Source organism: Mytilus galloprovincialis, chromosome 14, assembly GCF_965363235.1.
Source record: "Mytilus galloprovincialis chromosome 14, xbMytGall1.hap1.1, whole genome shotgun sequence".
Lineage (NCBI taxonomy): Eukaryota > Metazoa > Mollusca > Bivalvia > Mytilida > Mytilidae > Mytilus > Mytilus galloprovincialis.
This window is the reverse complement of record NC_134851.1, coordinates 23,892,937-24,037,115: the sequence shown is the minus strand read 5'-3', so window position 1 is coordinate 24,037,115 and position 144,179 is coordinate 23,892,937. Positions and strand designations below refer to the sequence as shown.

The 144,179-nt window shown below is 30.6% G+C and overlaps 4 protein-coding genes and 2 long non-coding RNA genes across 13 annotated transcripts; 4 read left to right on the top strand and 2 right to left on the bottom strand.

Moving 5' to 3' along the window:
* The first annotated feature begins 65,097 nt into the window (after window positions 1-65,097).
* On the top strand, window positions 65,098-83,271 carry LOC143059128 (cardioacceleratory peptide receptor-like). 2 transcript variants are annotated; one of them, XM_076232615.1, is made up of 7 exons: window positions 65,098-65,398; window positions 67,370-67,467; window positions 79,979-80,108; window positions 80,390-80,715; window positions 81,326-81,461; window positions 81,859-81,945; window positions 82,839-83,271. In XM_076232615.1, exons 2-7 carry the CDS (start codon window positions 67,387-67,389, stop codon window positions 83,027-83,029), a joined length of 951 nt encoding a protein of 316 aa, XP_076088730.1. In that variant the 5' UTR covers window positions 65,098-65,398; window positions 67,370-67,386; the 3' UTR covers window positions 83,030-83,271. The 2 variants fall into 2 exon arrangements, with proteins under 2 accessions (XP_076088730.1, XP_076088729.1); XM_076232614.1 differs by lacking the exon at window positions 65,098-65,398 and having other exon boundaries at window positions 67,340-67,467.
* Window positions 72,274-75,742, top strand: LOC143058277 (uncharacterized). Of its 2 annotated transcripts, none has more exons than XR_012972980.1 (4): window positions 72,274-72,380; window positions 72,741-72,881; window positions 73,665-73,738; window positions 75,676-75,742. It is a non-coding gene; the product is annotated as an uncharacterized LOC143058277 (long non-coding RNA). The 2 variants fall into 2 exon arrangements; XR_012972979.1 differs by lacking the exon at window positions 75,676-75,742 and adding an exon at window positions 75,196-75,399.
* LOC143059129 (uncharacterized) lies at window positions 76,348-78,469 on the top strand. The gene is made up of 3 exons (XM_076232616.1): window positions 76,348-76,561; window positions 77,062-77,216; window positions 78,002-78,469. Exons 2-3 carry the CDS (start codon window positions 77,085-77,087, stop codon window positions 78,377-78,379), a joined length of 510 nt encoding a protein of 169 aa, XP_076088731.1. The 5' UTR covers window positions 76,348-76,561; window positions 77,062-77,084; the 3' UTR covers window positions 78,380-78,469.
* A 2,826-nt stretch (window positions 83,272-86,097) lies between the features above and the next one.
* LOC143058249 (cardioacceleratory peptide receptor-like) lies at window positions 86,098-92,183 on the bottom strand. Its single transcript, XM_076231718.1, has 6 exons — window positions 91,932-92,183; window positions 90,037-90,166; window positions 89,157-89,482; window positions 87,954-88,083; window positions 87,259-87,345; window positions 86,098-86,494 (listed from the first exon to the last, which is right to left on the bottom strand). Exons 1-6 carry the CDS (start codon window positions 92,007-92,009, stop codon window positions 86,262-86,264), a joined length of 984 nt encoding a protein of 327 aa, XP_076087833.1. The 5' UTR covers window positions 92,010-92,183; the 3' UTR covers window positions 86,098-86,261.
* Window positions 92,184-102,428: 10,245 nt separating this feature from the next.
* Window positions 102,429-118,795, top strand: LOC143058696 (mesotocin receptor-like). 6 transcript variants are annotated; one of them, XM_076232154.1, is made up of 11 exons: window positions 102,430-102,675; window positions 104,821-104,885; window positions 106,086-106,340; window positions 107,590-107,747; window positions 110,226-110,320; window positions 111,639-111,755; window positions 113,652-113,781; window positions 114,660-114,988; window positions 116,228-116,363; window positions 117,155-117,241; window positions 117,697-118,795. In XM_076232154.1, exons 6-11 carry the CDS (start codon window positions 111,669-111,671, stop codon window positions 117,912-117,914), a joined length of 987 nt encoding a protein of 328 aa, XP_076088269.1. In that variant the 5' UTR covers window positions 102,430-102,675; window positions 104,821-104,885; window positions 106,086-106,340; window positions 107,590-107,747; window positions 110,226-110,320; window positions 111,639-111,668; the 3' UTR covers window positions 117,915-118,795. The 6 variants fall into 6 exon arrangements, with proteins under 6 accessions (XP_076088275.1, XP_076088269.1, XP_076088271.1 ...); XM_076232160.1 differs by lacking the exon at window positions 110,226-110,320 and having other exon boundaries at window positions 102,429-102,675; XM_076232156.1 differs by lacking the exon at window positions 106,086-106,340.
* Window positions 118,796-138,326: 19,531 nt separating this feature from the next.
* On the bottom strand, window positions 138,327-141,605 carry LOC143059208 (uncharacterized). Its single transcript, XR_012973429.1, has 3 exons — window positions 141,469-141,605; window positions 139,937-140,023; window positions 138,327-139,098 (listed from the first exon to the last, which is right to left on the bottom strand). It is a non-coding gene; the product is annotated as an uncharacterized LOC143059208 (long non-coding RNA).
* Between the last annotated feature and the right edge of the window lie 2,574 nt (window positions 141,606-144,179).

Genomic DNA, 144,179 nt, shown 5'->3' with positions numbered 1-144,179 from the left:
TGTCACCTGCATTAATAGTTCATTTAAAAAAAAAAACAAAGTAAATCAAAACACATGTGACATCAAAATTAAATTTTGATTGTATAGCGACTAATCAATAACCCTTTGATATAAAAAAGAAAGAATTAACTGGAAAGAAAGATCTGGAAAGTGTCGCCCAAACATTGACCTGTATATATTATAATATGTATTTCGATCTCTTACATGAGATAATAAGTCGAAAATTATAATATTTTGCGAGATAGTACTACAATTTACTGTTCTATCTATTGACCATTTAACATCTTAGTAATATCAGCAAGTATTTTCTAATATTGACCATGCTAATCATTTTGTAAATTAAGATACATATATCAAATGCTTCTTGCATTTACAAAGAAAGTTTTCACGTTCAATAGAATTTCAACTGTATTGAAGTTGATGCTGAAAATTATGCTTCTTAAATTATTTTGTTTTATTTGTTATGTTTGATTGTGTACCAATATAATACATTAGATTGCAAATGGTTTTAACTGAATATTAAAAATAATTAAATGAAAAGGTTATTACACAAATTCAATAAACACAGTATTAATACCAGCATGTAGTGTCAAGTAGTGTTTAAAGATTGAAATACAGATTTTTAAAAATTTTAACCTTTTTCGATTATTATCCGCAATGTAGAAATGAGGTCCAGACTTGATGATTAATACCTTTTCCCGACTTTCACTAATGTCTTAGCCAACTTTGGCAAAGACATCAATATTACACAAGACAGGTAAAAACAATAAAGTTACACTTTACAAACGTTATGTTTCCAAAAACGATATTCTGGATTAAACTTCATCAGAAAAGTTCGTTAAAGATTACTAATCGATATTTGATTTGAGCTTTAACAAGAAAGTTATAATGATATCTCCCTTTAAATATTTAAGATACGAAAAATCATGATTTTGACCAATCGTAACGTTTCATTTAGTTGTCATGGTGTCTGCTGATCCTATATCCGTTTATACTTGCTTGTAAAAATGTCTTACGTAGGAGTTTAAGATATACGTCATAATTTTAGTTTAATTTTTTTTCATTGAATGTTTTGTGTTCATAAACGTGATTTGGTCTAAGCCTGGTGTAAAGTTTAAGTGTAAAATTCAGATACCAGTACATCTTATCTATTTTGCAATATCAAATGTTGGTTTTTTCCTACATAATTATGGTTTTAGATTATGACTTGATGCTTTGACACATACCGTGATATTGGCTTTTAGATTAGTTATGTAAAAAAAATTGTTTTGAAATTTTAGAAATCCCAGACTTTAAAAACATAGACATTACAACATACATCAAAGACATCAAACATTCATCTGCAACATGTGTAATGAGTAAAAGAACACATTATGCTGGAAAAGTGCTTCTAAAAAAACACTTTTATTTATTTAGACAGCATGTTGTAAGGTTTAATTGAAATTATGTATTCCAGCTTTTTTTGCGAGGGGTCATTCACTTTTCAAAACGTATTGCTTTAGAGGGAACATTGAAATAATCAATAGGCAATGTGAAGTTAAGTTGTGAAAAAATTAACGTCAGTAAGACGCAAGAAAAAATATATTTTGAAATAAAAAATCTGTCATTATGAGGTTCTACGTTAAGAACAAAACAGATAATGCGTTGATTTGTTAGCTTTTTTGTGACATAGATTAATACTCCACATCCTTCGTTTTTCTATCATTTACCTATTTTATTAATGAACAAAATATATTAAAGAAGTAAATTATGATTATTATTGATGATGAAAATGAATCTAAAAATAACTAAAATAAGATGAGAGTGTTTGTTTGCTCCATACTAACGGCCTCATTGTGACTTTAAGACGAAGAACAGCCAGCAATGCAAGCACAATCCTTTACTTTTTTTTCTTTTTTTATTGTGTCTGTACTTATTTTGTGGCACGGATGGAAACGCATATATTTTGTTTTCCTTTTTTATACATGTTTTAAGTAATGAACCTAAATAGTCAAGTTGTAATTTAGGATAATGACTGATGAGCTGCAAGAATGAAAAAAAAAAAGCGCAAGTAACTGCTACGAACAGATTATATCAAAGTAAATTTTCCATTACGACGTCGTAAAGTTTTTCATCTTAAATGGATTTCACCAGTATTGGACGGATTATATATACTAGAACAAAGTGACCATATCGATGGAAATAGATTTATCGCCACATTTACGATTTCACCGTTTTCAAGATTAGATACAGATGTTTATTTGAGGTACTGAACACCGTAAATAAGTTTACGTAAGACAACAATTCTTTATATATAGATATAAATATCAGTTTTAGTTTGTTACCCCGATTTTATTTTTTGTCCATGGATTGATGAGTTTTTAACAGCGGTATACTACTTTTGCCTTTATTTAAACGAAATATAATATAAAACATAATTGCAAATCAAAAGCGCGGTTTATAAAAGATGTTAAGACTTGTAATTCATTTACTTTGATAAGAAATATGTATTCAAGTATAAATACAGTTTTTGAATTCAAAGTTTGGGATTTGAAACGTTCTCGACGCGGAAAAATTGATGCAAATCCGTGAAAGCGCCTTGGCATGTTTCTAATCAATAAGTGTTTCTGTCATTGTGAACTTTAAAATTGAGAATGGAAATGGGGAATGTGTCAAAGAGACAACAACCCGACCAAATAAAAAACAACAGCAGAGGGTCACCAACAGGTCTTCAATGTAGCGAGAAATTCCCGCACCCGGAGGCGTCCTTCAGCTGGCCCCTGAACAAATATATACTAGTCCAGTGATAATGAACGCCATACTAATTTCCAAATTGTACACAAGAAACTAAAATTAAAATAACACAAGACTAACAAAGGCCAGAGGCTCCTGACTTGGGACAGGCGCAAAAATGCGGCGGGGTTAAACATGTTTGTGAGATCTCAACCCTCCCTCTATACCTTTAACCAATGTAGAAAAGTAAACGTATAACAATACGCACATTAAAATTCTGTTCAAGAGAAGTCCGAGTCTGATGTCAGAAGATGTAACCAAAGAAAATAAACATTTTTGTACATAAGATAATGCCGGTTACAAAACAAGAATATGACAGTTTGTTTTTTGATTTGTTTGATGTGTTTGAGTTTTTCATTTTACCATTAGATAATAGACTTTCCGTTTTCAATTTTCCTTCGAGTTAAGTATTTTCGTGATTTTACCTTTTATTACACTCACATGTGTTTGTCATTATAAGTCAATTCAAAATATTTCTACTGTCTAAGAAGGATTACCACATAATGTGATTGCTTACCTACTTATGTTATACAATTGTTAAAAGCTATACTACTTGTATCAATAATTTCATATCAAAAAGTAAAATTACAAAAATACTCAACTTTGTGGAAAATCAATTCGGAAAGTCCATATTCACATGGCAAGATCAAATAATAAAACGCATAAAAAATGAATGGACAAGAACTGTCATATTCTTGACTTGGTACAGGCATTTTCAAATGTATAAAAGGGTGGATTAAACCTGGTTTTATAGCGCTAACCATCTCACTTTGATGACAGTCTCATCAGATTCCGTTATATTTACGTTGATGCTTTAACTAAACAGACACAATAAAAATAATTGTCAAAATATGGGTACATCAGTCTTCATCGTATAACAATTTTAAAAGGAACAATTTAACAGATCACAAACACATCTATCTGCAAACACATTCATTCATTTGTGTGTCTGACGTCAGAAAATTGTATACGTCACATAGCTTTGTCGTTCAATGTGCATACAAACAATTTTAAAACTTACATAGGCAATGATAGCATACAGGGTTAAACAATAGGCAATGTTAGCAAACTGGGTTAAAAAATCAAAAGTATGTAGGAATGAACTTCAGAAATAGACCGACATTTAAAATAATGCCCAAAAGTTATGTATAGAATTTATAAGAATCCAGAAATAGTTAATTCCACTACGAGATTGAATGATTTTGACGTTTGTGGTTCAACGTATATTGTAATTCATAATAGAAACATATTTTGACATAAAATAGAACAATATCATACTAACGGGATCTTTTAAACTACAGAGTCACGTTATAAGAACCAAAAAATACATAAAGTAAGATTTTTCTTAATTCATAAAACTATGATGATCGTGATAACAATTGAAACAGTTTAATTATTCTTTAAGTAGATTTCCAGTTAATTTCCCGAACTATCAATTAAAACTGGATTTTTTTTTTCATTTGAAATTTAAATAATGCGTCAACACACACTTGGGCACAATATTATGATACACACATAGCCTTGTTTTTTCATTGACATACGTTTACAGCATCAATATAATTATACATTCATAACTTTAATTTTGTGTAGCACTCACACTTAGAAAATGTTTTTTAAAGATTTCAAATGGTTCATTACACATTTTGTTTGATTTTCTAACGAATTTTTGTGCTTTTAAATGAAATTAATCTGTAAAAAAAAAGTATAGCTGCAATAAACAGCACTACTTAAGCCTCTCTTCGAAAAGAAGATGTCTGCTTATATAGATCTTTCTTTTGAATTTAAGCAGGTGCATTTGAATGAAAACTGTCTGAAATTGTTAAAATTATAAAGTTATAAACGAATTAACTCAAATACAGTATGTTGTTCGATGTAAGAAAACATATTGTCATCCATTAGTGACTGAATGATCAATAACAAAAACGCATTGTTCAATTTTCAGATAAATTTCTGTATGATAAATGCATAATTAGATAAACTTTTTAATAGTTTGATACCCGATGAAGACAACAATTGTCATGTTTGGAATTCATAAATTTGCTTTAACAAAATATTGATTTGACACTCATTATTCATCCTATCTTATAAACCGTCTGTGAATGTAAAATATTCATTTACTCCACGATCCGATGTCAACAAGAATTTTAATATGTCTTAACAACATGAACACTTTGTATCCTTTAAAGGCAGAAAACATTGAGACGCTTTCAGCGATTCACTGAGGTTCGGATCTCATACATTTTGAAGTACTGACTTTAAAACATACAAGTATAAGTTTAATTTGAAACATCAGACTTTTCGTTTGAGGTCTAAAAAATTCTTATTCCTGAAATGCGACTTTTTGATTTTATCAGTATGTCGACAATTGTCTTACATTTGAGATATTCAAATGTATTGGCCATTATGATCACTGAACAAACAATATTTATCGAAATGAACATTTAATGCATTGGAATTTCGACCAATTGAGATTACAATTCAAGATGGCACCTGGATTTAAAAATTAAGGTTTGCCATAAATTGAATCCTCATCATTGTTAAACTATTTTAATTGTAGTCAATGCTAAGCAGAATTCTATACATAATCGATTTGAGGAAACAAAGAAAAAATACATGTACACTATTTCTGCCATTTAGTAAATTGATATACTCATACAGCTCACTGTATACATGCAATATAATGGTCAAATTGGTAGATAACAAAGCTTGTTTTCTTGAAATAGTTTGGTAATATTTTTTATCGAATCTGCAATTGACATGAGTGCTTTTTAAAAATTACTATTCGAATGTCCCCCTCCATTTAGCTACATATAGTTTCTTATGGATTTAAAGGCACAGACGAGAGTGATATTTTGAAAATAGACTTCGTAGCTTTTTGCTCTTGAAGTAAAGTCTTATTTGTTTTTTGTGATAGAAATAAGGAAAAGAAAAAAATAACTATGTCAAAGTTATATGTTAGTGCAAGAGGGGAACATGAAATTCGAATCGGTATTTGACTTGAAATTATAATTTAAGAACAAATATAATTTTACCGATAACTTATAGCATTAGGTTACGTAACGGAAGGAAACTATTGTCAAAATATAGATTACATATGTCATATAAAAATATCTTTATTAATCCAAAAACCTCCGCAAATATTACATAACATTGACATGATTGGCGCGAAGTCTCTTAAGGGAGATACTAAACCAAAAGCTTCAGTGTTCTGTATTCATAAAAAAGTTGATGTCAAACATAGGTAGAAGTAATATCAGAAAATTACAAAAGATAAAGATAGAATGACAGTTTTTTTGTTTTTGATACTGACTTTATCAGTAAAAGAATCAAGTGAGCTAGCTAAAGAGAGCTGATATTCTGGCGACTGAAGTCAGTACACACACATGACATCATTCTTTTTCTTTGTCATAACAGTAGTTATTTATTGGATTGGAAATATAAAGTAGAATGGAATAGTTTATACAACTACATTTACGTATACGAAACGTTAGAAAAGCTTTTCATTTGTATAAATCACGGTGTGTGCATCTAATCGATTTGCACGGATGGACTACAGCAGGCGACGTCGCAGTACTTAATCATGACGTCATTGCCTTATATTTGCGAGTATCAAGTCCGTTTATGATTAAAAAAAAAATATTTGGCAGTAAGATCAAAGTGAAAATGTACGAATTGCTAATAAACATGTAAATATAATAAAACATATATTATGAATGAATTCAAGAGATATGTGAAAAAATAAATGCACTAAACGATTAATTTGTTTTGCAGTTTCTGTTCTAAGTTAATCCAGAACTGCTTTTTGAAAAACTAACAAACTATAATCATTTAGATGTATACATTTGTTAACTTTTAAGCGTTTCACTCTATCAGAGACAATATATGTTATCAATAAATTATACAGGTACACGGAGTAACGAACGAACTATCACAAATTTGCTCAGCGTTGTAGGTGGTATGCTAACGTATAGTTTAAATATTATAAGTCATTTTGTCTCTCATTGAGAAGCATATCACTTTTTCATATTTGTATATCAAAGGTAAATTACATGTACGAACGGTTTCAGCAAAAATTACTTCATATCAAATACCCGTTTTTTTACTGCATAATTGAACCATACACATTAAAGTATACATTTATTATCATGACTTATGTAGGTAGAGATAATTTGTAGCCTTCTGAGTACTAAATGAACTCATCATAGATACCAGGACTAAATTTTGTATATACGCCAGACGTGCGTTTCGTCTACAAAAGACTCATCAGTGACCCTCGATTCCAAAAAAGTTTCAAAGGGCCAAATAAAGTACAAGGTTGAAGAGTATTGAGGACCAAAATATGTATTTCAGAACACATAATTTCTACATTACAACTTTTATAGATAGCCTTGTATGCATATGCTACAAATAGTACTTAATGAAGTTTCAAGATTTTATATACTGAAGTTATTGTTAGATAGTGAAGTCATCAAGTTCGTTTCGTACAGCCACTTTTAATTGATATAGTACAGAATAGTGGTAAATAAAGTTTTCAAATTGTATATACATTATTTATGCTGAAGTCCTAAAGTTCGTTTTTTACAAACGACTTTAACAATCTTATTACACAAATGTATTGAGAGAGCATTTAATTAAACAGTGAGATATAAGGACTGATAAACGTATAACGACTAAGTAAACAAACCGATGCTAATAATTAAGATTGGTAATAGTAATCATTGTATACACATTACAACTTATTGATTTTTTTTCCATTTAAAATCGATGCTGCTAAATCATTCACAACGCATAAGTTGAAGGCACATTCACAAGACTATGGCAGAAAACACTAAAAGACGAAAAAAAGAAAAGTCCACACTTCACTGAGTACTACAGGCCCAGCAACACAAACTCTAAAACATACTAAAAGTGATATTAGGTGCTCCGAAAGAGTACGTTGAACGTGCTATATTCAGCGAAATAGCAGTAAGGAAGTTGTAATAAAAAAAAATGACCGATAGATACAGAGGGACATTTATATGTTGAAAATAAACAGACAACGCCTTGGTTTAAAAAAGATCAACGCACATTCAATAGAACTCAAATTAATTATTTCAAATATTACGAAAAAAACGAATGACTTTATGTTTTCTTTACATAGACATATCATGCTAAACTTTTGAGACATATGCACTGTACGTGAATGCAAATCATGCTTAGGAAAAATGAAGCTACAGGTTAAAATCTGAAGCATATCTCCTATATATTATTTATGTAGTTAAAACACTAATTGGCACCTACGTTGATTGTTGATCATAGACTAGTTTTGACTTAAAATATCAATGCATTCACGGCACCTTGAGTCTTTTATCGTATTTTTTTTTTTAATCTTCATAGTTTTTCGTAACAAAATAAAAATTAAAAATATTGCATGCCGACAACGATACAAACCACTTGATCTATAAAAGGAAATCCGTTCAAGATAAAAAATTAATCTATTTGAGTTGTTTGTCTTAGTTTTGTTTATTAATAAAAAAAAAACGTGTATTGAATGATACTAAAAATAAACATAAGGAGAAAAAGAAAATACCCTTCAAAATCGAGATGTTCTGTAAAATAAATGTAAGAAGAAAGACATATTTTATAAACCTTGTTTTTATTAAAGAGTCAAACAAAATTAAATTTCATTCTTAATTGAAATCCAAAAGTACCAACATTTTTTTGTTAAAAATGTTTTTAAAGTTTAGATATCAAAGGAGTCAAAAAAGGCAAATTCAAAATATCAATGAAACATACAATGAAACATACATTGATGATTTCTCCTATTCCTATAAGTGCTTACATATCATTGAACCAAGTAGTTTTTGAAATGAAGAAAATCCTTGATTAAGGTCTGATTTGTATTTTGAATTGTACAAAGGTATTGCCATAACTTCAAAATCGAATGTATAACAAACATAGCGATTAGAATTATTCGAATCTCATCTACCAATTTCATAGACAGAACCATACCATCTGCGCCATCGTATGGCGTTCTCATCTCCACTAAAACATAAGCACGTAAATAGTCATAATATACGGACTTAATTGATAGGGGTGTGATATATACACAATTACTGATGATCAAGAGATATGAAGAGAAACTATTAAAATCGAAAGTTGCATAACAAATTGGTTGACCGACATTTCATACAAAAATGTTTGATTAAATAAGTGATAATTTTGTTGAAAATTCAAATTATGTCATTTAAAACATACTTCTTATTTTATACAAGTACAATTTCTTTTCTTTAATTAGGATATTTGAATTGTTTCTATTAACTCTCTGACATGTGTGGACATGTCAATTTTTATATTTTTATAAAAAAAAAAATCCTTTTTTGTTTCAGAAATTTAATGAGAATGATAATAAAAGGAATTGGTTAATCAGAATGTCAGCTGTATACTGAGAGTAGTTAAAGGTAATATTAGTATACCGCTGTTTAATAGTCATACACCGACTTAACTGAATCAAATGTAGGTCCCAAACCAAAACTAAGGGATACACATCAACTATAAGAAAAAAAGGTTAACATTTTAGTGTTTATATAAAATTAAATATTTGTAAAATTAAAAATTTAGGAAGGCGTTAATAATAGAAGAATGTGTAGATCAGTGAGTACAATTGATAAATTCCAATTCTAGCGGCAATTTTGAATAGCGTTTACAGAAATTAACATAATATCAGAGAGACACCTCATATGGCCATAAATCACCGATGAATTTGCAAGAATAATAAAAAAGTACTTAACTACGATTTATTTACTATTCAATTTTACATGTCAGATTTTTTATACTACAATATCCATTATTGAATATCTTTCTGATAGCCCTGATTTATAAGAGCTGATTGATTATAAATCCAGTAACTCATGTTAGATAAAGACGACATTATGTGATTACATGTTAAAGAATCGTACATACTGTATGAGCATGTAGAATGTCAAAAGCAATTCATATGATAACTGATTACATTTTGTATGGTACATATGCATAGTATTTATATCTGCTAAAATTACTCCAAGCAACTATAATGTGCATATGACAAACCTATGTTAGCGTGAATGAAGCAGTTGTAAAATCGTACAGATTTCTTAAGTATCTCTTAGGAATCGAATAAACTAATTTTTACTTTTTTATTCCAATTAGTTTTATTTCATTAAGCGGTAAAGTTACAAAGTTTAATCTTATTAAAGGCTTAAATATGTCTTGTGCTTGTATTTTTAGTTTAAAAAATTAAATAACAAAAATAAAACCAACTTCGAGGAACATTCCAAATGACAAATTTAGATGCTCAAATACGGGAAACAAATGGACAAAAAAACCTAGACTACTTTTCAATGTATTTTCAAAATGTTCAATAAAATAAAATATTGTATAAATACTATAAAATCTTTGCTTCACTCTTTCCTTTCATTAAAAAATGTAAACGTTTGTTCCTTCACAAAATAAAATCTTTGCTTTATCGTTTCTTGTCACTTTAAGATGCATGTGTTTCTTTTAATAAAATTGATTTATTCTCAAGACATCTAAAATGTATGTGTTGAGTTGTCATCTTAATGTTAAATTTCACATGGCTATAAAAGGGGAGCTTTGGCATGCCACAAAACCAGGTTCAACCCGCCATTTTTTTCTTTAAAAATGTCCTGTACCAAGTCAGGAATATGGCCATTGTTATATTATAGTTCGTTTCTGTATCTGTTACATTTTAACGTTGCGTCGTTTGTTTTCTCTTATTTTTTTAGTGTATATTCACATTGCGATAAGACGTGTCACGGTACTTGTCTATCCCAAATTCATGTATTTGGTTTTGATGTTATATTTGTTATTCTCGTGGGATTTTGTCTGTTGCTTGGTCTGTTTCTGTGTGTGTTACATTGTAGTGTTGTGTCGTTGTTCTCTCTTATATTTAATGTGTTTCCGTCAGTTTTAGTTTGTTACCCCGATTTTGTTTTTTGTACATGGATTTATGAGTTTGAACAACGGTATACTACTGTTGCCTTTATTGATTTTGTTTTTAAGAAAATAATTTTGATAACGACTATACATCCTGTAATTATGGTAATACGTAAACATATTTGATCGTTAACCATGATTTAGATTCGTCTAGTTAGCACCTCCAACTGGTTAAGCGTCATTTATTGTAGATAATAAGTTATTTATTCCCTTACTCTTATACCACGATTTTTATTTTAACAGTGATTTTTTGAGATCAGAACATATCATGATTACTGTAATGTGTACAATAAACTTGACGATTTAATTTGTTCATTTGCATTTGTAATTAGGATTGAAAGCCAAGCAAGGACAAAGAGCTAAGGATTCACATAGATATTGCAAGTAAACATTAAAATAATGATTTATAGAAACTTGGAATTCGGTTCGTTAATGAACCAAAAAAAATTCTTTGTGTTTCTTCAGACATTGTATGTTGATAATTATTCATCTTAGACACGAACACTGTTGATGTAATTGATTACCTGGTAGTTTAAATGATGTAAAAACAACATGCGCTGGTTTGTTGGCTACAAACCCTGTCAGTGTGTGTTTAAATCACGTATTTGTCATGATCGAATCGTTTAAAACCAATTACTTATCATGTTAAAATTACACCGTTTACACAGGTTTTAAGGAAACGAAGGAAATAGATATAAAAAAATACATTAAACTGCTTTTTATTTCCTCGAATATCCATATCAATTCACTTTTGGAAATTGCCGATTGTGAGTGAAGTGTATTGACATGAATCTTTTGAAAAATACATTGCCCTTGCAAAGATAACAATAACTTATTATTGGTTTAAAGGGCACGTCTTGGTAATGACAATCTATAATCTCGGTATTGCGACAAGTCTGACAATTCTAGTAAAATGCGTTGACATCATTATCATTGTTGAAATTGAGTTCAGGGTTGGTTGGTCAATAGCAATTTGTTATAATACTTTGGAAGACCTCTACTTAAAACTTGCCCCGATTTGTTAGCAGAAAAACACGAGTTTTGCTTGGAAAGATGTATCAAGTAACCGAATTATTGAATCTAAGTACTGTTTTGTTTTGATATGAACTATTTGTAACTACTTCTGTAAATAAAGACATTGATTTTACGCTTATTATTTTGAATCATGGTATCTCAACATTCAATTTTGATTTCACGACGTGGTTAAATGAGATGAACAGAAAATCAAACGTGATAAATAAAAGAGGGTGTAAGCAAAACTATCAGCAATATTAGACGTCAGAGCAACGCCCTATTATCGCAAAACGATTTTTGATCTGCATTGTATGTTTTGATAACATATAAGATGAAGAAATGTTTTTATCATTTCCAATAAATCAACGCTACATTTTCCCGAGTGAAAACAAGTTCAACAGTTTAGCAAGAAACCGAAAGAAATTTCAGGAACAAAAAAAATTAAAAAAAACTCAAGCATGTGCCGTCCTTACGATATATCATTAATCGAATCATTTATACCATAGTGTTCATTATCAAGCTGTGTGTTCCCTTAAAGTTTAAATATCTTAAAAGTTGATTCATATTAAAACACATCTTGATTGATGACGTCATAAAACTAGATTAAAAGAAGCCAAACGTTATAAATAAAAACAGATGTTAGGTTATCATTAAGTATAGGTAGGAAGTCATCGTCCAATATAACGTTATATTCATTTTCAATCTAATTTGCAGACTTGTAATGTAAAACATTGGTTTCATTATCCGTACATTATCGTTTCGACTGTGTAATTGCTTGGTTTAAACCATATTTAAAGGCACATACGATAGGAACCTGCACACAATGCTAGTACTGTAACAATACTGCAGTACCTTATATGGATAGAGTAATGGGTAGTGATATACATTACGGAAACAAATATTTTTGTATGTAGCATGTTTATCTTTTGTCAAAAAAAAAAAAATCATAATATCTAATAAAATTAGTAGATTTAGCTAACAAGGTCTTCACATTTGCATAAAGTAACATTATTTTTTAGTGGAACATTGTTAAAATGTTAATTAGGCTTAAATTAAAAATTGTTTGTTAACTTCTCTCTGTGATTAAAGTGAGATAACTCTGGTCAATTGTTCTAACATTCAATCATTATGGGAAGATGATATATTTCTGTTTTCATTTAAAGTCTTTTTAGGAAAAGTTCTAATTGTTTTGTGTAGGTTCCAATACAATTTTTCACTATAGCATTTGGCATAAGTTAGAAGCTTCTGAAATAAAGTGGTGGCTATGGTGTACTGTTTTGTGTTTGTGCAAATGTGTGTTTGTGTTAGAGCTTATTACACTTCTTTCATGTATTAATCTTTAGGGATCAAGTAAAGCAGATAAGTTACATCAGCGTTTCTGCTTCATTTGAGTTCTGATATAATTGTATACACCATATCATAGAATCATAGTGAAATTAATTTTGAAATACTTAATAAAGAAAAGAATTTGCATGACTTCAATATTAAATAAAATAAAATAAAAAGTCTCACCTCCTTAGTTTTCTCTTTTTATCCGTTATTATTATATCCACTCCATTTGATAAAACATTGCAATTCACATTCGATTCGACAAAAAATTATTAAACACTGATTCTAGTTTTACATGTCAATTTTAAACTAAATAAATCCTAAATGATTGATAACCGTACGGGAAATGAGTATATTTTATTACTATCTGAATTGATAGTTATATATAAATTTTATCAACAATATAACTAAAGTAATTGTATAGTCAAGGACACGGTCATGTAAAACATTCAAATTATCAAAATAAAACTTCTAGACGATAGAATAACCAGGATTAGTGTACACATGAAACATAAAGACTGCGGTTAAATTTGATTCTAGCCGGCAGTAGTTATCCTACGATAATCAATTGATACATCAAGGAACACAATAACACCCTATAAGCAACAAAATTATAGAGATCAATATAGGCTTTCTGGTACTTAGAAAAATGTATCTAAACCAAATATGGAAGACAAACGTAATTGTATAGTCAAGGACATTGTCCTATAAAACATTCAAACCATTCAGATATAATATGAACACGATATAATAATCGAAATATATGTACATATGTAACATAAAGACTCCGGTTGAATTAACTTCTAGTCCGCAGTGTTTATCCTATGACAATGAAAAGATACATCAAAGAATATAATAAGCAACATCAGTATAGAGATCAATATAGGCTTTCTGGTACTTAAAAAATGTATCTAAACCAAATATGTGTATTGAACTTATACATATCTGCCACAATGGAAAGTGAATTGATCAAATCTCGCCTAGGAACGTCAGTTAACCATTATTGTCGTCATGCAACTTAAATACTTAGTTGTTATGTATTCCTATAGAATGTTATTACTTCTAATTATGCGTCTGACTTCAAGGTTAGATATTGCATGTAAGTGTTATCAACTGACATTTCTCATTGATACGAAAGGCTTAAACGTTGTTATATAGCAGCAGCAGGTATTTGCAAATAGCACGGTATTATATATTTTGAGACAAATTAATATTATTCCCTGCATGCGGCAATTCTCACAGCTGTTCCAAATGAAATATTTCAAATGAATTTTAACTTAAGATTGAAAAATATATATTCGACATAAGAATATGATGTTTGTCATCTAGAGACCAAACAATATTCCCATATTAATTTCTGAATAACAGTTAAATTTGTTCGCGATGTGCGTTTTAACTACTTACATATCTTTAAATACCAAAAATATTTCTAGGTCTAAAAAACTTAGTCTTAAATTCCCTTATGTCAATATTATAATGAAAATAATAAATGGTCGGAAATCTACAATGTATTTGTACTAATAATAGAAGATCAACGTGCCCTGTTTCCAAAGCTCATACAGATGAATTATAAAGTGACAATGTTCATATTTTGTGTTTGAATGAAATGACATGTAGGAGCAACATGCCATTATTTTACAATTGATAATCATGCGATTAAAAAAAAAAAAAAAAAAAAAAAAACAAGTATGGCCGGTAGAGGTATTTAAAAACATCTATCATAATCTAATTTTCACATCATTTATATATCGCTTCATCTGAAATTATGTTTTATGTGACAAACAAAAAATAGTTTTATAGTAGGGATAAAATAATACTGAGATTTTCACATAACTTCAAGATAAAAAAAGACAAAAAGAAATAATAAGGTATCACCTATTTAGTCGGTCTCTTATAATCCATGAATATTACATCCACAACAATAAACTACACATCGCAATTGGCATCAGCATGATTTATAAAAAAAAACTATTAAGTTGTACATGTCATTTTGTAATGATTCTCTAAATCCCTAATAATTAATACCCGTACGAAATGTTATTGTATCTTATTATTGAATTGCTAAATAGTTTAGATTGATAACTAGTCAGCAATATGAACATTTCACTGTTAAATAAACATAATGAAACATAAAACAAGTATCCAAATAACACACAAACACGGTAATAAGATACAGATATAGGTGTTGATGTTACTTATAAATTCGGTTAAGATCGGATCTGTTCAGTCCATTATTGTTTATAAATTTTAACGTCAATGACAAATAAATAGGACACAAGTTAACATGATAAATTAAACATACAGATCAACACAAGATATGAAACAAAGTAGTTAAATAACGACTCAGGCCATAACAGACGAATAGTATGTGCGTGTAGCAATTTTTCTTTTAATCTTCTATTTCAAAATATTCCCTTACGCTCTAGATAAAAATTACAACTAAAGACGCAAATCTTTGAACGATTATGTGTGTTTTTAATATTATTGTGAAAAGATATTAAATATAATTGTAAGTCTGACGGCAAGAATATACATTGCATGATAATTCTATCAACTGACAAAATTGTTTATCATGAAAGATATCAACAGTGGCATATACTAGCAGGGGTAAATTGGTGATTACACACAATCGGATATAAGACAAATATTCTCTGGATTCCGGATTATTATGTCATATACACAAATGAAAAGACATATTTAATAGTATATTTATTACTTTCAATACATTGTCAATAGAAATTGATGGTAATATATACGACAGAACAGTAAAGAAACACTGTATATTTTGATTGTTATTATAACTTCATTTGGACCAAGTATATATATATATCGTGATATAATAGGGTATACACACAGTAAAACAGACATTTTCATGAGCTAGACTTAAGTAAACAAAAGAGATATAATTTTTCCCTTAAAGTTTTTTTTTTATCTGAAATATAGTCAACATAGTCAATGATGTGTATACGAGATGCTACCGGAAGAAAAAAAAGCAAAAACTAGGTTTCTTATCTCTCTAGATTGTGATTATATTGATAAACATGTCGAATATTCAATGGATAATCAAATTTGTTGCTGTATTATTCTGTCAGAAATTATTTCCTTAATCTTTTTTTAAATAAGCAATCTCCTATATTTTTTTTAGATATACACTGCAATACTATTTCTATGAAGGGCATTCGATGCATCATCCTTTGAAAGCTGTTACCATTAATTAGATTAACATAGAAAACAACCGGATTATTTCCAAAGCCAATTTATCTTTTTATAATAAACAACAGTTAACATATGCTGTTGATTAGAGTTGTAACAGTGCTAAAGAAAAAAAATATCAAAACAAACATACATTCATGCAGAGAAAACACTTATTTAAATGGAGACACACGATCAAAAGTGCTTTCAGCGTTAACATATTATATTCGCACTCTTATTTTTTTTTCTTTTCATTTCATCAAATATATATGTTAACGAATTGTATATGATAAAAACATTGCCAACATAAACTGAATGGCACGTGACTTTGATCCCACGCATGTGTACACACTCTTGAGTTGCTTTTCTAACGAAAGTATATTAATATCACCAGATGCCTTTACTGTGTATAGATGTAAACATGTTTATTGTTATTGACTACTTTCAATACATTGTCAATAGAAATTAATGGTTATATATACGCCAGAACAATAAAGAAACACGGTACATTTTGATTGTTATTATAACCTCAAATATCACTCATTTGGACAAAGTAGATTTATCGTGATATAAGAGGGTATACACACAGTAATACAGACATTTCCATAGCTAGACTTAAGTAAACAAATATATATAACGTTATAAAGTTGTTGATACTATTATCAATACTTTTGCAGCCTTCACCTGAAAAGTAATAGGAGTATTTTAACATTAAACTTATACATTTGGTTTCTGTATTATTCTTTTATATGTCTATCCTGTATGACATCCCCCTAACTTAAAAATACATTATACATCTGTTATGATATTGTACTTATTGTATTTATTTATGTTGGCCTGATTTGTGTTGTGTGGCCTGATAGTTGTTTACAGAATAATCTTAGAACTGTGCAATTTAGAAATGATTGGAATTTTCCAGAATGATCCTAATAAAAGATGCGTTATATAAACTTCTACATTTTACTAGAAACTTCTGTTGTAACTTTCTAGGATGTTCCATTATAGATTGTTCTAGAATCTTCCATGACAACTATATATATATACAGACACTAAAGTTAAAGGGTCACTCCTGGACTCGGACTTAGACATCGATAGACATTAATATTCATAGCATTTGGATTGACACTTTTATTCTACAAACAACATCATACTGGATTGTGACCGTAATATTCAGATTGGATTCCGAAAGATGAGTGGATACAGATAAAGATAAAAGATTGGACTCATATTTTGACAGTTAAGTTGACAGTAATATTTGTGTAATACTTCTTGTAAACTTTTGTATAATAAATATTGTTAAATTTTATTATTGATTTGTGTCTTTTGTTGGCTACAATTTAAAGGCGATTTCTGGCCGTTACACAGCAAACAAACTATGTCTGGCATTAAAAACATTAAAAGATCAAAAACCAGAAAAATAAGACGTTAAGAGGAACCCCAAATTTCAAACCATTAAAGAATCCTGCTTAATTCACATTTAACAAATGCGAGTTCTAGTTATTGCGATTATAACCTTGTTAATTTTTCGCAATTATTATAATAAAAAAAAACATCGTTATAGGTTCTTAACGTACAACATTTCGTTTACTGGATTCTGTAGCAGTGTTTACCATGCAAGTTATTATCTTGTTTGAAGTCACATAGATGAAACAAAGTAATTTGCTGCTGGCTGATTTTTGTTAAACTTTATACATGGATCAGCTTCGCATGAATGTGCAAGTGACCTAGTCATTCTGTGAATTATGTAATGTGATAATAATATGATATTACTTGTGAAAACTGTCATTAGAAACTGTAAGCATTAAGATCAAATAGGCATTATTGAAAGCTCCTACAGATGCAAAATAAAGGAATTCAGATACACTTATTTTTTAACTTATAATTCATATTGGATGACTTTACGCAAATGCATAGAATATATACAAATAACTGAAAAACCCCAGAAATAATACTTTGTACACTTCAAATATTTCGTCAACAGTATAGTGCATTTTCACCGTTTTGAATATCAATATATATTCATTTGTCTGTTGATTTACCCTCAAAATTTTTTTTCTAAAATATCTAAAAACTGTTTTGTTCTGTGAACACCTATATTTCAAATATTTTTTTTTTATTTTGTTTAAAGACCCGTAAAGGTTATAGACACAGTGTTGTTCATATCTCTCCTCAATTATTTGTTACTACACTCGTGGTGTTCAAACTTGAACGTATGACTGTCTCTTTCAATTGCAGTTCAAAAATGAAATTGAGAACGGAAATGGGAAATGTGTCACAAAAACAACAACCCGACCAACGAGCATAACGTCCGAAGGCCAACGATAGGCCTTCAAAACTGCTCTTTGCGAACGACAGTGGTTTGATAAAAGTTTTTTTTTTTATTTATTTCTATCACTAGATTGACATTGCTTGCAGTGGTATATTTATCAGCGAGAATATTTTCATAGAAATCAAAGCATTTGACACCGAAATTAGTTAAATCAAAACTCGTTAAAAAGAGGTTCCGTTGATAAATCTATAAACTGTTGAGACAGTAATGTTACAGATCCATAACGCAAAATTTAGCATGGACGGTCTTAATAAATCTGTTACGGTTGTTGATAATGAAGTTAATTTAGTCATAAACTTCTTGAAGTTTTTTTTTGCTAATATACGGATTATTGTCTTTTTAATTAACTTCCGTTGTTGCCTTTTCTGACATTGGACAAAACTTAAATTTTATTGTGCGATTTGCTGTGTGTTTCTTTATTTTTCATTGGTTATAGGTATATAAGGAGGGTTGAGATCTCACAAAACATGTTAACCCCACAACATGTTTTCACCTATCAGATCAGGATCCGGCGGTCTTTGTTCGTCTCGTATGTTTTTGAATTTAAGTTCATTTATAAGTTTTACAGTTATGACGTCAATATTCACTGAACTAGTACACATTTTTATGTAGGAACTAGCTGAGACCCGTCTCCGGTTTCCGAATTTTCTCGTTGCCAGCTGCCTTGAAGACCCATGTATAGCCTTTACATGTGAATGTTTTCCTCACTTTGTTTGAGTTTTTATCTCTTTGAAACATATCTCATTTTCATTCTCAATTCCGTCGTTCAGTTTTTGGGATATCCAACTAAGACAAATCACTGGAATCGCTTCTGAAGATGCACTAAACAAGCTGAATACAGAAAGTATCCCATGTTTATTTATTCCTAGGACCGTTTGTAATCAACCTGTTTAATTATATTCTAAAGCGATACTTCAACTCTTAAATGAAGTAAATTGTAGTCGTTTAAAACAGTGCATGTGATCGTTTTTAAAATTAATGTGGTCACTGGTTGTATAAAGCAGGAGGTTGCTTAATACAGTTAAAAAACATACAATGATATAGGGCAATCTAATGAGGGTAGGTAAAAGTGGTCGTTAACGGCAGGTGGTCATTCAATTCAGGTTCTTGTAAATGCAGGTTTTACTGTATATGTAATTCTATATTTTCGATTTGTTTGTGAGGTACATGCTTATGAAGCCGAAAATTAATCAACATGTGCATAATGATCCAAGCTTTTAAGGGGTTCAGAATATATCCAAGTTTACATTAGTGACAAAGGATTTGAGGAAAAGCTAAAATGATCGACTAATTGAACTTTATTTGTTATCTGGAACCACACATGACAACTTTCACTATTATTGTTATTGTCTTCAAATAATTAATCAATTTTAGAGATTACCATAGAGTATGCAATTCAGATTGTTTGTATGCAATAAGTACTACAATCTACTGCAAATTTCAACTCGTTTGTTAGCAGAAAAAATCATTTATATAATGACTTCAGTTTATACCAATAAACATATAACGCCATGACGTATAGTTCGTTTTAAAAGTCATCTATTTAAGGAAAATTTCCACTCCTTGTAAGCGGTCTCCCAAATATGTAGAAATTGTAAAGATCTGAAGTTATATATGGTAACTGTTATTTTTAAAAATACACACATGACATTAAACATGTAGGGAGTTTTCTTACTTTTAATGTTTGCTTTAAAAGGTGATTGGTATATGCTAACATTTCTCACATTGGTCTCCCCCCTATGCGCTAATGGAATACTTAAAGGTGATAAGTTGATTTATTGAGGTTTTTACCATTAACTGACATCTTCGTTGAATACAACGTATTCAGTTAAGGTATAACATGATTGGTTGTTTCCTAATTGTCAATAATGTACGTAGGTATGACCCATTGACACACTTTTAGCCTGTATCCATATTATATTTAAACAAGTGAAACATCTACTTGAATCTATACATTTTATTTGAAGAAGGCTGATACATTGTATTTAATCAGAAAAATGGAAAATTCACTGATGGTTGCTCTTTCTACCGGTAAACTAAAACTTGCAAAAATGTTAATTGAAGGAGGCCAGGCTATTGATTTTTGTAATTCATCAGGTGTTACACCTTTGATGCTAGCTTGTAATGTATCAGTGATGGAGGGAAATATACAGAAGAAGTTACTGATAATAAAATGCATTATTGAAAACAAGGCAAACATGACAGCGGAGGATAACATTGGACGGACTGCTTTAATGTATGCTCTTCATTCCGGATGTAAACAGACAATACAGTTGCTAAAAACTCATGGACTTGTAGATTCCACAAGTATTCGTCCCAAAGCAAGAACTAAATCTAGGGACAACTCACTTTTCACAAGTATTTAAAATGCTTTATACAATTATGAATTTGACTCTTTGAAGTGCGTTAACATATAGTTATTATGTTTTATGATAGTGTTTGTACATTACAGAACTAACTGCATAGTGTGTGAACATTTTAAATTATAAGGATGAGTTAAAAACGTAATTCACTGATTGTTTGATTGTTTTCTTAACATGAACAAATAATAAAATAAATATTGTGTATCTGTTCTTTACTTTGTATATTGTATCGCCTGCCTATTCTTGTAAAACAATTGTTGTATGTTACATATACAATCATTTACTTCAGGTATAGTTTAACATTTATGCTTATACATGCATTTACTATGTTGTTCTTGATGAATATTTGGAATACAAACACTAAAACATATAGAATGACACATGTTTATGTTCTTGTAAGTGTTGAAATACCGTAAGTGTTAGAATTTATAGCTTGAAAAAAAAAAAATACATGGAATCTAATATGAAGTTGTTAGCCATCTACTTCAGGTAATAATTTTGGACACACATTACACTTAATATTGTGGGTAAAATCTTGCATTAAGATTTCATGAAATTAAACATGTTAAAGTATGTCGTGAATTAGTTAGTTTTTATAAATTTGTCAAAGTGGAGCCGAAAATCATAAAATGCGCGGATACACCGGACTGCATCGTACGATAACAATGTCATATTGTAAATAATCAACCCGGTCTTTGCTACGCAACAACAAATATGGCAGTTTAAAATTGGATCCTTAATTGTTCTCTGTAAAATTCTGCATCCAGTAGATCGATATTTGTGTCAACATTATTAAAACAAATTAATATACATTTCCCCTAAAATACAAGTATTGTGTTGTAGAAATGAAGAAAAACTCGATGATGACTGCTGTACCCATATTATGACTATTTTATTTATTATGTCTGTTTAGTTCACGCATCATTGTAAATATAACGCAATTTAATGAGACTGTCTTCAAAGTGAGATGATTAGTGCTGTAAAACAAGGTCTAATCCACCATTTTCTACATTTGAAAATGCCGGTACAAAGACAGGAATATGATAGTTCTTGTCCATTCGTTTTTGATGTGTTTTGTTATTTGATTTTGCCATGTGAGTATGGACTTTTCGATTTGATTTTCCTCTAACCTCAGTATTTTTGTGATTTTACTTTATTCAATACTGTAACTTTAATAGTGAAAATGTTTTTTTTTTTTAATTTCTGAACGTTTGTGTACACAAACAATGACCCGCTGCGGACAAATCTGCCAATTTGAAGACTGAACTTGTTTCTGTTTGTCCATGTGAAACAATATACGTGACATGCGTTCACTATTATAGGATAAATACACACATTGATATATTTAGTCTTTGCGGGCATCGCCCACCTGTAAAAACGTGCAGTTTCTTACACATATGAAGCGAAAACGTTTACTTTTTTGCAAGGAAACTAATTCTAGGGTGTCCTTAGGTAATCTTTTCTTGTAAAAGATTCTGCCCCCGACACTAAATACCCCTTTTCCCTGCACCTGTTGTAATTTAGACCTTTGTTCATCATGAATTAGAACGGGTAGACAAGGCCTTTCCGCCAAAGAAGACTTATCTTAAATAAAACGTAAGCATTGTTATTATCTTACCCCCCTCCTCGAAATAAAACAAACTCGAACCCTTCGACATTACAGAATTACAGATCACTTTCAACATAAGTGTTATTTGAAATACTTAGTTGCAGCTAGATGATAATCAAAATAGACACTTTGCTCCCTCACACACGGTACGTTGAAATGTTTATCTTCTGACATACAAGTAGTTGATGTTATTAGTTACATGACTGTTCAAATCATGAAATCACAACATTATCAGAAATCTTATAAGTGTTTTATCATTAATTTGTCAAAACATTCTCATATCGTTTAAAATCTAATAAATCACGAGCATAAATTAATTCATCATGGATTCTATTATTGATATTTTAAAGCTGTCAATCATACTTGGAATTTAAATGCTTAAAATATAAAATGACATATGTTTATTTGTTTCTGTTTAGTGTTGATCTGAATTCCGAACACTACATTGCTAGTTTTTATCAATGTCTAAACTTGCATCAAGTGAAATGCATACCATAAAAAGTTTGATATATTATTTCTGTTAGGCCAAATGAAAAAGTATATGCGGTTCCAGTGAGGGTAGGTAGGTAGGGATTTTTGTTTATTTTATGTTTTCTTTTTTACATTGAGTCTATGGGAGCAACATTCTGACTTTAACAGTGCTTAATGAAAAATGACAATAAAATCTTTAGGGTAGGCTATTTTTAAGCCGAAAAAGTAGGGACGGTAGGGTTACTGAAACCACACATATATTTTTATTTGGCCTTACTACTCAAAATTCTCATATTAAAAATACATATTCCGTTTTTAAAAACTTTAAGTGTAAAATAATAATAAAAAAAAAAATTAAGTCAATATGATATGTTTGCTCTTTATAATGCTCTTATGAGTGTGTTTTGTATTTTCATTACAATCATTGTTTAATATGAAACTAAATATCACATTCTCTGCATACACCGTAGACAGCATCTTGAAAAAAAAATGTCCTTCATACTCAAATATCATGTTTTGAAAACTCAAGATCAAAATAATTGAACAAAGAAACAAGCGGTCTTTGGACATTTACGATTATCAAATATACAACAATCATAAAGAACAAAATTAGGTGGTATTTTTTTTTAGAATTGTATTTATCTTGAATTGTTGTCTTATTGATTATTAAATCTAACTATTTCTTTTTCTGTTTTGAATCGCGCGCCCGGTGACTTGTTGACCTCCTTAGCGAACGCAGACGGATATAAATGTATGTGGGCGGTTATTTTTATACGTAAGCAGTCTCGTGTGCTGACATGAATTATTGATATGTTCTGTAAGATTCACTGAATTTGAAAAATATTGAAGTTATGAAAGTATTAAACTTCAAACGCATTTGTTCTGATTTTTTAACTTTCAATTCTTCTCAAATCCATGCACATAGTAAATTCGCCTTTTACATGTTTTGATTCGCGGTAACTGATGATTTCTTGTTGTATGAAAAAAAACCACATTAAAACATACGTCCATCTGTCGTATTTAGTTATAAGCCTAGTATCTTTGAAAACTTTCCTTTACTGCATGTATGTGGAGTAAAATAAAGTTGGTTTTCATAAGAATTCACACATAACCAAGATTAATTTGAATTCAATTTCGTATCATTTAGCTTGTTTTCGAAAATTTTAGTTCTTGAGACAAAAGTATTTTCCTCGAACCCTATTATTGAAAGGAGCCAACATATATATATATATATATATATATATATAGTCCAACCATTACATTTTGAATATTGACATTTTGAAATTATTGGCCGAGAGTGAAAAAAGTCACAGTAGCTCAAGTAACATGAACGGATTTGAAATTATTATTTTGATTTCCATAGTGTAACTTATATATGTAAATACCTTCATCCAAATCGAATACATTTGTAGAGTCTACCTGACTATGTTATTGAAGGAATTCACTCGAGCTTCAACTTATAAAACGTAATCAACTACAACCGACACGTATGCGTGCCTGTTATAGTTCATGAATATTTCCATTTATTTTAACTTCAAATAATATCGTTTTATCTGTATTTTTTTTGGTAAATTGTTAGTGACTCTTCACAAGATAAGAATGCACCTCTTTCATTAAAACTGTAAACATGATAATAATAAAATTAACATATTTGATTGAATTGAGAAGCACCAACCTGTTTTTTTTTTGTTAGCAGATGTGTGTTTGTTGGTATTTATACAAAGTGTTAGTGAACTATTTAAAACCTTATTCCAAGAACCAGGTCAAATATATCAGCCTATTGAAACACATATGATGTAAGGTAATAATTAACAACAATTAAAAGTGTTTAATTTCAAAATGTCTATGCATTTTAAAAATTAAAAATGATGTAACCAGCTGCTTTGAACAATTAATTTGTCAACTTTAAAATCCAAAGATCAAGGTTGGTTGTGTTTTGAATGATAATATTCATATTATAATTACATATCTCAATTAAACGGTAGTTATATTTTTAGCACAAACCAACAAGATAGGAGTCCACCCCTTTCAACTCTGCAAGTAAAGTGTACCATTGGACTTGATTCGTGCTATTTTAATTGAAAACACTGAAGTACTAATGCAACAAGTTTTGTAATTACTGTTAAAAAAACGTCGATTTTTATAACATTCAGTGTAGATGTCCGTCTTTGGGGAAAGGAAATATATTGTAGCGTTGTACTTTTGTGCTTATAAGTACACAAAATGGCGATTTATTTCAATGAATGTATGTACGAATAACTACCCCAAAATAAATTGGGAACTAAAAACAACTACTTCCCTAAAATTGAATTTAGTTTTACTTAATTATCAAATATTTGGACGGGAACGTCATTTATATTTGTTATTTGGTTTACATTTCTTTGTGGATGTTTACTTTAATGCAAACTTAACCCATTGAAGACTGGTACCATTAACAGAATAACGTTAATCAACATAGCAATCAACCAACCTATTATCTTACAAAGTCAATACTGGTACCATTAACATAATAACGTTAATCAACATAGCAATCAACCAACCTATTACTTTACAAAGTCAACTCTGGTACCATTAACATAATAACGTTAATCAACATAGCAATCAACCAACCTATTACTTTACAAAGTCAACTCTGGTACCATTAACATAATAACGTTAATCAACATAGCAATCAACCAACCTATTACTTTACAAAGTCAACTCTGGTACCATTAACACAATAACGTTAATCAACATAGCAATCAACCAACCTATTACCTTACAAAGTCAATACTGGTACCATTAACATATAAACGTTAATCAACATAGCAATCGACCAACCTATTACCTTACAAAGTCAATTCTGGTACCATTAACATAATAACGTTAATCAACATAGCAATCGACCAACCTATTACCTTACAAAGTCAATTTATTATTTTATACTAAATCAAAGTTAACAGATGGTGCTAATACAATTTGTTATGAAATGACACAAAGAAAATAATATATTATAACCATATGTTCCTGCAAAAAAAAGAATGCATGTTGGTATTTACTGAATGAACTTAGATAACGATCAAATGTACCATCAGAGTGTAAAAAAACATTTAATACTTTTTTTCTTTTCTTCTGAATTCATTAAACACATTTTTTCATAAAGTTTATTGGCTACATTTACTTCAAACACAATTAACAAGTAATGAATGTCAGGTTAGTTTTATCTTCAGCAAGTGCATGGATATACCTATAATGGTTTACTTTTTTAAAATTGTTATTTGTATGGAGAGTTGTCTGATTGGCACTCACAACACATCTTCCTATATCTATATAGTATTTTTTTTTATATATGTATTACATGTAATAGAGCATAATTTACCACGATGCTTAAATAGTGTCTGCATGTGGTTATCTTTCAAAAATCAATGCAATACACTTTGTCTAAAATACTAACTAATGAAAGTTAACAGTAAGAAAATGCCAGGGAAAATGTCAATTAGACTGATTAATTAAACAATTGTAAAGTATGTTTGCAGGTTATGTCCCATTTTAGAAAAAAAAAAACAAAAAAAAAACACACCACTTATTTATCAGAGCGTCATTAAGAAATACATACAATAAAGATGATACAATTGAATATGGCAAATATTAATATCTTTTCTCGAGAGGGAAATAATCTCAAAATTCAGGTATTAGAACAATATTTTTTAGATAATATTACTTCTATATTTCCGTTTTAGATTACTATACACGACTTCACAGACTGCTCGAACTGACCGATGATAAAGTTTCTTGAATTATAGTATACAAGTTAACGTGGATAAACTTGTACATGCATATTGAATGAACAGTTATGATATAAGTCGCCATTAAAATGAGGAGAGATAACTATTTGCAGCTGATCGTCGAGGAATAGCTTTCAACAAGGAGTAGAACACACATTGCAAAAAACTAATAGCGGTCCCAACATGAAAAAAACAATACGGAATGACAACAAGGAAAGTGTGTCAAACAGACACCAATCCGACTAAAAAATAAAAGGAAGAACAAAACCACAGATCAAAAGAAACGAACACCCAGAGGCAGGTTCATCTTTTAACTGTAACGGACATTTGAAATAAGTACAGTGAAATTCTTATTTGGATGTATATAACTGATTCGATCGTAATGTTTTTTATCCATTTATTTTGATAAATTTGCTAATTTAACAAAATTAAATAAAAAAGAAAAAGAAAAGTCTTAAATCTATTCGATCACAATTATGAATCATTGAAAACTTAAGCATTCAACAGATTTTCATGACCTTATACGATATGTATATATAATGTCATGACACATATAATAACTCATTTAAACATATAACACGTAATGCTAATTTACCGTAGATGATCGCCGTGTGATTACTTGTGAGCAATAATGTACGTTTTGAAAGTATGCCGCTTAGTTGACCCTGAACTTGTAGCGAGAGACTTTCTGTAATGGCAAAAATAAAAAAAAAAATGAGCTCGCCAAAAAAACACACCAGTAATATTGAAAAAAATATACTGTTCAAATTCAGTACATAATTAACAGTCACAATAGTGTTTGCTTGTTTATATCGATAAGTATCTATTTTGTTGAAATCTTTAATAAGTTGAAAAAGTGTTTCAAACAATTCTGAGATTCACAAATAATTTCAGGCCTTAAGGTATGGTAATTGAAGTAAATGAACATTACGTTTGACACCAAAGCTGTCAATTGATGCTAAATGGCTCATGTTGACAGTTAACACATCTAGTTGAACTTCTAGTCCATGCAGACATACGATGTTTTTTTCTTTTTCAAAGGGAAGTCACTTATAATATAAGTCTTAAGGCTTAGGAATCCTACTGAAAACGGGTGATTTTCCGAATGTCTGTAGTTAATATAAAACCATGATGGGTGGAATTAAAAGTAGAAACTTACAAGTTACTGTATATTTTTTATCCTTATAAAATATATTCTATGTTATTTAATAACTTAAATTTCTACTTCAAAATAGTTATATCCAATTACAAACTTCGTCACAGTGCATTGTACTATATATTTTAACACATTCAAATATATATATTTAACCTTGAGAACAAAATAGCATTTGACACTTTATCCTACACCTATTTTGTTTCAAAGTGTCATCATCCTAATGTCAGATGTCCTAATCAGCATGTAGATCAAAGAACTCCCTCTTACAAGGATAACTGTCAATATGTTTGCAGGATGTTGTTGACCTTACTATTTCATTACGGACATCATGCTGAGTTGATTGACTAGTGTTACATATATGTTTAACATATGACCAAGGAAGTGTTCCCATTGTCGTAACCTAACCTTCGTCCTCTTTTTTGCGAGTTTAGTGTGTCCCCGAATTAACCCCGAGTTTTTGTACATGAAGCTGTGGTTAGGAATTGTTCAGTCCTTTACATATCATACAGTGTTTTGTATTCAAATATTTCGTAGTTGTTGAAGTACACAGATAATACATTGTATCTTTTGAAACCTTGACTATTTTTTATTTTAATCTTTACTAATTTTTCATTTTATCGAAGTAGCATAGAAATTTAATAGCAGGAGACGTAATATAATTGTCACTGCGACAAATATCCACACATGTTCAAATGAGGTAGATTTAAGTGTCCAAAGCCCACTAAATTAAAAATTAGGACTAGGGAATACATCAAAGAGACAATAACACAGCCACAGAGCAGAACACAGTTGAAAACCTCCAATGGATCTGAATAGCAGAGAGCACATCAAGTACCCGCATGCGAGGTTCAGCTGGTCCCTATACATAAATATGTACTAGTTCAGTTTGCACGTCAAACTGAACAACTGTATATATCATAAATTTAGTTTCTAAAAATGCAGACATGATAGGTTTGTGTGTCAAAGTTAATAATTAATTTCAAATGTCTTTGCTATACTGTAAAGTTCCAACATATAATACATGTTATACGTGGAGCTCCAACTATGATTGCGAATTGTAAAGTCTAGATATATATATTTTAAACTGTGCTTCTATAATGACAAATCACAAATAACAGTTACGGTGTTTTTCTTTCTTCTTATGTTTCGTTTTAAAGGCTATTGACATACGTCAAATTTCACACTTCCTAAATTGTGATAATGTTAAACTTAAAGTGATAATATATTAATTGGATTTTTACTCCCAACTCACGCATATGTGTACAACGTCTTCGTTTCAAATGTTACGCGATTGGTGGTGTCCTAATGGTCACTTATTTACGTAGGTATGACCTATTGATACACTTTTAGATTGTATATAAATGTAGAAAAATTGAAACTTCTAATTCAATTCCAAGATTTCATTTGGAGACAACTGACTTTTTTTATCTTCAGAAACATGGAAAATTCACTGATGTCTGCTCTTTCTACCGGGAAACTTAAACTTGCAAAAATGTTAATTGAAGGGGGACAAGACATTGATTTTTGTAATTCATCAGGTGTTACACCTCTGATGTTGGCTAGTAATATACAGGTAGTGGACGAAAATATACAGAAAAAGTTATCTATAATAAAATGTATAATTAATAACAAAGCCAATATAAAAGCTGAGGACAATATTGGACGGACCGCTTTAATGTATGCTCTTCATTCAGGGTGCAAACAAACAATACAGTTACTAAAAACTCATGGACTTGTAGATTCTACAAATATTCATTCAAAATCAAGAAGAACAGTTTCAAGGGACAACACACTTTTTAACAGTGTTTAGAGTGTTTTTCAGCTACCATCACTCATTTGTGTAATTTGACATTTTAACTTGTGAAACAACGTAGTTATTATGATTTGTCTATAGCATGTGTATATTTCAGAACTTACAGATAATATGTGAAATCATAAATCGTTGATGATGAAAATGTAATAAATATATTGTTGACTTATTAATTAAAATTTAAACAAAATGATTTTTGTCTGTTTGTTCTATATTTTTTTAATATATTATCCTTATTGTTGCAAAATAATCATTTACCGCAGGTGTAGTTTCGATCACATATGCAGAGCCTATACGAATAATATTGTTATATTTTAGTGCACAACTTGGTATTTACTGGTAAGATAAATTTATTTCATAATCACTAGCAAGTATCTCCACATATACCTGCTGGTTGTAATTCGTGCAGATTTCCAGCCACAAACACTTAAAATAAACCCGTAGTAGCCTAGATGAGTAATGTATACTAACCTTAAAATGGCACTTAAACATCTTCTATAGTACCATTATACAAAACAGGAATAACAGGTTGTCGTTTTTTATATGGTTTATAAATGCTTTTCGTTTCTCTTTATTTTTTTAAATCAAATATATATTGGGTTGTCCTGTTAAAATGGTTTTACAGTAGTCAGTTTTGGGGCCCTTTATATCTTGTGGTTCGTTAAGAGCCAAGGTTCCGTGTTGAACATCGTACTGTGAACTATAATGGTTTACTTTTACAAATTGTGACTGGGATGGAAAGTTGTCTCATTAGCACTCACATAACATCTTCTTAAATCTAATAATTGAGATGTTGAATTAAAGGCATTATTGTTTTCTTTCTATAATGAAGCTAAAGGATGTACATGAGTATCGCGGCATAGCGTTGATGAACTATGGTGAAACCAATTTCAAGAACCATGTCAAATATATTTACCTTTTGAAACACATCTGATGTAAGGTAATCATTATTTTGATTATTATGTTTTTAACACTTATATCATATTTCATGAATTTTGACATTTAAATGATCAAGGTCACTTTTGTTAGAATGGTAGTTTTGCTTTCAGATAACCTTTTGATACACATATGGTGTATGGTATAGATTATCATTTACTGACTGGTAATATTTATTACACTTGTCTAAATTCGAAATGTCTATGCAATATCACAAAGACGGTGACCAGGCTCTTGCATTAATAGCTACATCAATAACATAGAAATGGAGAAAAGAAATTGCCAAATTGATAAACAGTCATATTCTCGTTTAAGACAGTGTTTCCCCCTTTTGACAATGGTATGTATTGTAAAAAATCGTAAACATAAAAGTAATATCATTGCGATAATTGCCAAATAGAACTTTTCATATTTGTTGAAAACCTCGCAATTTTTTTCTTAATTTTCAGTATTGAATGTATTGATATGGCAACTATTTAGTGACTATATCATGTCTTGTAAAACTATATCACATAGTTATTGATAGGTAATTGATAACATTTGAGCTGTGGTATGCACGTTCATGATCCTCGTCGTTGTATTTTAATATAAGACTTCAATGCCAATTTTGAAATAATTATAATTGATGAACAAAATTGGTCACTTGTACATTGTTCTTTTCTTTTACAAATTATAAATGTATAATTTGGAGTTTGGTATGACGTCCATTTTCACTAAACTAGTATATATATTTGTTTAAGGGCCAACTGAAGGACGGACCCCGGTGCGGGAATTTCTCGCTGCATTAAAGACCTATTGGCGACCTTCTGATGTTGTCCATTCTATGGTCGGGTTGTTGTCTCTTTGATACATTCCCCATTTCCATTCTCAATTTTATAACATGGCAATTTTAAGATCAGACCTCTTATCAATCCTATGTCATAGTATCAGCCTAAGAGCCGATAGGGGTCTGATACATGTATTACCATCGGCATGTTATGTTTTTTTTTTTAAATTCGTCGGCAAAAGACATATAGACAAGAATTATATTTTTTTAACTTTTAAAAAAAATATATCTATTTTATGATTTGTTTTACATTTTTTTTTAATGTGATCAGTTGCTGTTTCCTAAACTTGTTGAAGATACTACATTGCTAGGTTTTGACTCAGATCAAGTATTTGTTTGTGAATGGCTGTTAGTAGTTATCAAAGGTATCAGAATTACAATTTAGTACGCAAGACGCGCGTTTCGTATACATAAGACTCATCAGTAATTACATTATCTTTAATGTATATGTCACCAATACATACAGATCATTTCTTTTTAATTTCAGACCATCAATGCCCATTGTAAAATATGTTTGTTTCATTAACTATTACGTTTTGCATTGTTTCATCGATTTTATTTTACAAAGTCAAATTTTATATCTATACACCTTTCGTGACAATGTCTTTTCATTTCCTTCAGTATGAGTGACTTTAAGGAAATTATCAGTTAACAGTTTTTATTGCGTCTGATGTATGTCGAATTGTCATTATTTCAAGGATGATCCGCATCCTCACCTACTTTGATCAATAATCATTTATAGACCAAACAACGTTAGCCTTCAAGGATAACGGTAACTTTTTAGCAGGATGATGTTGAACTTACTATTTCATATACGAACACCATTAAAGTTGGTTGACCGTTATGCTATATAGTACCTACCTCGCGTCTTCTTTTCCTCGAGTATCACACCATTGAATGAGGCTGATCAATTTATTAGCACTTACGATAAGTAATATGACGGGTGATTTTTTCCTAATGCAACCTATCATATTGGAACTATCTACTTTTACCTGGAAATCATCAACTATAATCCTACAATTATTATCATTATAATCTTTGAATTTCGAAATTAATTTTTGAATATTTTAAGGTTAAAGCTGATAATTCGAAAAGTAGTATTAATAATTTTAAGTTTAAAATTGATAATTCAAAGATTAAAATTGATAATTCAAAGATTAAAATTGATAATTCAAGGATAAAATCGACAATTCGAAAAGAAATTGTTTCCATACTCTTTATGTTAATACTTGTATATTAATTCTTCTTTACACACAAAGTGAATTTATTTTTTTCACATATTTTAATAGCAAGTTTGATGGTAGAATGTTGTCGTGTTTATTTATACTTCTGATTTTTTACGGTCACAAATTAAAGAAAAAAAGGACTACATAAAATGCAATATAATTAGGACACTTCCATCTTTGGTTAGGCGATCTCATGTATTATGCACACATTTATTGTTGATATTTACAGAACGACTTATATAAAGTTCGTCACATATATGTTGGTTGTGTTTTGCATGACAATATTCATATTATGATTACATATCTCAATTGAACGGTAGTTATATTTTTAGCACAAACCAACAAGATAGGAGTCCACCCCTTTCAACTCTTCAAGTAAAGTGTACCATTGGTTTTGATTCGTGCTGTGATACTGCTGTTCTAATGCAACAAGTTTTGTAATTACTGTTAAAAAAACGTCGAGTTTTATAACATTCAATGTAGATGCGCGTCTTTGGGGAAGGGAAATATATTGTAGCGTTGTACTTTTGTGCTTATAAGAACACAAAATGGCGATGTATTTTAATTAATGTATGTAAGAATAACTACCCCAAAATAAATTGGGAACTAAAAACTACTACATCCATAAAATTGTATTTAGTTTTATTTAATTATCAAATATTTGAAAGGGAACGTCATTTATATTTGTTATTCGGTTTACATCTCTTTGTGGATGTTTACTTTAATGCAACCTTAACCCATTGAAGAATGGTACCATTAACACAATAACGTTAATCAACATAGCAATCAACCAACCTATTATCTTACAAAGTCAATACTGGTACCATTAACATAATAACGATAATCAACATATAAATCAACCAACCTATTACCTTACAAAGTCAGGACTGGTACCATTAACATTATAACTTAATCAACATAGAAATCAACCAACCTATTACCTTAAAAAGTCAATTCTGATATCATTAACATAATAACGGTAATCAACATAGCAATCAACCAACCTATTACTTTACAAAGTCAATACTGGTACCATTAACATAATAACGTTAATCAACATAGCAATCAACCAACCTATTACCTTACAAAGTCAATACTGGTACAATTAACATAATAACGTTAATCAACATAGCAATCAACCAACCTATTACTTTACAAAGTCAATACTGGTACCATTAACATAATAACGTTAATCAACATAGAAATCAACCAAACTATTACCTTACAAAGTCAATACTGATACCATTAACATAATAACGTTACTCAACATAGCAATCAACCAACCTATTACCTTACGAAGTCAATTCTGGTACCATTAACACAATAACGTTAATCAACATAGAAATCAACCAACCTATTACCTTACAAAGTCAATACTGATACCATTAACATAATAACGTTAATCAACATAGCAATCAACCAACTTATTACCTTACAAAGTCAATACTGGTACCATTAACATAATAACGTTAATCAACATAGAAATCAACCAACCTATTACCTGACAAAGTCAACACTGATACCACATTAACATAATAACGTTAATCAACATAGCAATCAAACAACCTATTACCTTACAAAGTCAATTCTGGTACCATTAACACAAAAACGTTTATCAACATAGAAATCAACCAACCTATTACCTTACAAAGTCAATACTGATACCATTAACATAATAACGTTAATTAACATAGCAATCAACCAACCTATTACCTTACAAAGCCAATGCTGGTACCATTAACATAATAACGTTAATCAACAGAGCAATCAACCAACCTATTGCCTTACAAAGTCAATTCTGGTACCATAAACATAATAACGTTATTCAACATAGAAATCAATCAACCTATTACCTTATAAAGCCAAGTCTGGTACCATTAACATAATAACGTTAATCAACATAGAAATCAACCAACCTATTACCTTATAAAGCCAATTCTGGTACCGTTAACATAATAACGTTAATCAACATAGCAATCAACCAACCTATTACCTTATAAAGCCAATTCTGGTACCGTTAACATAATAACGTTAATCAACATAGCAATCAACCAACCTATTACCTTATAAAACCAATTCTTGTACCGTTAACATAATAACGTTAATCAACATAGCAATCATTCAACCTATTACCTAACAAAGTCAATACTGGTACCATTGACTAATAACGTTAATCAACATAGCAATCAATCAACCTATTACCTTACCAAGTCAATTTATTATTTCATATTCAATCAAAGTTAACAGATGGTGGTAATACAATTTGTTATTAAATGGCACAACGAAAATAATATATTATAACCATATGTTCCTGCAGAAAAAAAATGCATGTTGGTATTTACTGAATGAACTAAGACATACGATCAAATGTACCATCAGCGTGTAACAAAACATTTAATACATTTTTCTTTTATTCTGAATTCATTAACCACATTTTTTCATAAAGTTTATTGGCTACATTTACTTCAAACACAATTAACAAGTAATGAATGTCAGATTAGTTTTATCTCCAGCAAGTGCATGGATATACCTATAATGGTTTACTTTTTAAAAATTGTTATTTGTATGTAGAGTTGTTTGATTGGCACTCACAACACATCTTCCTATATATATATATATTACATGTAATAGAGCATAATTTACCACGATGCTTAAATAGTGTCTGAATGTGGTTATCTTTGCAATATACTTTCTCTAAAATACTAACTAATGAAAGTTCACAGTAAGAAAATGCCAGGGAAAATGTCAATTAGACTGATTAATTACACAATTGTAAAGTATGTTTGCAGGTTATGTCCCATTTTAGAAAGAAAAACACAGCATTTATTTATCAGAGCGTCATTAAGAAATACATACAATAAAGATGATACAATTGAATATGGCAAATATTAATATCTTTTCTCGAGAGGGAAATAATATAAAAATTCAGGTATTAGAACAATATTTTTTAGAAATGTTACTTCTATATTTCCGTTTTAGATTACTATACACGACTTCACAGACTGCTCGAACTGACCGATGATAAAGTTTCTTGAATTATTGTATACAAGTTCACGTGGATAAACTTGTACATGCATATTGAATGAACAGTTATGATATAAGTCGCCACTAAAATGTGGAGAGATAACTATTTGCAGCTGATCGTCGAGGAATAGCTTTCAACAAGGAGTAGAACACACATTGCAAAAAACTAATAGCGGTCCCAACATGAAAAAAACAATACGGAATGACAACAAGGAAAGTGTGTCAAACAGACACCAATCCGACTAAAAAATAAAAGGAAGAACAAAACCACAGATCAAAAGAAACGAACACCCAGAGGCAGGTTCATCTTTTAACTGTAACGGACATTTGAAATAAGTACAGTGAAATTCTTATTTGGATGTATATAACTGATTCGATCGTAATGTTTTTTATCCATTTATTTTGATAAATTTGCGAATTTAACAAAATTAAATAATAAAGAAAAAGAAAAGTCTTAAATCTATTCGATCACAATTATGAATCATTGAAAGCTTAAGCATTCAACAGATTTTCATTACCTTATACGATATGTATATATAATGTCATGACACATATAATAACTCATTTAAACATATAACACTTAATGTTAATTTACCGTAGATGATCGCCGTGTGATTACTTGTGAGCAATAATGTACCTTTTGAAGAGCTCGCCAAAAAACACACCAGTAATATTGAAAAACATATACTGTTCAAATTCAGTACATAATTAACAGTCACAATAGTGTTTGCTTGTTTATATCGATAGGTATCTATTTTGTTGAAATCTTTAAAATAAGTTGAAAAAGTGTTTCAAACAATGTTGAAATTCACGAATAATTTCAGGCCTTAAGGTATGGTAATTGAAGTAAATGAACATTATGTTTGACACCAAAGCTGTCAATTGAGGCTAAATGGCTCATGTTGACAGTTAACACATCTAGTTGAACTTCCAGTCCATGCAGACATACAATGTTTTCTCTTTTTCAAAGGGAAGTCACTGATAATATAAGTCTGAAGGCTCAGGAATCCTACTGAAAGCGGGTCATTTTCCGAATGTCTGTAGTTAATATAAAACCATGATGGGTGGAATTAAAAGTAGAAACTTACAAGTTACTGTATATTTTTATCCCTATAAAATATATTCTATGTTATTTAATAACTTAAATTTCTACTTCAAAATAGTTATATTCAATTACAAACTTCGTCACATTGCATTGTACTATATATTTTAACACATTCAAATATATATATTTAACCTTGAGAACAAAATAGCATTTGACACTTTATCCTACACCTATTTTGTTACAAAGTGTCATCATCCTAATGTCAGATGTCCTAATTAGCATGTAGATCAAAGAACTCCCGCTTACAAGGATAACTGTCAATATGTTTGCAGGATGTTGTTGACCTTACTATTTCATTACGGACATCATGCTGAGTTGATTGACTAGTGTGACATATATGTTTAACATATGACCAAGTAAGTGTTCCCATTGTCGTAACCTAACCTTCGTCCTCTTTTTTGCGAGTTTAGTGTGTTCCCGAATTAACCCCGAGTTTTTGTACATGAAGCTGTGGTTAGGAATTGTTCAGTCCTTTACATATCATACTGTGTTTTGTATTCAAATATTTCGTAGTTGTTGAAGTACACAGATAATACATTTTATCTTTTGAAACCTTGATTATATTTATTCTAATCTTTACTATTTTTTTTATTTTATCGAAGTAGCATAGAAATTTAATAGCAGGAGACGTAATACAATTGTTACCGCGACAAATATCCACACATGTTCCAATGAGGTAATTTTAAGTGTCCAAAGCCCACTAAATTAAAAATTAGGACTAGGGAATACATCAAAGAGACAATAACACGGCCACAAAGCAGAACACAGTTGAAAACCTCCAATGGATCTGAATAGCAGAGAGCACACCAAGTACCTGCATGCAAGGTTCAGCTGGTCCCTATGCATAAATATGTACTAGTTCAGTTTGCACGTCAAACTGAACAACTGTATATATAATAGTTTTAGTTTCTAAAAATGCAAACATGAAAGGTGTGTGTCTCAAAGTTAATAATTAATTTCAAATGTCTTTGCTATACTGTAAAGTTCCAACATATGATACATGTTATACGTGGAGCTCAAACTATGATTGCGAATTGTAAAGTCTGGATGTATATATTTTAATCTGTGCTTCTATAATGACAAATCACAAATAACAGAAACGGTGTTTTTCTTTCTTCTCGTGTTTCGTTTTAAAGGCTATTGACATACGTCAAATTTCACACTTCCTAAATTGTGATAATGTTAAACTTAAAGTGATAATATATTAATTGGATTTTTACTCCCAACTCACGCATATGTGTACAACGTCTTCGTTTCAAATTTTACGCGCTTGGTGGTGTCCTAATGGTCACTTATTTACGTAGGTATGACCTATTGATACACTTTTAGATTGTATATAAATGTAGAAAAATTGAAACTTCTAATTCAATTCCAAGATTTCATTTGGAGACAATTGACTTTTTTATCTTCAGAAACATGGAAAATTCACTGATGTCTGCTCTTTCTACCGGGAAACTTAAACTTGCAAAAATGTTAATTGAAGGGGGACAAGACATTGATTTTTGTAATTCATCAGGTGTTACACCTCTGATGTTGGCTAGTAATATAAAGGTAGTGGAAGAAAATATACAGAAAAAGTTATCTATAATAAAATGCATAATTAATAACAAAGCCAATATAAAAGCTGAGGACAATATTGGACGGACCGCTTTAATGTATGCTCTTCATTCAGGGTGCAAACAAACAATACAGTTACTAAAAACTCATGGACTTGTAGATTCTACAAATATTCATTCAAAATCAAGAAGAACGGTTTCAAGGGACAACACACTTTTTAACAGTGTTTAGAGTGTTTTTCAGCTACCATCACTCATTTGTGTAATTTGACATTTTAACTTGTGAAACAACGTAGTTATTATGATTTGTCTATAGCATGTGTATATTTCAGAACTTACAGATAATAGATGATGAAAATGTAATAAATATATTGTTGACTTATTAATTAAAATTTAAACAAACTGATTTTTGTCTATTTGTTCTATATTTTTTTAATATATTATCCTTATTGTTGCAACATAGTCATTTACATCAGTTGTAGTTTCGATCACATATGCAGAGTCTATACGAATAATATTGTTATATTTTAGTGCACCACTTGGTATTTACTGGTAACATAAATTTATTTCATAATCACTAGCAAGTATCTCCACATATACTTGCTGGTTGTAATTCGTCCAGATTTCCAGCCACAAACACTTAAAATAAACCCGTAGTAGCCTAGATAACTAATGTATTCTAACTTTAAAATGGCACTTAAACATCTTCTATAGTACCATTATACAAAACAGGAATAACAGGTTGTCGTTTTTTATATGGTTTATAAGTGTTTTTCGTTTCTCTTTTTTTAAAATCAAATATATATTGGGTTGTCTTGTTAAAATGGTTTTACAGTAGTCAGTTTTGGGGCCCTTTATATCTTGTGGTTCGTTAAGAGCCAAGGTTCCGTGTTGAACATCGTACTGTGACCTATAATGGTTTACTTTTACAAATTGTGACTGGGATGGAAAGTTGTCTCATTAGCACAAACATAACATCTTCTTAAATCTAATAATTGAGATGTTGCATTAAAGGCATTGTTGTTTTCTTTCTATAATGAAGCTAAAGGATGTACATAAGTATCGCGGCATAGTGTTGATGAACTATGGTGAAACCAATTTCAAGAACCATGTCAAATATATTTACCTTTTGAAACACATCTGATGTAAGGTAATCATTATTTTGATTATTATGTTTTTAACACTTATATCATATTTCATGAATTTTGACATTTAAATGATCAAGGTCACTTTTGTTAGAATGGTAGTTTTGCTTTCGGATAACCGTTTGGTACACATATGGTGTATGGTATAGATTATCATTTACTGACTGACACTATTTATTACACTTGTCTAAATTCGAAATGTCTATGCAATATCACAAAGACGGTGACCAGGCTCTTGCATTAATAGCTACATCAATAACATAGAAATGGAGAAAAGAAATTGCCAAATTGATAAACAGTCATATTCTCGTTTAAGACAGTGTTTCTGTTTCTGTGTGTGTTGCGTTTCGGTGTTGTGTCGTTGTTCTCCTCTTATATTTAATGCGTTTCGCTCGGTTTTGGTTTGTTACCCCGATTTTGTTTTTTGTCCATGGATTTATGAGTTTTGAACAGCGGTATACTACTGTTGCCTTTATTTCCCCCTTTTGACAATGGTATGTATTGTAAAAAATCGTAAACATAAAAGTAATATCATTGCGATAATTGCCAAATAGAACTTTTCATAGTTGTTGAAAACCTCGCAATTTTTTGTTAATTTACAGTATTGAATGTATTGATATGGCAACTATTTAGTGACTATATCATGTCTTGTAAAACTATATCACATAGTTATTGAAAGGTAATTGATAACATTTGAGCTGTGGTATGCACGTTCATGATCCTCGTCGTTGTATTTTAATACAAGACTTCAATGCCAATTTTGAAATAATTATAATTGATGAACAAAATTGGTCACTTGTACATTGTTCTTTTCTTTTACAAATTATAAATGTATAATTTGGAGTTTGGTATGACGTCCATTTTCACTAAACTAGTATATATATTTGTTTAAGGGCCAGCTGAAGGACGGACCCCGGTGCGGGAATTTCTCGCTGCATTAAAGACCTATTGGCGGCCTTCTGTTGTTGTCCATTCTATGGTCGGGTTGTTGTCTCTTTGATACATTCCCCATTTCCATTCTCAATTTTATAACATGGCAATTTTAAGATCAGACCTCTTATCAATCCTATGTCATGGTATCAGCCTACGAGCCGATAGGGGTCTGATACATGTATTACTATCGGCATGTTATGGTTTTTTTTTTAAATTCGTCGGCAAAAGATATATAGACAAGAATTATATTTTTTTTAACTTTTGAAAAAATATATATCTATTTTATTATTTGTTTTACAATTTTTTTTAAATGTGATCAGTTGCTGTTTCCTAAACTTGTTGAAGATACTACATTGTTAGGTTTTGACTCAGATCAAGTATTTGTTTGTGAATGGCTGTTAGTAGTTATCAAAGGTATCAGAATTACAATTTAGTACACAAGACGCGCGTTTCGTCTACATAAGACTCATCAGTAATTACATTATCTTTAATGTATATGTCACCAATACATACACATCATTTCTTTTTAATTTCAAACCATCAATGCCCATTGTAAAATATGTTTGGTTCATTAACTATTACGTCTTGCATTGTTTCATCGATTTTATTTTACAAATTCAAATTTCATATCTATACACCTTTCGTGACAATGTCTTTTCATTTCCTTCAGTATGAGTGACTTTAAGGAAATTATCAGTTAACAGTTTTTATTGCGTCTGATGTATGTCGAATTGTCATTATTTCAAGGACGATCCGCATCCTCACCTACTTTGATCAATGATCATTTATAGACCAAACAACGTTCGCTTTCAAGGATAACGGTAACGTTTTAGCAGGATGATATTGACCTTACTATTTCATATACGAACATCATAAAAGTTGGTTGACCGTTATGCTATATAGTACCTACCTCGCGTCTATTTTTCCTCGAGTATCACACCATTAAATGAGGCTGATCAATTTATTAGCACTTACGATAAGTGATATGACGGGTGATTTTTTCCTAATGCAACCTGTAATATTGGAACTATCTACTTTTACCTGGAAATCATCAACTATAATCCTACAATTATTATCATTAATCTTTGAATTTCGAAATTAATTTTTGAATATTTTAAGATTAAAGCTGATAATTCGAAAAGTAGTATTAATAATTTTAAGTTTAAAATTGATAATTCAGAGATTAAAATTGATAATTCAAAAAGATTAAAATTGATAATTCAAGGATAAAATCGACAATTCGAAAACGAAATGTTTCCATACTCTTAATGTTAATACTTGTATATTAATTCTTCTTTACACAGAAAGTGAATTTATTTTTTTCACATATTTTAATAACAAGTTTGATGGTAGAATGTTGTCGTGTTTATTTATACTTCTGATTTTTTACGGTCACAAATAGAAGAAAAAAAGGACTACATCAAATGCAATATAATTAAGACACTTCCATCTTTGGTTAGGCGATCTCATGTATTATGCACACATTTATTGTTGATATTTACAGAACGACTTATATAAAGTTAGTCACATATATGTTGGTTGTGTTTTGAATGATAATATTCATATTATGATTACATATCTCAATTGAACGGTAGTTATATTTTTAGCACAAACCAACAAGATAGGAGTCCACCCCTTTCAACTCTGCAAGTAAAGTGTACCATTGGACTCGATTCGTGCTATTTTAATAGAAAACACTGCTGTACTAATGCAACAAGTTTTGTAATTACTGTTAAAAAAACGTCGAGTTTTATAACATTCAGTGTAGATGCGCGTCTTTGGGGAAGGGAAATATATTGTAGCGTTGTACTTTTGTGCTTATAAGAACACAAAATGGCGATTTATTTCAATTAATGTATGTAAGAATAACTACCCCAAAATAAATTGGGAACTAAAAACTACTACTTCCATAAAATTGTATTTAGTTTTATTTAATTATCAAATATTTGAAAGGAAACGTCATTTATACTTGTTATTCGGTTTACATTTCTTTGTGGATGTTTACTTTAATGCAACCTTAATCCATTGAAGACTGGTACCATTAACACAATAACATTAATCAACATAGCAATCAACCAACCTACTATCTTACAAAGTCAATACTGGTACCATTAACATAATAACGTTAATCAACATATAAATCAACCAACCTATTACCTTACAAAGTCAGGACTGGTACCATTGACATAATAACTTAATCAACATAGAAATCAACCAACCTATTACCTTACAAAGTCAATACTGGTACCATTAACACAATAACGTTAATCAACATAGCAATCAACCAACCTATTACTTTACAAATTCAATACTGGTACCATTAACATAATAACGTTAATCAACATAGAAATCAACCAACCTATTACCTTACAAAGTCAATACTGATACCATTAACATAATAACGTTAGTCAACATAGCAATCAACCAACCTATTACCTTACAAAGTCAATTCTGGTACCATTAACACAATAACGTTAATCAACAAAGAAATCGAACAACCTATTACCTTACAAAGTCAATACTGATACCATTAACATAATAACGTTAATCAACATAGCAATCAACCAACTTATTACCTTACAAAGTCAATACTGGTACCATTAACATAATAACGTTAATCAACATAGAAATCAACCAACCTATTACCTTACAAAGTCAACACTGATACCACATTAACATAATAACGTTAATCAACATAGCAATCAAACAACCTATTACCTTACAAAGTCAATTCTGGTACCATTAACACAAAAACGTTGATCAACATAGAAATCAACCAACCTATTACCATACAAAGTCAATACTGATACCATTAACATAATAACGTTAATTAACATAGCAATCAACCAACCTATTACCTTACAAAGCCAATGCTGGTACCATTAACATAATAACGTTAATCAACAGAGCAATCAACCAACCTATTACCTTACAAAGTCAATTCTGGTACCATAAACATAATAACGTTATTCAACATAGAAATCAATCAACCTATTACCTTATAAAGCCAATTCTGGTACCATTAACATAATAACGTTAATCAACATAGAAATCAACCAACCTATTACCTTATAAAGCCAATTCTGGTACCGTTAACATAATAGTGTTAATCAACATAGCAATCAACCAACCTATTACCTTATAAAGCCAATTCTGGTACCGTTAACATAATAACGTTAATCAACATAGCAATCATTCAACCTATTACCTAACAAAGTCAATACTGTTACCATTGACTAATAACGTTAATTAACATAGCAATCAATCAACCTATTATCTTACCAAGTCAATTTATTATTTCATACTCAATCAAAGTTAACAGATGGTGGTAATACAATTTGTTATGAAATGGCACAACGAAAATAATATATTATAACCATATGTTCCTGCAAACAAAAAAAATGCATGTTGGTATTTACTGAATGAACTAAGACATACGATCAAATGTTCCACCAGCGTGTAACAAAACATTTAATACATTTTTTTTTTATTCTGAATTCATTAAACACATTTTTTCATAAAGTTTATTGGCTACATTTACTTCAAACACAATTAACAAGTAATGAATGTCAGATTAGTTTTATCTCAAGCAAGTGCATGGATATACCTATAATGGTTTACTTTTTTTAAAATTGTTATTTGTATGGAGAGTTGTCTGATTGGCACTCACAACACATCTTCCTATATATATGTATTACATGTAATAGAGCATAATTTACCACGATGCTTAAATAGTGTCTGAATGTGGTTATCTTTGCAATATACTTTGTCTAAAATACTAACTAATGAAAGTTCACAGTAAGAAAATGCCAGGGAAAATGTTAATTAGACTGATTAATTACACAATTGTAAAGTATGTTTGCAGGTTATGTCCCATTTTAGAAAGAAAAACACACCATTTATTTATCAGAGCGTCATTAAGAAATACATACAATAAAGATGATACAATTGAATATGGCAAATATTAATATCTTTTCTCGAGAGGGAAATAATCTAAAAATTCAGGTATTAGAACAATATTTTTTAGAAATATTACTTCTATATGTCCGTTTTAGATTACTATACACGACTTCACAGACTGCTCGAACTGACCGATGATAAAGTTTCTTGAATTATTGTATACAAGTTCACGTGGATAAACTTGTACATGCATATTGAATGAACAGTTATGATATAAGTCGCCACTAAAATGTGGAGAGATAACTATTTGCAGCTGATCGTCGAGGAATAACTTTCAACAAGGAGTAGAACACACATTGCAAAAAACTAATAGCGGTCTCAACATGAAAAAAATTAATACGGAATGACAACAGAGAAAGTGTGTCAAACAGACACCAATCCGACTAAAAAATAAAAGGAAGAACAAAACCACAGATCAAAACAAACGAACACCCAGAGGCAGGTTTTTCTTTTAACTGTAACGGACATTTGAAATAAGTACAGTGAAATTCTTATTTGGATGTATATAACTGATTCGATCGTAATGTTTTTATCCATTTATTTTGATAAATTTGCGAATTTAACAAAATTAAATAATAAAGAAAAAGAAAAGTCTTAAATCTATTCGATCACAATTATGAATCATTGAAAGCTTAAGCATTCAACAGATTTTCATGACCGTATACGATATGTATATATAATGTCATGACACATATAATAACTCATTTAAACATATAACACTTAATGTTAATTTACCGTAGATGATCGCCGTGTGATTACTTGTGAGCAATAATGTACGTTCTGAAAGTATGCCGCTTAGTTGACCCTAAACTTGTAGCGAGAAGATAAAGACTTTCTGTAATGGCAAAAATAAAAAAAGAGCTCGCCAAAAAACACACCTGTCCAGTAATATTGAAAAACATATACTGTTCAAATTCAGTACATAATTAACAGTCACAATAGTGTTTACTTGTTTATATCGATAGGTATCTATTTTGTTGAAATCGTTAAAATAAGTTGAAAAAGTGTTTCAAACAATGTTGAAATTCACAAATGATTTCAGGCCTTAAGGTATGGTAATTGAAGTAAATGAACATTATGTTTGACACCAAAGCTGTCAATTGATGCTAAATGGCTCATGTTGACAGTTAACACATCTAGTTGAACTTCCAGTCCATGCAGACATACGATGTTTTCTCTTTTTCAAAGGGAAGTCACTTATAATATAAGTCTTAAGGCTCAGGAATCCTACTGAAAACAGGTCATTTTCCGAATGTTTGTAGCTAATATAAAACCATAATGGGTGGAATTAAAAGTAGAAACTTACAAGTTACTGTATATATTTTATCCCTATAAAATATATTCTATGTTATTTAATAACTTAAATTTCTACTTCAAAATAGTTATATTCAATTACAAACTTCGTCACATTGCATTGTACTATATATTTTAACACATTCAACTATATATATTTAACCCTGAGAACAAAATAGCATTTGACACTTTATCCTACACCTATTTTGTTTCAAAGTGTCATCATCCTAATGTCAGATGTCCTAATCAGCATGTAGATCAAAGAACTCCCGCTTACAAGGATAACTGTCAATATATTTGCAGGATGTTGTTGACCTTACTATTTCATTACGGACATCATGCTGAGTTGATTGACTAGTGTGACATATATGTTTAACATATGATCAAGTAAGTGTTCCCATTGTCGTAACCTAACCTTCGTCCTCTTTTTTGCGAGTTTAGTGTGTCCCCGAATTAACCCCGAGTTTTTGTACATGAAGCTGTGGTTAGGAATTGTTCAGTCCTTTACATATCATACAGTGTTTTGTATTCAAATATTTCGTAGTTGTTGAAGTACACAGATAATACATTTTATCTTTTGAAACCTTGATTATTTTTTATTCTAATCTTTACTATTTTTTTATTTTATCGAAGTAGCATAGAAATTTAATAGCAGGAGACGTAACACAATTGTCACTGCGACAAATATCCACACATGTTCAAATGAGGTAGATTTAAGTGTCCAAAGCCCACTAAATTAAAAATTAGGACTAGGGAATACATCAAAGAGACAATAACACGGCCACAAAGCAGAACACAGTTGAAAACCTCCAATGGATCTGAATAGCAGAGAGCACATCAAGTACCCGCATTCAAGGTTCAGCTGGTCCCTATACATAAATATTTACTAGTTCAGTTTGCACGTCAAACTGAACAACTGTATATATAATAATTTTAGTTTCTAAAAATGTAAACATGAAAGGTGTGTGTCTCAAAGTTAATAATTAATTTCAAATGTCTTTGCTATACTGTAAAGTTCCAACATATGATACATGTTATACGTGGAGCTCAAACTATGATTGCGAATTGTAAAGTCTGGATGTATATATTTTAATCTGTGCTTCTATAATGACAAATCACAAATAACAGTAACGGTGTCTTTCTTTCTTCTCATGTTTCGTTTTAAAGGCTATTGACATACGTCAAATTTCACACTTCCTAAATTGTGATAATGTTAAAAAGTAAAATCACAAAAATACTGAACTCAGAGGAAAATCAATTTGGAAAGTCCATAATCACATGGCAAAATCAAATAACAAAACGCATCAAAAACGAATGGACAAGAACTGTCATATTCCGGACTTGGTACAGGCATTTTCAAATGTAGAAAATGGTGGATTGAACCTGGTTTTATAGCTAGCTAAACCTCTCACTTGTATGACAGTCGCATCAAATTCCATTATATAGTCACCGATGCGTGACTTAAAGTGATAATATATTAATTGGATTTTTACTCCCAACTCACGCATATGTGTACAACGTCTTCGTTTCAAATGTTACGCGATTGGTGGTGTCCTAATGATCACTTATTTACGTAGGTATGACCGATTGATACACTTTTAGATTGTATATAAATGTAGAAAAATTGAAACTTCTAATTCAATTCTAAGATTTCATTTGGAGACAACTGACGTTTTTTATCTTCAGAAACATGGAAAATTCACTGATGTCTGCTCTTTCTACCGGGAAACTTAAACTTGCAAAAATGTTAATTGAAAGGGGACAAGACATTAATTTTTGTAATTCATCAGGTGTTACACCTCTGATGTTGGCTAGTAATATACAGGTAGTGGAAGAAAATATACAGAAAAAGTTATCTATAATAAAATGCATAATTAATAACAAAGCCAATATAAAAGCTGAGGACAATATTGGACGGACTGCTTTAATGTATGCTCTTCCTTCAGGGTGCAAACAAACAATACAGTTACTAAAAACTCATGGACTTGTAGATTCTACAAATATTCGTTCAAAATCAAGAAGAACAGTTTCAAGGGACAGCACACTTTTCAACAGTGTTTAGAGTGTTTTTCAGCTACCATCACTCATTTGTGTAATTTGACATTTTAACTTGTGAAACAACGTAGTTATTATGATTTGTCTATAGCATGTGTATATTTCAGAACTTACAGATAATATGTGAAATCATAAATCGTTGATGATGAAAATGTAATAAATATATTGTTGACTTATTAATTAAAATTTAAACAAAAATGATTTTTGTCTATTTGTTCTATATTTTTTTAATACATTATCCTTATTGTTGCAACATCGTCATTTACCGCAGGTGTAGTTTCGATCACTCATGCAGAGCCTATACGAATAATATTGTTATATTTTAGTGCACCACTTGGTATTTACTGGTAAGATAAATTTATTTTATAATCACTAGCAAATATCTCCACATATACTTGCTGTTTGTAATTCGTGCAGATTTCCAGCCACGAACACATAAAATAAACCCGTAGTAGCCTAGATAAGTAATGTATACTAACCTTAAAATGGCACTTAAAAATCTTCTATAGTAACATGATAAAAAACATCAATAACTGGTTGTCGTTTTTTATATGGTTTATAAGTGTTTTTCGTTTCTATTTTTTTTAAATAAAATATAGATTGGGTTGTCCTGTTAAAATGGTTTTACACTAGTCAGTTTGGGGGCCCTTTATATCTTGTGGTTCGTTAAGAGCCAAGGTTCCATGTTGAACATCGTACTTTGACCTGTAATGGTTTACTTTTACAAATTGTGACTGGGATGGAAAGTTGTCTCATTAACACCACATAACATCTTCTTAAATCTAATAATTGAGATGTTGCATTAAAGGCATTATTGTTTCCTTTCTATAATGAAGCTAAATGATGTACATGAGTATTGCAGCATAGTGTTGATGAACTATGGTGAATCCATTTTTAAGAACCATGTCAAATATATTTACCTTTTGAAACACATCTGATGTAAAGTAAGCATTATTTTTATTATTATGTTTTTAACACTTATATCACATTTCATGGATTTTGACATTTAAATGATCAAGGACACTTTTGTTAGAATTGTAGTTTTGCTTTCAGATAACCTTTTGATACACATATGATGTATCGTATAGATTTTCATTTACTGACTGATAATATTTATTACACTTGTCTAAATTCGAAATGTCTATGCAATATCACAAAGACGGTGACCAGGCTCTTGAAATTGATAGCTACATCAATAACATAGAAATGGAGAAAAGAAATTGCCAAATTGATAACCAGTCATATTCTCGTTTAAGACAGTGTTCCCCCTTTTGACAATGGTATGTATTGTAAAAAATTGTAAACATAAAAGTAGTATCATTGCGATAATTGCCAAATAAAACTATTCATATTTGTTGAAAACCTCGCAATTTTTTTTCAATTTACAGTATTGAATGTATTGGTATGGCAACTATTTAGTGACTTTATCATGTCTTGTAAAATTATATCACATAGTTATTGAAAGGTAATTGATAACATTTGAGCCGTGGTATGCACGTCCGCGATCCTCGTCGTTTTATTTTAATATAAGACTTCAATGCCAATTTTGAAATAATTATAATTGATGAACAAAATTGGTCACTTGTACATTGTTCTTTTCTTTTACAAATTATAAATGTATAATTTGGAGTTTGGTATGACGTCCATTTTCACTAAACTGGTATACATATTTGTTTAAGGGCCAGCTGAAGGACGGCTCCCTGTGCAGGAATTTCTCGCTGCATTAAAGACCTATTGGCGACCTTCTGCTGTTGTCCATTCTTTGATACATTCCCCATTTCCATTCTCAACTTTATAACATGGCAATTTTAATATCAGGCCTCTTATCAATCCTATGTCATGGTATCAGCCCGAAAGCCGATAGGGGTCTGATACATGTATTACCATGTCGGCAAAAGACATATAGACAAGAAGTATATTTGTTTAACTTTTTAAAAAAAATATATCTATTTTATTATTTGTTTTACATGTTTTTTTTAATGTGATCAGTTGCTGTTTCCTAAACTTGTTGAAGATACTACATTGCTAGGTTTTGACTCAGATCAAGTATTTGTTTGTGAATGGCTGTTAGTAGTTATCAAAGGTATCAGAATTACAATTTAGTACACAAGACGCGCGTTTCGCCTACATAAGACTCATCAGTAATTACATTATCTTTAATGTATATGTCACCAATACATACACATCATTTCTTTTTAATTTCAGACCATCAATGTCCATTGTAAAATATGTTTGGTTCATTAACTATTACGTTTTGCATTGTTTCATCGATTTTATTTTACAAATTCAAATTTTATATCTATACACCTTTCGTGACAATGTCTTTTCATTTCCTTCAGTATGAGTGACCTTAAGGAAATTATCAGTTAACAGTTTTTATTGCGTTTGATTTATGTCGAATTGTCATTATTTCAAGGATGATCCGCATCCTCACCTACTTTGATCAATGATCATTTATAGACCAAACAACGTTCGCTTTCAAGGATAACGGTAACTTTTTAGCAGGATGATGTTGAACTTACTATTTCATATACGAACACCATTAAAGTTGGTTGACCGTTATGCTATATAGTACCTACCTCGCGTCTTCTTCTCCGCGAGTATCACACCATTGAATGAGGCTGATCAATTTATTAGCACTTACGATAAGTAATATGACGGGTGATTTTTTTCCTAATGCAACCTATAATATATGAACTATCTACTTTTACCTGGAAATCATCAACCATAATCCTACAATTATTATCATTAATCTTTGAATTTCGAAATTATTTTTTGAATATTTTAAGATTAAAGCTGATAATTCGAAAAGTAGTATTAATAATTTTAAGTTTAAAATTGATAATTCAAAGATTAAAATTGATAATTCAAAGATTAAAATTGATAATTCAAGGATAAAATCGACAATTCGAAAACAAAATGTTTCCATGCTCTTAATGTTAATACTTGTATATTAATTCTTCTTTACACACAAAGTGAATTTATTTTTTTCACATATTTTAATAACAAGTTTGATGGTAGAATGTTGTCGTGTTTATTTATACTTCTGATTTTTTATGGTCACAAATAGAAGAAAAAAAGGACTACATAAAATGCAATATAATTAAGACACTTCCATCTTTGGTTAGGCGATCTCATGTATTATGCACACATTTATTGTTGATATTTACAGAACGACTGATGTAAAGTTCGTCACATATATGTACATGTATGTTCGATACACATTTCAGTGCTAGCACTATGAACAATACGATATGTAACTAGTTCATGGTAAGGGTAAATTATGTTCATATATTTAAAGATGTCTGAGCCAAAAAAGACATACACAACGGAAATATAGGTAATGTGTAATGTATTGATATGTTTAAGTAAAAGACAATCAAAAATTAAAATGAAGCATGACATAACGCAGACAGAAAGTTAAGTCAATGCCATAGTATACTGAGGATGTCGAGCTTGACGTATTCATTGTATGGACAGCTGTCAGATACAAACAACTGTATGATTGTTGCAATGTTAGCATTCCAGTTTATCAGTATACACCAAATATATGATAAGCCTTCCAGGTCGCCAACACACACATATGCATACATGTATTGTATATCTGATGGACCTATTGACTGAAGTTCATGTCAGTACCTCAATTAATCGAATGTCTTTTATGTGCTCTTAATTTTTAAGTCTCAGGGAAAAATTGACGTTTTTACAATTAAAACAATACGAAATCAAATTCAGAAAACATTTTTGAATTTTAGGTATCAAAAACTGTGCGTTATAATAAAAAATGTTATGTGTTCATCTTTAAAAGTAACGGTTATCATAGGTAAATCGAGACTTTACAAATAATCATAGTAGGAGTAACACCTACAATAGGTTGGAACTTCACATATAGCAATGACTTTTTAAATAAAGCACATACTGTGACACAATCACATTCAAATATCATAGCTACATTTTTTAAAACTGAAAATGCTGTATATACAGTTGTTGAGTAAGCCTTCCGTTTCCATAAAACTATTACACATTCATGTAAACAAGTTACCTGAACCCAACCTGTGTTTCAAATCAATTGATGGTCTTGAATGATTTTAGGGTCACGGAATAGATAAACACAATCGATGAAAGGAAGACGTAAGTTGGGGAACATCCTTAGTTATCTGTTAATATATATCATAACGGTCAGCCAACTTTTGTTGATTGCCGTGTTGAAATAATGAGTTCAATACCATCCCTAAAAAGGCGATAGCTGTTAAAAGGGAATAACATTGCTTTATTCCTTCATCAAAAGACTTATTGTGTAGCAGTACAAGAAATACACAGCTGACATGTTATTTCTTATCATTAAATAGTATTTGGAAACTTTTTTCAAGAAAAGGTCAAGATACAAAAAAAAAATGTGGTATAATTTCAGTAATTTTGAATTCCGAAACTATTGCAAGATTTTCAATAATGAGAATAAAGCAACTTGGGTATTATCTCAATTATGCAAAATTGCAAACAATTATACAAGTATCTGTTTTCTTTGTTTTTTACAACAAATAAAAACAGATCGATAAAAGCCAAAACCCTGTCCAAACCAAAGATTGGATTGCTAATTAATTTTGTCAATTTCGTTTCTTGATTTGGACTGTGTATCTTTTTTTTTCTATATTTCTGGTGTGTTAACTGTTGAACCCATATGCATTTCTAGCAGTTAGCTACACAGCGATCAATTGCGGTAACTTGAGCTTAAGTTTCCGAAATTTAAATGAGTTAATATATGTGTCATGACATTTAGTGTGCACGTCAAGTGTAATGTCATGGAAATTTGTTTATTACTTAATTATTCAAATATAATTAACTGTATATCCATGTCAATTATATAAAATATTTGACACACAAAACAGGGGAAAAAATTCTTCTGTGCACTGCACGCAACCAAAAAGTGTAAAAAAACAGCACCTTACTTTTAAATTTATACGTTCGTTTAGCATATTTATCACACTATTAGGATATTTCAACTTATCAGGTTTTAATGTGGATGTTGTTAACTCAAAAATAGGGCAGAGTAAATTCTGCCTGTCTCCGTAGTCATAGTAACACAAGTCATGATTGGGTATCCGAATGTATGATTAGCGCTTTTGTTTGAGTTTTTAGTCAGGTAATACATAATTATCAGGGAAATACAACAAGAACTATAAAATAAGAAGACAATGCGAGTTGAGTCAATCAGTGTGAAAGGCTTTACATATTTAATCCAGTTAAAGGGCACCTAAAATTGTTCAATTAAATAAGCCACCTATAGAAACATTTCAGTTTACAATACCTTCTTAGCATGCTATTTTGTAGAAGGGTATCGACGTCGATTGTATCTCATGGTAGAAAGATGTAGAGACTGTATGCTTGAATCAACATTGATTATACTTCAGATCATTTGAAAAAAATCGATATTTAACAACAGTATTTTTAGTAGGCAGATCGCCGAAAATTCATAATCGGTGAAATTTTACAATTAAATTTCTAAGAAGATAAAATAAACCTTTGATGTGTTTTTGTTGTTGTTTTTTTTTTTTTTTATGTTGCGCTATATTTTAATAAATATAATATCGTCTGATTGGAACAGTTTATCTGAATATCAATAATATTGTTTTTAACAAAAGTGACCTGGATCATTTCGATGTGACTATCATTGAAATACAATTCGTCCTTTTAGCTTTTTTCAAGTTAACAAGTCTCGATAAAAATGAATATTAGGCTGTATCTCAATAAATGGATATCAGAAGACTTAGTATAAGTGACAGTTAGACAAATATCTTTCCAATAACAATTGGTGAACGTAAATCATTATAGGTCAAAATAAGATCTTCAAAACAGAGCATTGGCTCACACCGAACAACAACCTATACATGTATAAATGTCTGTTGTTGGTAAACTGTCTTTTGATTAGAATAAAACGTTAACATAAACCTACCTCAATCGTAATGGATACCTAACGTCACATTAAAAAAGGCAATTTATGAACACATTTCTTTTGCTTAAACCAGATAGATATATTGAGCACATGTTCATATATATCAGACTGGATGTGTCAACAACATTCTTACTCTAAGTTGACCTGGTCGAGCTTTAGCTATTTTAGATGAGTGATCGTTTTAGTTGTGGACAATAGCAAACGAAAACAAGACATTGTGAATTGCATGCATTTGTAGCGCTAGCTATTCCGGACTTGCATGGTTTTTTTTCTCAGGAATACTTCTTACAGCAATATATTTGAAAGCCAATGCTTTATATAAACCGAAATAGTTGAAGAGCTATATGTATTGAACACAAGTTATACATAAAACCCCGATAAGAACGGTCGAATTTTAGGAAATCCGTGTGAATCAATTTACTATAAAAAAAAAATACTATGAAACTACTCATATGGTAGGATAATAGGAAAATGCAGTTATCTTTCTTTCGATGTAGATGCATTGTTGTAGCTAAAAACGATTTAAATATTGGAATATTTAAAGATTAGCCTGCGTTAATAACATATGCTACATATAGCTAGTGACTGTAATAAGTAAACTGATCGTGTATGGTATCTAAGCGAGTCTCTAGGTAGCGTTTTCTGCTCAAGCGTATAATTGATATTCTGACGGTAGCATATAGAATCTGCTCACCTTTCATGGCACCTGAGATCACCCCCGGTTTTTGTTGTGGGATTCGTGTTGCTAAGTCATTTTTATTTTGATGTATTTATGTTTTTCGATTTAAAAGTATGAATGTCACTCTGGCAACTTTCGCCCTTCTTTAGCAAATTCCTGTGTTTCGCCATTACAATAAGATAAATTTGTCGAAAAAGATTAAGTTTGAAAATGTATATAAACTTGTAATTGAAAAGAAAAATCAAAATGATGCAATTAATTAACATAAATAATGCAATTTTAAAAGAAAAGGTATAGTTTAATAACTGCAATTTGTATAGGAAACCAATATCTAACAAAAAAAAATTGCGAAGTGATTACAGTTCATAAGAGAGAGACGAAGATACCAGAGGGATAGTAAAATTTATAGATAAAAAAACTGACAACGCCATGACTCAAAATAAGTAGGGTCTATTGCCGTTAAATCTAAAGATAATAAGAAGATCGATTATTGTGTGATTTTTTTTTTAAGTATGCTTAGGACTTTAATCTTAAGCATTAACGTGTCATTAATTTACTTGAAAAAGAATGAGTAAGAATGTATGAAAAATCGTGAAACGAAAAAGATTGGATAAACAAGAAAACGCTTTGCTAAATGATATAAAACAGATACACAATGCTTATAACTACAATATACAGATCAAGTTTGAATTTGATTATGCACTCTTTATAACTCATGAGTTATATCTTGTTGAATTTTTATCTTTAATTGTATATGTTATTTGTCAAATGTTTGTTATGCTCTAACTTTAGTTTGCCGATTATTTGAAACACTAACATTATGGTTAAGTTCAAATTTTGGTAATGCATCTCTTGCCGTTCAACAATGTTCAAGAGTTGTGTCCGTTTAAAACTTATGTGTAACTGTGAGTATCTGATTTGACTCTCTTGTGAAAACACCGACTAAAATGAAGTATGAAATATAAAATGTATATAGAAAATAATACTCGGACGTCATTTATGATTACATTAGAGCGCTTTTCTAGTCGTCGATAGCATGTAAAATGCTGCACGATTTGTTTATTATTGTTCATGCACCGTGTTATGATAATATGTTACAATTTAGTAATTATGTACACTGGATCGTAATTCATATCGCATTGTAATAAAACTCATTTTTTTTTTCTATTTTTCGTCTTTCATCTTTTAAAATTATTACGTGTGATATTTAATATGAACAGCTGTTACTATTTAGATTTCATAAATTAATTGCCTCAAAAGAATCTTGAACAAGTATACAGAGAAGTTATTATATATTTGCCATCTGAATAACATAATATTACTTATCTTAGATATTTCGATCAATAAATCAACTTCACGTGTTTTTGTGCCTGAATAAAGTAAAGCAATATTGACAATGTAAATTGATAAGGAAAAACAATTTAAATATGAAATTAGATAAACTGTAAATATCTTAAAATATATTAACAATACTATACTACCCACCAGAAGTGAGTTTAGGGTGTGCATATGTTACAGAAGGACGGTCACAATTTAATATATTTCAGACTATGGATAGTGCGACGATATCTCCAAAACATAATTTAAAAAGTATTCGTTTATAACTATATTGTTTCTGTTAAAATAGATGGACATGTTTGAAGATAAGTATGTCAGCAATGCAAATGTACATTTCCATTTGTATTTTCTATAAAACGTCTATCAGACAAAGTTTATCTATGAACGATATCCCTGCACGCTAGGGTTCTATTTCATTCTAATCGCTTTCATAAAATCGTCTTTTATTTCTGCTGATCAGTTTTCTCCATTAATAGTAAGATTTTTTTTTCTGTAATGGATATATCAGCATGCTTCGGTTCTATTTTTGTTTTGTTTTATTTCATATTAAGTTAACCAACATTTATTTTCTTCCACCACGCCGAGTTTTATCGATAGAAGTGCATATAAACATAGTTTGATCTTTAAAAGATAGCCTTACACGCTTGGATTATATTTGTTGTATCAGTAAATCTTAATGTTTATCTTAAGATAATATTTCTTTTCAATAATGAGTGATTTTCTACAATAATATAAAAAAATGACACTGACTTTATCTAGGTGCACATCTGATAATTTGTTTTCAAAAGATGTAATTGAATAACCCGAAGACTTGTGGGTTTTATCTTTAATATATTGCGCATTTTTTTTTTCTGTTTTTATTTATAAATATTTCATATTAGTGCTTTTGTAAAACCGAGTAATCATCAGTTTGTTTTAATCATAAACGTAAGGTTTTATCTTTAAAATATTGGCCTTCGCGCATTTTTTCTTATTATTATAAATATTTCATTTTAGTACTTATGTTAACATCAGCAGTCACCATACAGTTTGTTTTAATCATAAAAGTAAATGCCAAAAAAAAAAAAACGTGGATGAGATTAAAATTTTAAAATTATCATCTTGTGAATAACGTTTGTTTCAAAAACAAAAAAAGAAAAGTAAAATAACATCATTAGAAACAGACGGTGATTTTTAGTTTTGTTTATTGTGAATTATCTGTATGATTTTATTATGTTTTTATTTTATCTGAATCTTAACACTGTTATTTTTCTCGATCTACAGTGAGTCTTAATCACTGACAAGACATATGTATTTATTTGTTGGCTGAAAATATCGTCACTTATTGATTGATTTCCCGAATCCAAAATTATACTGTTTATTTAACATCATTTAAGTGTGTTTTTTTTTCTGTATAACCTGATAACTAGATATGACACTTCCGCCTTCTGTATTTTGTAGTAAGGTTCTTGTTATTTGTGGACTTAATTACCGAAACTTACATATAAAGACCGTTATTTAACCTGTATTGGTTTACATTTATGAATTATGACTTAGATATGATGTGGTTTCTTTGGCACATATACTACTTCCGATGTTATCGATAGACATTTGTATTTGATGCAGGTTTTGTTGCATGTGTTGTAATTGGCTTTGAATTAGCTGTCAGTAGCTGTGTGTACTCTTTGATCTGAAGATAGTGTCCTTTTGTTCTGGGGATGTACAAGTACACAGTCACGTCCACTATGGTTTTGTTAGGTGAATTTGTTTGTATCCATCTGATATGTTAGGAATTTCCAAACTGATTCTCATGGTTTGTTATTGTTTGTTCTGTGCCACCATTGACCAGGATTACATGTAGGGTTTGAAAACCGTTTACATGTCCACCCTCGACATATTCTATATGCGCCTGTCGGAAGTCAGGAGCCTGTAATTGTATGGATGGTCATTGGCGGTTGTTGTTGATGCGTTATTTTGTACTGTTATTGTTTTGTTTTTATTGCACCACTGTCTCGAAATTAAGAAAGGAATTGGCGCGGAATACATATTAAGACCCTCCTCTTTTTCCGTCAGTGAGTTCAGTGCTTGTTGTCTGTTTGCTTGTAAGATATTTGTTTTTTGCTCGATATTATCTTCATAACTTAAGACGTTTGAATTGTTTTAATTTGTAGTTTCGGAGACTTTCAAAGCTATGTATATGGTATACAATTCTTATTTATTATAGGTCTTACGGTTATATACAGATGTGTTATGTCTGTGTCATTTTGTATCTTATGAGGAGTTTGCTCATTTTCATTCATTACGTATCTTATTTTTCTAAAAAAGTATACATCTATATATATGATCGAATCACACTTCTATTACTGTAGGGTATATCAGCATGTTTACTGTAAACGTTACAAAAGAAGGCTTTTAAGTGCATATCTGTTCACATGTTCAATGACGTGAAATGCATGAAACAACGATTGCAATTCTTTAAAATATTGTTTTCTACCTGTTTGTTCAGTTAACAGTATTTAGTCAATAAAAGTAGATTCCAAAAACATCATATGCTTACTTTTCTTAAGGTGCTTTTTATATTTCCTCCATATTAGTGAAAAGATTAACGTGCATTACTTCGATCAAAGACAAACATCTTGCAGGCTCCGTTTCTTTTTTCCTATTTTGCGTTTTATTTAAGATGTCTTTTCAGTCTCATTTGACTGTCAGTTTTTTTTTGTTCTGATTGGAAATCTAAATAACAAATTGAGTAATCCTTCAGCGAGTACAAGTGTGTGTTGGAAATGATTTAATTACATAACACCGTTCACAATAGATTTTGCTGTGAGTTTTTTTTCGTTTTATTTCATTTTTCTTAATCTTGTCAACTTTGAATTCTGCATTACACAGTGAGTTTCTATCATTAATACCGGATATCGATACCATTTTTATTTGTCGACTATTTGGGACTTTTTAATAAAGAATGAATGAAGACTATTAATGTTTGAACACATGCTCATAATGATGTGATCAACTATATACCAAACGGTATCATAAAGCAATGAAAGAAGAAGTCAGGCATTTTTTTTATTTATTTGATAAATTTGTTACCTAACGCCATTTGTAAAAACTGTATTTCTAACTTTAGCTGTATTGTTGATCACTTAAGTAATTGTAAAATTTATCCGAACTATATATATATATATATATATATGTATATAAGTACACCTGGTGTATGTTACGTTTGACTAAAGGCAACATCTAACATCTTTTAGCAAAACAATTGAATATACATCTATCTGTAAGCCAGAGTTGATCTTTTAACATCAAGTCATTGATTGTTTTTGCAAATGTAACAAAAACTACACATTAGGGTTAAGGATTAATAACATTTTAACACGGTAGAATGAAAGCCAGTATTGCGGTACTGTAGACAGGAATCTGATGTATATATATATACAAATAAAATACATCAACATAACACATCACAAAGGTAAGTGTAAGAATATATTAGTACATATTAATTAATGTAATAAGTTGAAATTACTTTTCGAAAAATACTTGCAAGATCTAGTTGAAACATGATTACAATTAATTATAGTTATTTCAAGATTTGTAAACGGTGACTGTTTATGTTAATACGTGGTATGTATATGCAATACATTACCATTATCATATAGATGACAATTACTCATTAACTTTTAATAAGGAAACCCATATCAACTTTTGTGTATGTTAAGATAGGACCTGAAATCTCTGATATAAATTATTGTCATGTATATACACCTGTCTGTAGGAATAATGCTACAACCCAATTATTAACCAACATTTAATTGAAAAAGTCTCAAAAGTCATAGGGTTCATACTCTTCATTTGTTTTTCGTATTGCTATACATATAAATAAGTTAATTTCGATAGGCAAGATCGACGAAAAAGGTGTATTAGCAATAATTGGAAAAAAGTAGTCGTCACCTGTGGTATAAATATTTTCCACATTTTAAAGACTGAAGAATTGAGATTTGCTTTTTTTTTTTTGCTATATTCCCTATCAAACTCATGTGATCGTCTTGCTACAACCTCATCAAAGGGGCACTCAATTCAAAAGTCGAAAATAAACTGACATCTCCATGACACAAATGATGGAAAAACTGAAATATGCAAAAGAAAAAAAAAAACAGTTGTCGATAAATTATAACACCGAAAAAAAAAAGACATCAAAAACAAGATCTAAAGAGGGTGCTATATCTAAAAACTGTATTGTTCTTTTTATAAAACATAGTTTTAAACAACTCTCTGATGTGCTACTAACAACTTCTCATCATTACCCTACGTTTGTATGAAAACGAACGATGAAATGCATTATCAGTGTGAAACACTGCATTGCTCTTGCTTATCTAGTTTCAATCTACCATTTTCTCCAGCAAATGTCTGTGCAATATCAAGAATCAGACATTTGTTTATACTCGTTCTATTCTTTAAAAACGTTATATTTTTTTCCACTTTTTATGTACTTATTATTTTTTAATTAACCTCAGAGTGTTTTTTTTACTTTAAACTTTTTAGTTACATTCCGTTAACTAACGAATCTTGAAAATCGATGCCAATGAATGTATTATTAATGTAAATGAATCTTTTGCTTACAAAATCATGTTATAAGACATTTGATTCTACTTCCGTTCCAGCAAATCGAATTACCGGTAATAGTCGCAAACTTCAAAATATGTGATTAGGGTATTGCTGCGGTTGTTAAACCGAATTATTTTCATACCAAGCTAATTTACTCGTTTCCATTCTTCATTTTTCTGTATTGGGACAATATCAATTACAATTTTTTTTAAAAGTGCACATATGTTAAATCATAATATAATTCTTACTAGAACACACCCGAGAAATTACGGACAATTAGAGAGTGGTTGAAATTATGAAAATTTTTGTAGGACATATTTGTTATATATATCAGTGACCACTGTGGGTAGTAATCTTTGAATTCATAGTATATTTTATAGTTGATGTATGATCAAAGTATACAGAAAAATGCAGAAATAATTTCCCTGTCTCAAAGTACTTTTAAAAGATATGTGTAATTTTAAAACAGTCCTGAACAGAAGTCTTGTCTTTGACTTAAAAGTCCATCCGATGATGGAAACAATATCTGGACGCCTTTATTTTCGTTTTTTCTCCAAATATAACATAAAAAAAAAATAATCATAAGTGAGAATGACAAATGCGACTGTGCATGGTATCTATCGGACACAAAGACATGATGATTAATGTATTGTGGAAATAAGAGAAAAAAGAGGGACGAAAGATACCAGAGGGACAGACAAACTCATAAATCGAAAATATACTGACAAGGCCATGGATAAAACGACAAATAGAAACAATAGTACACATGACACTACATAGAAAACTTAAAAATAAGCAACACGAACCAGGGGTGATCGCAGGTGCTCCATAGGGTAAACAAATCCTGCTCCATATGTGGCACATGTCGTGTTGGAAGGAATATATCCGATATCATTTGTGGAACGGTTATTTCATAACGGTCAACCAACTTGTGATGTATTCCGTAATATTTTTGATGTGATGATTTCAACCTCACTATTTGGAATTCTTGATTTAATAGCTTTCTTATGACCAACAACCCTCTATCAAGAAAAGCATGATAGGAAATACAAGGACGTGAATATCGTATCAATTGGGAGATATATACACCGTATTCAGGTGCTGCTGAAATGTTGCTACTTAGAAATGGAAAGTTCACAATTTGAAAGCTGAAATCATCTCTTTTGTCGTAAAGTTTTGTTTTCAATCGACTCTCATTATCAATTTCTATATGTAAGTCAAGATATCAGGCCGACTTAACTGTATCTGTTGTATCATTTATATACAGTTAAATGGGATAGATGCGTTCAACATAGTCACCAAATTTTGAATTATTTAGTGATAGAACATCATATATATAGCGGAAAGTAGAGTGAAAGGATAATGCTAACTTCTTATCGTTCTTTCTTAGAAGTTCCTGTATGAAGTCAGCCTCATAATGATAAAAAAAACAGTCGGCATGAAGAGGTGCACAATTTGTTCCCATTGAAATGCCGACAGTCTGTTGAAAAACACGTCCTCCAAACATAACACATATGTTGTCAATCAATAAACCAAGCGTCTTGATAATGTCACTTTCAGAGAATTTTTTGTTAGAATCAGAGTGATCCTTCACAAAGTATGATTTATCCTTCCCTAAGACAAGATACTTGTATTTACGTTGGCCATTCTTTTTTATGAAACAAAGCAATACCAACTCTTTCAATATGTCTTTTAGTTTGGAATGTGGAATATTTGTGTTATTCTATTACAAGATGAACGAGAGTTAGATTGTATGTACTCTAAAAGATCTTTGGAATCTTCAAGTGCCCACATTTGATTCACGCCACACAAAATGAGATCTTCTTGTTTGATAGTATAGATGTTCTACGCTAGAATTATTGTTTTACGGTTATGCATTTGTAAACGTGACTGATCTGTAATAGTGACGTGTCACTTGACAACATACATCGCTGTCAACAATTGTCACTGTTGGACTCTTTATTCAAATGCCGTTAACTTCAGATATACACAGATGATAGTATAATTGTGATGAGAACATTTTTTACCGGAGTTAAACTACCATCGATTTATACGCTTCAATACCATAGCAAACTTCTTTTAATAAGACGTGTCACAACACATGCAATTGTCATTGGCAACATGTTCCTTCAAATATACTCGTTGTGTATTTGTGTCAGTTAAAATAAACTCTAAATGTTTATGATAATAGCTTGTTGATGATTTATATTCAATAGAAATGTATTGTATCCTTCTCTTAATTTGTGTTGAAGATTTATGTCTCATTTTGATATTACATAACATCAACAACTGTTCCTTCCAAAATTTGCAGATTTATCTTTTCAAAACATCAAAGCATTCTAAAAAAACTTGTAATGTGTGTTTTCTGTTGTTTAACTGCATTTTATAGTTTACAAACGAACAGATGTTTATGAATCACTATTAATCAATTACAACATCCAGAAAGAGTTTAACTAGTTTTCATCAAAAGAGTCAATATTGTTACCATTAAGTATAATAGAAAAAAAAACTATATTCCGTTATTTATTCCTCATTTACTTATTAAATTGAATTTTAAATCAACAATCTTCGGATATTATGTTTAGCGAACAAACGAATAATCAATAAATTAAAATTAAAATTTAATCTTGATGAAATTTAACGGTATATAATTTGCGATTTCCTAGAAAAAAATAAAATCACAAAAAAACTGAACTCGGAGGAAAATTTATTCGGAAAGTCCTTTATCACATGGCAAAATCAAATGACAAAATACATAACAAACGAATGGACATCAACTGTCATATTCCTGACTTGGTACAGGCAAAAGATAGAAAATGTTGGATTGAACCTGTTTTTATATCGATAAACCTTTCACTTGTACGACTTTTTCAACAAATTCCGTTATATTGAAAAGGCTACAGAAGTCTTTCAATTTAATCAAAATCTTTCTAGACCAATGCTCATTTGGAATAACTTAAATTGCATTTCACAAATAGTATTCGGTTTACAAAGCGTGTTTAACATTGTGTAATTCTGATGGCGTTTTCTTAAGTAATGCATTACGGTATTGCATGTCGTTTTGCACGTTCATATTTTCATTGATAATTACATTCAACACTTGAATAAGGAGGAAAAAAAACTACTATGTCTGGAAGTTCGACATATGTGTCTTTATACGATACATCTATAAACGTTGAAAATTTTTTTCAGTAAAAATAAATCATTGTTACTTGTGCCAATTGACATAGTAAACGTTGTTATAGGGAAAAACAAAACTAAGTATTTATGATTTATATTTGGTATGTTTAAATAATTAAAATTCTGAAAAAAGGCCAGCATGTAGTTTTGGACAATTAACTGACATCAATATATATTTCCTTCTATATGACTATTGCATTTAGTTCCAATGAAGTTAGGAATGATTGAGCTTTGATTTTACAATGGATGACAGTACGTTTCGTTTTGAATTTTCCTTAGAATTCGGTAGCCACTAACTATTATGTCTATCACCTAATGCTTATTGTTTAAAGCACGTTATGATTTGTTTAGTAATAACTAGCACTTTGTGAACATTATATCTACTGTATACTGTAACAAATGCATGATTTGTAACAGCATCACTGTCAAGTAATAGAATAATTATAATGCACACTTGAAACCATCAAATTTATTGACAATAACGTAAAGTGCTATTTATTTTGTTCATTACTAACAGATTTACATATTCTGAATATATTTACACAAAGTCAACTTAATGAAAAAATAGTTTAGCTTATACGTAATTTTCAATGCATTTATAAGTATTTGAGTCTGTATGTGTATATCAAAACGTATGACGAATGCAGCATGTAGGGGCCATAAAATACTTTTGTTAAATATGTTAGTTGTTTAATAGTTTAAATAAACTTTTAACTAGAATAGGTATTTGAAGTCCCCCTCAAAAAAAAAAAAAAAAAACACATATTAAAGCAATTTGGATCTAAGACACAGAGTTGTCGCCTTATCAGTTATTTGACTGATATAACTTATTATCGATGGTTACATGTTCAATGGGAAATCACTCAAATATCAGATGAAGCAAAAACAATATGAAACGCTCGGCTGCTGTTTGAAATGATCATTTGATTTCTTAGTCTTGTATGCTATATTTATGTGCACTCTTAATCTATTTATGAGATAAACACATTGATGAACTGCTGTTTCCATCACTTATGTTTATGTAATTTAGCGTGTTAATACTCTAAGTTGCTATATTTGTGTTTTGATCTTTTGTTTGTTTCGTTAATTTTTCGAGATAACAGTTCCTGATAGCACAAACACATGACATCATCATTTTCAACACAATATAAATCAGAAATAGCGAAGCAGTATTTCAATTTATATGCATCATTTTATGTATAATCATCTTGAAAAAAATCTGAAAGCAAGGAACATACGAAAATTTGAGAAAAATTATCACGGAAAAAATATTCTTATGATGAATTATAGTGTGTTTAGTTATGCTTTCGCATAGCATGTAAATGTATATACTTATTTATGATAAATCCAATATGAACATTGTGATTGAAGCATTATTAACCTATTATGAAATAAGTGTAATTCAAGATAATTATTTTACATTAACCATCTGATTCACTGCTTTACTCACCCAATTTATTTCAAATTGGACATGTAAAGCTGACGGATTTTTAATATGGAGTGTAACTACGTTAAACATAACGTTAATATTAACATTACGTTGTAGGACCTCTGTTGTTATGTTTAATCCAATATGAACATTGTGTTAATACTTATTATGATATAAGTGAAATTCAAGATAAATAACTCTCTGATTCACTAGACAACTCACCCAATTTATTTCAATTTAGATATTTTTATCTGACATATTTTATTTATGCCGTGGAACTAAGTTAAACATAGCGTTACAGTTTACAATAAACTAAAACTAAGTTGAAGGGCCTTTGTTGCTGGTTCTACATTCTATACTTATAACGGAATTTAATAGTGATTCCTACTAATAAAAGTAAGTATGTTGTATGGATTCTTCTTGTCTAAAAACTTTTATCAAATCCAATACACTAACACGTTTAATATTTTTTTAATATCAATAATTGATATCTTATTGCAAATTATGCAGAGTGCTTCTAAAATGTGTAAATAATTACATTTTATTAAATACAATCTCTAAAACTGATATTTAACGATACAATAAATTATGAAACACCTAGGAAGATCCAGTTCCATTCTATAATCAAAGTAATCATTTTAAAAGGTCTTTAGGGTCTTTGTTAAATGTAGCAATTATCGCATTTGATCTAAAAAAAAATCTAGAAACAGTCGTTCCTCGAAATAAATCGAAACTGTATGAAACTATAGGTCATGTCTGTTTGTTATTCAACGAAAATAAGTTACTGAAAAATAACTTGTTGGTAGGAGTAGCCGATAATATATGTCTGATATCATCAAATGTATGTATTCTGAGAATTGTAAAGTATACATTAGCAGGTTGATCACGTTCACAATCACACTGATGGTTGCACCTTGTAGATGCATATGTTTCACAAAAGTCGTCTATTTTGGGAAGGTACTTAATATCTATATACATTTTGTTTTGTTTAACTTTGGTTCATAGATATGATCTTCATGTTTTGAGACACAACGTTTGAATTAAACCAGTGAAAATGCCTTTACCCGGCGGTTAGATTTAATTATAAAAGATGAATCAAAGTAAATAAGTAGAGATGTAGTACACATTTTAGTATAAGTTTAAACTAAAAAAAGGAGATATATGAATATTAAAAGTCTGCCCTACAGACTTATCCTTTATCCTTTGAAAAAGTTAGATCATGTGGACTTTTCTTTTCTTTTGATGAGAGGATTTTTTAAACAAAATGTGATACAAAAAGATGAGACAATTTTACCAATACAATAAGTTACCTCTGATTTTGGATTATATCTTCGGATTATCGGATTATTAATTGGATTATTTCTTGACATATCTTACAACCTGGATCGATGTTGTTTATCTTTTAATAGAAACATCCAAGTCTTACCTTCTGCAATAAAAGAATGTATATAAAGTAATGATACAAATTCATCAAACGTTAATGTTGGCAGATCTTTCATTTCCAATTCATATACTTATACATATAGTTTACCAGAATTTATAATGTATCATTCCAGTAACTAGTATTCAATCCATATGATACACTGAAAGGTACATGTGTGTTATTACATTGTCATATTTGTGTGGCATCCTATCCTAAAAATTTCTTATCAAAGGTACCATGATTATGAGGTAATACGCCGAACGTGCGTTTCGTCTACATAAGACTCACCAGTGACGCTAAGATCAAAATAGTTGTAAAATCAAACAAGTACAACATGTACAAAGTTGTAGAGAATTGAGGACCCAAAATTAAATAAAATTATCCAAATACAGGCAGGGTATCTATGCCGTGGATACAAAAACCCTTAGTATAAACAAAAACATAGTTTTGAAAAAGAGAACTATATAAAAATGACCATATAATAACATTGATGTCAACACCGGAGAGCAGACTACTCGGTTGATGACACACTCGGTGACGAAACGTCCAACCGCAGTGGCATCGACCAAAACATGTAAATAATAATAATCATGCACATATAACTAGTTAAACCCCAAATAATATACATGTATAAAAGAAACCGGGTTTCACGTATATACTGGTTCAATCTGCGTGAGGAAAGGTCAAGACGAAAATTCATAATTATTTTGCTTTTCTTAGGCGTAAAATTTGAGATATTAGATGCAGGATTAAATGTGTATTAGATGATTAAACCGACATAACATAATTTCTCAAATTGTTGTTGTTATCTGTTATAAATCAATCGTAATGCATTCACCTGTTTCTGTTTTATCAATTACGATTTAGAATCATTTCATTGTATACTCCATATCCAATCTCTCATGAATGTGTTTTAGAACATCAATATTATCATTTCGTTTAAGCAAGTAGAGCTTTCAGCATGGATAAAATTCATAATATGACAAGTGGTAATGTTTCCTTTAATCAGACCACAGAGGACGTACCAACAAACAGTGATCTGGTAAGATATGTTAATACTTTACCTTACATTTTAGTCAATGTGTTGTATTACCAAAAAAATAACTAATATCTGCTAATTTATTTAATTTTTCTTTTCTTTTTTTTACGTGGTTGTCTATACAAATTAATTGCTTCAAAACACACCCCACGTGATCTTAACTGGTTCCATACGATTTAACGTCTCTTCATGGCTGTACACAAACATCTGAATCAATATTTTTGTAATAAAATGTCAGAATAAAAATTAATTATCAAATACAAAAGAAAATACAAATTGGTAACGGAGTGGCTATTTGTCCGGCTAGCCGGACAAATGGGCTGAGACTATTTGTCCCGCAAATGCAATGCGCATGTCACAAATTCATCATTACTTGTACGTATGACGAAAAGTTATCTGCAGCAGCAGCAGGAATCAGCGTGAAACCCGATCACTGAAATGCTGGGATAATGACTGAATACGGCGGTATTAATTTCGGGATAAATTTTCTAGTTTTTAATCTCTTAACACGCGAATTCGACAATATGAAGTACAAAAAAATATCGAATTCTATAAAAGGGATTCAAGAACAATTGAATCCGCAAGGAAAAGTGGAATTAAAAGGGAATTGAGCAAGGACCTCCAGTTTTATCAAACCGATATAGCTGTATAAATGGCGGAAAAGACCACAACAGCAAAACTTATGGAGAAAGACATAAACAAAGGTATGTTTATACAATTAAAAACATGAAAAAGTGACAATTCATTTTCAAACACCAATAATATTTTATTTCTGATAAGAAAAAAAAGGGGGGTACATCCACTTCCCTCAGCGACCGACCAGAATCTTTAAAAGCTGGTTTACCTTTTACTAGTATATACAGGTTTGCGATATTGTAACGCACTGAAACTAAGTAAATTATCACTTGTTGAACATGACATCCCTGGTGTTCTTTATAAATGAAACTGATGCGGAGATTGTAAGGAATCATAACCACTGTCATGACTGTTGGTCGGTTACTGTTCCTATCAAACAAGTTACCATGCCGGAACACAACTTGGCACACGCATAAACATATTTATAACATTAAACATGTTAAACTCGTAAGAGGAATAACTATAATGTGGAAGATGAAAACTAAAATAGACATCCGTCATCGTCTGTTCAATCATCGATATCGGCCGCCCGAAAATGACTGCCGCTTACATAAAACAGGCACATGTTTTCCATATAGCCAAGGGATAGAAAACAAGTGCCTGTGATACATATCAGTAAGTTACATACCAACTTTTTAACACGCCCATGGCATTGGGTTTAGTTGCAAGATGGCTCTTGCAGTTATAAAAAAACCTTTAAGGGGGCTTTAAATGCTTTCTATATTGTTTTTTTATTTAATTTTTGCTTCTCCATACTTTTTAAAGATATTTGTCTGTCATCACTGGGTATCATACGGGTCCCGTAAAATTTTGATGTCATACAACAAAATATATGACGCCACGGTAGAAAAGTGATTGTTGCATGACGTCAAAAGTTCAAGAGGCCAGGTCAGCTGAGATTAACCATGAGGAGTTTTATATTTTCGTATATTTTATTTCCCAATTTTCTTTTTTTTCCTGTCGTTTCTAATTTTTTTTTCTGAGGCTAAAACACCCACTCTCATCGTGCTCATATGATGTGATATGAGTTCGACAGTTAAGGGGAAACAAATTAATTTCATTCAACCACCTTCTGTTGACCTTAATTTTGTGTGACTACATTGTTACGTACTATTAAAATTATAAATTAGGTATACATTTATTTTTTTTCAGCACATTGAGGAAAGGTTGTCCAGCATATATTTCAGTGGATGTGTCCGAAGATGGAAAGTTTTTGATTTTGAAAAGCATTGAATACCATCATAATCATGTGATATCAAAGGTAACTAACGGTAGATATGATACATGTTGTTAAAACAATGCTTGACCTTCTCGATTGAAATGCTGTGAAGATACTTCTATGTGTGGTGTACATTTTCGTGAATTATCAAAATTTCCTTAGTTTGTGGGATTTTGAATATACGGATATTATAGTACTTATTAATAACATTAGAGCATTTTAGTTTTAATTGAAAATTTTACCTTTCTAAGGAAATTTAAATTTGTGGTTGAAGTCAATCACAAATACCACAAAAAATAGTATCCCATGAATAAAAGTACTTACACAGTACATGTACCTTAACAAAATAAACCTAAAAATGTTCATCATAATGTACAGCAGTAGTAGTGGGTCTCATTAGGACCTAAGCATGACTCGTGAAAGTCAAATTATAGTGCCATGAAAACAGGAAATGAAGTCTTAACAGAAATTACACAAAAAAATGAAAATTGCTTCCTTCATATAGTGTAAGCCTGATACAGGAATCTGACGTGTTCCAAGATACTGACCCAGTTTAAATATACAAAGTGTAACAATATGTATTTATCAACTAATGTAGAAATCTTGCTTTTTAGGGTTTGTTTGAAATGCTCCCTCGTGAGAGGAGACTACCAGAAGAGAAGCTAAAGGAAGCAGAAAAACTGGTTTCCTTACAGGTGAACAACAAGCTAATGAGGGACCACATGCAGGATAAAACTGGAAAAAAAGACATCCTGAAAGACATCAGCAACATAATTTCAAAAGTCAATGCCAGCAAGAAGTCAGACAACATTGAAAGTCTTGTCAGTAAATTAAAGAAGACAGGTAACTGAAGATTCATAATATACAGACATTTATTGGGACATTGTTGCACTAGCCCATTTTGTTTATTACTATTTATGGTATAAATGAGAATGCATATACATAGTAATAAAGAACAGATCAAGTGTGAATATGATTTAAGCTTTTCACTCATGTTTTATCTATTAATGACAATCCACTCAGTATGCATTTTTTGTGAAATATGTTGAGTTTAAAATCATGTCTAATTTGTTTTTGAGAAAATAATAAAAAAAGAGAAACAGTAGAAAATAAAAGAAAAGTTGTCATTTGATTATATCTACTAGGTAACCATGAATTATTTTAATCATGTACCAGTATATTGCTTTTGATAATGATGGAGAATTGACCATTGCATCCCATTTTATCTATTTTTTGTCGTTGCAGGATCTGTTGTTGAAGTTTTTCATGATTTCAATAACAAAGTACAAGGAGTTTTCTACCAAGATTAGGTAATGCAAAACATATTTTCTGCTTACTGTGATATTGTCTCTGTTGCCCCTGTATGTCATTATGATAGAAAACAGCTGAGGACAGAGTGAAGTTGCAGCAATTTGCGTACTTAACTCCAAAGAAAAGCCAGTTCTACAGCACCTTATAAAATGCTTTAAAAAGCATAATCCAGACTCCTCGGGGATCAAAGTAGTAATTGCAGATAAAGATATAGTAGAAAGAGATGTTTTTAAAGAAGAATTTCCAGATGCCTCTCTGCTCATTTGTAAGTTCCATGTATTAAGAACATTTAGCCGTGAAATAACCACAGACATAATGGGCATTTCATCTGCACAACGCTATGTTGCTTAAGAACTAATCCAGCAACTAGTACACAGCAGTTCAGAAGAAGATTACAATGCTTACCTTAAACTCATTGAGACAACATCTCCCAGGCAGATATTTAACTATATTTATACTAACTCGCATAATATACGCAATTAATGGGTTTTATATTAGGGCTGACTTTTTTTGAAGGATCTCTTATGAACACTACCAATAACAGAATAGAATCGTTCAACCAAAAGTTAAAACAAGTTATCAAGCTGTATTTTGGCCTTGACTTATTTTTTGAAAACTTTTTTTTCATTGATTGGCACACTAAGCAATGAAAGAGACTATAAAGGTATGTAGAGATTCAAAAAGTACATGTTCACATAAAGGCAATGAATACCACATCTGCAGACTATAAGTATTGACAGTTCTTGACAGGCTATGCTAGTTATTTCGTTATAGATGAGTTAAAGAAGGATAGAAAAAGGGAGACCATTTTTAAAACAACCAAAAGTACTAGTTACTCTGATGATGAAATAGAACTTAATACACATTTATGTACATGTAATTTTAGAAAGTCGATGGGACTGTGATGCAAGCATAAATTTTTTTTGCAATGTTGCTAACAAGTGTTGATTTATTTGGCACTGAGTGATGTGTCAGCAGATGAACTCGTTCTTATTTTAGGGAAAATACAAGACTTTTCAGTCCAATGGTTTCTCCAAGTAAGACATTTTGTATAACAGTTCAAACAAACTTAGCAATGCATCACAGGTTGTAGATCCATGAAATACCACATATTAGCAGAGAATCAAAAATATAAGAAGGCATTCTGTGTTGCTCAGAAATTAGCAGCTGCTTGTTCTGCTGTTGGAATGAAGGAATTTATGTCAAGAACGAAACTGTTGACGGAAATAGAAGAGCTGTGGAAAAACAATCACACAATTGAAGTTAATAATTCATGTACCGATAAGTGAACTTTAAGTGTAACAATATAAAAATAAGGAGATGCATGAATCAATTTACGAATCCTTGGAGATGTGGTTTAATTGCCATTGAATCATTTATGATACAACTATCCACCAAAGTTCAAATGGAGTGGAAGAAAGATAGAAAGAAAGAAAGAAAGAAAGAAAGAAAGAAAGAAAGAAAGAAAGAAAGAAAGGCTAAAAAAGTGCCAGTCGTGTACATTTTAAAGGAAATATAAATATTTGCAGTGAATTAATAACTAGGGATACCTTGGGATTTCCAGAATCCTGGTACTGTTGTAACCATTATATTTGGCTCTACTTCATCAAGATTGTAATTGATAACATTTTTTTTATATTCCAGCATCCACAGCAGAAGCAGGGCCTGTGTTTGCTTTGGATATTGATAAGCAAGTACCAGTGTATATTGATGAAGTCCATGCAGTCTCAAATGTTAATTAAATAATAAGGTTATTATGATAATAACAGACAAATTAAGAAAAAAATAAATAAAAGCTAAAAGTTCACTTTTATACAATGAACAACCAGAAATTTTGGTAAACATTAGTGGCACAGCAACTGATCTACAAAACAAGTACTGGACATTTCTATAATATATTCTTCAATAAATATATATCAATACAATACAGTAATCTATAATACAAGGACTGTTTAGAGGGTTGTAAAAGTCTTAACCAGACATACATTTCTGTGCTTCATACAAAAACACCAGTCAATACTTTAACACCCTAACACCCTAATGAGTTTACAAAATAAATTTTCCATTCTTACTGAATAATATCTTAATCTCAATTGTTATCTATTTGCAGAGTCCACTGTAGAAGCAGATAGATGTTTTATTATTGAAGGACAGACAATAGTTCCTGAAAATGCTAGTGTTCAATGTATTGACATTGTTCTTGAGGAAAATACTACTTTTCCTGAAAATACTGGTGTTGAATGTATTGACAGTAAGTACTTTTCAGTTACAAGCACACAATTTTTAAACATTTTGATATGAATTCAGTTCCACTGAATATTTGTATTTGATAGGTTAAATAAAAGAAAAAGAAGATGTGGCATGATTGCAATGAGACAACATTTACAAGAGACGAAAGTTTGGTTTTGAGGTAGTTTGTGGTTATATCCTCTTAAAACCTAGTACACTAGTTAATTATTGAGTGATTTGTTTAGTGCAAATGCCTAATAAGAGTGTTGAACAAAATCTTATTTTTTGATAAACAATAGTAATATTTTCAAGTTCTATCAATTAATGCATCAAATATGTGTAACTTTATTAATTTTAAAAATATTATATTTTTTCATAAAAGAGGGACGAAACATACCAGAGGGACAGTCAAACTCACAAAAAAAACCTGACAATGAATGGCTAAAAATTAAAAAGACAAACAGACAACCAATAGTATACATGACACATCATAGAAAACTAAAGAATAAGCAATATGAACCCCCTCCCCCCCCCCCCCAAAAAAAAAACAAAGAATGATATCTGGTGCTCTGGAAGGATAAGCTGATCTATAAATAGATCCTGCCTCACATTTGGCACCTGTCATGTTGCTCATGTTATAACAAATCCGGTACATAATCTTATTGGTTACTCACATTAATGAAAGGGAAAGGGATTGTTGTTACGACGTAAAAACATTTATTGCATAACAGTTAACCAACCTGTAATTTACAAAAGAATGAATTTATTTATTATTTAAAAATTTATAAGTATATTTGGTATTCAGTTTCAGTTCCTACAAACAGTCATAGGATAATAGTATAGCTAGTGTATATAATGATGATCGTATAGCGGTTCAAGGTAAGGCTTTACATTACACATACTGGTACTTGTTGTCTGCATCCTGGCAGAAAAAAAATACTTTATAAGAGGGTGAAATATTTATTAAACCATTGTGGTGACGTCAGCCTATTCATTTACCGTGGATTCTTTTTCTAGAATCAACGCTTCCTAAATCCGTCGCTGAAATGGACTCACCAGATTATATTCTATTATTTCCTTTGTGTGCCTAATATCATTAAGTTTGAATTGACTAATTTCCTGATATCTGTTCACTATAGCTAATGGAATTATTTTTAAAAACTTACTTTTAATTTTTGTAATTTATATATGCCTTCACTGGGAATCGAGCCCGTCCATACATTTTGTAACTTGTTACTGACATTAACACATCAACGAAACCTCTCGGCTACCAATCGGCTACGATTTAAAAGTCTATTTTATATATATAAATGAATATATGATATATATCGGTACAACAGACACCCAGGGTTTGTACCTTTGTATATACATAATAGGTAATCGTATAGTATGAGTTGGTAGCCATGAGGTTTCGTAGTTAAGATAAATGAGTTAAAGCTAAGGACTTGTCTGTTTAGGTTCGAATCCCTGAATTCTCTTTGTTGTTCCAAATGTCTAGATTTCCAGTTTTTGTTCTTGTTTTGAATGTTATTGTGGATATTTTGTGTAGAAAAGGGCGATTTTGGTCGTTTATTATCGGATAATAGTTGGCTATTCCATATGTTTCAAACAAAACAAAAATGGATTGCATAATATTGGTCCATTTTTGTTTTATAAATTAATATTATAAGTTTTCATCTGTTTTACTATATAATTTTATCAATTTTAATTCGCAAATTATTATGCTAGAAAATCGTGATATGTCGTGAATTACGCTTACTGCTAGAAATTTCGGAAACATACTTATTATATGCACTATATATAATGTTTTTGTCGAATAGAAATAAGTTTGAATATGTCCTATTTTGTAAAAACAAATAACATTCGGATGCCTGATGATATGAAGATCTTTAAGGGCAGACTTGTTGTGTTATAATATATTTGTATTTTTTAACCATTTAATTGTGATGTCTAATTTATTGTAATGGATCGTTTGACTCAATATCGTGGTTAATTAAACTCACTTACAATACCTTCTAATTAAGAATAGGCGTTAAGTTTCAAAAGATATTATTACAATAGTTTAAGTGATAGATACAATGGACAAGCGTTGATTCATGAAAAACAAACCATTCGCCCTGCGGGCTCATGGTTTCTTTTTCAAGAATCAACGCTTATCCATTGTATCTATATCATATAATGTTATTTGTTTTACATATATACTATTTAATCTCAATTTTATTTATGAACTTTTCTGGACTTTGCATGATGCTCTATCAAAAAAAAAGGAATACTATTTTGTATTACACATCTCTTTGGTGAAATACATGATTAAAGTAAGTGAACTATTTTTTCAGAATTTATTTTACAAAATATCTGACAAATCAGCTGCTCTTTGTGCTGAAAAGGGTACATGCAGAATCGATGGAGATGAAGTCAGCAATCGTTTGAGGAATTGCTACCATCAGCTGAAATGTTATTAAATCTCAATAATCAGGCAGCAGCCAAACCATATATCACAGAGGAGGGCTGGTTGACAGTAGAAAGTATATTAAAAATACTTGAAGGTATAAAACTACTATCACATTTTGATATTTCATGCATGTTCCATTGTCAGAAATGTTGGTACATATTGTTATGTATAAAAAAAAAATTCAGAAGTCATTTAAGAACTGTGAATGAACTTTTAGTATATCGCTGATATTGAAAAAAAGAAATTTGGTTATAATTGCAATGATCAAGATATTTGATTGAAACTACCCATAAATAGTCATCAATTATACTTCATTTGTTCTAATGGCTTATATACTTGAACATTTCATACTTATTATTTGTAGATCAATATTTGAAGCAAATAGAAAGGAAAAAGTTTCCATCCAATGTTTCACAAAAGAAAAGAAAAGGTATGTATAACATGTTGACATCTTATCAATTCAAGAAGCAACAGTTAATAAGACTCAACTATGAATTCATGTGGAAGAAATTTCACCTTTGTTAAACAGTTGAACCATAAATTACAAAAGAATTTGTCAAACCATTTAGACTGTGTGACTTACAACTATTAAGAATAATGTAGTGATGGTCATTTAACATATTTTTTTTTTCATTTAAAGAAGTGTTCTAAACGCATACCTTTGTTTAATAGACAAATCTGTAAAACATAACTCCTGTAGATATTTTTGACACAATTGCTTTCATCAATCAAGGATAATCATGTTTTTCTCTATACAATTTCTCAATATACTTCACTAACAAGAGTAATCCATCTTTAGTTCTATTTTTAATTGATGTTTGAGTATTTAATTTTTCATAGGCAAAAAAACTAATCTCCAACCAAAGATAGAAAGTGAAGAAAATAATAGGAAAAGGAAAAGGGACGTACCAGATTTTGAAGACAACATTTGTAATGATAAGGATGGCACTATTACTTCCTTTCCTGATGTAATGGAAACCATGCAAAGCTTGAGAGGAGAAATTATTGATTTCATTAAAATGTATGATCCCAAAAAGTTCTGCCTCGAGTAGGAAATCCTATAAATACGGTGTTCAAATACCACGATGGAACTAGAAGTTTGAGCGATGATCAAAGAGACAGTATTTCACAGTATTTATGTACTTTCCAAGAAGTTCGATCATTGTCTCATATAGATAATGACAGTCTGATCTGCAACCGCATTGAGTTTATTATCAAAAGAAAAACAGAAAATGATCTTCATCAGAACAGTATGTATAACATTTTAATAGAGCAAAAAACAATTCTCAGATTAAAGCAGTATTATTTGAGCACTTTATCATGAATGTATAACTCGTTTTGTTCTGCTGGGTGGCAGGTTAAAAATAATTTCTGAAAAAAAGTTTACCTCATCTATTTCAAAGTTAAATGTTGTTCATCATTTCTGTGCCATAACATGAGAACCATTCTTCCAGGTGAAAATGTTGACATGGTCATCGACTCCTGATCGAAATGGAGATTATATATTGCTTTTTGTCTATAGTGCTGTTGATGACTTACGATCCTAGCATACTTTTTTACAATGACAATAACAAATGTTTGGTGTCATTTAAACAGACTAAATTGACCTATAAAGGTTTCCTTTTATAGACTGTTATTTGAATGGAGAGTTGTCCCATTGGCACTCACACCACATCTTCCTATATCTATTCTGATTAATGTTTTTATTTATGTACTCATATAGTTGGTTTCAAACTTGTTTTTCTTTTAGAAAGAAGCCTTAGTGATTTAAAGATGTCAACAAAGCTAAAAAGAAAAGGGAGGCAAAAAGAAAGCCAACAGACTGCAATTGGTTTACCAAAAATAAAAGAGAAAAGAACAAACTTGTTCCTTTCTTTAAGAGAACAGTTGATGAAAAAGAAAGAGGTTTGTTTTCTTCACCTATCACTACTAAATTATGTTAGAAATTTGCAAAAAAAACAACTTTCGAGTTCGCTGCATTTCCGTCAAAAACTCTGGTTTTAGTGAACATCATTCGTGCGTTTAGGTGCGTCGTCACTTCCGTTCAAATGTTGAGCGAGTGGTTGGAAAAGTATCAAACTATATTGTACGAACTATGCGGCAAATGGAATTCTCATAATTTACAATCAGCACTTCTGTCATTGAGGAATTGTGATTAAGTACCTACCAAACACCTATTATTTCTAGTTCATCCTGCACAATGACGATCATTAAGACGCTTGATGAATGTTCATAGTGCAGGAAAACAGGCGACCCCTTCTATCTGGTAAATAACGTCACAAAGGCGCGCATAATTGACGAGTTTTTTTCGGTGACGGATGAATTCAAAAGTGGTCTATTGTATTCAAATATCCGTTCTTGTTAAATTAAGATACATTGTTCATAAATAGTTAAAACAGACGAAGAAGACAACAAGCAAGAAGTTTAACACAGAAACAACAAGACATCATGGCTTAATAACACACACAAACTAAGAAGATGTAGTATGATTGCCAATGAAACAACTATCCACCATTGTTCAAATAAAGTGGATAAACACTTTTTGGTTGAATGCTTTGATTATCTTTGATATGATATTACACTAATTCTTGAAATAGATGTTGCAATGATTGTTTACTCTCATTGAACCTCATGTGCTTTTATACGTATTGTGCATTATGTATAACTTTACTTATTTTTTTTTTCTTCAGAAATACTTACTTAGATGGTTCGTTAGCGTAGATAGTGTAATGAAGGCATCAGGAGAGACATTACTGGATGAAGAAGATTTGATTGGATTATCGGCGGACTCATTACCTTACCGATGTTTAGATGATTATGTCGATTTGACAATTGTTCAAAAAATGTTCACTCCATCTGCATGGTTGTATTTATTATCTATTGTAAAAGAAAAACAAAAAAAGGGTGGATATATTTTTTGTACATACTGTAATGTTTTTATTACTACAGAAAATAATGATGCTGTTGAATGTGACTTTTGTTTGTTATGGTGGCATATAAGTTGTATTAAATTAAAGAGCAAGCGAACAGTTAAGCATTGGTATGGCAAATCATGCAGTTTAAACTGAACTTATGTGTAAATATATAATTTATATCTATATTAATATTTCTTATTCTGATTCTGGTTTGTATCCTTTTTCTTTGAAGCAGTCTCGTTCCGGATAAACACTTTTTTTATCATTTGACCTAAATTTGTAATATTTGGAATTTAGGTGTATGTTAACATAACACAATTTCTGGCACAATACAATGACTTCTGAACCCTGAACTTTGACATTAAGGTAAAATAATTTATTTATGGGACATTTTTGTGTCTAAAATATTGAAATGGCTGCAACATAGGAAGACTTCCTATCAAGCATGACCGTTGAATTGACCCTTGATATATGAACTCAAATAGCTGTGTTATGTAGTTCAATCCCAAAATCATATTTACACATACAAGTCTAAATTGAAGGCAACGTTCAAACCTTTGAGTGTGTTAAATAAAAATAACATTTTTTTTATGTGTACATCCAAAATAAAATTCCTTGATAGAGGCGTTAAAGTACAGCACAAACAAGATTTTCTACAAGACCTTAAAAGTAAAAAAGGTTTGTTTTAACAAAACTCATTTGACCTGGTTTGAAAAATGCACCGTGATATTGAGGTCAGGGTCAGATGAATCATGCCAGATAGACTTAGATATAGGAAGATGTGGTGTGAGTGCCAATAAGACAACTCTCCATCCAAATAACAATTTATATGATTAAACCATAATAGATCAATGTACGGCCTTCGACATTGAGTCTTGGCTCACACCGAACAACAAGCTATAAAAGGCCGCAAAAATCATTCAAACGGGAAAACCAACGATCTAGTCTATATAAAAAACGAGAAACGAAAACCACGTATAAATTACATAAACAAACGACAACTACTGTACATCAGATTACATGTAACCAGACAAATAATACTGAGGCTATTTGTCCAGCTAGCTGGATGAATAGTGCTGGGGCTGTTTGTCCGGTTAGCCCGATGAATAGTGCTGGGGCTATTTGTCCAGTTAGCCGGATGAATAGTGCTGGTGCTATTTGTCCGGCTAGCCGGAAGAATAGTATTGGGGCTATTTGTCCGCCTATAGTCACAATGATATTGCTAAGAATATTTGTCTGGCTAGCCCGATGAATAATGCTGGCAATATTTGTATCACTAGCTGCATTGAAATTGTAGGGACTATATTCCTCCAGTTGTACTTTTTAATGTGTATATTATGTTTGGTCAAGATTTGTCTCCCTATCTCTATGTAAGTCTGGAACACGTGAAGAGCTCTATGACAAGCACACACAACTGCTCAAGATAAAAAAAAAGATCTTATTAGAATGGCGTATCCTCGGTCTCTTTAATCCTTCATTTCATTCAACTATGAATGTAAGTCCCTTATTTTGATGTAACCGATAATTTGAGCCCTGTTAGTTATCAAAGGTACCAGGATTATAATTTAGTACGCCAGACGCGCGTTTCGTCTACATAAGACTCATCAGTAACGCTCAAATCAAAATATTTATAAAGCAAAACAAGTATAAAGTTGAAGAGCATTGACATGTTAGCATGCTTCAAGACATTATTATTATCTTTATGCTTGTTTGTTATTAAACACATAATAAATCGATATCAATGATTCACAGGTTTTGAAATGGACGTCATTCCTCATTTTTCTTGGAATTATATGTTCTAACATTGTGGTCATTGTGTTATTACATATTGGAGATAGAAAGTCACGAATGGGATTTTTTGTTGCTAATTTAGCGATAGCAGGTAAACTTTATTATTCTTTTTTTAACTTGAAAAACAATGAATGTGAATGATTTAATGTATCAATGAATAGTTTGATTTATGCGTTACAACTGTTAATATATCATTTCAAATATGGCAATAAGTTGTCTTTTAGTCTGAAATTTGAATTGTGTTTCTTTGCATCAACGTCTATCACATGTACTGAGAATTTCCTTAAAAATGTTTAAAGCGATTTTAAATACTTAAAAAAAAATGTGAAAGAAATATTTGATTCTTATTAACGGTGATGTGTTTTTTTGCAGATTTTTCTGTAGGCCTTTTGTATGTGTTACCAGATACTTTGTTTAATCGGTTTAATGTGCCATGGAATCAACATTTGTGCTATATTTCTTACGTATATTTTTCACAAGTTCCTTTTTATGTGTCAACTTATGCAATCGTGGTTATATCAATAGACCGTGCATATGTTATTGTTAAACCATTGGCAGCTGCATCCAAAGGAAAACACTACCGTTATGGGCTTGCACTGTCAGCATGGGTTATTGGCTGCATTGTAGCGATACCTTATGGAGTCCAAGGTAGATTTATTGAGAAAACAAGAGAGTGCAGACATGAGTTGCCAAGTTTAGTAAGTACATTTGTCATTGTGTTTCAAACTTATTTATACGCTTAACCAACATATTTGAAGCCATAGATGTCCGAAATCCTGTTTTACACTCATATGGCCATGAATGATTCAAAAAAACATATTTTACAGGACGTGGAACCTAGTTTTAATTCAAATTCGTAAGAGAGGGTAAAAAGATACCACAGGAACAATGATAAAACACATACATGTACATGATGTTAAAAATAAAGAATTAAGAACACGAACAGCACGAAAAACAATGTATCATGTTATGTCTAATGTAAAAAGAACACAGATAATGCCAGGACCATTGCTCTGACTACAACGCTAGAGAATAATTGTAACTTAATAACAAGATATTTTATGAATTTCACATGGTATTCATTGACGAAAAGTCAGATTCATACAAATAATGAAACGTTATGATTTAAATGTATATGGTCCTTTTGATCCGATCAAAGGTTTGTCTTATTAAAATGTAAAGCAAGTGGTATCTTAATGCTATTCAACGTACCATTTTACAGTTATCATACACACGAAGTATTTTATAAAAAGTTATTCTCCTTATTCCAGCTTCTATAACTATTTTGATAATATTTTTTTAATATAGGGATTTGTATATTCCGATTTATGCACCATAATCGTTATACCAGTTATAGTAATAAGTATTTGTTATATACTTATAATCATCAAAATACGAAGAAGAGAGACATGTGGATTAATCAAAGTAAAAAACAACCAACCAGGTATAAAACAATAATCATATTTTTGGTATATGTCGCAAAATGAAATTATAATTTTGGGTGGTATTAAAATTTTCGAAGTTGATTTGAATCTAAGATAACAAATATTATCAATATGCCACGAAAAACACAATTTTTGTCTTCTGGTCTAAACACCATATAACCAAAAAAAACTGCAAGAAACTATTTGCTTTCTAAGTCCAAAAAAAAACTTGAACTCACAAAAATATTTGAAACTGCAGTATTATCTTTTTTGTTTATTTTGAATAATTGTTTAGCAAGGCATTTAAACTATATCGTAGTGGAGAGTTCCAAGTAGAATCAAGATCCGTCCATGAACGCGTTATATTGAAAATTTATGTTGTTGTTATAATTAATATGTCGGTTTATATTTGATTAGGACTGGATATTAACAGAAGTATTCAAATAACAGCTATTTCAAAGGCAAAGATCAAAACCATCAAATTACTGCTGGTAGTTGTTTTTGGTAAGATTTAGCCTTTCTTAACTTTTATTGTATGGAATTTGTTGTTTCGATCTATACCGTGTTTGACACTACGTTTGATTAATGTTTGGTTATTCATTTTGACTTCTTTTTTATATGGCGTTTTAACCTTTAATTCGAACGCACTAGTCCGATGATTATTGTGTAGTGGACACAGTTGACGAATTGCTGCTGTTCCGAATCCAATAATGACGTACACCAGTTGTTAAGTACTGCAGTTGACCAGACAATTAGGTGTACTACAGCTGTTGAGATAATTGAGATGTGCCATAGTTACTAAGAAAAATAAACCTAAATACCACGACTTAATTTTGAATTTACGCTAGACGCGAGTTTCGTCTACAATAGCTCATCAGTGACTCTCAAATCCAAAAAGGTGAAAGGTCACATAAAAAACGTAGTTCAAGAGCATTGAGGATCAAAATTCATAAAACTTTTACAGCTAAAGTTATATATCCCTGAGATAAAAAAGCCTTAGTATTTCAAAATTGAAAAAGTTTGTAAACAGTTAATTTATAAATATGACCATTATAATAATCATTCATGTCAGCACAAACGTGTTGACTACTGGGCTGGTGATACCCTCGTGGAAATGCAATGTACCGCATTGTTGAATCAATCTAGATGTACAGCAGTGAAGATAATTGAGATTTATGGCAGAAATGAAGACACCTACCGCAGTTGTTAAGGCAGTTAAGATGTACATCAGCTGTTTTGACAATTATGACATACTGCAGTTGTTAAACATTGTTAAAGGGGTATTGTAAAGATATAAAGACATACTGTATTATTCCATTGTGTTAACTTGTTACACAGTATTTAACTTAGATTTAACTTAAATACTTATAGTGTGCTATTGTTCTTTTTCTTTTCAGTATATATAATTTGTTGGGCACCAATAACAATTGATTCGCTTTTGCTCAATCTTAAAGGCATTGAAGGCGGAACGTGGAGTATAGTACTTTATGTTCTCGCTCCAATAAACAGCCTTGCAAATCCGTTGGTATTTCTGATTTTTAATCAAAAGATGTTCAGAAGGAAGAATAGATGTTCTGAAAGAAGATAACAGTAAGGGATATCATATGAAGTGACCAATATACATGGAAGTAGATTCAGACATAATAAAGAATTACTAGAAAAAGAAAATAAATGTAAATATCAAGTAGCACGTTAGAATGAGTCATTATAGAACAAATTAAAAGAAGAATATATGGAATAGCACGATATGAGAAGAGATTATAGAAGAATGTAAACAAGACTTTATGAATTGGCACGATACGGCCAACAATAAAAATGATCATTTGAATATATACCTTCTTCATTTTATTGTGACTTGAATAGCGAGTTGTCTCATTGGCATTCTACCACACCTTCATATATCTATATGTATATACGAAAAGAAAGTGTAACGAGAATTGAAAGCTGATTATACTTTGTCAAAAATAGATATTTTTGTTTTCAATTGTTTTTATTCCGCATTTGATTTGATTTTCAACCTCTTTAGATTAATGTATTATTATTATATGACGACCTGTTATCGCCAACCTGTATAATCACAATAAATCTACTTTTAACGCAAACACAGTAATACACGAAAATGGCTGTTCCGAACTACGACTAACTTAATTGACTAGATACTACCAGATATTCTCAATTTTTGACATCAAAACCCTCAGTTTAAGTAGGTCAAAATTCAGATACACTATATTTATCTCTATGTTACAGGAAATTAACAAATCAGTCCATTTCAATTTATTTTTCATAGTAAACTTTCATAAAACGAAAATTCTACGAAATGATGTTATTGTTTTGGCATTACAACGAAACAAAGTGACGTCAAAAGTATGTTTCCATAACGACAATAGAAACTGTAATTACCGGGCGTAGATGGTATGGTATTGATAGATTGTAGAGGCCTGGAAAAGCATATGTATACAACAATTATATATAGTTGGCTTTGATTTACTAATGACAAAATTATTAATGATACAGTCCGTGGATGTTGTAAACGTCCCATTAACACCATATACAATTCACAAGAACCATCACACCATACACTCTGTGCAGTTACACCTTACACGTTGCACCTTTGTACCATTATCTTTGAACACGTTTTATCTACACCATCCGAAATTATCAAGAATGCAAGTTTATTTAAAGAAAAAAAAATAGAATTCTGGACACAATATTGTAGATTACTGTAAACAAATTATAATCAGGTCTTTTCAATATTTTGCATAGTTTAAAAATTTGATAACCACACTTTATATACACGTTACATAATCACATCATTCACCATACACCGTTACACAATTCCTCTTACACCCTACACCATATCACGATAATACTGTACTATATACCATACACTATTACACCATATACGTTTTTTTAATGTTTACACTATCCACATGCTGTACCAGTGGAAGCAGTATTCACAGATTTAAATACCGTGTTAAACAGATAACCTTCTTGAAACACATTATTCCAATGATTGACACGTTAACAAGAATCATAATAACCGAGCACGATAAACACCATTTCCGTTAAAGTAATATGCTTCCACGTTTGCAATAAGTGCACTACCAAATCTTTATATACATGAAAGATTCTAATAAAGACTTCAAATAAGTTGTGGTAACGAAATCTCCGACTTATTCACTGCCAGCAATACATATATTACGTTCATTAACATCCAACACGTCACAACAGACACAGGAATAACAGACGAGTGGTATTGAAACAATAAGATCTCCCTTTGACGTAAAAGTTTGTTTGGAGTTGCTATTATACAACTAAAAAGTGTTTGCTTTCGATTTCGTTTTCGTTATTGATTTATTATTGATGACTGTTTTCCTTTAAATATATTTTTTTTTGAGTGTTTGTTTTATTTCAAAATTCAAATTTCGTTTCATTAAGGTTGTTTATTAAAAAATTCGATTTCATTGTAGTGTAACACATGTGTAAAAATGACTGATATTTGTGGTTGTTTTTTTTTTCATTTAAGCATACATACTAATTTCTGGCTTTTTAATCATGACATATAGGTTTTCATTACAATGTTAAATTGATACTATGGTGTACATCATGCAGATGACATGCATTTAAGTTGAACAGGATTGTTTGATTTGATTTTCTTCAGCCTGTACGAAAAACCATCTTGGTTGTTTCCAGAAGCGAGTTTGTTCGATTCGCAACTGGATTATGCTTAAGACTAATATACTATTATGTACACACCATTTCGGAGTAAGTGCAAATACTATTAACCAGTACGCATCTATAACGTTTGTTGAATTTTAGTGAACACCTTCTTTTCGTTTTACTTGCAGTTAACTTATATATGTGACCATATATATATTGGTTTCAGAGCCACTTCAGGTTTCCTAAAGTTTCACTATTATGTTTCTTGTTTTGGTTTTGTCAAAGCGTTCTACGAAGTGTTGTCTTATATAAATACACACCCACAATAGCAAAACAAGCAAAACAGTCATTGCTGCAACACATACCCTGTAATTAATTTAGATGCGACAGATTTTCCTCTGGCTTATATTTAAAAAACAAGATACTTGAACACGGCTTTCACAGTAAAATAAGTGTAAATGTGTTCCATTTAATAAAGAGTGTTATCCATTTAATCATTAATATATGATAAAGATATAGTATTGGTCTAAACTCTACTATATATCGAAAATACGCTGCCAGCTCTATGGCCAAAAAATAGAAGAAGAATAAAATACAAACAACAGTACACAAAACACAAAACTTGAAATAAAAGACTGAGCAACATGAGCCACTCGAAAACACCTGGGGTATATCATCGATGTGTTAACGTTAATAGTTTTACTTCGCAAAGAATTTACAGTCTTTTTCTGGTAAATTTGATTGACACAATGTTGCTACTTTAATGCCTCCACATAATGGAAATACTGTAGTTGTTATTCGTATTCGACACCCATTGTAGACAATTGCAAAAGCATTAAAATTGAAATAATTATGTCAAATAATCTCACAAGATAGGCGATCGAAAACGTGAAGAAATTTTACATAGATCACATTTTCATATGCATGTAAGGGATTTGATCGACATACCTGAGTTTGAGGTACAGTGGGTTGCATACTTGATTATAAACACATGTATTTATAAATCTTCATTTTAATATTATACAAATAGTTTCATAAGTAAAAATTTTAATTCAATTGCAATACAAAAGCTGTAAATAACGGTGAAACCACAATTTCCCTATAAACTGCAACAAATTAAGCATGCACACATGATGCATCTGATTATAATCAGTGTACATCTAGCTGCACAATGTTACTCTCTGAGTTTCTGCATCAAACGTAGTTCTGCTAAAACCCTTTTTCTTTTTATGGCGAAACATTTTCTGGTTGAAAATCAGAAACACCAGTGGATTTACCAGGCTGTTTAACGGCGCAAGCATATAAAGTACAACAAACCACAATCCATATTGTGCGAGATTATGATGAATCATAATGGCTGCAATTGTAATTGGGGACCAACAAATAATATAAGCTGAAAAATGAAAGAAAACTTGTCAGGGAATTTTTTTGTATATATTGGATGTATGGTTACATACAAATTCACTGTAACAGATATACCTCAAATTTCCCTGTATGTCGTGATATTTGACTTTTTTTTAAACCGTAGGGTTCCTCTTTCCGCCAAAAATATTCGAATAAGACAGCACTAATGTGTTAAAGTACATGCAAGATTCCATCGGACAATGATAGGCTTATCGGCTTGTAAAATTCCACAGTGCTTTAACCGTTTCTTTTCTGGCAAATACCTCTTCAAAACATGATATATCTGTTTAACAAATATGTTTTTTTGAGTCAAGCCATTTCAATTGATGTCTTACAGTGTGTCATTTTATGTTGTAATATTACAATATTGTCTCAGATTAATTTATAGTTTGGTGCTTGATAAAATGATGAAACCGGCTGTATTTTTCAGGACCTCTCCTTAGTCAGGTGCCTGTTGCTTAGTGGTTGTCGTTTGATTGTGTGGTTTATAAGTGGTTTTCGTTTCTCGTCGTTTTTTCGTAGATAAGACTGTTGGTTTTGCTGTTTGGATTGTTTTACACTTGCAATTTGTGTTGGCCCTTTATAGCTTGTATTTTGATTTGAGCCAAGGCTCTGTGTTGAAGGCCGTATTTGAATCTAAAACTCTTAAATTGTTCTGCATTGTGAGTTGTCTTATTAGTATTAACACACATTTTAGTATTTCCACCAAAACAAATGAATAAGAAGAAAACTGCAAATAAGAAACATTCTTACCGAAAAAGACAACACACACTAGTTTGATAGTTCTGACCTTGGCCTTTGTTGTAGCTTGATGTTTAACATCTATATCACAATCATCATCTGTAATAAGGGAAGAAATATACACAACAGAAAGCATGTTAAGTAACAGTACTAACAGTACTATTGTATATCCGTATCAATTAAACAAAACCAAACACTCTTTAGAGTTAAATAATGTAAGTATGAATAATTAGGAGATTTTGTTATAAACTGATCAAGTTTTATCGAAGTTATACATCTTTCATATGTTATCATTTTGTATGTACGTTTTTTGTGGGTAAATAAAGCATGCATACATTTGTGGGGGTTCGTATTATACACACCCCTCAGGCACACAGCTTTTAGGTTTACATTGTCAATCATTTTTTTCCTGACAAATTAATAAATTACTACAAGAGTATGGTTCTAAATTCCACTGCGATGTGATAATTCTATGCTGTTTTTCGTTATTCAGTCCATAATATATTTACTCATCTATGTTTCTTCACGATTAAAATGTTAAGAATTAAACAATTTATTACGAAGAGTTACACAACTCGTATCAAAGAATACATATAGACTCAATTGTAGGCAGCCGTTCGACCTTTAAAATGAGAAAAAAAAAAAAAAAAAAAAAAACAGAAAATGGTTTATAGAATTTCAATTGTGGTTTTGTGACTTATATTTACCTGAATCTTTATTTAGAATAATTTCAAATCTTTTTCGTTCACAAAGTTTGATGATGATAATTATGTAGCACACACTTATTATCATCAATGGAATTATGATTATAGTACACAGATCCAAGTATAACATCACCTACAATTAATGAAAACATCATTGTGTAAAGTAACAATTTTTTGACATTCAATCTTTAGTAACAGACTGATAAGGTAACAATCGAAAATATTGAAAATCGATGTAGGATAATTTCATAGGAAATCACGTTCTCGTTTACAGCAGATTAAATGTATTTATCACACAAGTCTTAACTACCAAACTTGAATTAGTTATAGCGTACATGTTACTGATTAATTACAGACACATGGCATACATGCTAGTCCTTACAAAATTTGATCTTCAAATTGTGCAACAAAGTTATATTTCTATTGAGTTAAAACATAAAGTTTGGAATGGAAATTTGAGAACATAATCTACAATGTACAGGTTAGATATCTAAGAAAAGTTAAAATACGTATAGCTATAGTTCGAAAGGCATCTGGTAACATTAATGAACAACAACCAAGGGTTATACACACACAACTATAAGACACATAGCATTTTTATTGTCAAATACGATACAATTATTTGATAGTCATAAAATATGCAAGTACCAATATACTTTTCAAATAAAAAAAAAACGACTCCTACTTTTTTTTTCTATCTGCAAATGTACGGATAGATTTTGATAAATTTATGTTTAAATGTAGCATTTGTGTTTTTTTTTATCAATATGATTTGTTACACAAATCAAATATTTTTGCACCGAATAAAATGTCAATGGCCACAAAACCAAAAACACTGGCAATACCATTAAATACATTTCATCACATATATTTTGGATGCAATTTATAGATTGTTAATTAGTAGCACTATATCAAACATTGCATACGCCAGTATCCTGGTTTAATACTCGGAGACCAAGCTTTTGAGATGTTATTTTACATTTTTCTGTTTATCTCTCTACTTGTTATATATATGGTATCTGAGATGATTAATTGAATATAATAATGATTTTTTTTTCTTTTATTTTCTAAATCTACCCGAACATGTGTAACATTGGTTCAACTGGTGTGCAACAAACAATAATTTTTGTCAATGGTGTTGTATTTGTTTTGGCTTGTGTTTTTTTTATCAATTGTAATCATCTGTCTCTTTAACAAATTACTTACTAAGCTTGGAGCCTCATGTAAGCAGTAAACTTCCTCTTCGCTATATGTACCAAAGACCCCATAAGGAATTGCAAGGATACATCCAATCATCCATGAGGACATTGCCATTCCATATCGGTATATTTTCCCTTTAGATGCAGACGCAAAGGGTTTTAAAATAACATATGCACGGTCAATTGATAAAACTACGATTGCATATGTTGACACATAAAATGGAACCATTGAGAAATACACGTAAAGAATATAACACGCGTATGGATTCCATGAGACATCAAACCAATTGAACAGAGTTTCAGGCAGTACAAATAACATTCCCACGCAAAGATCTGAAAATAGAACTATTGACATTAGGAAAAACGCAAAACAGGTGTATTGTCTACAAAGGTTTCATTAGTTTCATGACATTCGAACCAAAAAAAAAAAAAACAAAAAACAACACAAAAACCAAAACCGTAAATAATTGTTCTTATGAATGAGTCTTTTAATCCGATTTTCAATCTGTTTTCATAACGTGCAGTTTTTTCTGCTTTTTGTAGCATATTAAAGAATAGTAGTATGGCTTAGAAGGTGAGGTACAAGGATTAGCGAGTTTCGGCAGTTTAATATTTGCAAAAATGTAGATCAATATCTTACAAATGAACAGAGATGTTTTGTTTACATTTGTGGTGACATTTTAAATATATGTCTGAAATATTCTTTCGCATTTTGGTCATGTAGAAAGGTTTGCAACAGAAAGCAATTCATATTACTGATTGAGATTTGCCAGACTCAAATGGACTTATCAATGTGAACAAAAGTATAACAAATATTACGTTGGCGTATTGATTGTTCTTTTCTTCATTTGATTCCATTTAGATATGCATTTCCTTAATATTGTTACCTGCAATTGCCAAGTTGGCAACAAAAATTCTCATTCTTGATTTTGGTTTTCTGGATACTAAAAGCACTACCACCAAGATATTTAGAAATATAATTCCAAGGAGAATAAACAAGGATACCCATTTCAGACCCTGCAATAAAAGATATGTAATGCTTCACATGTCAATATATTTCTATTATATAAAAGGCACAGAGAATCATCTTTCATATCTAGATAATTTTAAAAGTGCTGTTACTGAGTCACTAAATAGATACTATGCATTTTTTCCCACTGTGGTACATCCTTAAAGTGGAAACGGAGACGAACAAAAACAATTTACAAATAGTATTTCAAACGTCCAAAGAAAAAATCACTTAGCATTTTGAATGATAGATTTAAAAAAAATAGTAAGCAAATAAGCAAATCATTGATACTAAAAGTCAAATTTTATTTTTTCGGCAGACGCTCATTTCGTTCACAAAAGACTAATCGATTAAGATTGCAGATCCAGGATCCATAAAAAAAATGTTTAAGTCAATGCAAGGAGTAACGGTTGTAACAAGTAAAAAAAAAAAAAAAAAACAGTATATAAAGCTGCAGGTGTTCCCGTTTCTATGAAAAATCCCCCCCCCCCCCCAAAAAAAAAACCGAAACAAAACGAAACACACCAAAAACACAAACACAAACCCAATTCTGAAAAAAAGTCTAACTGTTTTAGTTCAAGTGTTATAAACCTAACATATTTCTAAAGAGTAAGCTGTTCCTTCAAGAACCGTCTACCGTGTAAAAGGTATACTGCGTAACTGTAACTGTATGTTTACTAGTAAGTAAATACATTCAAGAGACATTTAATGTGTTTGTTAGTTGTGAAAATGATTTCAACCTACATGAAGTTATGAAGAAAATTATGGTTTTAGATTTTCCTTCAATAAAATTGAATTCCTATAAATAGAAATAATAAACTGTATCAAGTATATGCTTGATTAATTGTAAACAGGTTATAACTTTTGTATAAATTCTACACTTCTCAACCTATGTGAAATAGAGACGTACATCATTAATATAAGTGGAATGACCATGAAAAGAACATACACCTAGCTATATATTTTTTTGTATATGATGAGTAGTTTTTCTACATCCCAACAAGTTTATGGAATTCATTTTCTGATTAATATCCAAGAACTCTTTTAATCGTACTTAATGTTATATTTAACACATTTATACACCAATTCGCTGTATAATAATATTAACGCAAGTAAAATATGTTAATATTGTACAATAGCAATTACAGTGAATTAGAGCGTTCGTTAATCAAGTAGTATCTATAGCTATCGCGTCGGACGTGTACCATTATTTTTGTTAATACATATTTCATAAACACTACAAAATGTATTTTTTTTATGTTGTTGATAATTTCATGAATATTTTGAAAGCTTGTTAAAAGCATGGCTTGTTACAATTATTCTAAACTACACGACAAAATAAATCAGTTGTAAACTGGCAAGACAACAAATTTAAAATTACAGAAGACACATGTGCACTTTAATCTGAAGTTTTTTTTCGGATTGAGTGCGTTTCAAAATCAACTAATTGTAGATTCGCATGGTAGTCAATTCCTGTATGCATCGCAGGAGACCCGTATCCCATCATTGCATCAAGCCTTGCTCATTTTCGATTCCAATATGCACTCCAAGTGTTTGTTTATTACCTTCATATATTATCCTTATACATGTACATGCTGAATTTGAACATCGACAAGCTACTATGACCGTCGCCTTTACTTTGAACCATTTTATAATTTGCTATAACATATCTTATCTCACCTAGGGATAAAATAGGTCATTATTTGCAAAGATATAAATATTTTACCTAGTGATAAAATATTTTATTATTTCCTAGAACATTTATAATCTTACCGTTTCATCTGTCATTTCTATGCTGCTCTCAGTAGTTTTATTTAATATTATACTCCAGTTAATTATGTTGTTTGTCATGGTTAATCCAAATATGTTTATCAAGTATTATACTCAACACAATCGTATATAAATCCTTGATATAGGTTTCAAACAGTACATGTTATTAAAAAATCTTTTTGGTTTGAAGTTCATCAGACAAATCGATCTCTTAAATTATCCAAACTACGTGATATTTTAAAGGACTTGTAATATAACCTGAAGATTTGAAACAATCAATTACGCGCTATTATGTAAGCTCATTATACAGTATAAACATAAAGCTGTAAATTGGCAACTTCCGGTAAACTGTTAGATAATTGAATTGTATGATTAACATAGTATCATATATCTAAGGGACAGTTGCTTTGATCTAATTAAACACTAAAACATCTATTGAGTAATCATATTTCAAATGTCGCTTTAAAGAAGTTAAACATGTATTTTCTATTTAACTACTTTTTTTTTAACTCAACAGTATAAAAGTGAAAACGTTTAAATATAAGAAGCATTCATCGACATCAATTTGAGACATCACTGTGTATTTATAATAACATTGCATTGTATTATAATGGATTTATCAAAGAAGGAGACACCAGATGTAAAAAAATCGTCTAAGAAAGTTGAATGCGTTTATGATAACAATTAAATAAATATCTGTGTTTTAGAAAAGTCATTATTGTTACCTTTTTTAAAGGGATATTGCAGTGATATAATTATATATGCATAAACACATTCCGTACTGTATCGGGTGTAAAAATGAAATAATTTACTCATTATAATTACGCTGCATTTCTGTTATATTTACAGAGTTTAATATTCTTTGTTCACTCTTGGGGTTTTATCCGCGCAGATAATTACTTGTTGTAGACAATCTCGTCTTTAAATACTATAAATATCTAATAAAATACGGATTATAAGAGTAAAATCTTTACCATTATTAGTACAAATAGATCAAGATAGGTGTAAAGAATATCAAAGTAAGATGAATGGTGCGATTCCGTCAATTTTATGTAATTTGACAAATCTTAGAAATGTCAATACCAACAGGGAATATAAACTCATCTTAACGATAAGAATGTTCGTAAGCAACATTATCATCATGAGTGTTTTAATTTTATACTTTTATTCTTGGTCACTTAAACTTGTTGCATGACACTTTTGCACTAACACAACGAAACCGTCTTACATCAGGGTAAGGTACCTTCTTTGCATGGATAAGAACAGTACCTCTCATATTTCAAGCATATGGACAATGTAACTCTCATGTATTATTTTGTTTTAGTTTTGATCAGAGTAATCTATCTTACTAGCAAACATGAACTAAAAAACTTTAAATAGACACATTCCGTTCGAATGGTTTTACACAAGTCATTTTAGGGCCCTTTATAGCTTGTTGTTCGGTGTGAGCCAAGGCTCCGTGTTGAAGGCTGTACAATGACCTATACTGGTTTACTTTTATAAATTGTTATTTGGATGGAGAGTTGTCTCATTGGCACTCACACCACATCTTCTTATGTCTAAATCATTTAAATACACTTAAATGCTTTCATTGAATACATTGAATCAAATTTTGCAGATAAATGTTCTTTTGCATGCTATGCGTGCAATTCTCATCGTTTATTACTGATATTGTTCATATGGGACTATTCATGTGTTATGTATATTTTTTTTATATTAAAGCAAAACCTACTTAGAGCTGTGTTGTATGTTGTATGAGTTTATGTTTTAATGAGTTTTAATTGATATATTCATTACAAAAACTGTTTAATGATACTATATAATTGTCTTAATGGCTTTTGTTTGTTCAATAATTATTAATAGTTCAAAAGTACGAAATAGTAATTGATAAAAACGGAAACAGATTATTACATCATGATTAATTGATAACGGTTATCACATCATGATTAATTGATAACAGTTATCAGCACACATTGGAGAAATTAATTGATGTTGGTAAATCATATACACAATTAATCACGAATCTTATATCTTTAAACCAAAGAAAGAGCAACATACCTATGAACTATCGTATGGTTATATCATCTTTTTGTTTTGATCACAGATAACTACCACCGACATATTCCATGAAGTACGAAATGGTAAAGGTACAAAATGGTCAAGGTACGAAATGGTAATGGTATGAAATGACAATAATCATTAAGCTATCGTCAAATGAAAATTCATATCATATTTCTATTGGAAGTTTAGTTTCAGTATAATAATGTTATGCAATTGAAAGACATATGCTAACTTCTCAAGCATGATTTTCATTTTACTTTGTATACATAGTACAAGCACCAGAATAGTTCTGAATACGACTAAACATATTTCTATAACTCCAAATCAAATGTTGTTTTCCTCAGTGTATTGGATTTGATAACAAATTTCAGTAAAACAATTTGATAAATAATACATACTGGTGTATATCGGGAAACCGTTTTACTACGTCATAAATGCTGAATGTCGAAACAGCACGGAAGTCTACTAATGTTTAACTTATCATAAGTTTAAACGCTATGAATTTGATGAGACTGTCAACAAAGTGAGAGGTTTAGCGCTATAAAACCAGGTTTAATCCACCATTTTTTACATTTGAAAATGTCCTTTCCAAGTCAGGAATATTCGTTTTTTATGTTTTTTGTCGTTTGATTTTGCCATGTGATTATGGACTTTCCGACTGGACTTTCCTCTGAGTTCAGTATTTTTTGTGATTTGACTTTTTACATAAGCACACACCGAACATTAACTTTACACATCAAATTAGTCAGCTATACATGTCTACATTGTAATAATTATTGCGTTTGTATCCAGTGAATTACTGAGCTAATGTTGCCTAATTATCTCAAAATTCACTTTTATATAACGTCAATACTGCACCATTCATAATTTTTATAATTTGATGTATTATGAAACATTATGCACATGCACATAATTATGCCTTCTATTCTGAATCGTTAATGACATTCACTACAAACTGTTTCGAAAAATTGAAAGTTTTATAACAGGAAATTCATCAAAATGACCATATAATTGATACTCATGTTAACACCGAAGTGCTGATTACTGGGCTGGTGATACCCCCGGGGACGAATCTTTCACCAGAAGTGACATCGACCCAGTGGTGTAAATAGTTATCAAAGGTATAAGTGGAAGGACTGAAGGACGCCTACGAGTGCGGGAGCTGCTTGCTGCATTGAAGACCCATTGGTGGCATTCGGCCGTTGTCTGCTCTATGGTTGGATTGTTGCCTCTTTGACACATTCCTTCTTACCATTCTAAATTGCATACAAATTTAAATCATGTTTCGCTGTTTATGACTTATATCACATATATCATCGTAAAATACAATGTCGTGATCCCGATTGAAGAATAAACTCAACAACCAATCATTAAAACGGAAGTATAAAATGACTGTGTATTAACAAAACACTCTGTATTTACAGAAACATAAGTAATTGAAACAGCATTTCACCGATGTTTTCATAGATAAAGAGTGCACATCATTGTAACACATATAAACCATAAATAGTGCATGACTATTTCAAAAAGCAGCCAAGCGTATTCTTTTTACATGCAATACCTAACATGAAGGTGAACTGTCAGTGCAAATGTTACAATATGGAATTAGATATTTCTATCAAATTACACATTTAAGACGACTATCCTGGTATCTTAGATATAAAAAGCGAACTAATGTTACATGTGATTTAGAAATAAAGACAGTTCGTATCTGTAAACCGTAAAACATACGTCATTTAAAGTAAAAAGCTATCCAACAGATGCTCGATTTCAATGTTTCTTTCTCATAGCTCTGTTGGAGCAGTTATGATGTAAAAGCACATCCATGTACAAACCATTGGCTGAATAAGATGTACATGTGCAGTTTTATCATATACGAGGGACAACTATCAATTGATTAATGGTATACGAGTGTGCACCTTCTTATAATACTTCGACATGTGACTTTGGAACTTGTCAATGTGAAAAGGTGCATGCGTATCATAAGTAGTCCGTCTATCATTTTTAATAACAATAAAATTTCGATAAACAGACGAAGATATGTATATGCAGCAGATATGTTTATTTTAATTTTCTAAATTCTAAGTTAAATAGCATATACGTTGTTCGTGACAAGAAAACTAAAAATGTCTGACAAATTAGATTAAATTATTTCAAAAGAGTTTTTTTGCACTACCGATTTGTTTTTTAAAAAATATTTTGCAATCATTCTGCTTCGTTTGAAACAAAACATAATATGTTGTTAGTGAAGCAGACTTAATACGGCTTTGAATATAAACTATCGGTTATAATACCAAAGCATTAATAACTAAAAATATGTTATCATGAAAAAGGTCATGATTTTCATGGAAATAGATATATGATTTAGCTATACGCATCGATAATTGAGATAAGTCATATAAGTGGAGGCTATGTAATTAAATCATATTAAACCGTGTCATCTGGTCTCTTGTTCTTTTTCAAACTGTGAAACAATTTGATAGATTGTATTTCATAAACGAAGATCACATTCGTTATCTGCTCAATAAACAAATGCATAATCGATTTAATACAAATGCTTTGGAAATTATGTACAAGTTAAACTTTCGCTTCATTTCATCTACTTTGTATAAGAATAGTTCGGGTTTGTAACGGCTTTTGATATTAGAAAGGAATATATTCAAATAAAGGCAAGAGTAGTATACCGCTGATTAAACACTTTAATTTGATAATACTAGTGCACTTGATGCATTGGTATTATTTTACTTGGAGTTATATAAACCGTATTTCTTGCATTTTATTAACGGACAAAGTAGAGTAATTTGCACTTAGTGATCCAACTTGATTGGAACAAAATACAAAAGTCGGTTACAAAGTGAAATATCTATTGGTCAGCATATTGTCTATGATGTAATGCAGTGCACCTTTAAAAAAACTAACTTGATTTCAAATTATAGTCAAGGGTGATTTTCAAATGCTGTTAAAATTATCCTGTAATAACCACTGGTTTATACGGGTTATTTCTAATGAATGGATTATTTCTTTGATTGATCTTTAATAGCTAGTAGCTTTAGTGTCATGGATGTTTATGCCAATATAAGAAAAAATATATATAGCATTTTTTAAACGACTCTCAATAAATATGAGGTGTTATGACTTTTGCGCAATATAATGTTAGAGGATTGTTAAATTTAAATTCAATTTCTTAAACAATCTGAGAATGAGGAACAAAGCATCTTGTTTATTTGCGTACTAAATTATAATCCTGGTACCTTTGTTAACTATTATTTGGTTTACTCAATGAACCCAATATTAACCCTTTTGATGATAACTAATTTGAAATATTCAGGGTGTTGTAATTACCTTACATCGTAAAATGGCTCATAAGCATTACTACGTTTATAAACTGTGTTTTGCTGTAAACACTCTAGAGATACACTTTACAAGTTTCTAGAATGCTTTAATGGTTTGAAAAGAAAACAAAAAATGGGAGTTTGTAAGGACCAGTTGTTGCGTTAATGTAATATCAAAATGTGTCATTGATTATTAACATGAACAAAAAGAGGGCGACATTTCTCTTTAATTTATATCATCCACTCATATACATAACCATTAAGTGGTTAGTAAAGCTAATACAAATCTACAAGGGGTAAATAGGATTAGAATTTGAAATAGATTCTTCTCTACACATATCCGCAAACAGTTGACGAATGTCAAGTTCATGTGTTATGATCAATGTATTTCAGTTAACAAGTTAGTTTATATTTGAGCATGATATTGATCTTTCTTGATTAGACATGTGCAAGTCCGAGGGACCTTGCAACCGGTTAATAATGTTACATTTACAACTCTGCTGAAATTCAATTATCAGTGTGTACAGTTAATGATATTTTAATTAATAATCCATCAGTAGTAATTGCTAACTAGCGATTTCAGGTAACACACCTATTCTTAACAGCTTTATCAACATGATCAAGTACTAACGTGTAACATACAATAACGGTTATTATCAAAAAAGGCATGTTTACAATATTTCCAGTGTAGACAATACGTGTTATAATTTCAGGTAATATTTTAAACTTTTAACTCAGTATCTTTGAAACATACTAAAAATGCCAAGGCGTCTGCATTAAAGAACGAAACAATCTTATTCAGACTTTTATTTTAAACTTTACTTTAAAATCAATAGCATCCTTACATATGATTGATTCACTAGATGTGATGACATCCTTTATGATTACGGAGGAATTACTATGTCTATGGATCGCTGTGAGAAAAATAAAATAAATCTAATTTCTGTATTTCTAATATAAAAATAATTGTTGAAACGTACAACACAGCTTGATATACAAACACAATTCTGACAACCTACGGCACCAAATGCTGTTTTACCGTTATCATTTTTTCTATCTTCATGGTTATGACTGGTAAAAATGAAATAAGAATATTTTCAAACTCATCAAAAGTGACTATAAACATATGAATAAAATAATATTTGTCAGTCTGAAACGGTCATTTTGGTCTGTTCATATCTTAATTGACTGGATTTACTGCTAGATAAAAACGTTCAGATTTTTAAGACCGTTAAGGCGTCGTTCGGATCGATAGTCTCATCAGGTAAATCAGCCCGTTAAGGTATGTCAAGAGTATCAAGACTGAATCTTCTAGCGAGCTGTTTAGACCCGCTAAGACCGTGTCAGACCAAAACAGATCAAATCTTAAAATTAACGTTCAAAATTGTCAAACCATGTTTAGTTCCGTTCAGTATGCCGGTATGATACCACGAGTTACTCCCCTTCTGCTTGATTAATGCATTTTAGATTAATTGTATATTTATTTGAAGTTAAAATATTACATCTCTCGAATAAATAATAATAAAAAAAGTAATAAAAGGTTTAATCCTCTCCTGATTCTTTATTTATGTTGTTGTTTTGTTGAGGAACTAATAAATTATTCGCCTATATATGTTGCTTGTTTTTTAATAAAAATAGTTTATTTATTTATATTAACTATAAAATGCAAGGACGTATGCTAATTATATGCACACACACACACACATGTTTGCCATACGTTTAACCTTAAAATGTTGTGAACCCTTTGTGAACTTATTTTTCGTATTTGAAAATTAGAAACAGAAAAATTTAAAAAGTAACCTAAAAAAGGCGATGTTGTATAACTGCCAACGAGACAATCCATGGAAATGAAGCGAAAGCAAATTGACACATGCGTATTTTTGTTTTAATTCGTATTCTATTGATATGTCCTACTTTACCGTTGGAGCTGGTTTTTTTAAGTATTATTGTGCTAGTTACTCTGTTAAAATCGGAAATGCTTCTATTACCATAGCTTTCTACTGTACAAAATATCTTTAAAAAAATATTTATTTGACACAATGGTGTGCCTTAACATCACCAAGCTTGCCATAGTACATGAATCTGATCATAGTACTTTATTCAGTATTTGTCGAAACAGTGTTAAAACTATAAATACATTTAAGTATCACCGTTACTTTTCATTCAAACAATTATATATAATGTATCCTTATGTTTATTTTCTTACCCGTATGATATATATATATATATATATATATATAGCACCAGTTGCAGATTAACCGCCCCCCTCCCCCCGTGCAGGTCCCCAAACAATTTCTAACATAATCTTATTGCCACTGCATCTTCTTGTCTAGAGCGGAAATTAATCACAGCTTGATTTGACTTTTTAAACTGGCCGTTAATTATTACAAACGTCCACATACGTGGTAAATGACAACTTATCGGTGTAATTTTAAGTGCCGACCGTGTAAATATGGACATATGTGTGTAAGGTCTCTGCAAAAGTTTTGATGTAAAATACATTTACATGCATGTTGATTCGAACAGTACGAATTTGTATTGGTTTAGAATACAGATTAAAATCGATCAAGAGGTGAAACTTCTGATCTGTGTTTTTAAAAAATAGGTACAAATAAATGTTTAATGTCGATCATGGTAGTTACATCTATATTTGGGCATCTCTTCATTCCAAAATTTAGTACTCACAAAAACATTATTTGTGGATGTTTTTTTTTAATTTTTCTTCGAAAACGTCTTATTGCGAATTTATTCAGCAACACATTAAACTGGCTATTATTCTACCTGTTTTTGTTTAATATATCATTCAATGTTCATGTAAACATATTAAAATTGTTTGTTCGTTTAGGTGAAAATATATCTTATCCTTTTTCATGGCTAGTGCGTTTCGTTAACCTTTTGCAATTTAAAACATTAAATAGAGGTTTATACGTGTCAAACGGCGTATGCATTATCATTATTCCTATGAAGAAAAACAGGTTCTTGAAAATATTACTGCTTTGTATCCATGATTTACATCAACAACTGTTTAAAAGGTACTTGATATAGTTAGTAACTATGTGTATTCGTCATATAGATTATAGCGAAATTTTATTTTGAACGCAACAGTTGTATATAAGTATAGCCCCTTTACATATGTACGGTTTGAATGGATATACTTTTACAGACAGCAGCTTCACACATGCGAGAGAAAGTAATTGCTATGCAATAGTATTTTCAACGTTTTGCATCATCCAAATGTAAGGTTTTCTATGTATCATTACTATTTGAATTCGTCATGTACATTATAGCGGTAACAGTATTTAGAGTTGTCTAATCAACTTTACTGAATGAATACACCTTTACATTCAGCTATTACAAAAATACGAGAGACATTGTGTGCTGTTCAATAGTATTTGCAACTTTATGCATCAACCACTATGTACTTATATTCTTTCACTTAACTCTAGTGCTAGTGTTTATTTGTATATACATTATTTTCTACTAAACTGCAATACTGTATATCATAATACCGTATAACTAATCGATTTAATTAAACACAACATCCTGTGAAAAATGTATGTGTTGCACTTGTTAAACCATCTGCGACATAATGTTATAAGATCAACACCGGTTCACTGTTAAATGTACCTCCAATTTTACGGTTGAAAAATAACATATGTTGCTTTCAGCTAAACAAATATAAACCAGATGTACCTATATTTTTTACAACGTTTATATATAAAAAGAATGAATACAAGTAATACAATAATTTCTTAGTCAAACAACCTTTTACATTTATGTAAGATTAACATAAATGAACATAATCGCTTCATTACGTCTAATTTGTGTACATACTATTAATCCGTCAATAGAAGATGGAAATTTAAGTAGCACATGACTATATTATCCAATCTACTTGATGATTTTTAAGTGTGCATTGTTACTCTATTATTTAAAACACATGTTATAATTAATGCATTTTTTTACACAATAAAGTGGAAATAATTTTCAATAAGCGTTAGTCACTACTGGACAATTCATAATGTGATATAAACAATCGTTATTAACAATGAATGAATACTGTTTTTTTACAAATAAATCACTGTGTATGATTCTGTAGGTAACGATGTTAGAAGCTAAAATTGTTATATATGTAGTGTATAAGTAATAGTTGTGTACAAGTAATAGTTGTGTACACTATGTGTATAATATCTATACTGGCTTTGTAGAAATTGTTATTTGTGATTTCGTTAAACCTTATTTTAGAGTATAAAACTATCAGTACTTTGTTTTCCGTACAAACAGTTTGAAATGCTTTCAAAATATAAAAGAATCCAGACATGCACATCAAACTTCATGTTTTATACTATAAACAGTCGACCAGACAATGTTTATCTATAGTGAATATCTGTGCACGCTAGGATTCTGTTTATGTTTTTATTTTATTTCAACATCTATCTTAATCATGTTTTCTTTCACGGTGGTTTTTTTTTTGCATTAATAATAGAGCTTCATGCTTTGATACTTTTATCTTTCTATTTCATTGCATTTTAATTTTAAAAAGAGCGTTGTTGTCGTTTATTCACATCGAGTATCCATCACTTAAAGTAACTGTGAGAAGGAAGGATTTCACGCTTGGAATCTATTTTATTTCATTTATTTTCGTTAAAATATCACCCTGATCAACGTCGATCAAAAGAAAAACCCGGCCGCATTTTCGTTCATTTGTTTTCGTTAAAATATTAACATGGTCAACGTCGATCATACGAAAAATGAAACATGTAGCTTCACTCAGCAGGTTTAAATCGTTGTTGTTGTTTTTGATATATTTGTCTTTTTATTGTCATTGTAAAGTTAGTTTGTCTGTGTCGATACGAAATGTTTTTGCATCCTCTTTGGCATATTCCCTATTTTCATTCTTGACGTATTGATCATGTGTTGATAATCTTAAATTTGAAAAATTGTGATGATTTATGTTGATTTATTTATCGGATAACAATGTATATGAAAGGATGTGCAAACTTTCGTGTAAAAAAAAACTATATGTCTACATTTAACTGTTTCGTTGATATTTAAATTTTGTAAAATTGACCTGAAATAAACATAAGTACATCTGTTTATTTTGTTTAGATGAAAGCTACACATGTCATCTTTCAACCGTAAAATTACAGGTACATTTAACGGAAAGCTGCGGTTGATGTTATGTCGCAGATTGTTTTAACAAATGTAACACATATATTTCTCGGCAGGATAAAATGGTTAAACATAAATTGAATTGTTAATCGGTACAATGATATACAATATTGTGATATAGTGGAAAAGGATGTATATACAAAATTACAAATAAAATACATCAATATCCCAAAACACCGAAGGTAAGTGAAAGTATATAAGTACATACTGGTTAAGAGATCAATTGTAATTGCCGTAGAATAAAATAAAATATTTTTAGTATTCTTGTAGCTTTTGATTGTTAAACGGTATCTATCCAGTGGTGTTGATATACAAATCGTACCTAAAGGTTCTAAACTTTAATACATGGCCTTACGTTAAAAAAAGTTAATTCTGTAATCTGTCCGACGATCTAAATGGAAAACCTTTTTAACAGTCATGACAGTTGTTTATGTAAATGATGAATAAGAAGCTGTAATCTTTAATTTTAACCTTTTCGTGTAGCTGTCCTCCTCAATGAAATAATGATAATGCATAACACTGCACAAGGTGTTGGACACTGTAACTAATCTCCATTTAATGAATAAAGTTGCAAAAGGTTAAGGAATACTACAAAATTCCCTAATGCACTAGCCATGAAAGATTAGCAAACGATAACTTAGGAAGACACGCATACATAACCTGAACAATAAATTGAAAACGTATTAACCAGGATTGTCGAAAAAATAAAGGCAAGACCGTTCACAAAATAAATTGTAGTAAAGTTATGACATGAATTTAAAGTAAAAAGGGGATTGTTTTATATACTCTGAAAAGGTAGGCATAATCTGCTTATCAAAATAATGGGGCTTAATCATATAGGAAATGAGAGAAAGTACTTATGAGTAAGTCAATAATGTTGAAGTGCTTTCATTTGAAAATATATACCCTGCGTTAAATAATAGACAATATGCTGACCACTAGGTAATAAACCTTTTAATCGACTGATGTATGTTGTGCCAATCAAGTATACAATTATATAAATAACTCGTTGTTATCAATATAATTATGGACAATTGACTGAGTTGAAACAAATATTTTATTCTGCTTTTAACATTCAAATTTTATCCGAACTATGAGATGGGTTCTAAGGAGGTGCATTAAGATTTCTTGTGATCATTGTAATTGCATGAAAGCAACGTGTATTGATAAATAAAACAAAAAAAATAAGATCTACATAACAAATTATTTTTTCTTTAGATTTGTTTTAATGTGCATCATTAAATGTAAAACTTTATTATTCATATTATAAACTAAACACATGAACAATTAATCCACACTGTTTACCCTATTGAACTTTAGATTGAGAAAACTAAATAAAACTATATGATACAGGTAGATATCTTGATCTGTTCTCGTAATTTACACAGATAGATTGAGTATTTGAAATTTGTTTCTTTTTTACTAATGCACAGTCGTATGGCATTGTTAAATTGATGTGTGACTCTCACATAAGAAAAAAAAGCTGCACATGGTATGTTTTTACAGGGAAGTATTTCTACGTCATTTATGTTTTACCTTAGCTGTATTTGGCAAAACTTACGTCGTAACTACAATCCCCTTCCCTTCCATGAGTGTGACCCACCGAATTAGACTATTTACCGGATTTGTTATCACATAAGCAACACGACGGGTGCCACATGTAGACCACTAGTTTTTGGTTGGGTTCGTGTTGTTTATTCTTTTAGTTTTCTATGTTGTGTCATGTGTACTTTTGTTTGTCTGTTTGTCTTTTTCAGTTTTAGCGATGGCGTTGTCAGTTTATTTTAGATTGATGAGTTTGACTGAACCTGTGGTATCTTTCGTCCCTCTTCGTTAAGACTGGTCTTGAACAATGAAGTCAAACATATATCGTATAAAAAGCAATTTCAGACGACTGCATATTTTGATATTAACTTATTACATGTGAATTAGCATTTTTATCATCATTCAAATCTGATAAAATTATAATTCTGATTAAATTTCCTGACAGAACATACAACATAGTTTTACAATGTGTTTTAGTAACAAGCAAAGTCAATGTCAATTTGTGTCAAATTTCTTTTTGATAGTTCAGATAACGCAAACATCAAGTTTTAATTATTGTAATTCCACAAAATATGACAAGAAGTGAATTTCCTCTCGAAACATTTTATTCCACTAATTATGTAAACAAATGAAAAGACACAATAATAATGGTATGCTACAATTATAAGCAAGGCAACTTTTGAAATAACGTATTTGATTTAACAACAACATTACGCTATATTGAAAATATTCCGAATATAATGGAAACTTCCATAATTCAAACCTTTGATTTTTCGTTTTAGAAGAAAAAAAGCAAAACCCATACACCAGATAGATATATAGTCGCAGCAGTAGTAGTCATAGCTTGGTAAATATTTAACAGACGATTAACGAATACTGTGTTTTATTAGTCGTATAGTTTATATACAGATTTTGTGTCGATAATTAATGATATATACATTTTCTATCAATTTGCCCTTCTACATCACTTGATATAAACCACATATTGTTATTTGGTTCGTGTTACTGAGTCTGCTTTTGTTTTTGCTAAGTAAAGGCAACAGTATTATACCGCTGTTAGAAATTCATAAATCAATTGAGAATTAAATAATTGCGGGTTCCACAATAATTTTGAGGGGAGTACATCACATATAAGAGGAGATCTACGACACAACCGAAACACAACATTAAAATATAACACACACATAAACAAACTATAATATAACAATGGCCCTTTTTCCAGACTTGGTGTCTGTTCTTCTGTTTCTTTTTTACCCATTGCGTTGTCGGTTTATTTTCAACATATGAGTTTGAATGTCCGTTTGGTATCCGGCACAATTAATTGTTAGGGCGATGAAATTTAGTTAATTTGATATTAACATGTACGCTATGAAAAATTGTCTCAATGGCTATTAAACTGTATTTGTATGTGATTATAAAGAATCCAGTATGGTTGTGTCGATCTTAGAAATGTTTTTTTTTTTTATATATATTTCGATGATATATTGGCTTTCAATTATGATTACTCTAGTAAACAGACATATTCTGTTAAACTGATCTTGAATAACGTTAATACGCACATTAAACGCTGCCTTTCCCTTGATCTTCATATCGAATACATACTTTCAAAATGAAGAATAAAAAACGATGATTTTTGATATTTGTGAATAATTCATATATTTCAGAGTTGAGTGAGACGTTCATTGTCACTGATTTAGTGCTATTGTATGTTCAGGGGCTAGATAATACCCGACTACAGGTTCTTACTTGTCTCGTTGTGTTGAATATCCATTAATGGAAGTTGGCTTCGTGTTGTCTTTGATCGGATTATTGTTTCTTTGACACATTACCTATTTCCATTCTCGATTTTTTTTATACTTTTTTAGTTTGAAATATTGTGACAAGTCATGCATTACATTGATTTATGTATCTGATAAAAATGTATATAGTGAGATGCTCAATGTGTTGTTGAAAAAACAGTATGTATACCTTTAACTGCCTCGTTGATATTTAAATGTTGTCAAATTGACCTGAAGTAGACATAAGTACACCTGTTTATTTTGTTTAGATGAAGGCAACCTATGTCATCTTTCAACCGGAAAATTGGAGGTACATTTAAAAGAAAGATGCGGTTGATCTTATAACATAAGGCCGCAGATTGTATAACAAATGTACGACATATATTTTTCAACAGGGTTAAGTGGTTAAAAACAAAAAAAAAATTGTCATACGAAATAATGATAAACAATATTGTGATATAGTGGAAAAGGATGTATATATAAATATACAAATGAAATACCGTCATCATCGTAAAACACCAAAGGTAAGTGAATGTATATAAGAACATATGGCAAATGGATTAATTATAATTACCATTGAATAAAATAGAAATTCTATCGTATCATTGTAGCATCTGCTTGTAAAAATGAATTCATTAGGTATTGTTAGTTTGATAATCGTATATATTAAAAAGTTATATACCTTAATAAATCGTTTGCATTTAAAAAAGTTAACTCTGTAATCTGTCTGACGATCTATGCGGAAAACCTTTTAACAGATGTTTATGTGAATGATTAATAAGTAGCTGCAATTTTAGTTAAACCTTCTATATGTAGCCATTCTTTTGTAATGAAATAACGTGTTGGACGCGGTATCCAACCTCTATTTAGTCATAAAGTGGTAACAGGCAGAATAATACTACAAAATTTTCAAACGCACTAGGCCTGAAACTGGGGCAAATAATTAATCAGGTAGAAACACAGTCATAAGTCGAAAATAAATTGAAAACGCCAATAACCATGATGGTAAAAAAAAAACAAAGGCAATCAGAACATTGACAAAACAACTGTTACAATGTAGAAAAAAAAAACAAAGTTGGTATGTCCAATTTGGTGGGCAATATTCGAGGAAAAGAGAACAGCTTACTTATCGATGAAGGGTAAAATATATCGCATTTTATACACAAAATAATTGTATCAAGCATGTTCTATTTATCAACATGTGTTACTGTCATGTGAAGGAACAAACAAAATGTATACCTGGTCATTAACTTATAATTTAAATAAAAACAGTTACAATATAAGCACTGATATTATTGCAAAAGAATTCGGAAATAGAGGGACCGTATATATATATAATTTAATAATATATCCGTTACCTCATATTCTGTTGCGTTAAAACTCGAAAATAGCGGTGCATGGTTTAAAATAATATGTTTCACAACTACACAACATAAATGAAATTCAATATTCGTATAAAATTTCTTATTTACCCAATAAAAGTGTACAATCGTGGTAAATTGAAGAAGAATAAAATAGAATGATCAGCAGTTTAGAAAAATACGAGACTTACGCAATAAATGTTTTATTATTGTGAATGACATTTTGTTTAAAACAATTTCTCTTAACATGCACATGTATATACTATTTCATAACAGATTCAAAATGCACATCGTGATTGATGCAGTATACTCCTATAATAAAAAGAAAGTTGAATTAAAGATAATTAATTAACATTTACTTTTTGATTCACTGTATCATGTGTATGAAATCGCCCAATTTTTATTTATTTAGAATGTATAGCTGACGGATTTTCAGTACGGCATGTGGCTATGTAACACATAGCATTTAAAGTTATAATAAGTTAAAAGTGTGAGAACCTTTGTTGATGCTACTACAATTTCTACTTATCATGCTTATTACGGAGATTAATGGTTTTCATGTAAACAGCAGTAAGTATTTAAGAATCTTCTCGTGTTTTATCCAATACAATTAGCAATGCAATTTAATAAATTTAATAAATATTTGATAACATTTTTATAATGATTCAGAGTGCTTACAACATGTCTGAGTTATCAAGTAGAATCAAAACTGTATATCTTACGGTCACGAAAAACTAAATACATTCCATTTCACTTCATAATTTGCTTAATCATATATGTTTGTTATCATATAAAGATATAACCAGAATTTATGTTGACTGTACCAATTGTCACGTTTTGCTCAAAAATTCAAATGTTGAAAAAAAATCATTCGAAATTGACGCCGTCAATGTTAATTTGGTGTGTTTTCTGTTTTTTTTTTTTTTTTTTTTTGTTTTTGTTTGAGCAACTCTGACTTTTTCCATATCCTAATTATTGGGAAAACACAAATACACAAAAGTTGCAATTAATAGTTTTAATAATGTTGTGTCAATTGACTTAACTTACCCCGGAGATAATGACAATTAAGCACTTATTAGTCTTATACCTTTGAATACATAACAGTGCATTCGTCACGGGCGTTTAAAAATCTTAGTTATCAATACAGTTTTACGTTTTAACTTTAATTTTTGAAGATAGATTAACAAAAAATCATTTAAAACACCTTTAATTTCATTCACCTAGACAGAAATATCTGGTAAATGATTGAAGATAAAATCCGACATCCTGATGTAAATCATGTATAAGTAACATCAATCCAATATGCAGATAAAAGATGCAGTAATGAAATTAAATCGTTATAACTTAGTACTGTAGTGTGACGATATCCATATATTTACGTAACAACTATTATTATCTGTTTCTTTATACAAATGATGATTTTGAAATATATATGTTGCAGTACTTAACACTAGGAGTTACTGTCATTTCGGGTTACATTAGACACCCTAATAATCATCAGGTTATAACAATGGGAATTGAAATATACTGTGGTTCATGTTAAAAGAATTTCAATGTAATGGCTACGATGGTAATAGGCAAACCAAGAATTTAAATTTTCAACGAATGGTCAATTTTTTAAATCTATTTGCCTAACCATAAAATGGAATAAAATATCCACGAAATTCCCAATAAGCTATACTCAAAGAGAAAACAATGAATCTACAGGTGTCTGTTTTTAAAACTTAGAAATATATCGCAAACTAGTTTTGCTTGACGATAGGAGTAAAAATACATATTAACAAAAAGACAACCTTGGTTTCATCACATATCTTTATACTTAGTTTTGTAATCAAATATGCGTAATACTCTAATCTAATCATAATGACAATCAAAATGTGGGTAACTCTTTGAAAAATCAAATATTTCACAACACTCACCTTTTTTAGAAGTGTTTAATATTCGTAAAAGTCTTGTTTTGTTGACAAATTGACATATTTAAATCTGATTGTTTCAAATCATTAAGACACACAGTTTGAATTTAATCAGTAAAAGACAGTTATATGGCGGTCAGATTGAAAGCAAACTCAAAGTAAATAATATGAGTGGTAATACAAAATTTTAGTGTAAGTTTAAAAATGAAAATTGTGCGAGCCATACCAATGGTATAAAAGACCAAAAGACGCGATGTGTTGTTGTATGGGAAAAATAAAAATTATACATGATCATTTCAAATGAGGATATACTTTTTCAACAAAACTTTATAATACAATCATCTGTGTTTAGCTTGTTAAAGTTGTTTACATGTAATAGGAAAGTGCATTGTCAATATTCACTGAAGTAACTATAAAATTGACAATGGAGATGGGGAATGAGACAAAAGATAACAACCTGGCCAAACAGCAGACAAGAGCCGAAGGCCACCAACCACTTTCATTTGATTTCATCTCTTTCACAAACATAAAAGTCCAAAATTGTAAAAGTAAATGATGTATAAATAGTAATAACACAGAGTTCCAGTTTCGCTCAGCCTTCTATAACAATGCATTAGATGTATCATCTGTAGATGATATACATGTCTATCCAGTGAATTTGTATTCTCATTATATGTTATGTGCAAAGATATTTAACAAAATTGACTATAGTCAAATGGTATGACTATAGTCAAATAGTATGACTATAGTCAAATAGTATCCAATCTGATAATACATGTTATCACAAAATTATACATTATCAGTCACTAGTCAAACCTCCTTTCAATTATTAAACAACCCAGGCATGACTTGTTCTGCTTATTTTTTTGCCAATAACAAATGAATAATATACATACGAGATTTCTTTATCATGTTACTATTTTTCGGCAAAACAATCCAAGATATTAGACACATAAATAAGCAACATCAAATAATTTCTTAGACGTGTGCTGATACAAATTTATCTGTTATAAATTAATCATGATATAATATCCTGTTTCTGTTTTATCAACGATTATTTCGTATCATTCAATCGTTTACAATATATCCTTAGTATTACGCGTTAAACGTCAATGCTTTCTTATCTTGTTTTTAGGTGTAGCTTTCGACATCAAGATTATTTAAGATATGACAAATGTAAATGATATATATAACGTGACCAAAGAGGATGTATCTACATTTTGTAATTCGGTAAGATCTTTTAATAATGTACCTTACTTATTAGTCATTTATATTGTTATTTCAAAAAGTCATTTTCTTTTTTAACTTTTCAAATTTATATTCACTTTAATACACTATGTACACGTTTATCTTTTATTTGATTGATCTTTTCATGTGTTCAGGGCACCCGATACAGTTTTCAGGGAGCTAACGATTGGCGCGACGTTAAAGCGTTCGAATTACTGCTTAACATCACTTACGGCAGGACGTCGTGTGTGCAATTTTCCGTATTAAAAAAAGAAATGCTTGACATTTATTTTGTATGACGATGCTTTAACTTATGTTTCTTACACATGTTAACGTCTATGCATTAAAGATAGACGTGTTTGTGTCTTGTATTTATATATCAAACAATGTAAGAAATAAACCACGTATTTCTATTTTTGCTGTTCCTCGTCTCGAAGCTTTGGTAGGGCTTGTCATGAACAATGAAGTCAAGCACATATCGGATAAAAAAAGCAATGCAAAACAACTGAGTATTTTGATCTTAACATAATTTATGTCAATTATAATTTTTATAATCATTCAAATCTTATAAAATTATAATTTTCATTTAATTTTCTGACAGCACATACAACATAGTTGTACGGTGCCTTATAGTTGCAAGCAAAGTCAATGTAAATTTAGGTAAAATCTTTTTCGAAAGTTCAGATAACGCAAACTTTAATTCAACAACAAATGATAAGAAGTAAATTTCCTCACATAATATTTTATCCCATTACTTATGGAAATAAATGAAAAGACGCAAACAGAATGGTATACTACAATTATTAGCAATAATACTTTTGAAATAATGTATTTCATTTTATTACAAAACTACACTATAATAAAAAAATATTCCGATTTTGATGGATACTTCCACAAAGACAACCATTTACTTTTGAGTTCCAAAAGAAAAAGGCAAAACCAATACACCAGATATATATAACAGTATAAGTAATCGTTGCTTAGTAAAGGTTCATCAGACGATTAGCGAGATTGCATTATTAGGTAGTCACATATTTTCGGTGGAAGTTGTCTGAATAATGTATGCTTTAATGTATAAACAACACGAATCACAGAGGTGTGAATTGCATTAATTGTCTTACTGCTGTGTGTGATGTAAAACAATTTTACTATAGTCAAACGTAAAATAAATAAGAAAAAAAAAAACGAACTCTAGGGAAATATCTTGACGGAATGTCCCTAAAAATGAGAGAATGAGAAAATCAAAAGCTCAAACACATTAAAACGAATTGGTTACAGCAGTCATACTCATCATGCTCCTTACAATTTCTTTTTATTGTAGACAGACATTACATAATACAATATTGACGCCATGCACATGATAACTAACTCGACCGTACACATGAATGGGAGTAAAAACATAAACGAAACGATACACAACACAAATATTGATTATCAGGTATGCATATTATTTGTTTCATTTGTCATAGACATTATAAAAAAGAGTGAAAAAGAATTATAGTTTCATTTTGCATAACATTGCATAGCATAAACGTATTTACACTTGTATGCAAATTTGTCCGCCATAACGTAATATCACACAGGTTCCCGTAAACCTTGATATAACAATTCAAAGAAATTGACGTCACAAAAAAATGATTGTCGCTTGACGTCCGAAGGTTATTCGGAGGCGATCACAGGTCATTTAGAGACAAAATTCAGCTAAAAACCAAAAGTGTAAATATGTTTATTACGAACCCTTGACAAAAACACTAATCTGTACCATTTTCTAACAAGACAGCTTGTGTGCTAATATCTGTGAATCATTTCTGTAGGTGAGATATAATGATCGTAGTCTGATTGAGTCTGTATCTTTACACCATGCCAAATATCAATAGGTTTAGGCTTTGTTGACTAGAGACTTGAGATTACTAAGAATGATATCTACGTTCCCTCACCTGAGAAAATGAGCATTCTTTAACTACTATAGGATTAAACATATTTTTTCTATATGTTATTGATGTGTAAACCGGGGCGATTAACTCACAAACTGAAGGACGTTTACGTACAGTTTGGGAGTAACAGCCCCAGTTTACACATCAATTATCTAAATATGTTAAATCCATATAATTCTGAAGCAAAATGTTTTCAATTTTTGTTAACATTTTTGGTGTAAAGGCTACTATAAACACAATCACATACACAGCTGACAGGTCGTAGCTAGGGAGTTCGTCGCCCAACAATTGTTTTAATGAGATATTATCCGAATTTGAAAGTACACGTAACGAAATAATCTTTCCCTTGAAATTGTTCCTTCGTATGACGTAAATTCGCCAAAACCGTCATTATATTTCGCGGAATTTAATTTTTTTTTATACAATTTTGAAGCCTTAGTGAATTATTGCATTCCTTTTTTGATTTATATGCATCAGCATTGAACTGAACTGTTATCCATTTGTGTGTAGTCGCAATTTGCTGAAAATCCCAGTATCCTTACAAGAATGTGTATAGCGCATGAATAGATTACGAAAGTAGTTTCGGAAACACGGTTTATCGAAGTGTAAACCTAGAGAACAATTCTTATTGACCAATTCAATTCAAGTATTTATAAATATGCAAATTATATAAGAATTAGTTTAGTATATATATTATTAATGACTCACCTGATGTCAATGACAAGTTTGAAATTTTGCAATATGAACTGATAAGTTATTGTCATTGGCTACATTTCCGCAAAAAAGAGATTACATTTTTATGTATTGAATTGAGTTGGTAGCGTTTGTGCAAATATTAGTAATTACAATCTTCAATTATAGCTTCAACTTTTCTAAATAATGTCATTTTTTAGAAAGTTGTACAAATTGAGGTATTTTGAATATTTACAAAAATCTGGTTGTATAATAATATTTACAATTAAAGTTTATCACTAAAAATGCTAAATATTGATTGTTATATTGATACCAGTGGATTATCGGATTTATCCAATCGAGATAGTTAAATTATCAATTTTTAAGTCCAAGCCTTTAATTTGAATATAGAGATTAGATAAATCCGATAATTCACGAGTGACTATGTAAGAATCTGTTTCTCTAATGATCACAAAACAATTTTTTTTTGTTAAACGAAAATCCCCTTCGAGTGCCGTTCGCATTTCCCAGATTTGTCAATTTCATTGCCACCTGTTAGCATATTTTGATTCATCCAATTCGCTAAAAAAGAAAAAGATTATGACCCTTAAAACAATCCAATTATCTGTTGAGATCATCGGCAATTTAATTAATTTTTTTATACAATGGGTTTGGAAAGGGATAAATTTCCATAGAATTAGAGAAAACATACTATTATTTTTCCACAGGCTCTCAAATGGATATCTCTGTTAATTCTTCTTGGAATTATAAGCTTGAACATATTGGTTTTGGCGTTACTGTTTTCAAGACAGAACAAATCTAGAATGAAGTTCTTTGTTGCCAACTTAGCCTTTGCAGGTGAGAATTGTCTTAAAAAACATGCAACAAATTGACAATTGTTTTTTTCACGTCGTTGATTTGAAAGTTTATTTAAAAAATGTAAAATTTGATGCTGTGATTAACACATAATTGATAGTGATATTTTAATACATTATTGACAAATCATGAATATAAGTAGTACAATGAAACTCTATGTTCATAGCAATTATATTTACTTGGTGTGAACATAGAGTTTCACTGTACTACCTATATTCATGACTTGTCAATAATGTATTAAAATATCACTATCAATTATGTGTTAATCACAGCATCAAATTTTACATAAATAAATAAATAACTACATGTATTGATACAAACAGTTACAAATTATTTGTAACTGTTTGTATCAATACATGTAGTTATTTATTTATTTATTTATGCATTTATACATGTGTTCCTTTAATCTTTAAAAACAAAATAGTCATTGTTTTGGAATTTAACTGTGATGGGAACCAATTCTCGAGTGTGACATTTCGAGTTATTGTGGATATGATTATAAAAGAAAAAGACGCAACGATACCCTGTTGACACACCAGGTCCACGTCATTTTAGAACCTGTTACAAATATATCAGTTTGTCTTTATTTTTCGCTTTAAAACAATTGAACATTAGAGATAATGACAATCCTGTTAACATCTTAGTTACTAGCTTATACATGTAGCACGTACGTGAGAGATGTGCTCGACTTTTGTTTGAATTGACAACCGGATTACCAGTTTTGTTTTCAGCAGGAAGTTGACTTAATTATAACGTGAACTTTACTTCCTCTATAATACAAAATTATTTCCATGATATAACCAGCAATGCTAAAAACGTCTACTATTTGTTTCATTCAATGTTGTATGTTTTCATTGCAGATCTCTGTGTAGGTATATTTTTTGTACTACCAGAAACTCTGTTCAATCAGTTTGGAGTGCAATGGAATCCATTTGTGTGCTATATTTACTACGTGTATTTCTCAATGGTTCCATTCTATGTGTCAACATATGCAATCGTTGTTTTATCAATTGACCGGGCATATGTTATTGTAAAACCATTGGCTGCTGCTTCTACGGGAAACACATACCGATATGGACTTGCATTGTCAGCATGGATTATAGGATGTCTTCTGGCAATTCCTTATGGAGTATTTGGTTTGTACACCGAAGATAATAATTGGTGTCAACAAACATTTCCAAACAAATTGGTAAGTTGACAATATAAGTATGGCTCACACAAATGTTAAAATTAAAGCACACACACCATAGACCAAATAAAAACAAAATCATAAGTCAGAAATGTATAACAGGTATTTTTTGTATATTACCAGCTGTTCCAACTTTTGCATTCGCGACACCATTTGAAAAGAGTAGTTTCAAATTAATAGATACTGTAGCATATAAAAAATAATCAGCTTTAACTATAATAAGGAACATATGTGTAAATAAACTCATAACAATGTGACGCTTACGTGAGTTATATTAAGAACTAACACTAATTTACCAGTAATTATTTGAATCGCTTCACTCAAAACTGGCTACGTTGAAGATAGGTGTAACTGCAAACTTGAAATATTTACAATGCATTCATTAATGCAGTGATGTCATACAACATATATCCAAATCATTTGTGTGTTTGTGGAAATCCTTACAAGATCTTCATAAATATGATTATGTCTTGTAATTGCAATTGAGCGGCCAATTCATATCGATATGGAACAATTTATATTTTGTACATACAACTTAAGTTTAAGTATTTCTGACCACAGATTTAACCATTATTTCCTAAATATTACACATTCTTAAGTTGTATGTATGCCGTTATTTAGGTTAGTTAGCAATGAGCAACTAAAATCCGAGCTTTTCTAAAATTACTGTTTGATATACTAGTATTCTACTTCATTGCATGTATTCATTGATGAAACAATGAATATTTTAATGACCAATTACAGTAAATTAAAAGTAGGGTGCGGAGGTCATTTTGAAGTCATGTAGGAAACTGCAATACAAAGTCAATGCGAAAATAATTAGTAGATGTGGGAAACAAAAGAACGAACATTCATAAAACAGCAATATCAACAGAAATTAAGTTTTCCCTGATTGTATCAAAGGAGTAAAACATTGAACTGTGGAGGAAATTACGAATATAACACAACATAAAACATGCCAAAATGTTTTGCTGTTCCAAGTGTTGTCACTGAACACAGCACTGGCATTGCCACTTATCATTTTCGTGTTAGCAACTCCTTTTAAACAAGTTTGATGAAAGCTCACTTATATTCTGGACCACAAAATGGTACATTAGTTTTTATCCTTCAACAGCGCAACATTCATATAATTCATTTTAATTGATCGATTTATGATTTTTGAACAGGAGCATACTACTGTTGTCTTTATTATGCACTACCATTCATTTTTTTTTTAATTCTCCAATCTTTTTTGTGAAGGTGATATTATATGCGGATCTTTCCAGTATCATCATTATCCCAGTTATCGTCATCACTGTGTGTTACATCACTATAATCATTACAATACGTCGTCGAGAAATGAATGGATTCATGCAACAGAGAAACAATAATTCACGTAATATTATATATTGGGTACCTTAATCGTATATCTGTTTCTATAGTTCTGTAGAATACACAAACATTAAAATTGCAAAAATATAACTACTAGGAAAATCAAAGAAGGAAAATCCCTTATCAATTTGCCAGATTAAAAGCTCACACACATCAAACGAATAGATTACAACTGTCATATTCCTGACTTGCTACCAGCATATTTTTATGTAGAAAGTGATGGATTAAACACGGTTTTAAAACTAACTCAACTTCTCACTCGTATGACAGTCTAATAAAATGTTTGAAATCAGTTTTAACTCTGATATAACTTGCCATTGACTATGTTTGATTTTCCAATCTTGAGAATCAAATGTAAAACGTATTGATGAAGTTTTTATTAATTATGCAATGGTAGGTTTTGACCAATTCATATTTCATCGTTAAGCTTTCAAAATTTGCTAGGTGTATTTACCATCACATCAGTCTTTTAACAAGTTTTTGCAACATTTGTAATATGAATACATTATTTGTTTAATAACGAGTTCAAAAAATAGTTTGAACTTATTATTACAGCAATTCAATTATACATAGTTAAAGGGACACTAGTTGTAACATTTATGTTCACCGATTTGACTCAAATTAGCATACATGTATTTGATTGATAACAATGTAAAACATGTATAAAAAAAACAAGTCTTGTATAAATAAATGCACATTTCAACAATCAAGGTTTCCTTAGTTTTAAAAAAGTAGTTAAACTCATATTTATAAATGACAAGTTTGTTGTGTATATCGTTTCCATACATGTTTTAGATGAAGCCTGCTCTGCCGATGCTAGAGACACTCGAATATCAAAGGCAAAGATTAAGAGCATCCAACTATTGTTCGTTGTTGTGTTTGGTAAGAATTGTTTGATAAGAAATGATTGCTAGTAAATTATTTTGATCTTAAACTACAATATTGATCTTAAGACGGAACACATCGGTTTTTTGTGTAGTCAAATGTTTGAATAGTTTAATGAGTTTTAATAGTTGATGGGCTCAATCCTGTAAACAACCACCGAATCACAAAACTATCGAGAATGTAAAAAACATTATCATAGTATAGCATATATTTACAAGTGCACAACATTCAGGACTGAGTTGTGATAGACAATGGCATTGTTACATTAAAACATACAATTTAATGTGACAACATTTAATTGAAAACAGGTTTATGGCAGCAATATGATAAAATGGTTTCAAATATGTTAGTCAATTGTTGACGATCGTCCTGTGGTATCATGGTTACATATTTTCAGTAATGTGATCTCAATAATAACATTTCTTTTTTACATGTCTTATTTTGTTTTCCAGCATACATCATTTGTTGGGCTCCGGTTACTATTGCCGCTATTTTGTTATATCATAACACCGAGGAAAACGGACTTTGGTTTCAAGTACTCTACCTGCTTGCTCCATTGAACAGTCTTGCAAACCCATTAGTATTTCTCATTTTCAACAAGAAAATACTTCTTTCGAAGACGAAAAAAACGAAGACAAAAGTACTGAAAATAACAAAAAAAAGTATGTAGCTATTTGTGGATGTCCAGTAAACGACAAACATGGACCAAGGTTGTTTATAGTAGGAGCGCAAGTGCATCCGTCTGTCCATTCCGTTACAGTTCAAAGATTTGTTCAAAGAGCAGTTTGTGAAAAGTAAAACATACACGTGTTTTGATATACAAAAAACAATGTGCGTTCCAGAGACTAAAAGAGATGTATCTTTGATAAAACATGTAAAATGTATGTACTACAAAAGCTTCATACTACATGTATTATATGTATATGTTGTCTTAACACCGTTTAAGACCGAGAGTTAAAATCATTCCTCAGTAATGGACCTAAATATTGTTCACCGTCAATTATCAATTGGAATGAATATCGTAATATCATCCACGACTCACTCCGTACTTACTGTATGAAATGGATAAAACGGGAAAAAAGCTGACAAAAAATCTTTGGACTCTTTTTTTAATTCAGTAATGAACATAGTTGATATTCGTATTCAACATTTTGAAGAACATTTTACTATTAACAATAACCACAATAAACCTATTTCTCGTATCAAACATACACTAAAAGAACTAGCCAAGGAATTTGTGTTTGTCCCGGCCGATAAAGCTGCTAATAATATTATTATTGTTTGACGTAAATTTTACATTGAGGTTCTGAAAAAAAGAAATTACAAATTCATAAACATTCCAACTGACTCTATTTTCAGAAAACGACATCTGTAACAAACATAAACTTTAAGCTACCGCTTTACGAGCAGAACCAGATACAATGAAAGTCCCAAATATGTATTGGCTTCCGAAGCTACACAAACACCTTACACATATAGATTTATTTCGTCTTCAAGCCATTGTTCCACTACTTAATTGTCTATTCTCCTTACTAGTACACTTGGTACAATGAATAAATTGTTCAAATAAGACCTTTGAAAATAGTGAAATTAATTACTTTTGGAGTGTCAAGAACTCGTTGGAAGTACTTGATAAATCGCAGGCTTATATTGGTGATTTTGATTCTGTCTTGATGTTTCTACCCTGTATACCACATTGCCTCACATTCTCGTTAAGAAAAAATTCACACACCTACAATGTAATTAAATGGGCATTTGAAAAGTCAGATGTGAATATATATGTTCAAAGGCCATTTTCTTGTAGCAATAATAAAGAAAAACTATGTCAATTGGACATGCTTTGATACTATATATGCCCTTGAATTTTTACTAGATAACATTTTTGTTCGCTTTGGAGTTTCCGTATATCGTCAGGTTATCGAAATTCCAATGGGGACTAACTATGCACCACTTATTGCGGACCTGTTTTTGTATTGCTATGAGTTACAATTGATGACGAAAATCTGCAAAGACCCATCGAAACAACATCTGATAAACAAATTTAATAATACTTTTAGATATTTGGATGATATTTTGGCTCTCAATAATGATGACTTCAGTTTGTATACTAAAGAAATGTATCCTGTTGAACTTACTTTCAATAAAGCTAATACTAACAGTGACCACTGTCCTTTCCTCGATCTTGATATCTATATCACTAACGGAAAGTTTAATACTAAAATTTATGATAAAAGAGATGATTTTTCATTTACTATCGTTAATTATCTATTTTTAGATGGTGACGTTGCCTTGTCACAATCTTACGATGTTTATATATCTCAACTTGTACGATTCGCTTGTGCATGTAACAATGTTTTAGAGTTCAACGAAAACAATGTATCTATTACTGAAAAATTATTAAACCAGGGTTTTTGATATCACAAACAAGTCAAAACATTTACTGATTTTTATCATCGGTATAAGGACATCATTCGTAAATATAGCTCAAAATGCAGACTTCTTATACGTTCAGGTATATCACATCCATTCTTTTATGTAAATATTCTTTATAAAGCACACAAATGTCCGTATTCACCTCAGAAACTACAGTACCTGCAACTTTAGGCGTTACTGTTTGGCGTGAACTTGACTGATCGGTGAATGATCGGTGACGGATGTTTGACTGATCGATGAGTGATCGGTGATCGGTGACCCATAGGATCCGTCAGATAAGTCAAATAACCTATGTGAGAGTTACCCTAACTCTTATGTTAACCCAACTCGACAGTGTTTAAAATCGATGTACGCGGACCTCTACGAAGACACATTAATTTACATGTTAATTTGTAATAAAATAAGTTGCAATAAAAAAGTGAAAATAGTATATGTGTGAGTTCGTGGTCTAGTGGTTAAGACTGACGGCTACAGTGCTGTAGATTCAGAGTTCGATTCTCACTCGGGGTGCTAAAAATATCAGTACATCAGAAGGGTAATTTTCACCCTCTCACACACATCTCTGGTACCAGACCAGAGTTTAAACTAGAATGGGGACTTTGGGGGTCTTGGTTGGTCAAAGTTGCCCCCTACTTTGACCTGGAGATCAATCTTCTGATATCTCTCTGGTTTGTCTGTTTCCACCCAGTGGCCCGTTGGTTCTCTCTGAGTACTTCGGCTTCTTCCACCATAATAACAGACTTGCCGGTGTCCTACATGGTCCCTTGGGTGGTGTTGGGTGGGGATTGTTCTGGTGGTGGGAAAATATTGTAAAGGACACCTCTCCATTAATCCTTAGGAAGTGTGCATGGATCCGCTGTACCCTTGCAGTCAATCAAGGAGTGCGTCTAAATTGGCGGAATCTAGAAGTACATACATACATACATACATAAAACACAATACGATGCTTAGATCGTTAAATTGTTTACGTTGATTAATAGTTTTGTATTAAAGATTGTAAACATCAGAGAAATATAATACATAATTATATTATATGACTCTGTTAACATAAACTTCTTCCTACGAAAATCGTTATTATTGACCGCTATTGGATTTTTAAACTTTTTATAGTTTCGAATAGATTAGTTTTTTTTATGAAATTAAAAGAATGTCAAAGAAATAATATTAAAATTTTGTTCACATTGTTTAGAATTACCAAAATTAATCTTCTTTTTATAAAAAATGAGACTATTATATTTGAAATCAGTTATTTTTACAGAGGAATTGTATATTTCATTAGATATGCAATTCCTTGTTTTTACCATCTTGAGACAAGTCTGATAATTAGAATTGAGATATAATGATAATTAAAATACTTAAACTTTTATTTTTGTGAAATAAAAATGCAGTTATTGATTTATTTTGATGCAAATCATTAACCGTCATATGATTTCAGTACTTTGTGTACATCGAGATTGGCTGGTCTTCATAAAACATGCTTATTTCAAGGAAAAAGACATTAAATGTTTGTATGCGTTGCTTTAAATGCAAATATTTCTTCATTTTACTGAAAATTATTGCCGCCATTTGATTTTTGTACTTTTTATAGTTTATTAGAATAGTTTTTTTTTCATGAAATTAGAAGAATGTGAGAAAAATCATACTAAAATTTTGCTCATTTTGTTTAAAATGAACAAAATTCTTCTTCTTTTTATCAAAAATGATACTATTTTATTTGAAATCAGTTATTTTTACCATCTTGAGACAAGTCTTCTAATCAGAATTGAGATCTAATAAGAATTAAAGTACTTAAACTTTTATTTTGTGGAATAAGAATGCAGTTATTGATTTATTTTGATACAAATTATTAACCGTCATTTGATTTCAGAACTGTTTGTACATCAAGATAGCTGTTCTTCATAAAATATGCTTACTTTCAATCAAAAGATATTAAATTTTTGTACGCGTTGCCAAAAATGCAAATATTTCTTCATTTTACTGAAAATTATTGAGTGCCATTGGATTTTTGTACTTTTCATAGTTTAGAATAGTTTTTGTTTTCATAACAAAATCGTCAATGTCAGAGAAATCATACAGAAATTTTGTTCGCATTGTTTAAAATAACCAAAATTATTCTTCTTTTTATTAAAAATGATGCAATTTTATTTGAAATCAGTTATTTTTACCATCTTGCATTCTTGAGACAAGTCTTCTAATTATAATTGAGACATAATGATTATTAAAATACTTAAACTTTTATTTTTGTGGAATAAGAATGCAGTTATTGATTTATTTTTATACAAATTATTAACCGTCATATGATTTCAGAACTTTTTGTACATCAAGACTGGCTGTTTTTCATAAAATATGCTTACTTTAAGGAAAAATTTATTAAATTTTTGAACGCGTAGCCTAAAATGCAAATATTTCTTCATTTTACTGAAAATTTTTGCCTGCCATTGGATTTTTGTACTTTTTATGGTTTAGAATAGCTTTTCTTCATAAAATTAAAAGAATGTCAGAAAAATCATACTAAAATGTTCTTGACATTGTTTAAAATAACCAAAATTATTCTTCTTTTTATCAAAAATGATACCATTTTATTTGAAATCAGTTATTTTTACCATCTTGACCAAGTCTTCTAATCAAAATTGAGATATGATGAGAATTAAAATACTTAAACTTTTATTTTTGTGGAATAAGAATACAGTTATTGATTTATTTTGATACAAATGATTAACCGTAATATGATTTCAGTACTTTTTGTATATCAGGATTGGCTGTTCTTCATAAAATATGCTTACTTTCAGGAAAAAGATATTAAATATTTGTACGCGTAGCCTAAAATGCAAATATTTCTTCTCATTTTGGAAAATATAGTAATTTCAATTGCAATCTTTGTTATAAATGATTTTCATATGTTTTTTTTTTGTAGAAAATGTGAATTATTCAAGAATTAATCTGCTGAAAATTATATCTTTCTTTTTAAGGAATATATTTATGTTTACCACCATTAGATTTTTGTACCTTTTATGGTTTAGGAGTAGTTATTTTTTTTTATTAAGGTAGAAAAAGACTCAGAAAAAAACTACTGTAATGTTGTTTGCATTGTTTAAAATTATTCACATTTCTTGCTCAAAAACAGCATTTATTTTTGTAATTTGTTATTTTAAAGGCTTCGATTGTGACAGGAATGTAGAAAGTTAGTGATTATGATAAGTATTTTTTAAAGAATTTTATGATGATAGGGATACAAAAATTTAAAATAATGAAAAAAATAGACTACATCTTTCAATAACTGATCCTTTCATTTTGTTTTTCTCGAATATGTTTGGAAAATAATAAAATCGAAATTGCGATGTACACACCGTTTTAGAACTCGCCGGGTTTGAAATTATATAACCTGAATAAAACAAAAAGACCATTCTTGAATGATGATATTTCAATTTAGGTTTCATCTGTACATTTCTTTTCATTTCAATTCATAAAACTTTGCCAAATAATTAATAAACAAAGTGTATCATTGAACGGTCGATTTTCACGAGTCGCCTTTTCAATTAAATTTAACGAAACTAAGATTCCGTAATTTGTATTAGTTTATCATGTGACGTATTACAGTTCAATCCGTCATCAAGGTCGATCGGTTGTATACGTCCGATCAGTCCGATCAGTCAATTACTTTGAATATAAGTCTGACGGATTGCTGACGCGAGTTTGACGGGAACTTGACTGATCGGTGACTGATCGATGACCGCTGATTGATCTCTGAAATAGTAACGCCTAAGGTTGCAAGTACTGTAACAAAACCTTTAAATAGACTTATTAAGAAGGGATATAGTTAAGATACTGTTGACAGGTCATTAAAGATTGCATATTTTTGCGTTAATATCGATTCACTTATATAGTCTTTGCATCGGAACTAAACACATTTATTAAGATACCAGTTATTGGCATGACTAAGTTAATTTCTTCTCATATGTTATGATTGTATGATACTAAACCCCTAACCTTATTATGTTTTATGAAATTATTTCAACCTTTCATCATCAATTTCTGAGTTTTTTAAACCCTTTCAGATGTTTCTACAACAACCGTGTTGTTTTTATAAAGGGTTAGCCTTTTTTGTTGTTTTGAAAGGGCAGTAACTCCTTACTCCTTAAACGTACATGTAAACAAATATATGATTATCACACACAACATAAAATTCATTTTCATTAATGTTGGTTTTAAACACATGATACTATGTAATTTAGAAATCAACCATTATCTATATGATGTATATGTGTATAATTTATATAAGTATGTTAACAATGTCAGTGTGTATATTAATTATATGACATCAACTTATTTACTTTTTAAGCTCAACCTATTGTCTCTGTTGTATAATTCTGAAGATATGTGCAATATAGAAATGAATTATCTCTATAATGAGTGAAAAACTAAATATATGTTCCCTAAACTGTCAAGGCTTAGGGCAAAAATAAAAGAGAGAAAGATTAAACCTATGGTGCAAAAACCAAAAGTGTAGTATTTTATTCATACAAGAATCACACTTTATTGAAAAACATGAAAATGTTATAAAAAATGAGATAAAAGGGAAACTTTACCATAGTTTTGGAAATTCACAATCAAGAGGCGTAACAATTCTTATAACAGAAAACATAAAACATAAAACTATTAACGAAACTAGAGATAATGACGGAAGAATAATACTCATTAATATAGAACTTGATGCTAATAGTTTAACACTACTGAATGTATACGCTCCGAACATTCGCCGAAATAGAAACTCATAAGACCTGCACTAATATCACATACAGATCATCAAGCAATCTCTTTACAAATAAGACTTAAAGCTCAAAATAAAGGCAAAGGATTCTTTAAGATAAATAACAGTATACTGAATGATACAAAATACAAAGAAATAATAATTAAACTAATTGACACTCATAAAGAAAAAATACTCACCAAAAATAATGATCCTCGAGTTACTTGGGACATTTTCTAAACTGAAGTAAGGGAGGTAACTATTGCATACTGCAAACAAAAGGCTGCTGAAAGTAAAAATGAAATTAAACATTTAGAAAATAAGTTAAAATTCTTATATGAAAAATCAAGTAATTCTCAACATTTTAAAATAGAAATAAATAATGTAGAAAACAATTTACAAAATTTATATATAAAAGAAACTAGAAGTTCACAAATCAGATCCCGAGTCAGATGGGCAGAAGAAGGGGAAAAAATACAAAATATTTTTTGGGTCTTGAAAAATCAAGACAAACCAAGAAAACTATTTCCGCCCAAGGTAATATTGTTACAGACGCATCAGATATTCTTATTCTTGGGAAAAACTACTACCAAAATGTGTATAAAAGTACTAAACCGGACCCTTCAGAAATAAAAAATTATATAAGTCAAACAAAAATAGATCACTCACTATCCAATAATGATAGTGAACTATTGGGCGGCAACCTAACATTAAAAGAATGTACAAATGCTATATTTAATATGAAACTGAATAAATCCTCTGGACTAGATGGTCTTAGTGTAGAATTTTATCGTACTTTTTGGTCATATCTAAAAGAATCTGCAGTGAAAGTATTTAATACATGTCATGAAAAAGAAATGACAACTCTCCAAAAAATAGGTGTTATCTCCTTATTATATTAAAAAATGATCCATTGTCATTAGATAACTACAGGCCGATCACTTTATTAAATGTAGACACTAAGATTATGGCCTATGCCTTAGCGCAAAGATTAAAAGTGGTGTGTCCAAAACTATTCATAGTGATCAGAATGGATACATAAAAAATCGGTACATAGGTTTTAACATTCGCCAGATTCAAGATATAATAGACTACTCAGAAAAATTTGATATAGATGGGGTTTTATTGTTCATAGACTTTTCCAAAGCCTTTGATTCTTTAGAGTGGCCCTTCATGTATGAATCTCTACTAAAATTTGGAATACCACATTCCTTCTTAAAATGGGTTAAAACGTTATATAATGATACTAAAGGATGCCTGTCTAATAACGGCTGGATCTCAGATACCTATAGTCTTCATCGTGGTATAAAACAAGGATGTCCATTAAGTTCTCTTATTTTTGTAATAGCAGTTGAAATCTTGGCCTGTAGAGTAAGACAAGATTCTAACATTAAAGGGTTTCAAATTAAACTTGATGAAAAAACGCATAGTTTAAAAATTTCCCAATTAGCTGATGACACAACCCTCTTTCTCAGTTCAAAAAATGAAATACACCAAGCATTGAACCTAATAGAAATATTTGGAACACTTTCTGGTTTAAAACTGAATAAATCTAAAACAGAAGGTATATGGTTAGGTAGACTTAAACATTGTATAGACAAAATTGAAAATATACACTGGAGCAAAGAACCAATTAAAAGTTTAGGTGTCTACTTTGGATTACATAAAAGTGAATGTGACAAATTAAATATTAAAAAAACAATGAAAAAGTCAAAAAAATTAATACTTGATTGGGAAAAAGAAATTTAACAATGATAGGTCGAATAACAGTTGTTAAGTCGCTTATTTTACCTAATCTTACTTTTTTGGCTTCGGTTGTTTCAATACCCCAAATGTACATAAAAGATTTTAAAAAACTTATATACAACTTTATATGGAATAATAAACAAGAAAAGGTAAAACGTTCAACACTTACTAAAGATTACACAAATTGGGGTCTAAGAATAACAAACATTGATTACTTCTTAAATGCATTACAAATTTCATGGGTTAAACGATTAACGGCAAAGGAATTTGCTAATTGGAAAGTCATTCCAACATATTATTTCAATAAATTTGGTAAAAACAACTTAATATTTCACATGATGCCAAACAACATAAACTCATTACCTAATTTAAGTAATGTAATACCTTCATTTTACTTGAACATATTAAAGAGCTGGTACAAAGCAAATAATACGCCAACAAGTAATACACCAATCATAAATTTTAGGAATATTAGGCAGCAAATGTTGTGGGGCAATAGAAATATAAAATTTAAAGGAAAATGTTTAGTTTACCTAAATTGGATAAAAGATGGTATTATTTTCATTAATGATATAATTAATCAAAAAGGGCATATATCACAAAAAGTTATATTGGAGAAATTAACCTCAAAAACTAATTGGATCTCTGAACTTTTAAAATTGTATTCCGAAAGAATGGGTTAGTACATTAAAATCTGACAAATCTTTAAAAACTGTTGTAAAAACAAAATTAAACTTGTCCTTGACTGTTAACAAAAAAACAGAATTAATTGAAAATATGTCATCCAAAGATATATATAACCACTTAAATAACAAAAATGATGAGAGACCAATAGGATTCTCCAAATGCAAAAACATCTTCAATCTATAATCAATCACTCCAATAAATAATGTACTACAATTTACTTTTACCTATTTAACTAATAACAAATATAAAATGTTAACATGGAAATTACTCCATTACATCCTCCCATGTAAACAATTATTATAACAATGGCACATACAAGAAACAAGTATGTGTGACTTGTGTAACTTGACTGAAGATTACGAACACTTTTTTCTCAAATGTCAATTCTTTCACGAATTTTGGAAGAAAATATATGTACTTGTAAGCAAAATCAAAATTGGGTCACATATTTTTAATTTTAAAACTTTAGTACTGGGCTATAACATACATGATCCTATGTATTATGATATAAATCTCTTCATAACTGTCTTAATATATTCAATTCATAAAAGTACTCCTATATCAAATTATAAACAAAAAGGCATAAACGCTTCTGCTGTTTTCAGAAATGAATTTTTAAACACATACGAAATTAACAAATATATTAATGCTAAAAACAGCAAATTTTTAAATGATGTAAAAAGATACATATGATCATGAACAGCTAGATATAATATATTGTCATGTATAGAATTTTTAAACAAAAGTTGACACTATATCTGAACACGTGGTAATAAACCAAAACAGCATGCTTCGTGAAAATGTACAGAATTTTGTCTCAAAACACATTTATGCACACTTAATCAAATGAATTTTCAATTACAATGTCGAGACTTACCACATATATTTTTTTAACTTAAGTTTAAGTTGTTCGTGAGAATCAAAATGTTACGTTTGAATTATTCCTGACAATTGATCGACCAGCTTTAACGGTTTTCATCAATAAGGTTAAAGGTCAATGATCATAAAGTTTTAATCTTTAGAAACAGAACCGGACAATACTGTACACTTTCCGTAATCATGGAACAATATATTTTGCAAAATGTATACATGTAATAACCATGACCTGTAAAACTAACAAACTATCTATAAATATGAATTAACTGAAAAAATTCCCTGGTTATCCAGTGACTAATACACAGGGATATTCGGCCAACTGCTGTAGGTCGAGTAATTTGTCACAACAGCAAAGAAAAGTGCAATAAAGATATTATTTAAAAAAAAAAAACAAACAAAAACTCCTTACTATCCCAATGTGGTAACTTACCATGTATGGTAACTAATTGTATATGTTTTGAACACCCTATATCAAATATCATAGTAATCAGGTGTAGACTTTTAACCAATACTATCTCTATCAATCTATAGGAGGGATGATAAAATTAGTCACACAGTGAGCTAATGACACAATCTTTAGACTGATATATTTTTTTCCTTATCTACATAGTATCGTCTATTTTAGACGATCCGGTACATAGTAAATTTGCTGTTTGGTTGTTTTTTATAGACTTTTATATTATTTTTCCTCTGAATGACCTGTATCATGTTACTCACATAATCCCAGTAAATTTAAGTTCTTAGCTCCAATATCATGAACATCAATGGTTATTTTAAACAACTTAGAGCTATTAAACAAAAACAAATTAGAACTGAACACCATTTATCTAATTTGATTAACTACGAGTATAATGAAAGTCTTCCTAACGGACTACAAATCAAGATCAAGCCACAAGCACCTGGCTCTTTATCCAATACATTACTTCGCAGATGGGACCAAACCCTCTTTCATTGTTCAAAGCGGTTAGTGGTCCTCCTCAAACAATACTGCGAAGGACCTCTCAAACCTCTCACTGGCGAGTTTAACACCCTTTTCAATAGCTGCAAAAGAGATCTAACATCTGACAATTGTGATGCTATCAACACTCGCCTCAAGGACATAACTACTATACAATCCATCAATTTCAGTGAAAGACAAAAACGAAAATTCCGCAGGGATGGCATGGAATACAACCACCCTTCCTTACCATCAGAAAGAAATACTAAACGAATTAGACGCTTTAAACGTAGACCTCAAAAGACTGATTCACCCTCCAACATCGTGGTCAATCTTTCTCAACACCATTTAACGGAATCGGAAACATCTCTTCTCTCTAGAGGCCTTAATTTCTGTCCTCTACCTGCTCCTGTCAATGACACCAAATTGTCCGAAGACCTTGATAATTTTGCTAGAAGTCTACGTATTAAGGAATATTTCGCGTCGAAAGAGGATAACACTATAAGCTCGGATAGGGACTCAGAAATTTCAGAAGACGAGAACAACTAGAAATTTATTAAAAAGAGTTCTTGAATCCCTAAACCGAGCAAAAATGCTACCCTGGAATCATTTATTGATAACTTTAAGTCGGACGTTATTAGAAATTATACTAAAAATAACAATAAACCTTTTGACAATCTTACCACTGAAAAACCTAAGATCTAACACCAATATCGTCATTAAACCTGCAGACAAAGGCAGTGCAGTGGTTGTCATAGATAAATCTGCCTATATTCAAGAGGCTGAACGACAACTTGGCGATGCAAGGTTCTACCAAAAACTAGACTCTGATCCTACAACATCTTTCAGCAGAGAAATTACTGATAGTTTGGTAAAAATGCATAACGATGGTTTCATCGATGACAAAACCCTTGACTATTTGAAACCAGAAAATCCAAAACCGGGCAGATTTTATCTTGTACCTAAAATTCATCAGGCCAATAACCCAGGAAGACCTATAAATTCAGCGAACGGTCACCCGGCGGAAAAAATATCGGAATTTGTTGACTTCCATCTTCGTCAACATGTTGAAGACTTACCATCTCACATCAAAGATACAACCGATTATCTAAGAAAAATGCAGGCCTTAAATCCAACCCCCCCCCCCCCCGACACGACTCTTGTTTCCATGGATGTCACCTCCCTCTACACTAATATTCCACATGCAGATGGCATCGATGCATGTAAAGAAGTTTGGAATTCCAGACCAGTGAAATATCCACCTACTGAATGCCTGGTCAAAATGATCACGCTGGTACTTAAGAAAAACAACTTCACTTTTGATGGAGATCATTATTTGCAAGTAAATGGAACTGCCATGGGCACCAAAATGGCTCCGTCATATGCCAATATTTTCATGAGCAAATTAAAGAAACAACTTCTTGAAACTTCCATCGAAAAACCGCTTTCCTGGTTTAGATTTATAGATGATGTGGATATGAAATGGAATAAAAGCGACGAGGATTTAGATACTTTTTTCACTCATGCCAACAACATACATCCTAGTATCAAATTTACTCATGAGAAGTCTAAATCCAAAATCGTCTTCCTCGATACTTCAAGTTCGCTCGCAGAGGGCATCATATCAACAGATTTATATTCTAAACCTACTGACACTCATCAATATTTGTCCCCTAAAAGTTACCATCCTGCTCATCTTACCAAGAGCATCCCATACAGTCAGGCGCTTAGAGTCAAGCGAATATGTTCCAACACAGAAACAACTAAAAGACAATTACGTCAACTTGAAACTCGCTTGAAGCAAAGGGGCTACAAACACAGAAATATCAAAAAAAGCTTTCAGAAAGCGGAGTCAATTCCGTGGAGTGAACTATTGGAATACAAAGTTAAAAAGAAAAATAAAAGGACTCCATGTGTTCTTACTTACCAACCATCTCTCAAAAACAGCTTTGGTGTCATTCGTGAGCATTGGAAATCAGTTGAAAAGAATTCCAAACTATCCAAGATTTTTCCCGAGCCTCCAATGATAGCTTTTAGGCAACCTAGTAGTCTGCGGAACCTGCTGGTGCGGGCTGAAGTGTCTGATAATTGAAGTACTTCTGGAGAATGTCGTTTGTGTGAGGAAAAACGCTGCAAATGCTGCCTACAGATGCAGCATTCATCAACATTTCACAGTAAGGCAACCGAAAACAACTATAAGATATTTTGCAATGTTACCTGCAAAAGTATGAATGTTATTTACATACTAGAATGTTCGGTTTGTGGCCTCCAATATGTTGGTGAGTCAAAACAGCCTTTCCACAAACGCCTCAATGGCCATAGGAGTGATATCTCTAAGAAGCCACTTCTCCCAGTTTCTCAGCACTTCAGACAGTCGGGTCACAAACCTGATGACTGTAACCGCATGAAAATTCTAGTGATTGAACAGAACATTCACCGGAGTGATGCCCAGCGACAGGTTCGGGAAAGCTTTTGGATAAAGGAACTTAATGTACATCATCAAAACGGCATCAATAAGAAATACTAACAGTTTTGTTTTTCACTCATTTTTATTGTTAATATACACAGTCACGTATATTGAATTATAGTGTTTTGTTTATATTATGATATTCAGGATTTTGGATTAAAATCAATCGACCAAAACTTACCTGTAGTATTACTGATCTATTTTTACACCTTATACATTATGTATTAATATAGTTAAAACTTGTGACACTTGAAGAAGGCCATTTGTTGAGCCGAAATATTTGTCAACACGATTTAATAACAACATTTTCGTATTATAACATCTTATATCAGTACCGTTGTGCAAATCTTTAGACTGATATACATATATATATATGGGATTTACTGACCAAATACATAATTTATCTTGCCTATAATCTATACATGTGGCATTTAGACTAGTGACCTATTAAAGTTATCAAGTTTTTTGTATTAAGAACTTTTTGTTTTTGGTCATTTAAAAAATGCAAGCAATGACATCTTACTTAAACGAATATTTTCATTAAAATTTACCAATATTATATATACAATTATGATACTCTAGATAAAATGAATAGTATTAAAAAATCACACAAGCAAGCACACATTTATTTATTACTCTGTTTAATAAAAGAACATGTTGCATACATGTAGCTGTGATTTATCATTGTAATAAACAAAAAAATCAAGATACGTAGAAATCATACTTACAACTCAGCGTTGTAGTGTTACTATGTAACAGCAACATGTGGTGTTGAATCATGACATAAATGCCACAACGAAGTAATGTGCTCCTGTGAAACAATTGTTACATACCCTACAAATAAAGGTTATTTATAAAGTGATCTTCTGAATTTAATCTTGTTTCAACTATGATAAAATTGAAAATGGAATTAAGGAATATCTCAAAGAGACAACAACCCGATCAACGAGCAGACATCAACCACTAATGGGTCGTTAAGGTGTCGCGTAGTGCTGACAAGTAAATGGATATTTGCGACAGTAAACACTATCGATGGAAGATCACACAGTTTCAGATTACAAAACACATATCTCCTTCATATCATAAAAATTAAAATAAATAAATTGTTCAAATATTAGCATTATAGCAGTGATATGTTTGCATCAAACAAATACTGCGAAATAATATAGTTCGGTGTCATATGCATGATACCGGCATCAAATGTAAGCCAATGAAAATAAGAATAGAATTAAAACAGCGAACAACATACATCAATGCAAACCGGGGTGATAGTAGTTCCCGACATTTAAACAGATCTTACTTCACATGAAACATCAAGAGAGTTAAAAGCCAATAATTTATGAATGGTTGACTAATTAACAGTTGCTACTTTTGCTTCATGGATGTCAATAGATCCAATGGATTACACCGTCAACATGTTTTAGAAGCATGTTTCTACATACATTTTTTTAAAAGTTATTACATAAAATTTAACTTTTTTTTAACATTATCTTTTTTTTTAAACCCCCCAAAAAAAGAAACACAAAGTTGCAAAACATGACAAATACAGACATTTTATAGTATCGACTTATGAAACGATTAAACTTAAAGCATAATACACTTTTTTAGAATGCGCTAGCCAAGATAGGGTAACCATGCAAATACAAAATAATAAAAAAGCGGTACCACAATCCTGGTGATACCTATGTTTTATTGTCACACATTTTCATGTTGTCTCCGCTCAGTTTTATGAAGTTTATACACGAAGTTTTTTGTGCACAAATGAATAGTTTTGACTTTGAAAAACAATTTTTAATTATTGTTATTGGGTTTGAGCAGTAATTACAAATACTCGCAATTCAGTATTGTGATCATTGTGTTTTTTGCTTTGTATTGATCTAATGAGGTGTAACCTTTTATCAGATAAGTTTGGTTGTTATTGTACTATTACAACACTGTTCTTGGTAAACAGGATGAGCAAGAGCCAATGGACATGTCCAACCCTATACATTTTGTTTGTGTCTGTTCTGAGTCATGAGCCTCTAAATGTGTGGTTATCGGTTGTTGTCCTTTATCAAATTTGTTCTTCGTGTATTTTCTTATCTATCAATGAATCTGAAAATTTCTACATTCTAATTTGTAGGAGGGGGGATTTTTTATCAGTCCAGTCAATAAAGGGTTTTAGTTTCGTTATTAATGGAGGTCGAACTGTCATCTAAAATTGAAAACCTTCTACGTTGTTTAGTTTCTCGTGTGTATTGGTGTCTTATGGGAACGTTTGTCACATCTTCTTATGTTGTATAACTGACTATAACTAAGACATCACCAACATTGTTTGTATTCCAGTATGATAAGGCCTGGTAGCTTACATGTAAGGTATCCCGATTAAAGATGTTCGCTGTTCATGTTTTGGGATTTTTGTCAGATTTTCGGAATCCTCTGGTTTTATCCATTTGAATGCCTGAAAAAAAATTGCCCATTGACCCCCATTTTTTTTTATTATAAATCTAGTATATGTATAATTATAAGCCATCTGTAAAAGTCTTATAAGATCATGGTTATTTTTTTTATACTTTTTGAGAACTTTAACTTGTCAATGATAAAGCTATGAAAAATCAAGAGAAAATATTTCCCCACCAAATTTCCAATAGCTAATATCTTAAAAACAAGAACATTGACCGATATATTTGTTTTGGTTTTTTTTTGTTCCTTAATTAAATCCCTATATAGTAGTGTGAAGACAAGCTTGTTATTTTGAAACTGAGTAGCACACTTCCTTAAGTAACAATAAAGTATATTTTTCATAAATAATCGTGTCCATGAAGTGTGAACTGAAAACAAAAAACACAAGAAACTGAAAAACACATACCAAACAATGTAACCGAGTACAATGACAAATTAAAACTACGATTCGACTGTTTTTTACGAGGTAATTCTTGGTTTGTCAAATCATTGATTTTTGTTCTAACAAGCAAACAAACTTATTCATTGGATTGCAAATAAAAACAGAAATAAAGTACAATAGAGAAAAACATAACTTGCAGTTAAATATTGAAGACTTTTAATTTTCAATAGCCAACAATATCTTCAAATCCTCATTTATTGTTAAGAGCATAAAACTATTAATAATGTGTTTCATTAACAGAATTTGAAATGCTTTGAAAAGTTATAGTATGTCAGCAATGCATTTTAATATACCTTAAATAGTCGACCAGACAACGGAAATATGTAAAAGATAATTGTGCATGATATGTTGCTATTTGTGTGTTATAATTTCATTTCATGTTTTACCTTACGATAATTTTTTTAACTGCAGAAAGTTTTTTTTCTGCATTAATAGTTAGCTTGTATTCTCTTAAATGGATATCTCTGCAGGTGTTTTGTCAATTTTCTTCTTTTTAAATTATTTTAATCTAAAGAACTTTGTTTTCCTCAATCGACAGAGAGATTTCATCACTAACAGAAAATATTATCAATAGTCATATCTGCAACGGATATTAGTGCACACTTAGCTTATATTTGTGTTGTTATTTTTAAGTTTTGATTTTTATTTTACGATCGTCTTTCTCTTTATGACTGAGTGGTTTTCTACATTAGTAGTCATCAGACATAAGCAAGGTGAGACTCTGATCATTTTTTGTCCTATTTATTAACACGCTTTTGTTCTGTTTATGTTATATTTTGCTGTCTATTTTAATGTTTATGTTACCTTTTTTATCATAAAACAATGTAGTCTCAAAAATATTTGCTTGCCATGTTTTGTTTTTTTCAGATATTCAGAATCCTCTAGTTTTATGCTATTGATTGCCTTACAAAAATTTGCTCATATCTATTTTTCTGGTTCTAATTTTTTTACTTGTATAAATATAAGCCATCTGTAAAAGTCTTATCAGTAAATTAAAAGCTAACTAAATATTACTAGTATGTTAAATGCATATACATATATTCATGGATCTACAAACTGTCGATACCTGTAACTTGGCATTGCACAAGGTCATGTATTTCTCTGGCTATCGATGACTTCTTTACACTAAATCCATGGGATGTTGGATGTGTACGGATTGATAGTTTAGTCTTAGTTCCATGATTTTTTTATTAGTTGTTAGTGGCTTTGAACTAGCTGTCAGATAACTGCGAGTACTCTCAGATCTGTTCATTGTGTTTTTTTTTGTTGTGTCGGGATGTATAAGTACCGGGCCACTTCCACTTGTATATTTGTCCATCTGATGAGTTAAGCCATTTTCAATTGATTTTTATAGTTCGTTCTTATGTTGTACTTTTATACCACTGTCCCAGGTTAGGGGGAGGGTTGGGATTCCGCTAACATGTTTAACTCCGCCACATTATTTATGTATGTGCCTGTCCCAAGTCAGAAGCCTGTTATTCAGTGGTTGTCGTTTGTTTATGTGTTACATATTTGTTTTATCGTTCTTTTTTTACATAAATAAGGCCGTTAGTTTTCTCGTTTGAATTGTTTTACATTGTTTTATCGGGGCCTTTTATAGCTGACTATGCGGTATGGGCTTTGCTCATTGTTGAAGGCCGTACGGTGACCTATAGTTGTTAATGTCTGTGTCATTTTGGTCTTTTGTGGATAGTTGTCTCATTGGCAATAATACCACATCTTCGTTTTTATATTTTAAAATCCTCTTTGATTTTTAATATTTCTGAGAGCTTTAAGTTGTCAATAATAAAGCTATGAAAAATCAAGAGAGAACTTTTTCTCGCCAGAATTTCACTGCGCAGATCTCAAAAACAAGCGCATTGACCTATATTATATTGTTTTGCTTGTTTGGTTCCTTATTTAATCCCCTTTCAATATATACTAGTATTATGAAAAGGTTGTTTTTTTTAAACTGAGTAGCAAACTTCCTAAATTGGAAAAGTAAATACATTATGCAAACCCTGTTTCGTCAAATGAATTGTATTTCACTGATGTTCGTTTACAGAGTATCGTGAATTACGATTATAAACAGAGAAATAATACTTTCAACTTCCCCCTGGAGGCTTTGTCTTTTGTTGTCCATTTGCATATTTGTAACAAGTCTATTCATATCATTAAACAGTCCAAATTCTTTGTTAATAGCAAAGCTAAATAAATTACCATCTGAATACAGTTTTTTTTTTAAACAAAACAAAATACATATTAACTTACTCTTTTCAAAAAGGACAGTGATTTTCAGTGTTTTTCATTAATGGATATCTTTGCATGCTTCAAAAATCAAAACTAAAATAATAACACAGATTTAACGTAAGCGTGCACATATATCCGTTAAAGAGAGTTTTTAAGTTACTTCCAGTGATGATATTTTGCTGTCGATTGAAGAAAACAACGTCGTTTAGAAGAAAATTAAATAAAAGAAGAAGAAGATAGTAAAAAAGCACATGCAGTGTTATCTATTAAAGAGATAAGCATTGATGCAGAAAGCACTCCGCCTTGACAAGCCGATCTAAAGATAAAGATTGGAGTAAAATAAATAAAATCCTAGTGTCTGCGAACATCTATAAAAGATAAACTTCGTCAGGTCGACTTTTTGAGGCATATAAAAATGAACCTGCTTTTGAAATGGTCACATTCTTTATATTTCCAATAGTTTCAAACTCTTTTACGGAAACATACTATTTATATTTGTATACTATTAAAATTAGGGTTTTGGAGAAATTGGCGATACAGCGCTAGGTATCTTAACAAACATTACTTAGGGTTTTGGTTTATTACCAAGTCATTTACCGAAAAAGATTGCATGTTAATGTACAAAACAATGACGGTTATTTAAATGAATATCCTATATAAATAATGTTTATTATAAAATTGCATATAGTTGCTTACATACATGTCATCCTACTGAATTATTGAAATCAATCGTTTACCATGCCATATTAGTGTAGATAAGAAAAAACGACGTCGCGCTGACAACCTTATGTGTGTATTTAATATATACGGAATTGAAAGGCCAGATAATTATAAATTAATTCCTCTTCTTTGAAAACACCAATCCCTTTTGAAATATCGTTTAAAAATCCTGATTGCGGAAACAATATCCAAATGTTTTCCTGATGATATGTTTACATATATAAACTATCAAGTTCAAGTTGTCTTCGAAGAAACACAAAATCTGAAATATCTGCAAATGTTACTGTCCTTTCGTATCATACAAAATCACACACTGTTTTTTTAGGGTTCAATTTTATTGTTATTATTTTCCGTCATTGCGTGAACTGTTATTTGTTCCTCTTTTCTGTAATGTTTATGTCTGTGAATCGCTGAATAAGGGGCTTCTAGCTCGGGACAGACACAAACAAGAAGCGGCGGATTAAATATGTTGAGAATATTTCGTTACTTAAACTTTACAACACAATTTTTTTTTGTTTTCCGTTGTTCGTCATGTTTTTTGGGTAATTTTGTTTAAGGTTTGTCCTTCTTAAACCGTTTTCTATCTTAATTCTCTTTTGTTAAATTAATTTTGTAGATATGTTGTGTCATAGATCACATGTATTCTTTCAGTGTATGCTCACTGTGTTTAAAAAAAATATCTTTTGATTGAGTTAAGCCATTTCAATTGATATGTTATAACGATTTTTTCAATGTTTTGATGTTATAATATTGTTTCAGGTACGGCTGAGGGTTGGTGCATATCAAACTGTTAACACCTTCAGTATATGTTGACACTGTCCATCGTGTTCATTGGTTACTATTGCTCTCTGTTTCATTTTTTATCTTGTGTTTGCATTTTTGACCAATGACAATGTCAGTTGGTGTTTGAATTGTTGGTTAGGTTATACCTTTAATGTCTATCACATAAAGTTTTCAAGGTTTAGCTCTGAGAGTTCCAGATGAAGGTAAATCCGAAATAAAAAACCGTTCCACTTTGCTGGTTTCTTATTTCAGATAATATGACACAACCTAACCGTATAATCAAATGCAATATTTGTGTGTGAATGTTTCATAATAGTGACAGTAATCATAAAGTAATCATAAAATTGTCCGAGACTGAGGAAGCCGACATTTAGCCCACAGGAATGTATTGATCGTATTGATATGTAATTCTTCAGTTATAAACAAGAAACTCTGAAGCAAACATGAGGCCAGAAACGTTTGAGGCCGGTGACATGCCTCTTGACGTCACAAGTTAAGGCGCCAAAGAAATAGTTCGATGTATTTTCATTTGGTGAAAACTGATCACTGCTTTAATATAATAGATCTGTTTATTTTAAATATTAATAGAGATACTTGTACTATTTTGAATAATAATAGCTATACGTGTACTATTTTGAATAATAATAGAGATTCATGTACTATTTTGAATAATAATAGAGATACATGTATCACCTGAAGCTTTGTAGCCTTCCGTCAGTATTTCTATTGTCGCAAATATCCGTTTACCTGTTTCTACTACGCGTCACCAGGAAAACGAAATCTGAGACAATAAATTACAAATGGACGTGTACAAAGCTTTACATATAGTTATCTTTAAATGCCTGTTGGTGTTAACAGTGAAATATACATAGAAAATCAACGCATTTCTAACTCCATTCAAGGTTGTGCTTTATAAGTTTATTTAGTCATTTGAATGCACTTGTTCATGTTTTTTTTTTCTCGTATCAAAACAAGTCTGTGTCCTAATTCTCACAAACTACCTTAGACAAACAATTCAAGCTAAATGATACAGATACACGGATGTACTGTTGTTGATAATAGTCAAAATCAAGATCCACGTATGTCGTTGTCCGATCATAACAAACTAGGTATCTTCTTGATCATGTTATCTTTAAAGCCGTTCCACTCACTACTCTTGTCTTTGGTTTATGCGTCTTCGAAAGAAACATTTTTGTATGAAAAATGAGAAAGACTAATGGGTTTGCAAGACTATTCAATGGTGCAAGCAGGTAGAGAATTTGATACCAAAGTCCTGGTTTTACAATTATATCATGATGTGTCAAAATAGCGGCAATTGTAACTGGAGCCCAACAAATAAGATATGCTGGAAAGATAAAAACAAAAAATAATGGTATATAATACTGCTATTATTGAAACACAATAGACACAAATATAAATACAAGTAAATATTATTACAATAAAAGGACGGACGTTAACTATTGGCTTGACAGTCATAAGTTTTTTTCTTAACTGACTATTGTTAAATGATATTTTCTTTGGTTGTCTGTCATTCACTAAATTTTGGTATTTTTTCATGAAATTTTCAGGCTTATTCTTAAATTCAATTAAAATACGTTCTGTTTTATTGCTGGTAAGGTATTGAGTGTTTTAGTAACTCATCTGTTTTATAAAGCCAGTAAAGGAAAACGAATACTTCGCAACACACATCATTCTGATGTTTTTTTTTTTAGTTCACAGTCTAGTATAATTGTTATTGTCCTACTGTGGATTCATTTATTTTCGTGGGTATCAATTTTCGTGGATTGAGGAAAACTTGCATATTCGTGGATATTTGATTTCGTGGTTTTGTCAATCTGTGCACACAAAGCCATAGAAAATTTGTAATTCGTTGAACATTTGAATTCACTTGTACCCACGAAACTCACGAAAATTGATATCCAACGAATAATAATGAATCCACAGTATCGTATATTCAAAACATTGTTATTTGTTCGTTAACCATTGTAATGTTTTCATCGTTAATTGTATTCGTTTTTATTTATATTGATTTATTCAAATATGCTAATGAGGAGATCCAACAGTGTGCCCTTAAATGAACTTTCGTAGAAGCTATGTATTCACTTATACAATCTATCGACTTGTCAAAATATCGCTACTAAAGTCCAACTTTTGTTGACAAAAATAAATCAAACAAGGCTTACCAAATACAACAACACACAGTAATTTGATGCTTCTAATCTTTGCCTTTGATATACTTTTATCTCTAGCATCGATACCACAGTCTTTATCTTAAATGATACGTTCAAAACGAGGAAGTTGTTATCTTAATAACATGAGTTGAATTGTTTTGTTTTTAATATGTTCCATAATGATTCAATTTCCGGAAAGAAAAGTATTAAATACATACAAATAGAAACATTTGGTATGTTCGACAATGCAAAAACAAATAACAAAAAAAAAAACGAAAAAAACGGAATGTCAAAGTAAGCAATCACATACAGTTTAAGGGATTTACATGGATTTCGGAAACATCCATTTTGTTTAGCAAACTTGCCGATATAGCAATATTTTTCACAAATTCAGACCAAAAAAAACGGTGGCCAGATTAAGGTACATGAGTATTAATAAATAATTTTTTTTTGTTATTTACGTTTTTGTCCGAGAATATATTTTGGAATTCTCTTCAGACATTGTTGATTATAATTAGTTTGTTATTCTAAACATGTACATATGTATATATTGAAATGCCGCACGCATAACATAACAAACATTTAAAGTAGATGACTGCGATACGTAATACACCAAAGATAAAAAGACATGTATGAGGTACTCTAAAGCCGTAAAGCCCGGAGCTCATAAAAACACAGTCATATCTTTTGAGAATGCAAATCCTACGGCTTAAATGTAAACAAGAACTATCTTTAAAAAAGATATCCGACGTATTTAAATTTGAGTATATGTTCAAAACTATCATTCGATAACCTTCAGAAGCACAAAGATACCATTTAACTAACGTTTTCTATGTTTGTGTTCAGTATTCTCGGTGCTCGTATCTTTCTGTTTACATTCACCAAAACCACGCGGAAATCTCACATTTGTAGTTGTGTTCTAAAAGTCATGTACGTTCGTACAACAAAGTTTACATTAAGAATTATATAATTGTCCCGAATAAACAGCTGTCACGGATGCAAAGAGCTATTGGAGAAACAATTATTTTAATAAAAATATAAATCTTTGTAAGATCTAGTTCAAATATCTATAGTTTTTCACTTGCTTTCCATCACGATATTATTAACGATACGTTTTTTCAAACACAACCAAATCACCCACCATGACATCATTTTGTCCAATAACAGAAAGGATTTTCGAGCATGCGTATTATGTTGCCATTGTTAAGCGTCTCTAAGTTCAAAGGTTACAAACCGAAATTGTACCGACTACGTCGAGAAAAATGTTAACTAATTACATGTCATCAGCTCTTAGTATGAATTCCAAGTAGTTTTTGAATTTAATTATCGAATAAAATGTTTCATTTCTTTCATCGTGTTTTGGAACCACTGATGAAAAGACTGATTTGATGATACCTATGCTAATCTTGTATAGTATAAATTAACATGACAAACCTTCATAAATAAATTGCACAATCAATTCGAATGGGTTTATGAATCAACCATATACAATGACATTATATAATTTTAAAATGTAATAAAGATAAATAATAGTATATTTTTACCTAGATCCCTGTGTTTATGTTGCATTATTCCGTTCCTTTCTCGACGACGTATCGTAATGATAATAATGATGTAGCACACACTGATGAGTATAACTGGTAATATAATGATACTGAAAATGTCTGCATATAATATCACCTACAATATATTTAAGAATTAAACTTCATCAGTCTATATATATAAACAATACATTCATAAAGTAGTGATTCCGAAGCGCGAATTGATATGAAATGTCTCAACATAGTACAATGATCCATTACGTTGTCAAGCATATTAGAGAGTTGTTTCAGTGTTGAGCTTTGAATCAGCTGCAAAATAACGATACCTAACAAAGTCGGTGCCTTTTTAAGAAACACCACTGATATCTTACCCTTCCGGAGCACTTGATATCACCCCTAGTTTTTTGGTGGGGTTCGTGTTGTTTATTCTTTAGTTTTCTATGGTGTCACGTGTGCTGTTGTTTGTTTGTCTTTTTCATTTTTAGCCATGGCGTTGTCAGTTTGTATTAGATTTATGAGTTTGACTGTCCCTTTGGTATTTTTCGTCCCTCTTTTATATGTTTGATCTTGTTCGATAACAACTTCAAGGAATTTTCGGTTGGCATTATGTTGTTATATATTTGTAATTCCTTTTCAATGCCGTTTTCCCTTTTGTAGTCACATTTGAGAAATCCTGACTGTTCATATTACTTTGTTTTTATGGGATTCTTTAGTTCTACATGTACAATACATTTTTGCATTGGTCGTATCATTTAATTTTTTAATATGATTTTTAAAATACTCCCTATTATCAATTTTACTCTATTTCGGTATAAACACATGCAATGTTACAGCAATGTGTACATCCAATGATCAAAAATCAAACCGTTGCTAGTTACCGTCTAAAATATTAAGGGAAGTTAAAACTTACATGAAACATGCTGCTCTGAGACGTTAAGGAAAAGAACAAAAAGTGTTAATCGAATGTGGCAACGTCAAACACAAAATCACAAACACATTAAACGAATACATATCAACCCTCAACTGACTTGGTATAGAATTACAGATTAGGATCTTAGTTGTCAATTGTTGCTAGAAGATTGAAGATTCGTGATACATACGACTTTTTTTAGAAACTTTTTAGTTAAGAGTTTCGATGTTTAGTGTCCTTTAATGTCAGCTGTGTAATTTTATGGCTAAAAATCAGGTGTAATGCGAGCCGAATACGAGTACAGCCGATATTTAAAACAAGCCTTAACAGTTATTGGCTTTATCCTGGAAAGGACTTTATACATTTAGCTTTGAAAGTTTGAAAATTATAATAATCGATAATTATTTGTTAGGTCAACTTACCAATACGTTTGGAAATTTATGTCCACATCTATTGGGATCTTCAGTGTACAAACCAAATACTCCATAAGGAATTGCCAGAACACATCCTGCAATCCAGGATGACAGTGCAAGTCCATATCGATATCTGTTTCCCTTAGAAGCAGCAGTCAATGGTTTAACAATAACGTATGCACGGTCAATTGATAACACAACAATTGCATATGTTGACACATAAAATGTAACCATTGAGAAATACACGTAGTAAATATAGCACACATATGGATTCCATATCACTTCAAATCGATAAAACAGAGTTTCTGGTAGTACATAAAATATACCTACACAGAGATCTGTAATGAAAATATGCAAAATTGAATGAAACAAATAGTCGCCATATTTAACATTTATGTCTATGTAATAGTAGTCTTTTTTTGTTGGTGGTGAGAATAAAGTCCTTGTTAGAACTCACTCAGATTCGTGTGAAAAACAGAAAATGAAAATACTTCTGTCTATTCAAACAAGAGTCGAGCACATCTTTCATGTACGGACTTAAAACAATTAATTTAAAATATATCGGGCTTGTCATAATATTTAATCTTTTATTATTAGTTTAAAGAAGCAATTACAGAAAACAATACAAAAATAAAATATTTGAAAGAGCTTCAAAAAAGGTTGTGGATCTGGTGTTTCGACAAGCTACCGCTTCGTGTTTTCCTTGTATGACCCTATCTACAATTAATCAAAATATCACGCTCGAGAATTTAATTGATCCGCAACAGTTAAATTATAAATACAATGACTATTCTGGTATTTAAGATAAACACAACCCTTGTGCAAATTCGTAAATATATAAATACAGTGATTTACACAAACATTTACAAATCTAAAAGTAAATTCAATTAACAGTGACTATAGAACATCAACGTATTATTTATTTTTTTTAATTTGAAAAGATATAAAAAAGAACACATGTCGAAATGCTCTTTCAAAGACATTTTCATTCGTTAAACTTTAAAATTAACAACGTTCAAAATTAAACAAAAAAAAAATGTTTATAATTTAGTGCATGGCTATTTTAGTTCAATCCTCACCTGCAAAAGCTAAGTTGGCAACAAAAAACTTCATTCTAGATTTGTTCTGTGTTAAAAGCAGTAATGTCGCAACCAACATATTCAAGCTTAATATGCCAAAGAGAATAACCAAAGATATCCATTTGAGAGTCTGTGGAAATATTATATATGTTGTAGTGATAAACTTGAATTGTGCACTGTCATCATACAAGATTTTTGTTGATATTAAACTAATCGAATTTCACGACTTCAGCAATGGAAATGCATTGCAAAAGTTGTAGCTACAATTGAAGTTTTGATTTACCCAAGTTAAATAAAATGCTTTAAAACTCA

What these genes read in the sequence shown, in the direction of transcription:
- LOC143059128 (XM_076232615.1), top strand. Translation starts at nt 67,387, where the DNA reads ATGGATAAAATTCATAATATGACAAGTGGTAATGTTTCCTTTAATCAG. An exon ending in TGCTAATTTAGCGATAGCAG is followed by an intron (nt 80,109 to 80,389) that starts GTAAACTTTATT and finishes GTTTTTTTGCAG; the next exon opens with ATTTTTCTGTAGGCCTTTTG. An exon ending in ACTGCTGGTAGTTGTTTTTG is followed by an intron (nt 81,946 to 82,838) that starts GTAAGATTTAGC and finishes TTTTCTTTTCAG; the next exon opens with TATATATAATTTGTTGGGCA.
- LOC143058696 (XM_076232160.1), top strand. Translation starts at nt 111,669, where the DNA reads ATGCACATGATAACTAACTCGACCGTACACATGAATGGGAGTAAAAAC. An exon ending in TGCCAACTTAGCCTTTGCAG is followed by an intron (nt 113,782 to 114,659) that starts GTGAGAATTGTC and finishes TTTTCATTGCAG; the next exon opens with ATCTCTGTGTAGGTATATTT. An exon ending in ATTGTTCGTTGTTGTGTTTG is followed by an intron (nt 117,242 to 117,696) that starts GTAAGAATTGTT and finishes TTTGTTTTCCAG; the next exon opens with CATACATCATTTGTTGGGCT.
- LOC143059129 (XM_076232616.1), top strand. Translation starts at nt 77,085, where the DNA reads ATGTCAACAAAGCTAAAAAGAAAAGGGAGGCAAAAAGAAAGCCAACAG. An exon ending in AGTTGATGAAAAAGAAAGAG is followed by an intron (nt 77,217 to 78,001) that starts GTTTGTTTTCTT and finishes TTTTTTCTTCAG; the next exon opens with AAATACTTACTTAGATGGTT.
- LOC143058249 (XM_076231718.1), bottom strand. Translation starts at nt 92,009, where the DNA reads ATGACAAACAACATAATTAACTGGAGTATAATATTAAATAAAACTACT. An exon ending in TAGAAATGACAGATGAAACG is followed by an intron (nt 90,167 to 91,931) that starts GTAAGATTATAA and finishes CTTTTATTGCAG; the next exon opens with GGTCTGAAATGGGTATCCTT. An exon ending in TGCCAACTTGGCAATTGCAG is followed by an intron (nt 89,483 to 90,036) that starts GTAACAATATTA and finishes TTCTATTTTCAG; the next exon opens with ATCTTTGCGTGGGAATGTTA.